Source organism: Alligator mississippiensis, chromosome 8 (assembly GCF_030867095.1).
Source record: "Alligator mississippiensis isolate rAllMis1 chromosome 8, rAllMis1, whole genome shotgun sequence".
Classification (NCBI taxonomy): domain Eukaryota; kingdom Metazoa; phylum Chordata; order Crocodylia; family Alligatoridae; genus Alligator; species Alligator mississippiensis.
The window spans coordinates 66873329-67017507 of record NC_081831.1 but is presented as its reverse complement, the minus strand read 5'-3'; the positions used below and the strand labels follow the sequence as shown (position 1 = coordinate 67017507).

Genomic DNA, 144179 nt, shown 5'->3' with positions numbered 1-144179 from the left:
CAGAGCATTGACCAGTCAAGCCGACCCTTTCCTGGGGCAATGCACAGCAGGACTCTTCAAGTTGTGTGGTATGTTCTTCAGGGAAAACCTTAATCTCATTTGGAGGCAAAGTGAGGCCATATAGCCTTCCCAATACAGGCACAGTTTGACTATTAGTATTGACCAGTGGCTTGTAGTTATTGCACTGTATCTGCATGACACTGAAGAAGCATCAAGATTGTACTGGGCTACTTCAAGCCAAATATTTAATGTAAAAAATGATAATTTACAAAAATGAAGCTGAATTTGTTATTTTAAAAATACAGGTAACAGGCCTGGCTTGCAGTTATACTTCCCTTTCACTCAGTCAGTAGGAACTGTGCCTAAGTGAGGCCTGAGTTAAAAAATCCAGTAATAAACTCAGAATCTGACAGGATCTTACAGAGATAGAGCATATTTTTATCCCCAAACAAATAAACTTTTCTTTTCCCTAACACAGATGTGCAGTCACAGCTGGTTAAATATGGCTATGCTTCAATAGCACACAACCAATTAACACAACATGACTGAGCTATATTTAATCTGTATTCATTTAATGCATTTCTATATTCACTTGTTTGGACTCCTGCCTGAAAAACAGGATCGATGCATTTTATAAATGAACAAACACAAATGCATTTAGCAGGAGTGCAATGGGTAGGCCTTATCCACATATATTTTATATTCATAATTATTATTTGACCCAGATTAAAAATAAACAAGGATCCTCTAAGGGCTATGAATACTAATCCAGAGATCAGTCTCTAAGTGATAGGGGTTAGGAAAACACCTTCACTGGGTGGCATTAACCACTCGCTGCAGTGTGTTTTCACCGATCCTAAAAACCAGCGTTTGAGAGCATTGTCAGAGACAAGAAACTGGAATAGATTGGCCATTGGTGTAATCCAGTATGGCAGTGCCTACGTGCTTGTACTCCTAATTGTTTTTTCTTTGCTCTCACTTACAAGATGAATGGAAATTGCTTGTTAGGTTGCTTGCAACAAAAAATAGCCATTGATTATCTTTCTCCTTACCATGAGATTACAGCCAAATGCATCTGGTGGTAGGTAAGGGAGATATATTCTGTCACTCCACAGGTCATGTTTGCTCTTTCCACTTTCATTCTGGGCTCATTCCATATTTTTGCAATTTTCACAGTGTCCCCTTTTCCTCAAATTTAATGTCCTTTGAAGTCATTTGTGGTATGTTTGTTTTCAGACACGACCTTATTAATCACTTCTTAGATCTATCAAGCATTTTGACGTTATCTTATTTTGCTGTACCCAGAACTAAACTTTATAAGGCAGAAATTGGAGCCATTCTGAATTTCTCACAGTATTATGAGATCATTTTCTCACATTTTATTTACTACAACCATCAGTTTCCCAGTTGCATGGAATCCATGTCCTCTGTCAACTTTGATATACAAGTGAAAAATGAATGGCTACTCCATTTTACATCACAGGAATGTAATTTTCTCAATGGGTCATATACATGCAAAAGCTGTATCTACTGGAAATTGGATCTTCCATGAAATGCTGACCTACTTGAGCAAACCAATGAGAAGCCAATACCCCTGTCCAAAGTGGATGGACCTCATAAATGTGCCTTTAAAAACACATGGGATGCACTCCCTTAGAAAGCACACAGAGGATTATTAACATTATTGTTACATACATACTGCATATTAACATGCCTTTATATATAGTGACTAATTCTCTTCTCGCACTGATATAAAACCAGACCAACTACCCCTATTTCAGTTGGATTGTTCCTGGTTTATACCAGTAGAAGTGTGAGGAATATCAGGTGCTTTGTAAAATCGGGCTCAGCACCTACTTTTCTGATTCTAAGCTTTTGTGATTTACTTACATGTATTGTATATAAGACTATAAGCGAAGCTACCTGCAAGCTATTTTTATGCAGGAAACACATTACTGAAAGCTTGGATAATATGACAGAAAGCTAAATTTCAGAAGGAAGAGGTACAGATCTTTGTCAACACTTATAGTCTATTCTGTCTGAGAGCTCGTACACGCATGAATAGTCAGCAGGATAGTGGGAGGTGGAGAAATGAAAATACTCAGCAAGAACACTTTTGTCTTCTTTAAACCTTCAGATGGTCTAATTTCCTCTCCAGGAATCTCTAAGAAAGCCAAACAGTGTCAGTCAGACTTCCTCAATGGGTTTCATTTAGAAATAGTACACATCAATATTCAAACCCCCTGGCCACGTCCACACGAGAAGGGGTACGTGTTTGCAGCAGCACAAGTAATAGCACCACAAATTTGTGCTGCTACTTTGTGCCACAATGCATGCGCTTGTCCATGCGCTTTGCAGTGGGACGCATTGACCCACTGCTCCATGTGCTGCAGGTGGGGCTGGCTGGGGCCCAGGGCTAACCAGCAGGCAGTCATCGCACTGAGGCACCCTGTGCCCCAGCCAGCCAGGGGGTGGCATGTGCTGCAGAGCCCCTGCACTGTGGCACCCTGAGCCCCAGCCAGCTGCTCCCTGGACTGGCTGCTCCCCTGTCTTCACGTACCTCATTTGGACATCACAGTGTCTGGGGAGCAGTGTGCCTCAGCACGGGGGGCTCCACAGCAGAGCCCCTGCGCTGAGCCACACAGACACGGGGAGCAGCCAGCCCAGGGCTGCCTGTTCCCCCATCTCGAGCCACATTGTGCCCCAATGGAAATCCCAGCAACAAATTTTGCCCCAGATTTGCAACTTAGTGCCATGCACAATTTAACATACAGCACACATTGTATGTGGTGCCACAAAGAGGTCTGCAACACCACAAACTGCACATGCCTGCATGGCTGGGTCCAGCCCCTGAGTCTTGGGTCCATGCTATTTAGGTCCAAAGGCAGTTTTAATACTACTGGGAGAAGGTAAAACACCTCTTTTTGAGAACCATGATGTAAATGTCAATGCTAATGACTTCCATGGGCTCACCAACTTAAAATGAAATGGGATGCTATGGACTGTACCTTTGTCTTGGCTAGAAAAAGGCTAGGCTGAATATTTCAAATGTAGGCACAAACTTGGCACCTACCTCTATATTTTTGCAGCCAAATAAGGGCCTGAATTGGAAAACTACTTGGCAGACCCATCTCCCATTTGGTTGTAGCTCTTCTTCACAACCCTTAGCACGATCTTTCAAATGCCCAAGGAAATATAGGATGAGCTGACAAAGAGAAAAATACAACAGGAATTTCCCTGTCCCAATTAATTGCTAAATGCCAGGTCAAAGTCTGAGAACACTTATACCAGCGTGAATTTATTCAAATCTTTCCATCCTTCTGATTGTCCCTGTTTCTATTTCATAGGAGGATGGGAAGGTAATTTTTGTTCTTTTCCCTGAGGATCACCTGGCTTTCTACAGCTGTAGAGAGCCTTTGCTGGGCATTAATATGGAAAGGCTGTAGGGCTGTGGACAAAGAAGGCAATTTGTCACGTTGACAGACAGATAGAAAACACAGCTACATTATTTAAACTTTCTCTCCTTGTCCCTGACGCACACACCTTCCCCCAGTTCAACTTCAATGGTAAAGCTACTAAGTCCAAGTCCTACCAGTGAACTTGTGACTATAGAGGGAGCCATATAACTGGGAATTTCACAAGCCTTGCGCCCTTCTTGCAGGTTTCATACAATTCATGCTTTTATATTCTCTTTAGTTTTAAATGAGGATAATAATCCCTCTCCCTCCATCCAGAAGAAAATTATATAGAGTTGGTCTGCAGTGCCTATTTATCTAGCAAGCAGATAAGACCTCATGCTAGCAAATCTCAAACATTCTTAACTGACAAACTGGGATGGCGCTTTATTATCTAATTCCCAGGAGTCCTCAGGACATCTGACTGGCGGAGTGGACATTACATAGAATCATAGAATCAAAGGACTGGAAGGGACCTGCAAGATCATCAAGTCCAGTCCCCTGCCATAGGCAGGAGGTTAATGAATGCAAATTAGGTGCTTATCCAGCTTCCTCTTGAACACCTCCAAGGATGGTGACCGTACCACCTCTGCTGGGAGTGTGTTCCAGGTTCTAGTTACCCTTATGGAGAAGAAGTTCTTCCTTATGTCCAGTGAAAATCTTCCCTCTGTTAGTTTGTGTCCATTGGTCCTCGTCCTCCTGAGGGGTGCCTTCCTGAAGAGTTGCTCCCCCAGATCTTGGTGCTCCCCCCCGACGTACTTGTAGGCTGCTATCAAGTCACCTCTCAGTCTCCTCTTACTCAGACTGAACAGGCCTAGTTCCTGGAGTCTCTCCTCGTAGGGCCTATCCTCTAGGCCCCTATTCATGTGGGGGGCCCTTCTCTGTACCCTCTCAAGCTTATCCGCATCCTTCTTGGATGGCAGTGCCCGAAACTGGGCACAGTACTCCAGCTGCGCCCTCACCAACACTGAGTAGAGAGGGAGAAGCACCTCTCTGGATCTGTTGGCAACGCATTGGCTGATGCATGCCAGAGCTCTATTTGCCCTGCTGGCAACTCCATCGAACTGTTGGCTCATATTCATCCTCTGATCAATTAAGACCCCTAGGTGTCATTCAGATGCTGTGCCAGCTAGTGGGCTACCACCTGTCCTATAGTTATGGTAAAGGTTCTTCCTACCCAGATGAAGGACCTGACACTTTTTGCTGTTGAACCTCATCTGACCTCAATCAGCCCACAGAACCAGTCTGTCAAGGTCATCCTGGATCCTTGCCCTATCCTCCTGTGTGCTTGCATTTCCCCACAGCTTGGTGTCATCCACAAACTTAATCATAGAACATTCCACCCCCTAATCCAAGTAATTAATAAGTATGTTAAAAAGCACAGGTCCGAGCACTGATCCCTGTGGGACACCACTGGAGACTAGGGCTGTGCGAAAAAGCAGAGTTCCACTTCGACTTCCGTTTCAGCGTTTTGATGGAACAGTGTTTCATTTCGAGTTTCGTTTTGTTTTGAAAGTATTGTTCCATTCTGTTTTGTCAATATGGTTTCGCTGTTTCGCCGTTTCACCTGTAGGCTATAATGGGGAAGCATGAAAAAGCCTATACCTTTTTCATTTCTTGCCTGATTCCAATGAAACTTGCAGGAGTGCTAGCTGCTTCTGAGGGCATGAAGTCTGCCAAATTTCAAGGAGATAGGCACAGGGGTTTCTAGGAAACTGCACTTCAAACTGCTGACAAGCAGGAGCTGAGGAGCAGGAGCAGCGTCCTGTGATCCGGCAGGCAGATCAGGGGCCTGCACCCCTGGGAGGAGTCTGGCAGAGCCCCTGCAGCCCTCCCAGGCATGTGGGTGGGCCCATGATCTGCCTCTCAGATGACAGGAGGCTACTTCTGCCGCCTGGGACCCAGTGCTGGGGAACTCAGGCTGAATGGGGGAAGCGCCTCCCGCCACCAGGTTCAGTTCCCAGTGCTAGGGAACTCGGCCTGGCTAGGGGAAGCATTATTGGTTATTACAGATTGGTTATTGTTGTTCTGTTTATCAAGATGAGAAGCTCTCAGGACCTAGACAAATAAAGCTAGCACTCTTCTACCACACAGACAACAGGGAGATTGGATTCCCCAGCATTGTGTGGTTTGATCCAAAGTCTCATTTTGTCCTTGATGAATAAAAGTAACAATATTGCCTTCTCATGCATTCACACTGAGCCTTATGATAACTGATGTTTCCTTGACAGACCCCTCTCTTAGAATCTGGTGAACACATTAAAATCCCAGCTTTCATCTAAAATAAGTAACTTTCTAGTCCTCAAGATGGTTGAAAAAAGCTTGAAATCCCCAAGGCTCAAACTCAAAATGGCAATAAAAAGGAACATACCTCTCTTTAAGAAAGGGAAAAAGGAGGTCCCCAGGAATTACAGGCCAATCAGTTTGACCACAATCCCGGGTTAAATCCTGGAAAAAATGATCAAAGAATCCATCACAAACTGGCTTACAGAAGGCAGTATTCTGAAAGATAGCCAACATGGCTTCATAACGAGCAGGTCATGCCAGACCAACCCTATCTCCTTCTGCGGTCAGGTAACTCACTACCTAGATAGGGGAAATGAGGTTCATATCGTATACCTGGATTTAAAAAAGGTAGGTCTTCAACCTAGTCTCCCATGATGGTCTCATGGTTAAATAGGAAAAATGTGGCCTCGACTACTTTACAGTCTGGTGGCTAAGAAACTGGCTGTGTGGTAGGACCCAAAGTATACAGATAGACAGGACTGAATCATCATGGTGGGAGGTGACCAGTGGAGCCCCCCAGGACTTAATACTCAGACCAGTGCTATTCAACATGTTCACCAACAATTTGGATATAGGTATTAACTGCAGCACCAAACTATGGGGGAGCCTGGGGGGGAGGGGCACAAATCAGTTTGGTTACAGTGTGAGACTTAAGATCATGAGACAGGTAAGAAAACATACGCTACTGTGGTGATTTTTTAGAAAACTATGCTGTGCCCACTTACTGCAGTTTGTGTGATGTCCTTTTTGTGCATTATTTCTGCTTCTCTATACAGTATGTGTGTATATATACATAAATATATATTAAAATTTATATTTTGGAAAAAGGTGTCTTCTTTCACATTTTTTAATTTTAAAACCCCGGGCCCTGTGCTTTGGGGGGCCCTGCAGAACCGGGTGGAGCGGCCGCGGCAACTCTGTGCTGCCACTGCCTTCACGTCCGGCCACTTGGCACCCCTGCCTCTGCCACCACCGAATCCAGCACCTCTGGCCACTGAGCAGCCCAGCCCCCATGTAACAGCCAGAACCAGAGGGATTAATAAGCAGTAAATATGTGCTTCTTGGAGGCATTTGGTATTTTGCCTAAACAGGTAATATTAGCTAATATAAAGCTTGTAAGTTTGTAACCCACAAATGTAACTTGTCTGTCATAAGTGTAACCAAAATGATAAATTAACTGTTCGTGGACCTGACTGGGCCCCATAGGCAAAGCTGTAGCTGCAAGATTAGCTGACCTAATGGTTTTTGCTCAGGGTTCAGCCTTGACGATAAAAACTGGATCCAACTGCCTGGCGTACCCAACACATTCCAGGAAAGCACATCCCAAGAAAGCATATTCAGAGAAACTTAAAAGGGGTTGGGCTTAGGCGGAACAATGTCAATTTCAAACCTAAAGGTACTTTATTGTAATTTGCTTATTGGATAAACTTGGTTCTGGGTAGTAACATTTTATGATAATTTTTAACACCTTTCAATCCCATAGGGTAACAGTTATAGGGCAAAATTGTGGGTGGCTCTAAAGCCAACAGATTAGCATAAGACTAGGTATAAAAAGCGTGTGCATCAGGTGACCAGCAGGAAGGAGGGAACAGAACAGTCATTTCTGTTTCACGCCCAGACCCCGGACTCCCAGTGTGAGTGAGGATCGGATCCTGATCAAGGGAGGTTCCCCGGTAATCCCTCCGACAGCGTTGATTGGGGACGCCTGACTTCGCTGGAATCACCTGGCGCACACCTGGCATTGAGGGACTATCGATAAGTTGCCAAACCATGTCCATCTATCTGTTGTTTTAAACAGCCCAGTGGCTGATACCCTCACAGTGCCCAGCTGGCCTGCGACAGATTGATCTATCTATCTGTTGTTATTATCTGTTGTTATTATTTACTATTAGCTCTTTAATACTACATTATCTGCTTATCGCATTTATCTTTCTGTTAACTGTTGTGTGTGTGTAAGCTATAATAAATTTGCCTTTACTTCACTCCCAACTTTGCTTTCTCGATCTGAAACTGAATCAAACAGCCCAGTGGCTGATACCCTCACAGTACTCAGCTGGCCTGTGACACCCCATCCACTGAATCTGACGCCAACTTCCTTGTGTCCAGGGGCAGGGCCCTGTACAAGCTGATTTGCCCTGGGCCCTGCACCCTGCTTGGGTCGCCTCTGCCTGACTTGATCTTTGAGTGCTTAGGATTGGCAATATAGTAGTCAATTTTGCATCCAATGACTGTGCTTTGAGACAAAGACAGTCAGGGGGAAAAGTTGAGGTGCAAAGCAAAAAAAAGGCAGAGGTATTTGAAAATTAGCATTTTGTGGCAATTTTTCTGTCTTTTAATTCCAGGTTCATTAAAAGCAGAATGGATGAGAGTCAGACTTTTAGATTGTACTGGCTTTGGATGTGAACAGCTTCTAAGGGAAAACGTACAAAGCATAGTGAGGCAGGGAGGGAATTTAATTTAGTCAATACTGCATTGAAGCATTATCCATAAAGTACCTAATACAATTCATGTCAGACTCAATGAGGACATCACGATAGCTAATTAGTGCTTTGTTTACATGTAGTCTGGGGAGGGGGGTGCTGGAAAGAGAAGATTTCAAATTAAAACAGACCCAGAGAGCAAGCGCTTATATTCTCCATTGCACAGGGCAGTTCACAGTGCCAGCCTTCTTTGCTCACATCACATCTCACAGTGTATCAGCAGTTAGAACAACAGCAACCAATTTGAAGGTTTTATTATTTTTAAATCAAATTTCAGGTCCCTGTATTACTTGAGGGTGGTTTAACTATTTCATAGCCATTCTGCTCTTGTTGCCATCCCAGCCAACCTGCTGTTATGTGCAAGGCCTGCAGATAACAATAAAACCAGGAGGTGGCGACAATAATAAGACGTCTGCCTTTACAATGGCTGCTCTGGAGGAATGTGTGGTATGAGAAAGACTGACTCCATAGTGTTTATTTGTAATGCTGGATTTCCCTGCTTTCCCAGCAGGAGGAAAAGACGATGGAAGGAAAGACTAAAATCCAATGAGATCCTTAAAAAAAAAATCAAAGAATACTGTGGATACTTGACTGAGCTTGGGAACATCAAAACAATAATTGAAAATAGTACATACGCTTTTGAGGCCACAACCCATTATTTTAAATTATTCAAAATCAAAAAGCAAAGGCTGGATGTAAGATATGTATGTCAGTCACTGGTTTGGAAAGGCTCAAGCTTCTCCTATCAAAAGTTAATCAGAGTTTGGCATTAGTAGGAGCAGGGAACTGAAACCAAGAGACCCTTGAACTCCTGACCTTATCCTGGATGAGGGGTTAGGACTTAATGGGGACCAGTCTGGGGGGAAGAGGCTGGAAAATAATGATAAGCAGAGAGAAAGCATGCAGGGAGTGGACTGGCTTCATGCCTATGCAGTGACAGGGAAAGCCCACCTGAAATTGGTTGCCATTTTCTAATATGCTGGCTTAAGCACACATGGTAAATTCAACAGCACATCTCTTCTAACTGCAAAGTGAAGCTGGCACCTGTAATCTGGAGCTGCTGTGATGAAGGGTGACTTCCTGTCCCCCCCAGGCAAAAATTATGAATAGGTTTATGGTCATCTGTGTTGGCTAAAAATCAGGCAACCTTAGGGGCTGAAATTAGATTCAGACAGAAGCACCTTTACTTATTAATATTCGTCTCTCATAATTCCTACCAATTCTCACTCTAATCCAATCCAGGTTTGAATAAATTGTTGATCAGTCATTTACAGGAGGCAGCAGTGCATGTATCTGGATTCATTAAAAGGAGCAGGGGGCAAAGTGATGCATTAGTCTCTGTGGGTTTGATTTTGCTAGAGTAGGATTGAACCCATCTGTTAGCACAGAAACCTTCACATAACAAAAATGGACATTAAATTACCAGAGGTCTGTGATGTATAGAGGCAAGTATTATATTTACAATGTTTAGGTACTACAAATGACACAAAGATGTGTGTGTTTGTGTGCATGTGTTTGTGTGTGGATAGGGAGACAGAGGAACATTTATGGGTACACTAGATAGATTTGTCTAATCCATTTTTGTATCACCTTCTCTTTGTTTCTTCTTTCTGCATTTATATTTGTTTGAATTTTCCACTAGGCTATTTTGAATTCTGGTTTCCCTGCAATTAAAGACCTGGAGATTTAGAAAGAAAAGATCTCTAAATCACGTAAGAGCAGATAATATCCAATCCTAATACAGGGACATAGTAGAGGCACCATGCTATGGACTTCCAACCCTGACCTGCAGAGTGTGGAAAGACAAATTAAAGACCAGGGACTGTGGGAAGAAGGGGAATGTGCCAGTAAGGTTTATTATACATAGTCTGAATGGCTGGGGAGGCAGGCAATGGCTGAGGAGGAGGATGCATGGGTACATTCACAAACGTTTGTAAACTGCTCTGATGCTACAGTGACAGGCATTGTATTGCCAAACCTATGGGGTTAATAGCTGTCATTTTGGACCAGCAGATTCCCCATATGCAGCTGGTGAGCTTAACTATCACTGGACAGCTGAGCTAGCTGTTGTAACCTTAGGTGAGGTTGCCCTGTAAGACTGCTTTCTGGGGGCAGTAGCTCAGGTATTCAGCATTTGCTCTCTGGTTAGCACTGAAGCCTGTGTGCCAGACCTTTGGTTTGTATTGTGGTACCTGTCTCTGGGTCTTGACCCTGGCCTGGCATCGTGCTTCCCGTCCTTAAATCCTGACCATGTACTTGTATCTCAGTTGTTCCAGACTTTGGTCCTACCATTGGGGCAGTTTGTCCAGGCCCTGGTCCTTTATACCTATGAGCAAATTAAAGCAAAGGTGGGTGAAGTAAACTCTTGGATCCAAGCATATCATCTGTCTGAAGGGTTGAGCGGTGAGGTGAGCTGTGAAGAGCATAGGTAAAGCCTTCAAACACCAAGCAAGAAACAATGTCCAATCAAGCACCAGCAAACTACCATCTCAGACAGGCATGAGTGGGACGAATGGTTCTTTCCTAGAGACTATGACAGGGGAATGCCCTTGCCATCTGCTTTTCCCTCTTAATCATTACCAAAATGAGTTGAAAATTAATTCATTCCTAGTGTAACTTCATTTACTAAAACCAGTAGAGTTACTCCAGGGATGATTTAGATCACTAGCTGAGCAAATATTAGCAAGCACTAAGCATCTGTAGTGATAATGTTGACAATGGGACATCATTCAGGCTACAGAAAAGAACAGGTTAGCTGGAGAAATGGAGAGGGGAGTACTGTACATGAAACTGTGAGGAGGGTGAAAGAGAGAATAGGTGGGGAAAGGCAAGCCTCAGAATGGAAAACTGAGCATGTTCACTAGGACCACTCCAAAAAATCTGCATTTGAAATTTTGACCAAAAAAGCCTCAAATTCAGGAACATATTTTTGTGGAAAGGGTTTCTCCTCCTTTGCCCAGCTCCTGTGCATTTAAAGATAGGGCAAAATAAAAGGGGGTCAGGTTAAGAAATGAAGGACCATGGGCTGCTTAGAGAAGAGCATGGATACTGTGCAGCCCCTAGGGTCTGGCAGATGGATAGGGACTGGCAGATGTGCATCCTAAGTAGCTCATTTCATAGGTAAAGATGGAAACCCTCTGTTTTGATACAGCAAAAGCAGCAAAAATGTATTCTCCTGCCACGTATTTGTAAATAGAGAATTTACCATCTTCTTCTCTGCTGAGAGAGGAAGGGCAGAGATCACCAACTGCTGCAGAGAAGCTATTCCAGCACAGCATGTAAACCCTCCACTCGGTGCTGATTAGTGCTCTTACCCTGCCGAATGAGAGCGGCTCCCTCTCTCCCAGCTTTGCCTGTGCTCCCCCCCTGCAAGGTGAAAAAGCCACTTAGGCAGGATTACTGTGCAAATGAGGGCTATAGGCTGCAGCTCAACTAAGGCAGCAGCTCATGTTTCCTCTGGCTCAGCCCAAAGGAAATGAGTTCAGCTCATATATGCTTGCTGTCTGTGCCATCTACTGGGCACTTCCCAAGCGCACTGGTCAAGGTCTTAAAGGACCAGATCTTGATGTGAGCTGAGGGTGCTCAGAACATCTCAGAATCCGGTCCACACAGAGAAAACGCAACTCTTGTGATGGCTTTTCTGCATTGCAGCAGTCCTCAATGCCAGATGCTACAGAGGAGGTTTCAGTGCCTCATTCACAGCCACTTCTCATAAGGCAACTGATTGTGCCAAACTGAGAGGACAATATGGGCTACCAGATTCAGAAGACTTGGCAACTGCTCATCCATTTGATGACATCAGAAAGGCAGAGATTGTTTTCGCAGAGCCACTGGCTAGACAATGTGTCTTTCCAGTGCTGTAGCAATGAGGTTTGGTGCCCAGGGCAAAGCCTGCTGTGGCAACCTGCCCTCGCACCGTCCAGATCTGGGGGGCACATGCCCCCCCTCCCCCATGCTTGCCTGTGCATGCAGCAGCGGGAGCTGCCCTCTCCCCCCACCCCCCATCCCTGTGCCCCCCAAAATGAGCTGCTCCCGGCTCCATCCTGCGCCTTACACTGGCTGGGCAGTGCCTGTTAGTGCCCCTTCGTTTCAGTTCCCAGGGCAGTCGTCCTGCTTGCCCCCACCTTGCTATGGCACTGTGTCTTCCCTCTCCCCTCCTCCCCCAACCCCCAAGGCCTTTCTCAAGAAAAGTTGCTCTACTGTTTAAAAAACTATGCATGTGAGAGTCATGCCTACAGAGAACAAACTAGGATATTCCTTGTGCTGCAGAGCCAAGAGAGACCGTCTCTGCTGGAAGCAGAGCAGAACAAGACTTCTTTTATCTTGTGGATCAGTAATTATCTGTTTTTAAGGGGAAACGTGAAAGTAAAAATACTGCACTATGCCCCCAAATGACAATGCTGAAGCATGGGTTGGTTCTAGGGAGGTAATGTCACATCACTGGACAATCAGGACAGGGTTTGAAATTTCTAATTCAGGCTGCTTGGCACACAGCAAACAGAAATTTCCATGACTGCTCAGAGCACTGGTCCATCTAATCCTCTATGATGACTCTGACAGTGCTCAGTACAGATGCTTCAGTGGAGAATGTAAAAATACTGTAGGAAACAGCTGTGCAATATCCTACCACAGGAGGAATTTTATCCTAACTTCAGTTGTGTTAGAGGGTTTTTTGTCCATTATGGCTGCATTGTTTGGTTCCCCGGGAGCGCCTGTGCCCTTTGCACTTTGGTGTGCAGCAAGTTACTCCTGAGGTGGTAGGGGAGGCTGGGGCCAGCACTGTGCTGGCCCCAGCAGCCTTACCTGGGGTCCTGGGGGGCTCCTGGGTCTGCAGCAGCGATGATCCTGCCAGGTGGAGCCTGGCTGGCAGCCGCAGTGTGGCTCCGGGTGGCCCGGCTCTGCTTTTCATTGACATGCACTGCCTGTGTTTGCGCTGCTCCATTTTTTCCTCCCACCCCATGGGTATTTTTGACCCCTGGATATCCAGGGGTCAAAAAAACCCATGGAAAAAAAATGGAGCCTTGCACGCACGGGCCTTTGCAGTGCAGAGAACACCTGAATCTGCGGCATGTAGGGCTGCAGATGTGTTTGCAATGCCAAATACTGTACGGCCACACTCATCTGGATGTGCCTTATGAGGCTATAAATATTTTCTTGTGTATTTTCTTGTGTTCTTCATTTTCTCATGATAAATGAGCTCTTTGTCTAGATAACTGTTTACACTGTTTTCTTTTGAATCCGAATTTTTGGGCTGCTCAGTGATATCCTGTGACAATCTCACAAGCTAATTAAGCAGCTTTCAATTGCTTATGTAGCATCCACTACTGTATAGGAATTGTATGTAAATATTATTGTTTAAAAATGACTATTTACCTTGAATAAGACACTTTGATGGGATGCACAGTGAACATATCTCATGATACACACCCATCTATTTATATTAAAATATATGCAGTCTTTTTTGAGGGGTTTGCTTCTTGGATACATATTTCAAGTTATTCTCATTGACAGAAACCCCCAAATGTACCAAAACATTACTGGCATGAGTTAAAATAGTGATCAGATGCAGCACTCACCCCAACAGTTGTGCAACTCTGTTGTGTTAAGAACTTGCACAGATATGCCTAGAAGCAGAATGCCAGCACCTGGGACCTCCCCAAACATACACAGACTGCTGGGCCCTATATATAAATGGGTGTCAAAAAACCACACAGTAAGCCAAACAGTCTGTGGATGCACATTTTGCTGTTGCTGAAACATGAGAAAGCTTCTGGTTACACTTGTGGGAAATTTTCACTATGAAACGTGAAAACATGTAATACATGTCTGTTTTCAATACCAACACCAAGAGCCCCCAGGGTCAAGGAAAGGTTGACCTAAGGTTTAGGTGTGTTTCCAGCAAATGACAGTAGAGTGGTATCTTTCTATCAAACCTTGTCAGGCCTTGCACTTCCAGTCCTTAGGTGAAGTGTGGTCATGTGGCCGGGTGAATTTGAGGGTCTCAGCACAGAACACAAGGTAAAATCCAAGTCAGTCAAATCCCTAAGAAAACAGTTAGTATGGAGCCATGTGGTTTCTTCTATTTATTTATTTGATTTATATCTCACACTATCCATAAAGGTTCAGAGCAGCTTTTTCTCTCTCATTTCAGGACTGACTCTACCTGAACCTCTCTACAATCATTGCCCTGTGTACACGGGAGCTTTGGGTCTGGCAGATGGTTAGTCTAAAAAGAGAAACAGGGTCCTTTTTATGTGAGCAAACAGCTCTGTGTGTTCCTGATCTTATATTTGCTCATTGCTTCTGCGTTTCAGTGCAATTGCACGGTGTGAGCGATGGGCATTTGGTATTTGAGCTTCATTTCCTGCTCAGCACTCTCCTTCCCTTCCCATCACTCATTACATCAGCAAGTTCTGCTGCTACATGCATCTTCATTTTTTATTCCTTAAAACCTTCCGGTGTAGCCATTTCTTACTCAACCATTCCCTTACACATTCATTATGAGTACAATTAATTTCACCCACCTCCGTCCATGAGTGAATGGAATTTATATGGCTCAAATGGGCAAGGAGATTGGTGCAGCTGGAAGGACTGAACACCTCCCACTGAGGCGTTTCCTTCCAGTGACAGCTTTGTAATCTGCCTTTAGTCCAAACCAGAAGCACCAGGGGGGGAAACTGGTCCTGGGGGCAGGTTACAAAGAGCAGTGCTATGCTCTTCAGTCTTCAATACTGAAATACCCTACTGAAGGCAAGCAAAATTCCCCTTAAGCTGCTACCATGGGCGACTGGTGCATCCTGACCCTGGAGGGGCACCAGATCACTGACCAGGGGACGGGGGTCCTGCAGCAGCTGATTGCTGAGCCAGTGATGAAACTGGAAATGCACTTCTGGTTTCGTGGCTGGCGCTTCCAGGGGGTGCACGCCCAATCGCAGGGGATGCATGTACACCCACGTGCACCCCCTATGCATTGCCAAACTGCTAAAACTGCTACGTCCCATTGTGGAGGGCATTAGGCCCACTGCATCTGCAGACCTTCCCAGTCTACCCCCAGTGTGGGGCCAGCAGAGACATGTCTACTTCAGCATGCCAGGGGTGTAGTGACTTTTTTCTGTGAGCACTGCACTGTCAGCGTCTTCCTTTTTCGTTCTGCTTTTCACCCCTCCCTCTGTCCAGATAGCATGGCAGCTGGCTGTGGTGCTACTGACACACTGAAGGCAAATACTTAAACTTTTACTCCAAAGCTACTCAGGTAGTTTCATGGACGAGAGGGCCAGGAGAGACCAGAAGATCATGTAATGACCTTTCTGGCAGCCCTAGGAGCTCCAGATCAAGATAAAACCTTCAGGCTCCTCAGTCTGCGATGGCATCTCCTCAGACACATGGGGAGCCCTGGGTGAAGTGACCACTGCCCCAAATTTTTGGGACAGTCCTAAATTTCACAGCTGCATTCAGATGTCCCCCAGGAGTCCCTGAAATACTAACTTCATCTAAAATTTGAAAAATTGGTCCTGAATCACCCCACACTCCTGCATTGAGCTCTCTTGTGACACCCCTTGGCTTTGTGCTACAACTATTGAGAAGTTTCTGGTTCAGGCTAAATTAGTTCTGGCTCTGGACATCTGTAATAGGCCTCAGATCTGCGTGGCCTAGATTTTGGCTCCCCAAAACTGATCCTTTTACCCCCTCCCCCCCTCCCCCATTCAAACACATCACATCTCTGATCTGAGACAGGCTGAGCTGCCCCTGTCTCAGAGGAACCCACGGGGATGCCTCTGACTCCATGAAACAAGGTCTTTTTGTAATTATTAGTTTAAAATCTATGAGTAGGGTGGCCCAAACTTGAAGGGGTTCAGAACCCAGCTAAGACCACGTAGACAATTACACCACACTTACCACCACAGACTCTAAGGGCCTGGTATTGCATTTATCTCCACACACAAAGACTGTGTGTGAGAGAAAGCAACACATCCGGTAAGAAGTGTTTGCAAATTGGGGTTCTTGGTGTCCAAACTGTCAAGGTTAAAGCACCAGCAGAAGACAAGGGATGCTGAAGACTTTACCCAAGCTATTTGGTCCATCCCAGCTGCAATCACAATGCCAGAAAAGTGTAATAAATAAATACATTCAGGTCCCTTTAAAATAGGAAACCGCAAGCAAACAGGGAACACCTCAGGCATAGATCACAGTCCTCACTGGGGAAAATACAGTGGTGGGAACCCAGCCCAGAAGCGCACAACTCAGACTTCACGGAGGGCTCCTGGCAAGGCGCACTGCCCACTGGAGGGCAGGTGTGAGCAGGATCAGCTCTGCTGGGGGGTAAACCCTCAGCATATCTGCAGGCAGGAAAGCACAAGCAGATTAACAAACTACCTCCTAGCAGTAACACAGGATTCACTGCTTGGCTTTTCAGTTCCTTTTTAATTTAATGAAGTGGTTTAATGCAGAATTATGGTGGGACACTGGGATGGCCCCAGCAGGCCTTATGTTGTCCTCTTCTGGCTGCAACAGTGTCTTTTAATGAATGAAATATTATCTTTAACCCTGATTTTCTGTTCCCTCCCTTGGCAGTGCACATCTCTGCCTCAGCCTTCTCTATCCTGCAGCTGCAAGAGAAACAACTCTTCAGACCTCTCTCTCCCCAGGAGAGCGAGCCCTGAGAATTTCAGCCTGTCCTCTGGTACTTGAGCTGCCAGCTCCGCTCTGCGTATAGGGTCAGTTGTACTCTCTCTCTTGCTCAGACTCAGGTTTCCTTTGGCTCTCAGCACCAGCTTCTATGTTTTTGTCTGCTGCATAGAGACCTCGTAACTCACAGTTACAATTCCCAGGCCAGTCAACACTTCAGCTCCTTGCATTTGAATACCGTGTATTACTGTTGACTTCAATTAAATCATGATGCTGGCATAGAAAAGTGTTCAAAAATGATAAACGGAGCCCGATCCAATGTTAGGCTCAGTATCAGACAGGTCAGAGCACAACCACCTCCCCCATAGGTTAGCACTTGAGTTTTCCATTCTTGCTGCATTGGCTTAAATTGCTCCAGCTTTCTCCTTGCTTGATTCCCTTGAGTTTGGTCTTGTTGCATAGGGGGAAAATACAAACCACATTTCCAGATTTGTCTTTCCAGACCGCATTTGTAAGGAGAATGTGAGCCATCTCACCCTCCCCCTAATTTGGGGCTTGCAAGGAATAATGGATGCAACTTTGCAAGTGTCAGTCATCACAAGTACATATAATAGCACCAGTGAGGCAAACTGGTTGGTTTTGGGTGCAGACAGCTAGCAAGCAATAGTGTAACAAGCAGTGGGCAACTGGTGCACAAACCCCAGGCACCCACTTAGAGGGGGCCCAAGAATGGCAGCTACTGCAGCTCACCCAAACCCTGGATGTTACACCTCTGCTAGCAAGGCATCCAAATACTTTCATCATTGTTTTGCAGATGGAAAATGGAGAGCCAGGTTTCCAATTTTGGTGCTTAGTATCCTAAAACTCAAGAGAGCTAGTCTCAAGGGAGCCAAACTTCTTGGACATTTTCCTTCTTTTATTTACACTGCTCCTAACACACCTGCATATAGCCGGACTCCAGCCCACCTTACAGAAGTCAGTGCTAATCGACAGTCTTCTTCTTAGTGGGCTCTTACCAATAGGGATGCCAATGGTGCCTTCACCTCTGTGACACAATGGTTCATTGTGTCATTGCAGTGCAAGGCCATCAAACAGCCACACAATATCAGAAAGTGACAGTGTTCCTCAATACAGGAAAGATGTATTGAGGGACTTTAACACTCTGAGCACTTAACATGCAAGATGTAAGGGGATCCTGTAGTAACAGGAACACTCCTGCTGAATCACAAGTGAGTGACATTGGAGTATCTCCCTCCCACACACAAATGCACACTTATTTTGCACTGATTGTCACTTCAATGACTCCTTTCTAGTCCTTTCAGGCAAGGCAGAATGTTTCCCGTTCAGAGAATTTATCCTCTTTTTACAGTAGATTATCCAAAGCCCCTTAGACACTTCCCCATTCCTTGCCTGGCTAGTGAAATGAGTCTCACCTGAGACAGCAGGGAATCTGATATGCGGTGACAGTCACAAGCCAAAGAACAAAGAACATCGATGAACATCAGTAGCAGTGAGAATGATCTCAATATCCTGCTGCCAAAGAAGCATGCATGAAGCATGAAGAGTGACACTTTCAGACTATGGAAATGTGTGAACTTTGTGATTGCCGTACTGAGCAAAATTGGTGCAGATTTCCTTTGACGGCAATTATTCCTATGTGAGCTTTGTGACACCATAGGGTGCTATGCCTACTCTGTAAAAGTGTGAGTTCAAAACCTGCTCTGGACTCATACCAAAGGCTGCCACCAGTTGACCCAGCTGTATGTGGGTAGTTGGGGAGCAAAAGGCAGCTGGAAGTGATGCTAGCTACATTATTGCCTTGAGTTCCATTGGCTACACAAACTGATGTGCCTCAGCCTTGCTAGTTTTATCAACTACTAAGTCTGGGAAGACCTTTGACTTTGTGTCATTGCAGAAGAATTAAGGCTAAGACTGTCCTTTTAAGGAGAAAGACACTTCATTTTTAGAGCAACAGCTTATGCACGTACAGACAATATTTGTTGGCAGAAGAGTTCATTTTTATCGCAGATTACCTGTAACAAACTGACTGTAATTTTTATGCAAAGTGTAACTAAACGGGGGGGAGTCATAGTCACTGGATATTAACTGTACTTATGTCCAAAAATATGAGAGATTTCTATGAATCAAATTGGAACGTGTCGGGTAGGTACAATAACATTACAAGGGGTAAAAATCCTCCTGGCTGCCAGGTTGGCAGAAATTATCAGAAATAAATCTAAATCCCCTTTCAAAGAACTGTAGGGGCATCCAGCACAGGTGGGGGGCATGACGGGGTTTCACTGGCAAAGGAAAGTGCCAGGGACAGGAAAATGGACTGCAGCAGTCTTTAATTGCATTGGATACAACAGTTCCTCTGTTCTCTGTTATAGGGGAAAACCTACTCTTTTTTCAGCTGAAGACACAGGAAACTCAATTAAACCAAATACCCCAGCAAATACAAGGGTTGTCCTTTCTTAAAGGCAAGAATGGGTACAGGAATAATGGCTGTATACACTTAAGTGTTACCCATGTGGTAGCTTTAATTAATTGTAAGCAACGTGATTGGGTTCCCATGGCTTCAAGATCTGCCCATCCCACCAGAGCCAGACAGGATCATTTCAGAGAGTGAATTACTCTCTTTTCCTCTGCAGTATCTCACTATTTGCATATGACTTCTTGTGAAAATGAAACCTTTATTTGCCCATCTTGGAGATGTCTCTGTTGTTGATTTTGTCTAATATGTGATTATGCTTTGGCCATGTCTGATGTTCTTCTGAATCCCAAAGGAAAATGAAACAAGGAGAATCATTTTGGAAGTGTATTGCCTAACCCCTAGTTAACTATGTGTTACCTATAGTAATGGGGGTGTGAGTTAGGAAATGGAGGCCTCTCAGATTTTACAGCTGCCATTCAAATCATGAGACCACCCTCTCTCAAAAGTATGCAGTGGATTATGTCCAGTCCTGGAAGAGCCCAGACAAGCAAATATATGAGAAAAGCTCTAAAGATTGCTTTGTTCCAGAACAAAAGATCTGTGTCTAGTGGGAAAAAAAAGGTGGAGTGGAAAAGAAATATTGTTCTTTAGTTCCAGAATTGTCCAAAATATCTACTCTGGTCCCTCTTTCCACAGCAAAGCCACAAACCACAGCCAGAAAGCACCCTAAGAAAAACACCCTATAATATGCTTGAGATAAAGGAGTGAAATGCTACCAGTATGGAAAAGCCATTTCTCATAGGCTCCACTCTGGCAAGCCTCCCACATAGATCTGGAGGCCAAATTCTGACACAAAAAACTCACAGAGTTAAGTCCTGATGGTCATACCGACTGTCTGGCCCATAGAAGTCCCCATGAAGATGTTTTTCAATTTTTCTTCATTCTCGAATCCCCAGTGACTACACGGAGAGTTTTATTTGGGCGAGGACAGAGGAAAAAAATAAACAAGGATCTCTGGATTTAGCTCAATTCAAGCATTTTGCTTAAGTGAATTTGTATAAAGACTTAGATCTATTTGTTTTATTGAAACAGGAAAATGCATGGAAGGTGGAGGGCTGCATGGAATTGTCCATGGCTGCCCTGGAAATGACTATCCCAGGCGACTAGGTTCAAAAGGAAAAAACTAAGGGAGAACCTCATGTTCTGGCACAGGAAAACAGGTTCCAGCATCCCAGATCGCTTGCGAGCTACAGACAGCCCCAGAAGAGCAGCTGCATTTTCCTCTACTACCACTAGCTCTGTGTTTATTCAAATTATCTCTGTATATTCATAATTAGCCAGAAATTTATTTCAAACCAGTCATAGGATATGATATGCTTTAAATATCAGTGTCTAGCCCAGGGTTCAAATTACATTTTGACTAGGGGGTGGTCTTAAAAAAATTAAACTTGTTCATTGATTAACAAGTCCATCTAAGTGAAGGAGCAATCTGATCGACACACCAGGTTATGATTTTCAAATCTTAATGGAGGGCTCTCATCTCTTATGGCGGGGGCTTAGCCCTCCCTTCTCCCCCCGCCCCCTCTGAGTTCCTCAATTCCTACTAGCTACACTTCTCAAAGACACCACTTGCTTTAAAAACTTCAGCCTCAGCAGCAAATGCCTGGCAAATCAGATAGCAGGGGAATCAAATTTACACACAGCTTTATAGACATGGCAGAGGCGGTTGCTTCAAGAATCATTAAGTGCTGCACTTTTTCAAAAGATAGGTAGGTCACATATGCTGAATGATGCCAGAGCCAACATATATGATGAAGAGGAAGGGAGCACTGGCTAAGTGCTACCTGCTCAGGGAGTAGGCTGGACCCTGCAGCAGGGAAGGGGATGAGAGGAGAAAAGCATGGCACTATATAGGAGTTATTGTTCTGAAGAAGCTAAAAGGTGCAGCAGGGCACTCTCATCAAATGCCTGAGACACTTTCACAGAGATTTGCCAGATGGAGTTTATTTGTGAATGATAAATGGACTGTTTGTATTAAAGCAGGCAACATCCTCATTGCAATTAGATGGAAGCTAAGACTAACGTATTCACCTGGGTTATTTTTTTATAGAACTGTGGAGAAATCCTTGGTTATTTACTTGGACCCTGATTCAAAGACAACTGAAAATGACCCTGATTGCATTGGGCTTTGGATCATAGCAAAGACTTGTAGAAACAAATTGCTCTTAAATGTAAAGCACTAGCATCGCTGTAGGTCCGGTCCTCCCTCCAGGGCACAGGGAGTGGCCCTTTGAAGTGAAGAGGATTATTCAGAGCAAGGTTGTTAGCATGGAGCCCTGCATGCAAATCCAGGACATCACAAACACTTGATGCTCATGCTCCATTTGTAAAAGGAAATCAAAGTTCACAGCACATTTTCTGCTATTTAGTATTTGCTTCTTTTCTTGATTATGTCCAGCCTGTCATTAGTAATATAGATTCAGCAGGGGAAAATGTCTGCAAAGGGGCTGCCTGGAGAACCAGGTCAACCATTTCCCTTTCATTTAAAGTGACTGGCGACCCAGGAGCAGGAGCTGACATGAACTGGGAACAGACATATTCTTGACATCACAATGTCGATAAGTTAGCAAGTTGCCATCAGCATTTCCATAAGGCATGAAGAGACAACAACAAGTGTGTTTCAGAGACTGGTGCATACTTTGAACAGATACTGCTATGGAAGCCTGTAATGGTTTAACATTTCATATTCTCCCTAACGGTTAGCTGAGGCTTTAATTCTGCTCTGGATACATATTCCCAAGTTCCATTTCCTTTGGTGGGAATTACATGAGAGAACAGAATCGGATCCTGGATGCCTGTATATAATTTAAACCCCGCTGAAACAGTAAAAGAACCTTGCCCAGATCAATGTCCATTGCCATTAAGAACCTGCTCTGGTCTCAAGAAGCAACTTGTGCCATAGCAAACGAGATCCAGTAAATAGCTGGGTGCAGATTCCTTCCTGACATAACTCCTGCTGCCATAAGCAAACATTTGGTCATGTCTGATGCTATGGAAAGGAAACATGGTTTTAGCAGGGACTTTAGCTCATATTGTCTTCTTTTGTTTGTTGGCCAGTGGGTAGCCTCAATTTCAGGCAATAACTTTCTGTTGCTTTAGTCTGTTGTTGCCCTTGACTTTCACAGCCATAAGTCTTTATATTGCAGGAGGGTTTTTATCACAGTACAAAGATGTTAAGCACAGTCAGACCAAAATTGCTGGCTATATTGAAATCAGACTGGATTCGCTGCTCAGATACATGCTTTCATTATTGCCCCACATTTGCTGGGACCATTTTTGTTTGGGGTATTGACTAGTAAAATAATCCTTATCCACTGTTGACTTTCACAAAGGATTGTGACACCCACTTTCAGGCCTCTATGCTACAAGGCAACACAGATGTCTCAACTGAATTACAGATGGAGAGTCATGTTGATGAGGGATCCCAGGTGGATAACTGACTCTCCCTCCTGAGTGAGGTCACGGGTCCCACTTTACACTGCTCACGTCCTCCTTCTAAAAGCGGAAGCATTGGAGCAGTAGTATAACTATGGTGCAGTGAGCAAGGCACTAGCCGTAGGCATTATGAGTGGGTACCAGAACTGCTCTCCCCAGGAGTCTTTGGCACAGCAGGTGCAGCCCTGCACTGCCCTTGCCCAGCTGTAGAAGCCAGACAGCACAGCACTGCATCAAGCAGTGTATCTGGAAATGATGGCCCCCAACCCCTGCCCTGGGAGCCTTTGTCAGAGCAGGCACAGCTCTGCACCCAGTATGCATGTATCAGGAGCAGGGTTTTGGCCACCCAGCAGAGCGGATGCTGTGAACATATACAACCCCCATGCACCCTCCTCACCTTTTGCCCAGCAGTTCAGCAGCACACTAGGGCAGACTCACGTGGCCAGAACCCTCCATCTGGGCTTAGCCACACACCCACTCCCTGACACCAGAGCGGTCAGCCAGGGCCAGCTGACCCTTCACCCCTTCTGATATAAACCCCTGGTCCAGAAGAAGAAGTGTCTGGGTAACAGAGACTCAACCTTGTACCTGGGCTGCTGCACCCTTGTGCAGCTTGGGCTGCCTCTGGCTTTCTGATGGATTCCCTGGATACTGACCCAGCCCAGGTTGGCTTGACCCTCTGGCTCCCTGGCCCAGCTCTGGTTTGATCTCTTGGATACCTGAACTGGGTAGCTGCCTGACCTCACACTGTGCTCAACCCTGTGGATCCCTGACTTGGTTCTCCAGACAAATCTCCTGGCTTCTGGTTTCCCTACACTCCCCTCATATCTTGGTTGCTCCTCACCCTGGGTGATCCCCAAACCTGGCTGCCCATGGCCTGGCATGACACCAAGCCCAGAAATACCTGCCCCTGGCACACCCAGGAGCACTGGCAGTCTAGGAGTGTTGGCAGTCTTGAACCAGCTCCAGTGCGGTGCTGGGACCAGGGCAATCAACTGATTGTCAGTCTCAACCCCAACACTGCTTTCCCAGGAGCAATAGCTCCAGATAAGTCAATACAATTGCTACAATACAATTTCACTTTGATTTGTTTTACTGCTTGAACATGTGGACACTTTCACTATAAATGCCCATTAACACACCCTAAGTATAATGTTCATTATGGCCCTAAGACTTCCCTTCCCTTCAGCTACGCTCCCACCCCCCACATCTACAGTGGTTGGCATATCCCTGCATTCCTCCCCATTCACTGTGGATGCTCAAGGAGCTTCCTGTGCTTCTTCGCGGGGATGGGCTGAAGGTCAAAGGAAATGTGGTTGGAACAAAATACAAGTGTAGTGTGCTAGTCCAGGATTATGCTTTCTAGGGGACCATTCCAGCTGTTATTAATTAGGGCAGCCCTGTGACCTGAGCCCAAAATCTTTCCATTTGTCACAGAGGATCATGTCCTGCTCACTTCACTCATTTAAGCCTCATCACAATAAGGTGGAAACACATTATTATTATTACCATTGCAGCCACACTGAGTGTTAATGACTTGTGTATGGTGGTTAGATTATGGCATCTACAGTCCTTTAGTCATCTGCAGATAGGTGCACAATTCCCCTGGTGTCCCAGTCCTGGGAGAGACAACACAAAGTGAGGGCAAGTATTTGCAATGCAGGGACATAACATAAGTAAGGGACAGTTCTGGGAACAGTCGTCTGTACTGAGCGTCAGGAAGTCTCAGGCGTTGTGGTCATGCTCTTGGATTAGAAGGCATAGTAAAAAGTGGGTGAGTAAAGAATGAACGTGTCTGAGGGAACACAGGCTTAAGCACAGTCTTCAGCATGCTAATGAATTGCTCAGCAATACACTTGTCTCAGGCCCTACTTGTCTTAAAAGGCAGGGACAGCCTGACAGCTGCAGAGCCGCAGTCACATAAATGCAAAGTGAGTGGCCCCTGAGCTTCCTGTCCTGCTCATCGCTTTTTACCCTGCATTTTTATGCATAACACTTGGCTGCCGAGGCCAGCTGTGGCTCTGGCCAGCGTATTGGCTCTTTAAGAATGGCAGATTCTTTCCCCAAACAACCCTGTTACCTGCGCACGTTCAGAGTCATCTCTGAGTATAAGAATAACAAAATAAAAGTTTTTAGTATTCGTTATTCCTTCAGACCGCACAAAGCTGGGAGTGGAGTTCTCCCTTGATTCATGCAATGAAACTGCGAATGCAGAATTCCCATAACGTAATTCTCAAAGAACCTGGCTGGACTCTCAGATCCTGGGTTCTTTGCAGGAAACAGCAGTAAAAAAAGAAAAGAAAAAGAAAAATCCTTGTTCTCCTCTGATAGACTGGGCACATTTGGTGTGAGATCACTGAGAGTCTGTTGGAAGTTGGAGTCAGACTCTTCCTTTGATTTAGGATTGACAGGGAAATGACTGTTTAATCACATAGGCCCCAGCCACATGTTACATGTATTATGTTATTAACTGGTTAATCTCATAATAAATGTAGACAGGCCACATGGTCGGATAAGGTAATTATCACACCATAAAAATATCCATCCAATATCATAAAAAGAGCCAGCCTGCCACAAAGTTAGTGCTTGAAAATGTATAACAACTTTATAGCTGGTTTCTATCCAACTTTAATTTGAACATGTAGCACGGCCCTAGTAAGACTGAAGTATTGGCTGGTTTCTGTTAGTATCCAGTACCAAACAGATTTTAAAAAGGTATGAGACCTCTATAGAGCGTACAGCTGGGACAGTCTGCCCTAATGCAAGCCTCACCTTGCTGAAGGTGGGAGGGCAGTTCCTACAAACACTATTAAGCACACACAGGAACAGAAAAGGGAAAGGAAAAGGTGGAGGCAAGCAAATATGAACCTGCAGCAATAACCGCACATTTCTACAGCTTGAGAGACCCTTTCACACACATTCGCACACCTTCTTTATTGTCTTTGTTCACCATTGCCCAGCGAGGAAGCTGTATTTAGCAGGCTGCTTTGCAGGAAGAATGGAGACTTGCTCTTTCCCTTGGAAGGAGCATGATTTAAGTTTTAATGCAACATCTGCAGGGCAGTCTTGAGGCTTTGTAGCTGATGCCTGCGCTTCAGACAAAGCTGAGTTTCTAGGAACCAACAGCTCAGGAGCATGAATCTAGGGCCAAGAGCACCATCCCTTTCGTTAGCATGCTTTGATTTGTATTCTTTCCTCATGTTGTGCCACATCACTGCTGGGCTCTGTGAAACAGCTACCCTCAGCAATGGCTGCTCTTCCATGTTAGGCAAAGCGATTCTGGAAGGAATAGCCTAAAAGCACTTTGGGTTCCTCAGGGATAAGAGAGAATGTTGTTTCTCAGCCTCTTGTAGGCTCAGATCAGCCAAGGGACTATTATTATTACTTTGCAAGACTGTTTATGTTAGGATAAATGAGGGCTCAGCAGCCTTACAGCCAGCCCTAATGCTACCAAGTGAATGCAGACATCCAAGGGCATAGAAGCTCCAGCAGTTACCTTCTCTGATGTGATTCTTGGGTCCGGTGCCTTTTTTTCAGGCACTGAATTGAAATATCTATTATCATTACATACTAATTAAACGAGGGACTACGGGAGTTTTCCCTTTCTCTGTAGCAGGAGGCATGGTCTTTTTCATTGGATCTCTCAAGCATGTTTTAACAAACTATTTGTCCTTGAACTGGTAAGACATGGACAAGTGCCCTCATCCCCCTGCTTTATGTGTGGCAAGACAGGGTGTTTTGACGGTCCTGGCCTGGTGGTTGTGCAAGAGGATTGTTCATGCAGCTTTAAGAACAGGTTAGACAAATACTTGTCCAAGATGGTTTAGATAGGAATGATTCTGCCTTTAGCAGGGGGTTGGACTTTCTGGTCTCCTGAGGTCTCTTCCAGCCCTACTTTTCTATGGTTCTATGAAAGGAGCAGGATTGACAGTCCTATATTTATCCACAAATCTGGGACACGAACATGAACTTCCCCAGCCAGAGCCAGCCAGAGAGGCGAGTGACATAGGTAATTGCCCAGGGGGGTGCCACACACACATGCACACACATGCACACGCACATACATGCACATGTGTGAGCAACCCATGCTCACAACAGCGCTCTCCCCCTGCCCCATGCCAGCTGACCCCAACCCAGGCAGAGGAGCGGTGTAGCCCAGCCCAGCCCCCACTTCCAGCAACTGCTCAGGAGGAGCCAAGCTGGGTGGTGGATGCAGGAGCTGCAGCGGTGCTCACCCACCTGCCTGCCTGGCGCACCATGCCTCTCCACCTCCCTAACAGACTGCGCCCTGCCTGCCCGCCTCTTCCTGAAGCAGTGCCACTGACTTGGGAGGAAGGTGGGGTGGGGGCAAAATACAAGTTCACCCAGGGCACCATTTTCCCTAAGGCTGGCTCTGTCCCCAGTAAGCCTCAGGACCAAGACCCCAGATGCAGTACTCCAGTCTGAATGTGCAGTCCAGGTTTCATGGCCCATTCCTTCTTGGGTAGCTCTATAGAGAGTGCTAGTTGGTGCCAACTGTGAAGCAGTAGGAACTGGACTGAAATCACATAGGCTAGGTACACACATTACATTTTTACCAATATAAGTGATCAGAAATTGGTCTATCCAGAACAGAAGCTTGGCACGCAATACCCTTAATGGAACACAAGTTCGGCACACATAGACTACTTAAAAACGGTGGAACCCAGACTAAGATTTGTGCCCCCAACAAAGGGCGGATGTGTGTTCGGGTTGCTGCTGATCTAAACCACACTGCTTTCAGAAAACCACGTAACTTTGATCAGTTCCACCTCAGGCTTTTTGAACATCTGTACCTAGCCCTACAGACTATCATTGACCAAAAGATGGTGGCCTTTGAGTGCAGCTATCAGTTAAAACCCTTTAAAGCAAAAGGCCTGCTTAAGATAGTCTCTGATTCTAAACTTGTCCAAAAGAAAGCCATAAACATGCCTAAGCAGCCTGACTCCACGCTGATAATTGACAAAGAAATACAAAATGAATAACATGTTAACAGCTTAGGAACTCTAGCAATCTTTCCATAACAGTACACATTGTGTATTTATAGGGTAAAAAAGGAAAGAGATTATTAAATGACCAAATGCTGAACTTCATGAAGGAAACAGGAAGCACAGTGTACCAGACCCATGTGGCAAATTTTCATCTATAGGGTTTTTATTTACTAACATCCAAAAGTTGCCTTCATCCATGCAGCAGCTGAAGAATAAAGAGAGAGATGACTTTGTTGATGACATGCTAAAAATAAAAACAGAGAGCTCACTGTTCAGATAAAAGAACTGGATTTGGTCACTCTATAAGCTGTTTGTTCAGTCACTTCATGCAACATCAGCCTTCCAGGCAGTTGACTCCTGAAAACAGAAAGAAAATGTGTTTTCTGACAAGAAGGGCTGGGAGAGGAATCCAAAGCTAGATAGGAAGAGGCAGGCATGCCAGTTAAGTACACAGCCACAGAGTAATAATTTATTCTTTGCTCTGCTAAAAAAAGTCATTAATTGGGCCCGACTGGCAAGGCTCATATATTTGCTCCATTGCTTCCCTGAAGGCTAGTGAGAAAGGCCATGTGACTCTGCTGTTAGGCATGGCCTCAGAACAAAGGCCATGTTCAAGCAGCCTTGGATTTCAGTAGACAAGGGGCTACTGATGCAGCTCTGCACTGTGATGTGCCTTTCTCTCTCCTGATCTGCCAACGCTTCCTGATTTTTATGGGGTTTGAAATCCAGAATTCCAGGTCAGGACCCGTCTCTTATTACCACCTTCTTGCAATGCTTGGCTCTTGCTATCTCCCCTATTCGGAATGAGAAGAATTTACATTCCCATAATACCTTCTCCTCTGCAGATCACAAGATTTCTTTCTCCCTTTGCACCTCCATTGACATGGAGAGCCCTAGGTGTAAAAACACACAGTGGAGTTCCACTCGGCAAGACTTGGGTCATCATTTATGGAGTCCGTGGCAGCAAGTGGAACACAGCTGGACAAGACCCTACTGACCCTTAGTGACCCACTGAGCAGAGGGCTAAGAGTCAGGGTATAGGACGAAAAAGAGCAACGGCAGGACTGGTGGAGGTATGACTAGAGAGGGAAGTTTTGCAGTTGGGAAGAGGCCCATAGTAGGGAGTAGGTAAAGTAGGAGAAAGCTGGGAATGGGACACTAAGCATGGGTTGATTTCCACCGTGCAAGAACTTACAGACTTAGCAAAAAGATACCAAGAGGCTTCCACACAGGATCTCTGTGTCTTCCAACTAGAAATACCATAAGAATGGCCCATCTCAATTCTGGGCGCTGATGTAATACATCTGATCGTAACTGAGAAATGCACAAAGATGTTGGGGAAAAAATTCAGATTCATAGATTCATAGATGTTAGGGTCAGAAGGGACCTCAATAGATCATTGAGTCCAACCCCCTGTGTAGGGAGGAAAGAGTGCTGGGTTCAGATGACCCCAGCCAGATGCCTATCTAACCTCCTCTTGAAGACCCCCAGGGTAGGGGAGAGCACCACCTCCCTTGGGAGCCCATTCCAGATTTTGGCCACTCTAACTGAAGAAGTTCCTCCTAATGTCCAGTCTAAATCTGCTCTCTGCTAGCTTATGGCCATTATTTCTTGTGACCCCCAGAGGTGCCTTGGTGAGTACAGCCTCACCAATTCCCTTCTGTGCCCCCATGATGAACTTATAGGCAGCCACAAGGTCACCTCTCAACCTTCTCTCGTGGAGGCTGAAGAGGTCCAGGTACCCTAGTCTCTCCTCATAGGGCTTGGCCTGCAGGCCCTTAACCATATGAGTGGCCCTTCTCTGGACCCTTCCAGATTATCCACGTCCCTCTTGAAGTGCGGCGCCCAAAATGCACGCAGTACTCAAACTGTGGTCTGACCAGCGCCCGATAGAGGGGAAGTATCACCTCCTTGGCTCTGTTTGTCATGCATCTGCTGATGCATGATAAAGTGCCATTAGCTTTTCTGATGGCCTCGTCACACTGATGACTCATGTTCATCTTGGAGTCCACTGGGACTCCGAGATCCCTTTCCGCTTCTGTGCTACCGAGCAGGTTATTTCCTAGGCAGTAGGTATGCTGGACATTTTTCCTCCCTAGGTGCAGCACTTTGCATTTCTCCTTGTTAAACTGCATTCTGTTGTTTTCTGCCCATTTGTCCAACCTGTCCAGGTCTGCCTGTAGTTGTTCCCTGCCCTCCGGTGTGTCCACTTCTCCCCACAGTTTTGTACCATCTGCAAACTTGGACAGAGTACACTTCATTCCCTCGTCCAAGTCACTGATGAAGACATTGAAGAGTATAAGTCCAAGGACCAAGCCCCGCAAGACCCCACTGCCCATGTCCTTCCAGGTCAATACCATCCCATCCACCACTCTCTGGGTATGACCCTCTAGCCAATTTGCCATCCACCAAACTGTGTAATCATCCAAGTCACAGCCTCTTAACTTGTTCACCAGTATGGGGTGGGATACCATATTGAAGGCCTTCCTGAAGTCTAAGTAGATGATGTCAACCCCTACTCCTGCGTCCAGGTGTTTTGTAACCTGGTCATAAAAAGAGACTAGATTAGTCAGGCATGATCTACCTGCTACGAACCCATGCTGGTTTCCCCTCAGCATAATTTGTCCTGCCGGGCTCTCGCAAATGTGAGCCTTGATAATTTTTTCAAAGACCTTGCCAAGGGTGGAGGTGAGACTGACTGGCCTATAGTTGCCTGGATCCTCCTTCCTCCCCTTCTTGAAAATAGGAACCACATTGGCCCTTTTCCAGTCCTCTGGGACCTGGCCCATGCTCCACGAGTGTTCAAATATTCTTGCCAGTGGCTGTGCAATGATGTCGGCCAGTGCCTTCAGCACCCTCGGATGGAGCTCACCCGGGCCTGCTGACTTAAACGCATCCAGTCCTTCCAAGTGACTCTGCAACATCTCAGGGTCAACGCTTGGTAGTCTGGTGCCCTGCTGTTGTCTCTCTACAATCCCACTGTGAGACTTGTCTTGCCCCTTGTTTAGGAACACTGAGGCAAAAAACTCATTGAGAAGTTCAGCCTTGTCCTCCCTGTCTGTCACCAATTGCTTTTGCCCATTCAGCAGCAGTTCTATTCCACCCTGGGCCTTTCTTTTACTCCCCTTATATCTGAAAAACAAATTTTTGTTATCCTCAACTTGGGATGCCATCCTCAGCTCCATGGTAGCTTTGGCCTTTCTAACTGCCTCCCTACAACTGCGAGCTGAGAAGGTATACTCCTCTTTAGTAATCTCTCCCTGTTTCCACTACTTATATGCTCCCTTTTTGCCCTTAGGCTGCTCTGAATTTCTCTGGTCAGCCAGGGAAGCCTTATGGCCCCTTTCCCCGCTTTCCTCCGCATTGGAATCATCTCCCTTGGTGCCCGAAGGATCATTTCCTTTAAGGCACAGCCACCCTTCCTGGGATCCCATCTCGCCAAATCTCTTACTCTGCAGTGCGTCATTGACTAAACACCTGACCTCAATGAAGTCAGCCTTCCTAAAGTCTAGCACTTCCACCCTACTAGTTACCTTTCCCACTCGACGCCTAAAGATGAATTCTATTATTTGGTGGTCACCTGTCCCCCAGGTGACCACTGATCTGTAGCCGATTCAGAATCAGCTCCACTGTGGAGTGAAAGTCTGGGCTGTTTCTATGAATTCTTTTATCTTAGGGTCTCAAAGCATTTAACCCCAGTGGCTCAATTATAACTGACAGTACTCTCTTGAGGTAGGCAAGTATCATTATCCTGATTTTACAGATAGGTGCAATGAAATACAGACAGATTAAATGACTTGCTCAGAATCACAGGGCAAATCAAAGGCAGAGCAAAGAGTAGATCTTTTGAGTTACTCATTGTTTTTTAATCCCCCTGTTCTAAAGAATACGCCATGCTCCAGTCAGTTGTATTTTGGTGGAGTTCATTGGCTTCTTGCAGGAAGTGGCACATCTGAAACCGAATGTGTGGGTGGAACAAAGTGTTTTCTCCTGTGACATTATGTGAATGAGACAGAAAAAAATGCTTTTTCTTTAAGACTAACATTGCTAAAGAACTGATATGTGATGTTATGGTGTTCTGCTCACAGCATTTTCCTCTCAAAATGAACTGCTGTCATTATTATTTAATGGCTGTAAATGAGGAGATGGTCCCCTCTGAATACAGGCACAAAGCCATCTGTTAATGGTGAAACACATAAGTAATGCGAGAGGCATAAGAAAGTGACTTAGCTACTTCTGCAGTTAGCACTTCCTTTGACCCACATCTGTTTCTTCTGTGCACTGGACTTTGTGATCTGCTTGGGAGCCTTTCATAGGATGAGGCAGATCTGTGAATATTTAAACAGCTCCTAAAGCTAGGCCTGAAAGGATCCTTGCCAGGAAGTTGGTTTTCTTGGTTTGTAAGAGTTGAGCTCAAACCAAAGTTAGGTCTTGGATCTGCAAAAACCCAAAATTTCAGGGAGACTGTATAGATCAACCCAGTACCGTAGCAAGGAAGTTTGGCACCCAGGGGCAAGCCTGCAGTGACAGCCTGCCCTCGCCCCGCACAGACCTGGGGGCCGCATGCCCCCCCATGCTTGCCCTGGAGTGCATGCAGGAGTGGGAGCCGCCTTCCCGCTGTCCCTGCGCCCCCTCAAAACAAGCTGCTTGCGACTCCATCCTGCGTCCTGCCGCGGCTTGGCAGTGACTGTTGGCGCCCCTTTGCTTCAGCACCCAGGGCGGTCACCTCGCCCGCGCCCCCCCTTGCTGTGTTACTGGATCAAGCCCTTTTCCACCTAGCTTCTCTCCTTCAGTATTTTCATATTTCCTATCCATTCTACCATGGTGCTATTGCATGTGATAAAGTCATGGGCACTGCCTTGCAATTGTAATTAGATTTTAATGTACATGTTGCCATTTGAGACTGCTTTGAGCACTGTCTGTGCTGTGAAGCCAGCCCCCTTTCAGGGAGTCAACTATCACATAGCAATAGTCCTATGAGCTGTTCCTGTGGGCAGAAATCTGCATGGACCCTGCTGGTGTCAACATGGCTCTTTGGAGCCAAAAGGGCCTAGTTCCCAGACTGGTGCTGTGTAGAGGCATCAAGATCATTTCCACCACATAGAAAGGAATATGCCAGGTGTCTGAAGGGTGACTCATCTGTCTGCTCAAGGAGCAGCATTACTTGACACTGAGGGGAAATCTAACCCTTCCAGGATTGTAATGGAGAAGGAGAGAAGAGGGGCAGAGATGCGTGGTGGGAGGATGACAGCGAAGCTGGGAAAAAGCAGGGGCATCTTGCAGGATCCATCAGGAATATGGAGAATTTCAGGAAAAATAGATGGAACATGCCAGCAGAAATATGCACCGATTTTTACATTGAAATTGCTGGCTCTGTTGTTGTGGCTCCCTGCTGATTCTCCTCAGAGGCACAGCCCTGCTGTAGAAATTGTGAATGTTAGTAAATTCTACTTTTTATCTAATTCCTGCCAAATACCGCCCTGTCTGCATGGATTATTTGTCTGTCATGAAGGAAAACAGCCTATTCACATGGAACCCAGTCCATTACCTTGTTGCTAAAAAAGGATTAGCTGTTAATATTCACTGTACATGGTCATCAGTCTTGTTAAGATCACCTGTGAAGCAGCACAGCTGGACCGTAAAACAAGCCTGAATAATGACTTTTAATATCAATGCCTATTTCAACTGATGAAAATGAAAAGGAGTTGCTACGCTCACATGGGATCAGGAATGTATTCCAGCAATGGCCCAGACCCAAACAGACTACAAGAGCTTCTAGAAATTCACCCGAGTCCCTTGGACCTAGGAACTGAATTGAATTTCCTAAGGACAGGAAATTTGGGATTTACCTTATTTCAAAGGAGAGGTTAAAGTGCAAGACTTGGGGTCAGAGAGCCAGGAGCTATCCCTAGCTGTACCCCTGACTTGCTCTCTGATCCTGGAAGATTCAGCCATTTGCTTTTGAAAGGTGCTGAGAATTGGAGAGTCCTGTGGAGCTTGTATGCTCAATCAGCACCTCTGAAAAACAGGGAGCTCGTCTCCTCTCTGACCTTCTGTTTTCCCTGAAAGATGGGGGAATGAGATCAACACACTCCACAGAACATTGCAATGGAAGAGCTTCATTCATTAGTACCCATAAAACATCACTTCTGGCCACTGTCACCCTCTACTTTACACTTGTCAGGAGCGGAGCGAGCGTGGTTCTACTGTGGTGTGAATGAATGCCTGTGCACTGTGAGCAACATTTTGGTGCATGGACACGTGGTGTGTTACAGGTGTAGTGAGGCACTATAATGCTTAAATTATCTATTACAGACAGGGCCAGATACGTTTAATCCATTCACTGTAATGATGAATGCAGACAATCCATCTCCCTACCAGGGGCTGCTGTGAGGAGGACTCTAAAAATCCTGCAAAGAAAGCAAGGAAATCTGTCCCACTTGCTGGTTCACAAATGGACCTGGAAAAGCTGAGAGTTAGCACTGACTGTTTCAGCTGGCCCTGCTTGAAATGCAGAGCTGAGACTCACATTATTCTATGCAATCCCTGTAATCCAGTGCCAATACCATCCCTGGGATTTAAAATACTCCCTCCCTCTTCATAAGTTTATTTATCACAATGACACAAAATTCATACTCCAAGGCTGCTCTGCATGTAGCATCCTGTGTATGACCACTGAATACTTAAAACAGCAACGCAAATGATAAATGCTCCTAAAACACTCAGCAGCTGCATTGACCCAGGCAGACTGGACTCCTGGTTTGTGACCGTCATAGCACCATGCTCGGAGAACCTACATGGGAATTTTGCTGAAGCACCCATTACAAAATCTGTTGCAGCAAATTGAAGGGCCAGGACCTGCTCTCTGACACAGCGTATGACAACAACACTCTTTGTTCACTTCTTTCATAAAAAAGGGCCAGCATCTCTCCATCAGAGCCCTGTCCCTTGTAATGGGCTAAGTTGTGCACCTGTGAGCAAGCACACACTTCAGTCACAAGCATGGCTATGGCACATGCAGACATTCCTGTGCTAACTTTCAACCAGCTGGACCAGGTATTGGATAGAGGTACTCTGGTGACCCAGACACCAGCACAGGCTGCACAAGTCAAGCAGGGACCCTGGGAACTAACTCAGGCCACTAGTTCACACTGAAGACCATGCTACATCCTTGCTACTACTGAAACCCAAGAGAGCTCAACTGAAGCCAGTTTAGGGGTATCCAACTGTATTGCAATCAGCTCTGCAGTGCAGATGGAGCGATATCCTCACATTATGCTGTAGGCATGCCCACAAGCATCTCCACTGTCTACACCTGAGTACAATGCCATGGGTGTATTGTAAGCCACCTAAGGAGATTTTCCAGAAAAAGGTGCGTCTCAGGAGCAGAAGACTCTGGTTTATGCCTCTTCTTAAGCTCGTCACATTCTAATAGGCATCTGTTAAGCACTTCCATAGACAGGAATAATAGAAATTATAGAAATATATGGCTGGAAGGGCTTTCAAGTGATCATCTAGCTCATCCTCCTTCACTGAGGCAGGATAAGGACGTGGACAGATGAATAATACCACTACTTTAAAAGTGGGGGAGATTCACCATTGTTCAGGAGAATCTGTTGTAACCATTTTTGTCAGCCTGCTCCTAGCTTGTGATGAATAAAAATTAAACCAGGACAATTTAGCTCTGAATGAAACAAGGTCAAGTTACCATATTTTAACTTCACTTACAGTAAGATAGGAGTGGACAGATAAAACAGTTGCAATGGATCAGCTAGCAAGCAGTAAGTTCTCTTCCTCTTTGCAAGGTAAATGTTAATCTGCCACACCAAGTATACCTAGGTCATCTCTGATAGCTATTTATGTAACCTGCTCTTAAAGGCTTCTAATGATAAGAATTCGACAACCTCCTTAGGTAGCTTCCTGTAGTGCTTCACTATCCGTATTGGTTAGATAATAAGAGAAAACAAATCTAAATAGGTATCTTCCTTTCTGCAAATTAGGCTGATTTGTTCTTGCCCTACCTTTGGAGGTCGTAGAGAACAACTGATCATTGCCGCCTGTCAAGTCTTCACAGCCTGGAAAATTTTTATGTTCTTACACTTGCTTCTATTTTCTAATATTAAACAAACCCACTTCTTTCAACCTTTCCTCATAGGTCACATTTTCTAAATTGCTTGTCATTCTTGCTGCTTCCCTCTGGACTCTTTCCAATTTGTCTACTTCTTTCTTAAATTCTGGTGCCCAAAACTTAAACGCAGTTCTCCAGTCACCCAGTGCTTAGCGGAGCAGAGTAATTACCTGCCAGCTCTTATATATGATTCTCCTGTTAATGTCTCCCAAAATGACATTGGCCCTTTTTTGCAAGAATATCATGTTTTTCATTCATATTCTGATTGTGGCCAGCTCCCTCACTGCAGTGCAGATGCCAACCTAGTTATTTCCCACTTTGTATATGTGCATTTGGCGTTTCCTTCCTCAGAATAGGATTTTCACTTGTCTTAATTGATTTCCATCTTGTTGAAGTCAGACCATTTTTTCCAATGTAGAAAATCATCTGCATTCTAAACCTGTCCTCCAAAGCCCTTACAACCTGTCCAGCTTCTTTGCCGTCTTCAAATTTGTAAAGTGCATTCTCTATTTCTCATCCAAGTCAATAGTGAAAATATTGCACTGAACTGTGCTCAGGACAGGTTCCTGCAGCACCCTGTTGTATACGTCTTCCCCATTTGACAGAAAACTGTTGATAACTACTCTCTGTGTGTGTCTTTTTCAGTTAGCTATATACACCCACCTAAAAGTAGTGTCATCCATACAACATTTCACTAGTTTGCCTATGTGAATACCACATGGGGCAAAAGTCAAGAAGTATCACATCTACTGTCTACTCCATTCAGTAGACCAGCTCTAGAAAAGGAGGAATTGACTTGACATAATTTATTCTACAAATCCACCTTGGCCATTACATTTTTACCTTATCAGCCTCTAGGCATATACAAATTGCTTAATGATTTTTTTTCCTTAATATTGTTCAGATATTGAAGTCAGGCTGACCAATCTATAATTCCCTTGGTCCTCCTTTTTCCCCGATTGTAAAGGTAAGTACCGCATTGGACTTTTTCCATTCCTCTGGAAGCTCACCCATCTTCCATAGGTTTTTTAATATAATTGCTAATAGGTCAGGCTGGGGTAGGGACACCAGCTCTCACCCATTCTACACCTACCAACATAACTGCCTGGCAAATAAGGAGGTTGTATAGAGCATGCTCCTAAACATAAAGGCAGTAGCTATGCTCCCCAGGCACTTGAGAAGACATTGTGCAGTTCTGCAAAGTAGCCAGCAATAGACTTGTCTCTAGTAACCACAAGCTGAGTCAAAGCTACTAAAATGGGGAACTGGGAAGCCCACATATACTTCCCTCCTTGTGTCCTGCTGTGGAAGGTTTGAAGGTTAAGTGAGTATTGGTAAAATGCCATGAGGATGTAGAAGTACTTAGGTATTACTATGGCCATGTGCAATTAATAATATGAGCAGCTCATGGAGCTAAGCTAATAGTCAAACCATCTGGCCTGGCTTTCTAAGACTGTTCCCAGGGGAAAGATGGAGTTATAGGATGAATACATCCTAGATTTTCCATAAGTCAGCCCAAATTCAGTTAGCTAGAGTATCATGAGACAAACAACTGATTTCTACTTAAGACCATACCTTGTAGACTTCACTCAGGGAAAATCATCTGTTGACTTATAAGGACAGGAGGTTTTGCTGCTTATGGGTGGGGGGAAAAGAAGTTGTGATGACAGAGGAGAAATCAATGCTAGCAGAGTACATGTGCATAGAAAAAGAAACAGCCAGTGATCTCCAATAAGGTGTGCATGTAGTATGAGCAATATTCCCAAACACAGAACAAGGTTCACTCCTTTCCCAATTCAAAATTACAGATCAGCTAAAATGCTCTCAAACCTTCACAGTTGGAGCTTCGACTTCAACTACTGGTTTTGTTCACAGTATTTCAGATGGTTCCAACTGTGTGAATGTCAGAATCCCAGAATCTGCAAATCTCTGTTGAGTGCAAAAAAGAGACACTTCACCTTGGCTCTGAATCTTCCCCACACAGAACCCTATTCAGTAATCACAGGAGATCACTTGAGTTTGAGGCTGGTAGTTTCTGTTGAAGAGTCTCGAAAGGGCTCTGTAGCAGATGAGTAAGGAAACAAGGGGTTTTGAAAGGCACACGCTCTTTCTTTGTTAACTGCATCTATATTGAAAGCAATATTTCAAGATCCAAAAATACAGCATACACATCTTGTTCATAGGATAAAATCCTTGTATGATAGGTCATCCCCTATACTACAGGAACATTCTGTATATGCCTTATCAAGTTTACTGAAACAAGCATGCTGCTTATGGTTTATTAAGTCCAAAATATTATAAGACAAGACTAGGACCATCCAAAGCAAAAAAGTCACCATTGAAATTATAGGTCCAATACAGGAAGCAGGTTTATATAAAACAGGTATGGATGTGAAGTTTCACAGAGGTTACATTTTAAGCAACCCTCCATCCTGCACCCCTAAATGTTCAACAGCTGTTGGAAAATGGCATCAACTGGCAAAAATCATGTATTCCTCCAAGAAGATTTGAGCTTGCACTCCTGTTGGTAAGCATGATTCTTTTTATTTTGGCCAGCTCAAGAAAGACAATAAGGAAGAAGCCTTACATGTATCTTAGTGACTTAGGGGCCATTCAACCAGCCAAGCATTTACCAGCCTCAGCTGGAAAATCGCAGCATTTTCTAAAATGCATTTATCTTTATTATACCCTACCAGAGAGAAAACAAGAAATATGGGACTGGCCATCTAGCAAGCAGTGGTGCTGCTCTGCAAGGGGACAGACAATTTACTGCAGCATCATCAAAGGAAAAATAACTGGAGCAGAGAAGAGCAGATCTACTGATAGGGAGATAGGGCATTTCATTTCAGCTGTGCCTGCCAGCAGTGTTTGTGTCAGGGGTCTCAGCATTTCAATTATACACTTGCCTTTTTCCAGGGGCTCATAACTCAGCTGTAAAAATTCATTCCTAGCTAAGCAAGACCTATATGCTTTCACCTGAGAGGCTATCTGCTTGGGATCGGTGGGGTAAGTGAACATGGTTTGTTTATAAAGAATTTTTCAGAAAAAAATCCAGTGCACAAATTTGGGTTCAATCTCTCTCTATAGAGTCCCATTCCTTCAGACTCAGTTTGTCCATGCTGCAGGGTTATGGGGGGATTCAGTGTCCATGGTGTAGGCTGTGTGACTGCCAGGCTTGCTATCTGGGATAATAATGCAATAAAAAGGAAAGAGGAAACCAAATCAGAAAGGAATCCTTTTGAAAGGCTTGACTTAGCTTTTTGAGAGGGGAAGGTAATTTTTTCTTAGCGTTTGTCAGTTCTGGAAACTGAAACTCCAGAAGAATGGATACAATGCAGGCAGTGAAGCCATCCCCCAAGCCCACGGTGTCCTACACTTGTGTCTCACATGCTATCTGTACCAGTAGATGAGGCATTCAGTTCTTGTGGCCCAGTTCAAGCCTTGGACAATCCATTCCGGCTTCCATTACGTAGTAGACACTGCCCCCCGCCCCTCCAGTCTTATTCTTTCTAGTAGATGCAGGTCTAGTAGAAACTAGTCTGAGAAGCAAAGTTCATTTTGGGAATCATTCTTCAATGGAAATGGCTTTCTCTATTGATGTGCAACCCTCCATGGACACAGAGAAGGCAAGAAAGGGTAGGTGGGTATGTGTGTGTGTGTGCACACGCATATGTATGCACACACTTGCATGTATGAACACAAGGGATGCTTATAAATAATTTACTATATGAGCACAAAAGCTATGCACTATAGCTGGAAGAGTAAAGGAGGAAGAGCTCCTTCCATGTCCTGCTGATTTATTCCCTTTCCCCTCTATCACATGTGCTGAGACGCAGGATGGAGCCCACTCTTCTAATCGTCACGTTAAAAATTACCACTCCTCCATTGCCCTCTGCGACTCAGTGGACACCACCTGCCCACTAAAGAAAGTGGTCTGTCTTATTATAAGCTTGCTTATGCTTACCAGATTGCTCTCTCCCACCTGAATGTGTCCCTTGTCCCTTTCCTGAGGAGGGAAACATCTTCTCCCACTGCAGTGAAATGGCTGGTGAGTGCAATGTGCAGCTGGCAGAATTGTGCCTCAGCACTGTGGTCATAAAAGGCAAATGGGAGACAGAAAATGTTATTACAAAATAAAACAAAGAAAATCTTACTGTCTTACTTCCCTCCAAGAACCGTGCCTCTCTACCAGCCTCTTAAACCACACCTACCCAGTTAAATAGATTTATCCTAATATGTTTTTGACCCTGATAGTAAATGCAAAGGGGTCACAAGTATTCGGGGATTTAAATAATTGGCTGCTGCTCTGCACCTGATTGAGGCACATTGGTCTAATGGTTTAATGAGTAGACTGAGGTTCCTGGGATGTCATCTTGACTGCCACTAATTTGTTCTGTAACCCTGGGTAGGTCACTTAGACCTCTCTGTGTTTTGAGTCCCACTTCAGTAAAGTGGTGAAAATAACATTGCTCTGCCTCAGCTGTGGTGCTTAATGCACTCTGTGCAATGCTTTATAGTTCTCAGGTGGGAGACTCTACTACATGTGAATTATGGCTTCATAACCACAGGTGAAGCTTTGCCTTGTCTCACAGAAAAGAGCCAATACAGTGCCTTTTGATCCGAAGCTTAGGAGCAACATTTCTAATTCCATTTCACGAGACATCAAAGCCATTGATGCCAATAAGCAATCCTTACATACAATCACAATGGTCTCCTCCTATAAAAGATGCTTTTATTCCAGAGACAGAAGGAATTGTTTAGGCTATTGCTCATTAAGGCTGCAGTGAGGTTTTTCTAGCAAACACACCATTAGGTGTTAAATAAAGCCCTATGCACTCTCCAGAGACTATGGAAAAGTTAACTGATTTTTCCTCCAGGGTTAAGCTTTACTTCATGTCTGGCTGCTGCGTACAAAGCGGAGTCCATTTGCAGCCCATTAGCTCTAAAGGGTTAAAGAAAGGCTTGTACAAACTTTGCTTGTAGTGTAGCTTGCAGCCTCTGCTTTCCCTCTCTCCTCTTTCTCCCCTGATGAGGTACAGTAGTGCTGGAGGAGAGCTACCTTGCCTTCTACAATCTAACTGTTGCCTACAGCAGCCAAAAGAGGGAACTGGCTGGCTCAGACTGCTTCTATTCAAGTGCTTGAATAGAAGACTTTCCCCTCCTCTCTCTTGTTGCACGTGAAGGACGAATATCAGCATTTATGTTCTTAAATCAGGCTGTCAGTTGGCATCTCAAGAGCTGGAATACGAGCCAACCCTGACTACTGTGTTGCAAAACCTTCAGTTCAAGAGCAAAGAAGAAAGTGCACTTATGCTTTTTGGGAAGAAAGAAAATATCTTGGCTCTAGAGACAACAAATTTTTCTTCAAAAACCGGTTTATCCAAAGGGAGATGTTCCTAGACAAATCATCGGCAAGTTCATCATCTGAACCAGATACTTTCATGCTTAGCCCCAACAATCCTGCTTGCTTTGAAAGGTAATTATTTTTTTAAAAATTCTCATCTATTATCATGCATGCTGGTACAGCTGAGGCTCTGACATGTTATTTTACACCTTGCTGAGAAAACAAAAATATACCATCTGCCTCTGAAAAATGAAACCACTTTTAAATCCCTACTGGAGAAAAGGCAAGACAGAGGTGGCATTGATATTTTAAATGCTTTTTGTACTTATTCAATATTGATTATTTTTTTTAAAGTACAATCTATCTATAATGCATACTATAGTGCTTGTGTTCGATACCAGATCTTTTTGTAGTGGCCAGCCAAGCAAATGAAGGTTGAACTACTAGATTAAGAAAACCCACATGCAAGTGGCTTCAGATTACCCCTCTTGCTACAATAATCATTCTGATTATTTCTAAAACTAGCAGAAAGAGCTGAGAATAGTATTAGGTGGAACTGCAAGAACAGCTCCCCAAGGCTGCCCTCAATTTCACTGATGCTTCGTTAAGTCTTAAAACTTCCTGATTACAGAAAATAAAGGGGAGCATCTAGCTGGCTAAGAGCATTTTCTGCAGCTGTAGATAAGTCTCATCCTACCCATATTTACTACCTTGCTCTACAGATTTCCAATCAATTTCTATTCCTGTAATACGCTGTAAGGTATGGAGTGGGTTAGTGCTGGGATATTATTACAAACTGGCCAAACACTAAGTTGCCAAGAGCTCTCAACTCCTTTTGGCTCCACCTTTGTGGGGGGTATGAGGTCACCTCCTTTCAGGACGTGGCCCACCGTTCTCTCTCTCTGTTACATACTTTGAGGGCACGATCACCTGATGATATTTTGTATTAAGCCACCATTTCTGGTACTACTATTATTTTGTAGACTAGGTAACTAGCTTAATTTTAATCCTCTCTCAAAACTAAATTATCGCATTTTAATAAAAGTCTCTGGAACCAAGTTTTCACCCACTAAAGTCAATGGCAGCCAAGAGTACTCCATGTCTCTTAGGACTGGACTGGACTGTCCCAGTAATGAAGAGACTGTTAAGAAGTAAGTTTTGATGAGCAATTCAGATCTTAGGGAATTTGGTTTCTATTTCCATTTAATAAACATCTACTGAATATTTTTGATTAAATTGGATGCTCCTGGTAGACAGAGAGACTTTCTTATTCCGAGTCAAACAGTTGCAATCTTAACTTGCGTTATAAATTGGTTTTGTGAAACATCTTTCCTTATCAGATTGGCTTACCTGCTTTTACATGCCTTCAGCCTCCACTGCTAGGTAGCAGGATGAAGGGTTGTGGAAAACAGCTTGAAATATTGTACCATCAACTTCTGTGAAAATAAAGGAAACTTTGCAAAAGTCAAGTGACTGGTCATTTGTCCAAAGAGACAATGACAACAGAATTTCAAATTCCAATATTTAAATCTGAAATTCTTTTTGGGGGGGATGATGGTAAAGGCATTGTCTCTGGAAAGAGTAGAGTTAATTTCTCAGCTTTCAACAGTTCAAATGAAAAAACTGAAGTCCCTTGGTTGTTACCAACAATTCTGTATTAAAACATTTCAAGAAATAAAATCCAGGCTAAATCTCCACTATTAATAATCTCCAATGTTAATCTCTCCCTTTTATTAATAACTGCCCAGTAAAAGTTCATTAATTTAAGGTCTTGGTTTGTAATTAATTATTGTGCCCTAAATTCCAGATTAATGTCCTTAGCCTCAGACAGCCTAATTTCTAAGTATGTAAAGCCATTAGCCACTCTTGTCCTTAGGGACACAAGCAGGCTCTGGATTTCTCCACTTGCTAAGTTATCAGCAGAAATGGGGCAAGGGCAATGTTCTGTGCGTTACTCAAAGAATGTGTTAGACTGCATATTGATCGCACTTCATTACAGGCAGAGAAGTCATATCGAACTAAAGTGGGTATAAATGGACAAGCCCCTTCCATGTCTTATATTTCTTACCAGGCCAATGCAGTGAAACTATTTGTTATATGGATCCTTCCCTGCTAGTCTTCTCCCTAAGGCCAGCTACAAATTCATTTATGCTATCCCTTCTCAGCTGTCTCCTCTTTTTTTCTTTTTCTCCTATTAAGGACTCATAGGAGGCATATCCCACTAGGACAGAAAGTAAATTAAGAATGGAAAAAGTGCAGCGCTTTAGTAATGCGAGGACTTTTGTTTTCAAGGGCAGCTTTTCATAATGAATAGGTAATTAATGCCAAATTTCCAAAGACACCCATAACTTGGTGCCTCAGATCTCTAGTTCTCAACTTAAAACACTAAAAAAGGACCCGATATCCAAACAGGGCTAGGCACATGCCCCTATAGAAACCAAACATCTCTAAGCTACCTCCGTTTGGGCCCCAAAAATAGAGACACCCAGAAATCACTCGTAGTTGGAAATGATGAAACATGGAAATCCAAGGATATTTTGTTTGGTTCTGTAGAAGTGTGTTTATGTAAATTTTGGGGGGTTTTGGCTTGGAGAAAGCAATGGGAGAGGGCTGTGGTAGAGACGAAATGACAGAGGCTTTTTGAAGCTCTGAGAGACGGATTCCTCCTAATCTGTTTGAGGTCAATTTAGCACTTTGATTTTAACCTTCTGCTCCCAGGAAGATAAGTGATTATTTGCTGATAACTCACCTTATTATAAAATCACAGTCATTAAAGGCACACTGTCTTTCTAACAGCCAATCCATGTCTTTCCTTATTCCTTAGGAATCTGGCAGGTTAGCTACAAAAAATCACTTGACATAAAATGTGACAGTCTGTGAAGTAAATAACTTACATTAATTACTTGGGCAAAACTAGCTGCTTCTGTCTTGGCAATCCCGATGTCTTATGTTACTGATGGGAGTTTTGAGGGAGATTTGCAAAAGCATTGAAGGGATTGAGGAGTTAGGAGTCCTGCTGAACTTTAATAGGACTTGCATCACTTTTATGTGCTTTTCATTTCCAATACTCCCCTTTTACTCACTGTCCTGTAGGAATCCAAAATACTAGGGAATCTGTTTCACACATTCAATGCAACTCTTACTAAGCGCAGTTAAAATGCAAACAAATACACCTTCAAGCAGTTTAGCATGTATTAAGTGCCCTCACGGCATTGCAAAGTTGTTCCCTTTCAGACGAGGGTCATCTCCTAACACATAATAACGTGAATACATCACAGCACCCCAGCAACTTCCAACTTTTGCAAGTCAATATGTGACAAGGCCCTTAATTCTTGAGGCTCAGTAGTGATCCTGCTCCCATCGGGTTAACTGAGAAACAGCACTCCCTGGGCAAGGGGAAATTGTGCTACAGAAACATTACCACTGACACTTGAGTTTCGAGTGTATAGGCTGCCAAATACAAATCACCCAGGAACAACAGGCTTACTCCCCAGGCTAACTGGAAACTTGGTTTTATTCCACGTTTTCTTTCCGTTAATTCATGTGGCTTTTGTAGGAGGCTGACTTATTTGCAGCCCTTAGAGCTAATGGGCTGGCAGGGGTTAGACCAGCAACTCGGACTATGATACCTCCTGCCAGTGTACCTCCCTCCACGGCAGGGCACAGAGCAGCACCGTTTTACATCTATAACACAGACTCCTGCGGACCACACCAGCAGCACAGCCCAGTTTGGCCACAGTACTATCAGGTACAAGCTGCCCGATATTCCTTAATTTATGTTGTCATTTTATTACTGTTTGAAACTAAGGGGTATTCCAGCAACCCCCGGAAGTGAGGTAAAGGCAGTTATGCCAGCATCAGCCCCCTCCCCCCTCCCAAAAATACAGGGTCAGGGGAATGTAGCCACTCTGCCTCCATTCTTCCACGTAGTCTTCAGCCACGTAGATGGCTACAGCTTGAAATAGAGTTCGCCCCCTACCCCCATAGTAACAGAGTCCCTTGGTGAGAATCCAACAGGAACACGAAACAACGGGTATTCATTCAGCCCCCTCCCTCCGCACCCAGCCACAGGCTCTCATCAAACTGCCAGGCCAGGCCAGGCCTGGTCTCTCTTATCAAAATACCAGGTTGGAAGTTGCCCAAACAATTCCTGGCCCCAACCAAGCTTCTTCCCTGGCCACCAGAAACCACCTAGTAGTTCATCTATCAACTGCTTATAATTGCTAGGTTCCCTCCTTCTTCCCATTTCCCAGACCTAAGAGCCAGCCCAGATGTAGCAAGGCAGGACTAAACCTAGGGGTGTCCTTTAACCCCTCTTTGGTCAGCATGGGGTTTGCACCCCATGACAAGCACTTTCAGAGGACGTGTTACAGAATGAACCCTTGGGCCAGTTTGGCAGTAGCACCGAGAGGACCTCTAGGGAATTAAAATGTACTGCTCTTCCTTCAGAAGAGCATAGGGTACCAGCTTATGCACAGAACTGGTTGAAAGCTTTTAAGCAGAACCACTTTCTGGCAGAAAATGCCATTTGGTCAAAACCAAGGTGTTTTGCAAGAACAGGTCAATTTTGGTGAAATTTCCAATGGAAAAGGACTGAATCAAATTGTTTAGACTTCCTGTTTCATTTCATTTGGTCTTTTACGCTCTATTGCAGTGTCCATTATGTGGCAAATACTTCACATTATGTTATAATCCTTCAACATTATCCAAGCAAAACATTTTTACTTCTTCAACATGAAACCTTTGGACATTTCTGAATCAATTTTATTTCTGAATTTCTGTTCTGTGAGCAATTTCGACATGTTGACTCTCTGTTCCAGTTCAGGACAAGAGCTAATTTGGAAATGCCAAGATCTGCATGGGACAGAAATGATTGGAAATGGTATTTCTATGCAAGGGAAATAAATGCAGGTGCACACACAGGCACAGTTCCTACCTATAGTCTCAGCTAAGTACCTGGTACCTGTGATCTTAGCTAAGATGAGATTTGCAGGGCTCTATACATAGGAAGTTAGTAGGATTTTGCAGGCACTTCTCCATCCACAAGACTCCATCCATAAGCCTGAATGCTGGACTAGGAATTCTTTGTGAAATAAGCAGGGTAATAGTATCCTTCCTCTAAAGGTATAATGCACTTTTATTTACACATAATGTTTTTCCTAATCTCCGGATACTTTACGGGATCACATCAATTGATTCACTTAATCGGTTCTTTACAATTCCTAAATAAATTCCTGGCAAATGCAGGAATCAGCACTCTAAACACAGAACAGAACAGACATCAGTTTCAAGTCATCTTTTATCTCTGTTACTCTACAAGCTCTGTTTAACAATTGTTTTTACTCTCTCCTCTCACTGTTTTTTCCTTTTAGGAAGGCTGATCTCTGGCTGGCCCTAATGAAAGAATCATTTGAAGGCGGGAAGTAGAAAAGACCTGATATTCTTTAAACTTTGTTTAAATCTACTCATTGATGCTCCTAACTAGGAAGAGCAGAGATCATCAATCAGATAAGCAGAGATAAAACAATCCTACCATACTGCTTAAGGATAAATCATCTGCAGTGTGATCAGTTGACAGAAAGTTCACTTTCTTTGCTGAGAAAGTAAACCCTGGAAAGAACAAAGCCTTACAACAGCTCGGATGTCAGTCCTAGAAGACGACTGAAGCATTATATCCCCTGGAGAGATTTGGGCAAAATAAAAACCCCGTGGTAACATGAAACGTGAGATTTGAATTTTTTTTTTTTGTCATTGTAACTAATAGGACATGTGAGAAATGACTCCCAAAGGCTCTTCTAGGGCAATCTGCTTAGCTCAGTGGGCTGGCGTTCTCAGCACCAACATCGATATCCCTCTTCTTTCTGCAGAGCACTGGTGAGAACCTATCCATCCTTCAGGTGTAAGTGCCCTCTCTGCATAGCCCTGCATGAGCTTGGTGAAGAAAGACAACATGTTTACTGGTGAATAGAGAAAATGGACAAAACCTGACAGTGAGCAATGACTGAGATTTATTTTAAATACCGTGGGAATCTAACTGGCCGCTCCCACTTCCCAACTCTGGCTACAGAAGTAGATACGACCACAGACAAATATTCCAACCTGTACATGTATGTGGGTTTGTTCCTCACGCTCCTAGCCATTCTTCTCATCCTGCTCTTCACCATGCTGTTACGCTTGAAACATGTTATCTCCCCAATCACTACTTCTCCAGAAAGCACAGAGAACGTCCAGCAGTTCACAGATGTGGAGATGCATGGCAGGATTCCTAGCACGTAATGCACCAGAAGGAAAAATGCTGGAAGAAAGAATTCTTCAGGTCAAGAATCCCTTCCTTTTGGTCAAATGTACAGAATGGGGAATGGCAAGCTTTGTCTGCCCGTGGTTGGGTATCCAAGAGGACTGCAAGCAACATGTTTTGAAAGGTTTCATTTCAGTGAGGACAGAGGAAGACACCTGTCCTAAAGAAAATCAGAAACATAAAAGCCCACTTGCTGTCAGGAAAGAGTCAGATCCCTCCAAACAGCCTTGCAGCAAATATTTAAAGCTACCATAATAACAGTCAAAAACCAAAGAGAAACTTGAAAGAATGTTTTCCGAAAGATATATCCATTGAGCTATCTTCCCATCTATTATAGAAACACATTTCTTGTATGTAAAAAGAGAGGACACAACAACATTTTTTGTGACACAAACTTACTGAGTCCACAAGGCACATACAAAATTGAGCAGTGGCTTCTGAATCCCCAGACTTCCATCCTATGCCAGAAGGAAAAGCTTTCCAGAAGAAAAGTGTTTTTTTTCTACTCAGCATAGCAGATTTGCAAAATGCAGCTTCAGAACTATATAAATGTTCTTATAAATGGAATATGCATCACATATTGGGGATGTTAATTACTTTGAAACATTAAAAATCAAATGGTGGATGGTGCATGCAAACTATCAAAAGAAGAATGTTGATTAAAAATGAAAGAAACTAAAGGTAAAATGGTATTTGCACAAAACAAGCAGTACTTGAAAGGAAAACTCAGGGGACAGGTTGCCTCTACATCCCTGTCCTTCCTTTCCAGGAATTGAGTTGCCTGCAAATTATGCTTATTTCTTTCAACCTTCCAGTATCACTCAATGATTAAATGCTAGTTAACATTTGTGAATTAATTTAATATTGTTGATCTTACTAGGCCCAAACTTAGCACAACCTTTTCCATGTTGGGTTATCCTCCGAATGCTTCTCCTCCTCCCCTGCAACAAAGACAGTGGAAAAAATGCCAGCACCTGGCACTGCAATAATAAATCAGCACACGTAGCTTTGTACTTTAGAGTTATCCTAAATAACTAAATAGTTTACATGGAACTTTAAAGAAAAGCCTGTGAGCACCATAAAACAGGTTTGAGTTTCAAGATCTCAGCAGACCAGTTGGAAAAGAAAGAAAAAACTATATTAAAAGTATGAAATGATACACTGGCAAAGTCCTTCTAGTCTCTTTATATTTAAATGTACACTACCCTCTGTTAAATAAACAGAGACTTTCTTCATGTGGATCAGAATAATGAGCATCCAATATGACATGCTAATAATGTTGGTGATGTTGGCACCACTATCCCTTGCAAGAAGCCTTTAGCTAGAGATAATCTCAAATTCATCTGTACAGGTCATGGATTTTAACTAGCATAGTTTTTGCTCTAGTCTAAATCTAGCCTAGTGATAAAGCTCCCTGGTGCTTTCCACTTTTATAGGCAATCATTTGCCAATTCCCCTCTCTCTAAGGGCCTAGAAAGTACAAACTCCCCACACACAAACAGTGCTAAAATTAGAAATGACACTGACTCCATAGTCCTGTGGTAATAACAAGAACTGGTTCTTCCAGGGCTTCAGAAACTGCGGTATCTTTATTTACGTTCTGAGATCTATTGGGCTGTTTTGGACTGGGTGTTTGGCTCCTTCATCTGTTGTGATAGGAAAAAATGGTGCACTATATCTACACTGGACATGTCTGCCTTCCTTCAAGGACTAGTGTTGTTTGCCACTGCTGTTCTTACTAGAATATTGTTTAAAGATCACTTCTGCATATTGAATGGTATCATGCTCAATATGGCTTCTTGTATATACAAAGTACCCCAAGAAAGGCAAAGTCAACATGCAAAACACCTAGTGGAGTGGCTGCATGAGCAAATCCAACAGTTAATATGCTTTCAGCAATAACACCTATCCAGCCCTGGGCATTAGAACACACTTACCTGGAAGCTGATGGTAGTCCAGGCTGTCCTTAACCCCTGTGCCAAGGGGTCATCACTTGACTATCTAAGATGTCAGTTTTATTTTTCCTCTGAGGAATGGCATCTCTAGCAGTGCAGCATTAGCCTGATGTGCCAAGGAGCCCAGGTTCTGCTTGCTGTGGGATTTAATCTTGCCATGCCATACTGCCACCAAGTCATACTGCCATGGACATCTAAAAAGGATATGCAACATAAGTTTACCTGATACAATTCTTTTTGTTTAGCAACAAGAGCACATAATAATGCAAGTTAAAGTATATATTTATCTAGCACAATCTTAACTTCATTGCCATCTTTTCTATGGCGTTTCTTGTAACCCTTGTAATGATTGCTAATCTAAAACAGGAAGAGAACAATTAAGACATGACAACTGCACATGGAGGGAATGTTCTACCTCCAGAGACCCAGGATCGAACTGCAGGTTTTGCTAAATGGTCTACATGCCATCAGGCGTAAAGCAAGATGACAGAATCAGACGCTAGTTTGGGACCCCACCCTGACTACCCCGAGCTCAGTAGCAATGTTCTCAAGGGTGGGCGGCAGGATTGGGCTTCTGCTTTTTCTGTTAAAGTTCCTTTAAAGTTCCAATAAGCGTTAACAAGAGTTCCTTAATTGTTGAAAAATAAATTTCATAAATATAATGTACATAAAGGATTGATCCATTTTATATGAGATTATAGTTATATTATATCATAGAATATATTTGGGCAGATACTATATTTCTAAATAACACTGCCAGAAAAGGCAGCCTTTACTACCAACAGATATCTTTACTCTTCCAGTGTTTTGTGTCTCCGTTTCAAGCAGAACATAGCTCAGTATACCATATACCCTGGTATGGTCCCTCGACAGGATATTTACAACAAGAGCTATACGTATTTTTGTTAGAAAGAATATATTCACAGTATGTGTACTAGTTGTCTTTACACAGCTAGCAATTTTAAAGTTGGCTTTTCTCATTAAAAATGTTCTCCCATTTTGAGTCTTTTGGATTTTTTTTATTCCCACTTGTAATTTTCAAGAGCACAGGATGCCTAGGGAACAAGACTGCTGAAACTGCTGTCACGATTGTAATTAAGTTGACAGAACTGGATGGACTTTGGCATTATTTTGGTAATGTTGAATGATAACTGTAGTTGAAGCATGGAGTCGCGGGCGCTGTAATGCTGTGGGTGTAGTTTCATCATCCTCCCATCTCCCCAAATTGGTGTGCTTCCCACTTGTCCATCTGCTAAAACAGTTTTTCTAAACATAAAGAGAAATAGTATAAAACCATTGTGAATCATCTGGTGGCTTTGTATTATTGCCATCATACACCTACGGCCAGATTCTGCCTCACGTGGAGTAAAGTAATAGCTTCCAGTGCTCCCACTGATTTCAGTTGAATCACTGGGAGGAATGTACTACTGGAAGAGGAAGGTATGATGCCGCGAAAGCACAGCTGTGAACCCATGCAATTAAGTAAGGGTACACCATGAGCCCTCTTAATTCTCTGTGGTGATACCACTATCACCAGAGCTGGGGCAGATCACTTCCACCCTAGCCCCAGGAGGACATTGGAATGAGGCTTTAACTAATAGAGGCATAATCCTGGGACAAGGCAGCTCCATGCGTCTCTACCTATTTCCCCTTCTGCGCGAGTCATTGCAATGGTGGAGTCCAGCCCAGCATCAGTCACACTACCCGAATCTAGTCCACAGTCATCAGGAGACAGAAGCTGTCACTATTGTCCCTAATGCCCCCAAGCATATTTATTCTAATACAGTGGCAAGATTTGTCTTCCCAGTCCCCTTAAAACTGGGCATAAGCAATAATCCTTACCTTTCTGTGGGCTTCATTCTTCGCTTGTCCAATCTGCATGATTTTTGTTAACATTCACAATAGTGCTGCATTAATAAACCCTTGAGTGTGAGCGGAAGGGGTTGTTTAAAGAATATGAATTGGATAAACACACATTTTTACATCATCCCAGGGCTCCAGCAGTGAATTTAACTTTGCAACAGCAAACCTCAGCAGAGGGGGATCCATGTCAAGAAACTTTCTTGTTTATAGCTGGAAGAGGGACCAAAAATACATTTTCTCCCATCTCTGGTTGAAAGCCACAAGACATGTGAAGTCATGTTAGTTGGTTTCATTGACCCTATAAGACCTTGATTTACTCTTAGGCCTTATCTTCACTAGGGGAAAATGCGCCTTTACCTCATAGGAGCTACCAAGTGTTAACTAACATGGTACAACTCTAGTGAAAGTAGGACAGTTGCAGTTTTAACACAGGTGAAGTTAAACTCTAGGCTCCCTTTTACTCTTTACCTCAACCTTTAACTATAAATATTATAAACTGGCCTGTTTTAAGATTTTGCATTGCATTAATTAACTGATGGAAGCTAACATGCTAACAGTCTAACTTTCCCCACTGAATACTGTAGACTCTGGATACTTCATAGAGTTACATGCCTAGCTGCCTTGTAAAAATGAGAATTTGTGAACTAACTGAGGGTGATATATAGCTGTAGCAAACAGCTTTATGGGATTGCACAAGGATTGCTGCAGCTTTTATTTTAAAGGACACAGCTTCTTCAATCAGCTGTAGAGGACTGCTGACAAGCTCCAGCTGAGCAGAGAAGCAATGCTTTTTAAAGAAAGAGCCACAACAAAAAGAGTGATTTGTCCTGCAGTGGACAGCCTGCTGTAACTTAACTAGGTTCCAAATCACCAGGATGAGACTGATCTGGGTTGCACTGTATGCATTGTTCAGAAATGTCTGCACTTGAACTCACCGCTAATATAAACCAAACACAAATGTTTGCCCAGTTGTCATGTTTAATCCTGAATCCTGCAAGAAATGTGTGTGTTGACTACTGTCATGCTAGTTAACATGAAATAACATACATATGTTAAAACATGACTGCATACTCAAATACAGTTATATCTTATGGGGATAAAAAACAGGATTTACAATCTGTCCAGTCACCCTCTATTAACTTTCCTAGCTGAGACCCCTGGAGGAAACGTCCACAGGGAATGAGGTCTGCTTAATAGTCACAGTATGCTTGGGTAGGACTGTAAATATGCCAAGGAAAAAGGAAAAGCATTAAAATGTATTCATATGTATTCTGATCAATGCCTAACAGGCACCAAGAGAGGATTTGGGAGTCAAAGCAAAGCTAGGGAATGTATTCATTAGTGTATGCCAATTTACAGCTGCCATCTAACCGCAATTTTTAGTTTACAGCTCTGCTCAGCATTCACAGCAGATGCACTCCACATACATGTTCACATACACGATAAAGTGATGCCATGTTATAGTTCTGGTTTCAAGATCGAGTCTAAGCTCCATAAAGGGCTTTGGGACTTCCATCACCAGCTATTATTTATAGCAGGTAATAAAGGTTCAAAAGGAATATGAGGCATTTATGGCTTCTAAAGTTCACCTCGGTGCTTCAAAAAATTAGCATGTGCCTAGGCATCAGCATAAACCAGCAAGGAGCACAGCAAAAATTAACTCCTTGATTAATGTGCTCACTTTTTTCCTCCCTGGACTACTTCATATGCAAATATTCCGCTCAGTCCTTTCATGACAGAGGAAGACTAAGCCCATCTTCCAAAGCCATTGATGTTATGCTTTGAATACTAATCCTGAATTAAATGCATTTTAGATGGTGTGGTACTTGTCAGAAGTATGTAGAGACTTTTTTAAGTCTAGGCAGGAGGAAATCATTCAGCTGCTTAGGATATCTGGTGATTGTGGAAGTGGATCAGTACCAATCAAGAACAGTTCTGTTGAACTGGATGCAATTAATAAATAACCCCTATCTGAGTTTTCTCAAGAATTTGGTTTATAAGTAAACAGAACGACTGGAGAGAAAAATTATGATTAACTATTCAGAAAAGGACATTTCTTTCCCTTCCTTCTCTTGTAGATGCATTAATCGATTTCCCAAATATAATTCACACATGCTAACAACCACTGTCTTTCTAAAGTGACTCATGCACTCATCCTGCTTTCTGGGTCAAAGTATTATAGGTCTTAGAGCTATCACATGAGATCTTAGGAATGGTTTCTGTTACTTTCTAAATCTCTTTTTTTTATGTCCAAACTATATTTTTGCTTTATACAGAGCTGACACACTAAAATTATTCCTCGAAAATGTCCTGAATGACATTGTAGGTATGGTAATCATTCATTTGTTGCTTACTCATATGGTTTTATGGACACAAGCATCTATCCAGATGATCCATTTAACACTTTAGTGCTAATGTATTCAAGTGTTATAATAACTTTTAATAGACTGCAAACCTACTAAAACTATGAGGCATTTTTTTAGATTGTTAATTACTAATGGAAAAAAAATTACAACAACCCTGTTAAGGTTTCAATTTCTGATCTTGTTTTCTCAAGTGTCTGCTCTGGTAATTTGAAGCATTTTGCAGACCATGAAAATGTGGGAAGTACCATCTGAGTAATCAAATTGCACTGATGGGCTCCAAAAAAGCTGTAGTCACTTCAAGCTAGAGAAATAGTGACATCAGTGTTAGGCTCAAGTGAAATTTAGGAAGCTGACTAGAGTAAGGACTGTGAAGGAATACAGCACATATAAATCAGTTCTTTAAATCAGTTTTTGGCAATGCTGTTCAGGTCCATCCAGGAACAAAGTCTTTGCTCTCTTCACCCTCTACCCAGAGAGAGATCAGCCTTCTTAGGACCAGTACAATTTAGCCCCAGATGTTTGTTTTCAGTCCTTGAGCCCTTCATTATACAAAGTTAAACCCTTGGTCTGTGCGTGAAAGAAGATCCCGAAAGTCCTTGAATTTGACTTGGTCATCTTGGTCATCAAAAGTATGTCTACACTGAACTGGGCTTCTACTCAGGCATTGTCCCTCTGCTATCTATATACAAAATCTTCTCACCGAAGTGTGGTGGTGCTTTAACAGGGGTTGGCAAACTCCTTTGAGGTCATAGGTGAATGTCTGAGAAAGGCTCTTTCGTACTCAGGCTGGCACCCTGCCCACTTAGCTGTGAGGATGAAGGCTACACCACCTGCGTACTGATAGTCATCCAATGTTTTTCCATAGTTTCCGCCTGTTCCCAAAAGGGCAACCAAGACAGAGACCCCCCCAGACATCCAATAGTCTGAACAAGCTATCACAGATAGTAGAAGCAATATAACCGTATTAGTACTGAGCCCCACTTTGGCTTCTTTAAACAGCCACTCAGCAGGACTAGTCTGGATAGAGTGCCACACTACAGCAGCCCTACTGCCTCTGATAGTTGAGCTAGCCTGGTACCGCACTGCAATGCTTTGCACTAGGGCTGTGCGAAACAGCACTTTTTCGTTTTGACTTCCATTTTGCCATTTTGAAGGAACAGTGTTTCATTTCACTGTTTTGAAGCACTGTTCTGTTTCATTTTGTCAAAACTGTTTTGCTGTTTCGATGCTGTTTTGACACTGTTTCGACATTTTGCCCATAGGCTATAATGGGGAATTACAAAAATGCCTATACTTTTGTAATTTCTTGCCTAATTCAGATGAAAAGTGCAGGGATGGTAGCCCCTTCCGAGGGACTGAAGACTGCCAAGTTACAAGGAGATAGGTGCAGGGGTTTCTGGGAAACAGCACCTTAAACTGTTTAAAAAAAAATTTGTATCAGTTGCTGGCAGTGGCAGCCTGCTGTCATCCCACATGCAGATCTGGGGGCCTGCTCTCCCCGGGAGGAGTCTGGCACAGCCCCGCAGCCCTCCTGGGGTGCACAGGCCCCTGGATCTATGTGTGGGATGACAGCTGGCTGCCGCTGCCGGCTGGGGCCAGCACCAGTACTGGGTTCTTCCCAGCGCTTGGCACGGGCTATGCCGCACACACTTGGGTGCTGGCACTGGCCCCAGCTGGCGGCAGCAGCCTGCTGTCATCACACATGCAGATCCAGGGGCCTGCACCCCTCGGGAGGGCTGTGGGGCTGTGCCAGACTCCTCCCAGAGGGCGCAGGCCCCTGGATCTGCACGCGGGGTTTCAGCAGGCTGCTGCTGCCATCTGGGGAAATAGCCCAGAGCTGCCGCCATCGCCAGCTGGCAGCCTGTTGTCATCCTGCATCATCCAGAGGCCCGTGACCCCCAGAAAGAGCTGGGGAAAGCGATCAGAGAGCTGGAGGAAAGATCGAGGAGCTGGGGATCAAACTGGGAACTGGGGGAATGTTCAGGGACCGGAACATTTTCCCACTTCCTGGTTCGATTCCCCAGCTCTCTGATTGCTTCCCCCAGCTCTCTGATTATTTCCCCAGCTCTTCCCAGGGGGTGCGAGCCCCCGGATCTGTGCGCCAGGTTTTAGCAGGCTGCCGCTGCAGTCTTCCTGGTGCACACGTCTTCCTGGTGCTTGGTGTGTGCTGCGCCGAGCTGCTGTCACTGGCCCCAGCTTGCTGAAAACCTGCGCGTATATTGGGGGCCCATGCCCCCTGGGAAGAGTTGGGGAAATGATCATAGAGTTGTGCCTGAGTGCACTTGAGTTTCAAGTGCCCTCATTTTCTTTCAAAGCCTTCGGTTTCGTTTCATTTTTGCTGTTTCAAGCTCGAAATGCGTCAAAACAGCTTCGAAACAAAACACCCATCAACATTTTGCACAGCCCTGCTTTGCACAGATACACAAAGACAGATCATAGTATATTTTACACTTGGTATTCACTTTCAAGGTTATTCATGTGAGCATAAAGACAGAAGTTGCTACTGTTGTTGTTCAGTACACAAACAGGCAGGAAAGAGAAAGAGAAAGAAAAAGATCTCTGAGTATGCCTTGCCCTGACTAATATCTGGGTCATGTAGTGAATTTTGAAGCTGTTTACAGTTATACTGTAGATCCAGTATGAAAGGGACAGTTGCTCTTGAAATACAGCAAAGTTGGACTCTTTACAGACAGATCTGCAACTAGCTGAGCTATCGGGGAAGAAAGGGATCAGAATGCTGAGATTGCTTTTTCTTTGTTTGACTTCTACATGTGATTATCCATCCCGATGCATTATTGCTTCACTGCATCACTTGCCTCTGGACCCAGGTTGTTATACATCAAATCATCTGGCATCAGGGTAAACAGTATTTTGCCACAAAACAATCAGAAAAAAAGCTGTACATTCAACATGCTGGCGATGTGCTTGTAATGGCTGGATGACTTTCTTATTATTATTATTTTGCAATTTATTTAGTTTGGTTTAGAATGAATAAAAGTTCCCCAAAAGTATAACACTTTTATGAAAATCCCTGTTTTCACTGATTTATTTTTTTTATCAAAAAGAAACATTCACTGCTGGGATGTTTGAAAAGTCTCTTCAGTCAATTCTGAAAAGCTCCATGAGGAAGATGGACCCTTTCATGTTCATCTGAGCCAGAAGCATAAATCTGAGGCTGGGAGACAAAGCCTTGAGCTTTGCTATCACTTTTTGACACTGAGAGGCTGGAGTAGTCCTTTGCATTTTACATTTAGGTAGTCCAACATCACTGCTCCTCTTTTCCCTAGATGGACAAACTGAAACTAATATTGACAATTTGCTCATAGTCATAAAAAAGCAGGCTTTGTAAGGAGCCCACACTAGATAACTGCAATCAGCCCTCCAAAATCTGTGTGGATTGTACAAATGGGCAGAAGATACACTCGGGTATAATACAAACTGGTGATTTATACAGTGGTGACACCAAGAAAATGAAAATGGTCTCTGTGGACATGGATATTTGAATTGTAGCTTTGTTCTGGAAGCTGTGTGTTTTGCTAATAAAACCATTCATATAAAAATCCAGAGCAGGCATGGCAGGTTAGTTATAAGAATGATTCACAGAAGATCACAAGGAACACAAAAGTGACCTAAAAAGACAAAAATGGAGTGCAGATATGCTTGTCATGTCATGACCGAGTAAAGAAAGTCAGAAACAAAGCAGTGATTAAACCAAAGTTGCCTTTTTTCTTACTTTGTTTACTGGCACTGAATTTAAAAATAGGTGGCTGTGAAGCTCACAAAGCAAGGTATGTACCCAAGGAAAGGGGAAAATGCAGTGGGAACCAATGCAATTCATAAAGCTGAAAACTCAGAACTTTAATGAGAAGTGATTATATAGTATATATAATACTGCAAAGCTTTTTCCAGAGTGCTTGGTGTATTTATATGTACATCATCCACTGCATCATGAATGCTTTCCCAGAAAGGGTTTGCTAAATGAAAACTAAGGATAAACGCTGCATGACACGAATTATACTTCCTTTCTAAAATAACTCGTCTAATGGACCAGTGAAGCAAAGAACTAGAGTGGCCATCATAGCTGTCCTCTGTCCTCTACTGATACGAAACCGGATGCTTTATGTCCTCAATTTTCCCCTGAAGAGAGAAAGGCGTTCGGTTTTGTATCAATAGAGGACAGAGAACAGAGTAGCAGAAAACTGGAATGTCCTCTATGATGGCCACCCTACAAAGAACTAATCCCATACTAAGCAGTATAACAATCAGTATAAACAACTCTTGCATCAGTAGGTGGTACTGCACCTATGTCTTCATGGCAAATTGCCATGTTTTATGTTATGTTGTCTTGCTGAGACAGGGGCTAGCAGAAATGTAAGGCCTACCTGCATTTGTCACATGTAGTGCAGCAGTTGTCACATGTAGTGGCCCAATGAATCGTTAGATTTGTACAAGCAAGTAGTGTAATAGCACTCAATGGATTTTTTTTGTCATACACAGAATGTACCATCATAAGAGACAGTTGCAACAGATAGCCCAACGACTGAATGGACACTGGAGACTAAATTAGACTCTTACTGCCACAATGGGTCCTTTCAGATCAAAGTGAGACTTTGCACTCTGGCTTCCCATGCTACACTAGCTCTGTGGCAAGGTATTTCAGTCCCTGCTGTTAACTGCATGAAACTTAATGTGTTTGCTCAGGAAAGATGAACAACAGAGTCAACCCAACTGGGAATGCAACAGGTGGTTCCAGCGAGTCTAGTCATTTATTACTTATCACTTAAAATAATGCTACCTGTCTAGCAGCAGACAGCAGAATCTGGGAAGCCCACAGTATCCAAAACAAGTGACAGCTGGAGACAAATAAGAAACATCAGCTTGTTGCTGATAGGTGCAAAAGGCTCCTGGGTGCAATGGTCCTGTGACCTCATTCTTTCTTCCAGATGTAACTAAAAGTCTCCTTCAATAGGCTTTCACTGAGGCTGGGCTCAAGAGCAGGAACGTAGCTTTATTCATGCCCACTTTATACAATGACACTTCCCCTCTCATTTGTGCCCTTCAGCATCTCTAGTCATTGCTGCCATTGAACATTTGCATCAGGAAAGTACTGATGTAATTTTATCTTCTGTGAATGTGATTTAAAGGTGAAATGAGGAGCCTGCTCCATGTGACTAACCAACTCTCTGAGGGCCACCGTCACATGTCCCAGGGACCAATTTGACAGCCACTGTAGTTGAAGGACTTTTGAGCTCCCAGATCTGTCTGTTTCTGGAAGAGGTACACAGATTGGCTTAATTTTTGCAGGCTAATGCGTCAGTGTGAATTAATTCTCTTATTTCCCCTCTCCTCCCCTCCCAAAGAACACCAAACTCGGCAGACAAGGAGTTTCCATATACTTCAAGCACTGGGAGCTGTTGTCTAACCCACAGGTAATCTCCACCCTCCAATGTCAGACCCAACCGTGACGGGGATTGACACCTCTTGTGGAGGGCTTGGTGGTTTGCTAATTTAAAAAGAACCAGGTTTTTCGATGTTGACACCAGCCTTTTACTTCTTCATGGAACAGAACGGGTGCCTCACATCATGTATTAAAAATACATAATATAAAAATAATAATCTCTAAATAAATTCCACGTACAGCTTCCCTCCAGGAAAGGCTTTAAAAAAAAATCTTTTTAGAAGTATGAAAGGTCTTTCTCTCACTTTTGGTGAGCAATCAAGGCTTTTTGAAGAATGAAAACAAGAGTTATATTTAGCATTCACCAGAGCGTTTAGTATCATGTTTCTTGAGTAAATCCGCTGGGTTAGAAACTTGGAAGAGAACATCATATTAAGAAACTGATCTGGTAAATCATAATGATCTCATTCTTAAATGATTTCACTATATACTTTTGAGTACTCAGATCACGTTCATTTATCATTATTCCACTGCTGTGTTGAGTCTGGAAAGGCTTGCAGCCATATTCCACGTTGGGGTTTTTTCCATTCAGTCATATCAGTCTCCTGAATAACCCACTGGAGGTCTGGAACTTCACTGGCAATGTCACTCCTCTGAGCAGCATAAATCAAATCTGGGCTGGACAGTGGAGAAGAGTGAACTGAAGTACAGGGCTCAGAGTGTGGAAACATATGTTCTCTCCCCTGTGCTGTCACAGAGGCTAGGGACAGACATTACACATAAACTGGTTTAAGTGGTCAGAAACTGATTTAAACCTGAAACAGAACAGATATTCAGTGCACATAAACCAGTTTGAAAATGGCTGAAACCAGTTTGAGATAAATATGGTTGAATATAGTACGAGACTTAACTGATTTGGGTCAAACCAGTTTATGCAATGTCTGTCCCAGACCCCCTTTCTGATTTAAGTTAAACCAGACTCCCCCAGCATCCTGGCATGTTCCCTGGGCTGGGCGGGGCTCTCTGCTCCACAGCAGAGCTGGACCCTCCCCTCTGCTCCCTGGTTGGAGCTTGGCAGAGACTGCAGGCTGCTCCCTCCCGCCCCACCACTCCCTGCTAAGCAGGAATTCCCCACCCCCACTCCCGCCTTACAGAGAGGTGCTTGTGTAGTAGCTAGTAGACCACATGCTGGCTACAGTTCATGCTGTGGCAGACGGGGGACAAAGGCAGAATCAACAAGTAGTTGGTAATGTCCCTCTGTTGTTTTTTTAATGGGCTGATAAACACTGAGTTAGGGGTGATAAACATGGTGTTATCAATTCCTTGAGTGTCCTGCCAGGCCCTGACAAAGCCCCCATCAGCTCAGTACTGTGGAAGGCAAGGAAGGGCTGCTCTAGTGCCACCCAGCTTCTAGCCTGAGCCACTTCAGGCATGTGCCTGCATGTCTAGGATGTCCATGCAGTTACAAACTGATTTAGCCTAGCCAGTTAGACTAACCTGCAAAGACTGAATCAATTCAGGCTCAGGCTTTTTGAACATCTGTCCCTAGCCAGACTCACTATGTGACTGTAAGCAAATCACTTCCCCTCCTATAGGTCAGTCTCTTCATTTGTTGTTGATTTCAGAAGTGGACATGATTTTGCTCTTAGTTTTCTCTCAGTTATAAGTATCATCCCTGGATTTACTAAGCACAAATTGAGCAGGCCTTCCTTGCAACTAGAGGGTGGCAAAGGCCAAATTCTGCCTTCAAATGACTCCTGATGAAAACACCATTTGCCCTTATTTATCTTCCTAATTATGTCCTAATGTTAACTGCTAACTAGGATTTATGTGGCTAGATCTGGGTAAATGTAATGTTGCTAAAAGTTGTAATATTGGCAGCTCAGGGTCCTGAAATCCTTTCTACGCTGAGGAAGTCCACTAAAGTATTTCAGCTCAGATGCCAAGAGATGTTTTGGGGGCAGAGCAAATCATTGCTCAGGAATGTTCAGTGTCTCATCTGAGACTGTGTAAAAAAGTTCATGTTGTGATGATGACTTGTGATGATGACTTCTGAATAAGCATGTCTGGAGCCAGAACTGAGAACTGTCGATTCACTGCACATAAATCAGTGTCTACACTAAGATTTTTACTGGTAAAGCTAACTTGTCGACAATCATACATGACAACTGACCTAGCTTTGACAGTGAAAGTTTTGAGTATATACCCAGAGTTTAAATGCAGTGAAAGCCCATAGCCAACCAGGGAGACAGGAGGTTGAATAAACTATTTGATATTCTCCTACAATTACAATTATCTTTCTTATGCCCAGAGCATTTTAGCACAGCAACTGGATTGCACATACTTTCCATGGCTGTCTAATTTATTGAGAAATGTATTATAATTGCAGTTCTTTAAGATTTTTAGGATTTCCAGAGGGAACTGGTTCTTTGCAGAAAGAGGGCTTTGCTTTTTCCATTGTGGGATTCATACCATAATTAGACAAAATGATGGACTAAGTCCCAGTGGAAAGAATACACTGTAATTGGTGTTCATTTGTGTTAGATAAACCCATGGAGACAACTCTCTGGTTCCCTTTATTGCAGCTGCTTTTGAAGCACAGTGTTCGGTTTGAAATTGATGTATCATTATTACTTAAATACCCATAAGTGTCTTTAAGACTTGATCCATTCAGCAAGGTTTTTAGGGCTAAGCAGCTGAGAGTAAAATATGAGTAATCCTGTCTTCCTCCAAGAAAAAAACAAGCTGCCCCTGCTCCCTGAAACCCATTTCAGTTGCATTTGTCATCACCCATCCTAAGCAGCAACACACTAACTTAAGACCACCAATGATCTTCTCCAATGCCCTGTGTTCTCATATTTCCCAAAGGAAAAGTCCAAGGGGAAATACCTGACACAGGCCAAATATCTGTGCATCAAAGCAGATCTCTCAGAAGAATTTGTTCCAATATGCACAAGACAGAATTGAGACACAAAATAGCTGATAATAATCAGAGCAAAAGTACCCAGTCTATTCGAGAATAAAGCTTATTCATATCTGAAGAAATGTAATGTATAGAAACTGATCATATGCCGATCTTGAAGTTGATCTAGTATATCATCAGTTATTAAGGAATTACCCTAGAACCTGGAACTTACCTTACCTTAAAATGAAAAACATCAGTCTCAGAAACATCTGCCATCACCCTACTGTTTTCAAAATCTAGGATGCTAGCAATTAACACAAACAGTTACATTCACCTTCACCAGGAATGTATCTGTATGGAATAAAACACAACAGTATTTTTTTTTTGTATATGCAATCCTTTCAGCTAATTAGCACCTCGGGGCAGGTTGTTCATAAACAGAAAACAATAAGGGACTTGAAATATATCCCAGCAGTACTCTGCGCACCAGACCAAGGCAGGACTTTATCTGTATCTTCATCAACCTGTCACCTTTGAAATAAATGGAAATTTCAGGTCCAGAGCATCCAAATGGAGCTCTTTTGTGTACCAAAATATGAAACATAATGCTCTGAAGAAATAAGGAAATGTGACAGTCTGCCTCTGATGAGGTTACTCCGTTTCCCTCTGATACTATATAGAAATATGTTCTTCTACATGAAAAATCATTGCTTAAATGAATTTGTGTTATTAGCTGTGCTAATAACATCATCTTCAAACCACTTCATCAGTGCACAGTGACTGGCAAGTCCACAGCAGGAGTCCACTCTTTTGCCATATCCAACATTGAGAGGGGATCAGCAACTAATCTGGAGGCTGGTTATATGATATGGATTATTTCACTGAAGGCCACTCCTTGTTTCAGATCAGCTTGCTCGTGATCTAACACTGTAATGCTGTTACAGCGCTGACCCGCTGCTGACAGACAGTGGTCTCAATCCAGTGAGCAAATATCCAAATCTAAATGTGTTGCCAAAAGAACCAAGGACCAATGGCATCACTGTGAAATGAAGTAACTGGTGATGCATGCTGGTCGCCTCTTCTAAGTCTGACCGAGGCAGAGTGACCTATTTCCACCTCCGCAGCTCTTGTCATACTTTTTGTATGGATTAATTAAAAATGTCAATCTAGCTACATCTGTCAATCTGATATTTTCACATGCACTGCAATTTATTTAAATGGCAAATAAGTCAATGACTAATCTTCAATTGATAGCAATTTTTGTTATTTACCCTACATTTTTTCTATATTTGATAAATGATTTAACTATAGCACACTGTGGCAGGAACAATGGTTTCTAAGGTAGCAGCTAGAAGGAGAGGCTGCTATCCAGAAAAAATGCTAAAAGAGCAGGTCTGTTTAGGTCCATAGTACCTTTCGGTTTCCACAGTTAAAGGGAGAAGCCGCGTTTCTGTTGCAGGAAGTATAGAAAAACAGATAGCCATGCATAAGCATGCTTCAGACTAAGGCAAACAGGATTATTGTGAGTTCAGCAATGTTCCCTCTAGGGAAAGAGTAATAAAAAACAGTCTTGTTTTGACATTAGTTTATCTAGCAATAATCACCGTCTCACACAAAACACTGAGTTGTGCTTCAGATCCAAGTCAGCTAAATTACACCAAGCATGAATTTGGCCCCTTATATTTTGCAAGATTATTTTGATTTTTAAATAAATGACCATTAACTTGGAATTGTGAAACAAGATGCTCTGAAGCAAGTCACTGAACATTTGTTGATTCCTAACTGAGTAAATGGGAATACAGTGTGCGCGCTCGTGCACACACACACACACACACACAATATATATATATATATGCATGTGCACACAACTTTCCAAATTCATTACAAATGTGAATTGATTTCTCTGGGCTGTTTCCCCTCCCTAACCTCTCCCTCGTAATTGAAGTACCTAAGCTGCTTCTATTCAATACTTAGCAACAATTTTGTTGTCTTGTGTGTGTGAATTTCATGTAGCTCTATCAACCATCTGTCTGACCTCTGCATAATGAATATTTTTCAATATTTTTAGTGGGGAATAATTTAACATTTAAAGAAGCACAGGAAGTATGTTAAAACATTTATGTTTTTAATATGGCTTCAGTCTGGCTTAGACCTTCTAATACACAAGCAAATAATGATAATAAAGAAGTGCAGGCACAGACTGAATAGTTTAAGCATCCCCAGTTCAACATCAGGTTGATCACCACCACCTAATGGTGGTTATTAGACTGCCTGTAAGTCATGCATTGATAGGGACAGCGCAGGCTCACAGGGATGTCAGTGGCAGTCTTGCTGACAGTTGCAAAGGATCATGACTGAATAAATAGACCGAACTCCTCTGTCCTCCAGACAAGGGTAGGATAGAGCCATACTGCCAAGGCAGTGAAGGGAGACCATGCATGTGCCATAGCAGTTTTCTGGATAACAAGGCTTTAATTCCCCAGAGCCATGAGGCTGGGACCTTTCATAAAAATGACAATCAATACAAGAAAACACAGCATCAAGGTTGAACCCTATGCTTTTAATGGAGAAAAAAGGGAGTGTGTGAGTAGGGTTTAAAATAATTGCAAATTCCTCCTTGAATGGTCAGGTAGCTGAGACAAAGACTTGGCTGGGATGATCTAGTTGGGGATGGTCCTGCTTTGAGCAGGGGGTTGGATTAGATGTGACCTCCTGAGGTCCCTTCCAACCCTAATTTTCTATGATTCTGTGAGATAGCTTTTACACAGCGTTTGCCAGCATCCCGTACATTGCAAATCTGAATATAGCAAGGTTTTCAAGGCCTCATGCCCTGTTCCCTGTATCTCTCTTCATCTGCTGTGAAATTAATCGAATGCAGAAAGATTCCCTTCTCGTTTTGTTTTGGTGATTAGCATGTGGATGAAACAAAGAGTGGCACTAGGAGTAGCAAAGAAAAAAAATCTTACAAAAATGGGGGTTCTAATGAGGGACTGAAATTTAAAAATGAATCTACTGCTTTTTTATCTCAGCAGTGTCTATGCATATGGCACTGCCCTCTAGTGGTTAGATAATATATTAGACTTGTCAACGTTCTGGCACTTTTCATTTTCCTACATAGAAAGATGCAGCTTTTTACTTAACCAAATGCATTGCTGTTCCAGCACAGTCTTTGTTTAGATGATGAGTGTCCTATCGTCACAGGCAGAGTTATATTGAGGATGGACAATTCTGGCCACCTAGAGTTTATGCCTAATGACACAAGATTATTTAGGAATTGTATTGTAATTTCCTGCAAACTTACACATCCAAACATATTTTAAATATATGGCATGTAAAACTTCACATATAATAACTACCTTATGATCTGATTACATGTATATCAGCACGAGCTGCCTTTGGAGAACAAAGGCCATTGATTTGAAGAGTGCTTGATTTGTCTGAATGAAAAATAAATGTAAACTAAATATAGATACCTGAGACATTATGCTGAAATCTGAAATGGCAATGAGCTCACATAGTGGGTTGCTGCTGATGTATGTGTTAGTGCCTGGCACACAGTAATATAATATTGTGTGCTTTTCACAGAGAGCAAGGAACATGCCCGACTGTCACCAGCTGATGTTCCCTAGAGGATCCGCAAGGAACCGGTTGCCAGGAAACATCAGCCATATTGAGCCTCACAGCCAGGGTAGCTTTCCTCATGATATATTACAAATTCCCATTTAGCTTTTGCAAAGGCTAATATTTTGACCACTGTGCACAATATTTTGTTACCTTTTCAGTGCTGCTTCTTGTATTGACTGCAAATTATTCTGGGTTTATTTTTATTTTTACTTGGTTAATTTTTGCTGTTTTCCACTTATGTCATGCAGCATTTTTTCTCCATGTATCTGAAAGGAAACTCGCAACAACTGCCTATAACAGTAAATAGCTGCATGGATTGAAATGAGGGCTACAGGATACAACCCAGCATGTTAGAAGCCAAATGCTGTTTCCCTTACCTAAATTTCCCTTAGCTAAAATCCAACCAACTGGCAGGGCAAAAAGCACTAGTGTAGTGGCACCATCCTATTGATTCTACCGCAGCCCAGTAACTCAGCATCACAGCCCAAGCATTCAAGTCATGAGATATTCACATACTCTGTTAGAATGGTGGTCAACCTATCTGGCCCAGATGACTGGTGCAGATCTGGCCCATGGGCCAAATCCAGCATGGGGTCAGTACACAGGTTGGTACACAGGCTGGTACACAGGTGTAATTCTGCACACCAGCCTGGCCTTGTAAGCCTGGATGTAGCTGCACACCAGTGTGATCTAATGTACAGCGCTTTGCCATCCAGCCCACAGAGCTCTTCCATGAGTATGGAAATTTGGCAGTGGGAGGATAAGCAATTAATGCTGCCCTACCCCTCCTAATGCCAAATTTCTAGACCCATGGGGAGACCCATAGGGTGGATGATTTGGCTCCATGGGCTGCATCTGCCCTGTGGGCCAAAGGTTGAACACCACTGCCCTATAGTAATTTACACTAGCTTTTTACTCAAAAGGGTAGAGGAGTATGTAACTGTGACAGGGGGACATCTTCAGCTGCATTTAAAAAAAAAATGCCAGTAAGTGTGCCCCCGTCAAGTCTTGCTGGATTTTTTTTTCTGGGGATCAGCTTCCCCCCCTTTACTCGCCTGCCATGACTTGATGTTACTTGGTTCTAAAGAAAAAGGGAGGCTGATTCACAGGTTCCAGGCTCACCACCCATAGGATAATGAGGTGTTGCCTTAAGGGCAAAAATGCATGCTCCTACCTCCCCCCTTGATGTACCCCGTGCCTCACAGATGGTTTTATACATTTCTCTTTATGTTGGGGTCTCAGCCTCTGTGGGCTTACCCACTTTCTCTCTAGCTAGGCCTGTCAGTCAAAACCCACTAATTGGGGCTTGACAACGAGGCTCTAGCTCTCTAACTCACTCGGGCTCAAGGCCCTCCAGTCGACGCCAGGCCTACTGGCCCTTCTACACTGTGCGCCCCTGTGATGCCAGAGTGTTGGGGCCTCAGCCCCTTTTGGCTTTTCCCCTCTTTCTGTAGTTAGGGCCTTTCGCCTATGTCCACCCCCTAGGACCTGGCTTCAAGGCTCCTATCTCCCCTCCAAGCAACTTTGGGCTTGTGGCCCTAGTGCAGCACCCCCAGTGCAGCAGGGCTTCTTGAGCCCTCTATCACAGTGCACCTTGGCACTAATGAGGCCTCCTCCACCCCTACAGCCTCAGCCACAAACTACTGGCATTTTAACATCAAACGTAAACCATAGGTTCCTATGGCCATATAATGAAAATAATAATAAAGAAATAAGAGAGGCAAAGTGCCTGCTTACTTTACATGATAGTGCTTCTGTTTCACAGGGTGGCATATTCTTCCCAAGGAGGCTGCTGCAGCTGCACCATAGTCATTGAGAGTCCCCCTCTCTGCTGCCTCTCTGGCCATTTCCACTTGCAGTTTATACGGTTCTGACCTTCCCCTTCCTGTCACCTGACCAGCTGGCAGGGCTTGATCCTTAATCCCTACTCGACTGGCTGGCCATACCCGAAAGGTTCTGGATTTAAAGGGACAGCCTTGTTTCTTGGTAACAGGGCTAGGGTTCCCTGTTATAGTAACAGACAAACAAAGAGATGTTCTGGCTTGGATTAGACTGCCAGTGGCAATTGGGGAACACCCGCAGACACCGCCAGAGGTATCAGTGGTGAGGAAGGTGTGGCAAGCAGTGACCACCTGCAGGTGCCACCAGCAATGTCAGCGGTGCCTTTTTTCATGGGGTGCACTGCCAAGCTCAGGGGGTGCACATGTATCTGTCTGCACCCCCTACATGTTGCCAATGATGCTGCTATTACTTTACTGTACTTTGCAATTAGCTGTGAGGAAGTAGGAAATAGTTTGTTTGTTCTGAGCAAACAGGTACCCCAGGGTAAGCTGCAGATAGACAATACCTATGCTGTATGCCAGTAGCTTTGCCCCGATTCTTTCAGGAGTAATTCTTCACTGGATCGGAGAAAAGTTATCCAAGTTTAAGGGCTTGCGTCATCTGTCTGCTACATTTTTACTCCAATGTAACAGTGATAACACAAGTTAGGAGTTCCTGTGTAGTCTATAAGGGCAATATGAGGGCAAGAGGTAGTTTGGGGAAACTGAGATGTGAAAGAACTGTGACTAGCTCATTTTCATGCACTTTCCTACTGCTGAATAGTAAAATTATGAAGCTTTTAGGGCAAATTCTGGCAAGCTGAACTGAACACAAAGAGACAGCTTACAACAATTTCAACTGCAGAAGAACAGAAACATTTCAGTCTAAGGGATAAAGAGGAAGGAGGACATTCACTTCATTTCTCATTTATACAAAATAAGACATGTTTTAATGCTATTTTCAGTTTGCTTTCCACTCTATGCCATCAGAAAATCATACCAGAATTACACTATCTCATGTAAGATGTGAAGAACAGATGGCAGTGGCAGATTAAGATTTACTGGGGCCCTGGGCAAACAGAAACTTGGAGGCTCCCCATACCACAGCATGAACTCCAGCAGGGGGAGGAGCCCCTTCCCCTCCTGGTGATACCGCTGGCAAGGGTGGGGTGGGCCTCTGTGCCCTGTGGGGGAGGCTGGGTGGACCTGGCTTGGTTGGGGGTGGGGTGGCACATGCCCACCTCTCTGGGTTGCTCCCGCCACCACCCCCCACCCTCCCCATGCTGCCAGAGCAGAGCAGAGCAGAGCAGAGTAGAGCAGAGCAGAGCCAAGAGGGGTGAGGGCAGATGTGGGCTGCTCACTGTGGTCTTGGGGCTATCTGCTCTGGGGACTCCATGCTGGCCACGTGCCCCATGCCACCTGGCAGCAGGCGGCACAACTCACTGCTCCAACTGCTGCCAGGTGGGAAGGGGATGGACGGCTGCTGTGGAGTTCCTGAGGGAAAGACAGCAAGGTGCAGAACTCTGAGTCCACAGTGGGCAGCCCACATCCACCCCATGCACAAATCTGGGTGGGCATATACCTACCAGGAGTGGGGTGTAGGGCAAGCAGTGTGCTTCAAAGAAACACCTTGGATGCACTCAGACTGCAGCTCACTGCTGTCCCATGTGGGGACACCTCAGGGCTGGGGCTCATACGCCAGGGATGAGAGGGAAGATAGGGGTGGCTACTTGGCACAGACTAGCTCCTAGGTCCTGGCGGGGCTGGTCCCCAGAGCCTGCAGCTCCCCACGTGCTTCCCCCATGCAGCCCCAAGGGACAAGCCCTGGGGGCAAGGGGAGGCCAAAGCACCTGCCAGGCACCTGCTGCTCCTCTTCCCACCACAACCAGAAGAAGAGGGGTGCATACGTGTGGCCGGAGCTGCTTGCCCCACACCTGCCCACAGCGCAGCTACAACATGGAGCTCTGCCCCTCAACTTGATCTGCAGCCTTCTTCAGGCAGTGGCCACCATGAGCTGGGGTGGGGACAGGGTGGAAGGCCAAGGAAAGTCTGGGGAAGTCAGGGCTGAGGGAGGGGCAAGGTGGCCCTGGGGGACAAAGCTCGGCTCTGCGGGCTGGCACGACCTGGGGCGGAGAGCAGCGCCGTTCCACATGGTCCTGGCTGGTGCCAAAGCCAGCTGCACCAAGCCAGGCCAGTATCCTGAGGTTGGTACCGCCCTGCACTCCTCCCTCTCCCGAGCCAAGCAGCGACAGTCAGTGGAGATGGGCCTGATCTGGTGCAAAGAGCAGGGGCTGGGAAGTGCAATGGAAACCCACTGTTTCCCAAGGGAAGCCAGGCACCCAAGGGCCCAGGCACCCTGGGCCCAGGCCCCATGCATTAGTTCACCTATGACAGATGGACATATATTTTCCTTCTGTCCCATATTGCAGGTGCCCTTTTAGGAGACTGTCTCTTTTCTGAATTCATCTTTTATGCCATCCTCTCTCCAATAACCTTTCGCTCGGTTCTCCAAGGAGCTCATTGTGTGGGCCATGACTAAGAGCTCTGAATCACTAGCGGTGCCTCTAAATCAAGGTACAAGGTGTAGATCCTGGGTCAAGTCAGACTTAAACTGCATGTCTCTTTCAGATAAGTGAGGCTACAGGCGTAAATCAGGACAGAACTGAATTCTGTAAGTGTCTGACTTCCCTTTTTATTCCTCATATTAAAATTCTCCTAACAATTTTAATGCACTCTGCAAATGTATTTGACTTCCCCTTCTATTCCCCAGTGCTCAATGAAAACGATGCTGCACTTCTCATTCATTTCAATATTATTTTCAAAGGATATATTCCTTTTAGTCCATATGCAGTCAGGTGATGCATGTACAACATACTCCTATTGCTTGATGGGAGGAGACTCTGGTCTTCAAGGACTCCAAGGAGTATGAGGAGTTGCTGTCACACACAAAAAAAGTTAATTCCTCCTGCTCTTTTTACCTCCTGCCCTTTTTACCTCCTGCCTTTATGCAGTATTTGCATTCTCCATATTTTATAAGTTACAGTGAAGACACAGCTACTCTTGCAAACCACTTCAGTGATATTTGCGGCTGATGAATTATGGAAAGCAAACTATTTGCAAATCATCCTACAGGACAAATTAAATTTGCACATTCATGAAATAAAAATGTAAAATGTACAGTAGCCAAAAAGTGGATCTTGGTTTTCAGTGATTCTGAACACATAAAATGATAAAGGAAGAACGTCTTCCTCTTCCATTACATTTTAATTTTGTCTTTCATACTTTTATTTTATAACAGGCTTACACTGAAAGAACCATTATTTATTTGGCCTTATTCTAAGCAGGCTTGTGTATAGTATCTTATTTATAGAAATGTTAAGAGAAACCCTGCAGAGGAAAAGGTTTGTAGGGATAGGCTATCAGTCTTGGACATTTGGGGTTAAATAAACTGAAAAGCATCTTTGACAGACTATTGATATATGGTCTGGTCTTTCAAACTGCTGAACGCACTCACCTGCCTCACCTTCAAAGGATTAGGTCTCTATCTTCTTTGACAAGCAGAAGCATATTTTGATAACACAGTTTTGAATAATGAACACATTGGAATAAATGTTGTATATAACTGTGACAAAAAGTTAGTGCAAAACTCATAATACATCTGGGGTCTCTCTCTCTCTCTCTATATATATATATCTGTAGAATGTGATCTTGATTGTCACGCAACATGTTATACTCCTAAGGAGTCCTCTTTCTGGTTTAAATTGTAGCTACTAAATTAAAAAAAATACAGGAATCATTCAGCAGGCCTTAATATAAAGCAAAAAACAGTGTCTGCTGTCTGGAGGAACAGGCACCAATAATTTATATGAGCCTGTACTCTCACTGTATGGGGCACTCTACTTTCCTGAAAAGTCTGCATTTTTACTCTTCAGACATGAAATTCTCTTATGTGTCCTCTATGTGCAAGGTCAGTAAAGGGCCAACAGACATTAGTTCCCATATCAGCATGCCTCATTTCTGGGATTTTTTTAATGTTCTCCATCTGCATGCTTACACAGAGCCAAAGCTTTTTGAACTTACAGGGCTTTGAAGTAAAATAGAGAACCTGGAACGGAAACACACTTGTCTCTTTCCCTCCTGTCTCCCTGTGATCTTAGCTTTGTTTGTGCACCATTTGGGTTTATTGAAAGATATCCATCTATCTGACTCCAGGCAAACGGCAGAGCCCCAAAAGTCTGCAATGCCTTTCTCAGGAAAAGGGGAAAGACCACAAGGTCCCAGATGCAATGTACTAGCTTTAATGGGATCGTTGCAGGTCTCACTATATCTGGTGCTTTTCTTAAAGTCCTCACTGCTGGAATAAAGAGACTGCATGAGAATGTCAGCTACCTTTTTTAAACAGTCTGTTTCTGGCCTGCATCATAGCAGAGAAAAGTCTGACAAAGTTGCCCAAGCATACCCAGGGATCAGAAGGCAAAAAGAAACACTGAAAGCATGTTTTCAGTTCTCTTGATTTTAAAACCAATGTCAGGGTATTCTTGAGTCTATTGATTTTTAAAGAAGGTGTCAGGCTCATCAGCTGGGTCTTCTTTACCTTCCCAAAGATTAAATCCCTCTCTTAGTACAATGCTTTAAGGCTGTCCTCAGAGATGGTTGTAAGCACAATTTTCCACTGCTGTGACCTGGTGTGCCCCTAAGGCTGCAAAAGTTCTTTAAAAGCCCAAGGGTTGCAGTCTGGATCCCACCACTTGTCACTGGTTCCCCAGGGAAGTACTTGCTTGAGACGCCCTTCCTTACACAGTCTCTTAAAGTACCCCACTGAAGCCAGCCCAGACATAGCTTCTAGAGAGGGTGAGCCCCTGGGGCCTTGGCTTTTGGTCCCTTGCTATTCATGGCCCTCCCTCAGAGTTACTTGCCAGTTCAAGTCCAAGAAAGGAAGCACACAGAAAGTCACAAGCAGTCAGTTCTTCATAAAACAAAGCAACTGTTATTGGAGCAAAGTAACAGGCAAAGTACTTTCCCCTTAAACCTAGGCAGTCTCTCTGAAGCCTCTCAGACTGCTTTCCTCCAGCCCATCTTTCTCCATTCATTTTTCTCTGGACAAAGACCTTCTCTCCTTCACTCAAGGCCTTCCTGATACCAGAGAACAGCAGGGAGCCCTGTCAGGTGTTTATATAGAGTAGACTTGATGTGTCAACATAGGCTAATGACTTCCTTGCTGCTTCATGGCCCTTTACCCACTAATAAAGCACTCGGTTCAAACACAGTTAATCCCTTGTTCCTCTGAATGTAAACTACTCAGGGAAACTGAGATATGCAACATCATTATAATGTTGACACATGTAAATCAGAAATATCACAACAAAACCATAGTCTGTCACACATGGGTTGGCAACATTTATAGATTCATAGATTCATTCATTTATCTCTGGACAAAAGAAAGGGTAGGTGCAGGTTGAGGTTGCAAGCCCAGAAAAAGGATGTCAGAGGAGGACACTGAGTAGATACCTCTGGACAAAACCCTGCCATCTTGAGAAGGTGATAAGAAAAATGACAAGTGAGCAGGGGAGCAGCAAATAGGGAGAGCAAACAGGGCAGTTTGCAGCAGTTCACTGGGAACATGAGGAGGAAGGGAAAGAGAATCCAGGCACGGGACCCTGCTTTGGTAAAGTAAATGAGCCAGGGCTTCCCATGAGTTTGACTTGCTGGTGGGTTGGTGAGTTGTGTGTTTGCTGAGAGGAAAGAGGTTTGCAGGGAAAGGGGAGCCCTTCAGGATCATGGAACAGCAAACAGGTAAGCTGGGGAGTTTGCTAGGGAAGGTCTGCTTGGAAAAAGGCAGGAAGTGAGAGGCAGCACATTAGAAGACCCAGGGAGATGGCTGGAGGCCGTTACAATCCCAGAGACACACTTCCAGCTCTTCCTCTACTTGCACCTATGAGATTTGTCCAGGAAGCACCCGCATACCATTGGGGCTTCCACCCAGGTCCTGGTTTGTTGCTGTGCAGACTGAAGCTTGCAGTCACGTTAGGCAGGTGAGGGAGTGCCTGCAACGTGTGAGCAGTACCTTCTGGGGGTTTCTCAGGGAGAAGGCAAGGGAGCTACAAGAGGAGGTAGCAAGGCTCCAAAGCATCAGAGGCAGTGCTAGAAAAGGAAGAGGGCCTGAACTCCCAGGAAGGTCGAAGCTGGAAGCTTGTGACTTCTGGCAGCAAGAAGACATAGTCACCCATCCCCACCTGCAGCGGTTTGCCTGGAGAACAGATACGGAGCGCTAGCAACAGAGGAGGAGGAGTGCATTACACAGGTGGAAGAAGCCAGGCCAGGAATCCCCAGGGTGGGGAGGATCGAGACCACTGCCACCAGGAGAAAGTGATGGGTGGTGTTTGGAGACTCCCTTTTATGGGGGACAGAGGGATCCATCTGCTGGCCTGACCTGTTGTCCCAAGAGGTCTGGTGCTTGCCTGAAGCCCAGATCCAAGATGTCACAGAAAGATTACCAAGACTCATCTGGACTTCTGACTACTACCCCATGCTGCTCATCCATGTGGGCACCAATGATACTGCCAGGGGTGACCCTGAGCAGATCAAAAGTGACTACAGGGCTCTGGGTGCAAGGATGAAGGGGACAAGGGCACAGGTGGTGTTATTGATCCTTCCAGTCAAGGGGCAGGGCCCAGGCAGGAGTGGACACAGCCTGCAAATCAATGAATGGCTGCACAGGTGGTGTCACCAGCAAGGAGTCAGCTTCTATGACCAAGGGATGTTCTTCCCAGAAGAAGTATTTCTAGGAAGAGATGGGATCCAACTGATGAACAGAGGGAAAACCATCTTCACAGACAAGCTCACTAATGTAGTGAGGAGGACAACATTTTAAGTTGTCACCTGGCCACACTTTCAGTCAATTAATGGCATCATAAAAGGAAGAATAAGTCACAAAGTTATTCCACAAATTACATATAATACCTTTGTGACTCCTTACTATTGTGCCATTAATTGAATGCGTGGCCAAGGGCCTTGGTTCATCACCCACGATTGAAAATAAGGGGTTGTTTTTCCTACTTTGAATTTTCTGCTTTCACTTCCAGACCAATCTTCATATTTGGGGTCAGGAATTTTACCCATTGGCCAGATTCAGATAGACTGTGGGGGTTTTTGCCTTCCTCTGTAGCAGGGGCGATGGCCCTTGGCCTTGGGAGCTCTTGGGCACACCTGACAACATTTCATAGAAGCAGGATGTTGGCTGCTGTGGTTCCACTGCTTTAGCTGTAGCTGGTTAGGGTATTGCATCAGAGTTGACAGTCCTCTTATGCAGAGTTTAGATTATGGTTTATATAGGATGGTTTGAATAGGGATGATTGTGCCTCAGGCCGGGGGGTGGGACTAGATGACCTCTGAAGGGTCCATCCAGCCCCACTTCTCTATGATTCCACTACTTCTTTTGCTGCCGCTCTCTGCCATGTAGCGCATGTCAGGCCCTAACTTCATCACCTCTTCAGAGAGACTGGCTCACGGTAAAGTCTGATCACCTGCCAGACAGAAGGAACATGAAAAGGGGCAATGGTTATCTCTTGGTGCTGCCTAGCCAATGATTCCAACTTGCATTTTGGGGGCAGAGACATGAAGGCTCACCAGCACCAACAACCTGGCCATGCCGGTGTCTGTTAAGGGGACTCAGCTGTGAGTGCATCAGTTCATAGATGGTGCCACCTTGAAGGCTGTGATTTGAACAGGGGGAGCTAAATGCCAGTGAGCATGGGTTCAGTGGATTTCCTTTGGAAACACTGTAACCTATCGTAGCTGCTTCTCAGAGCCTGGGCAGGGCCCAGGGGGGGTGTGATGCCTCAGCCTAAGGAGCCTATATCCTCCTCGGCCTCACGGGGCGGGGGGACAGTATCCAAGCAGAGAAGCACAGGAGCCATTGTGGTGGAGAAGCACCCGTATGAAGCGACAGGCGGTGGCTGGGGGGGAGGGATTTTTACGGGCAAAGGAGCCCTTGAGCTCCTTGAGGGCTGGGAAAGGTGTGCCTTATAGCTTGGGGCAGAGATGACCCCGTCAAACAGGTGTGAGCACAGGGTGGGCTGAGGTGTGACTCGCTCCTGCTCCTGTGATTGGGAGCAGGGACACTTGTCTGCCTCAAGACGCACTGGCACTGGCCCTGTGAGGGAGGAGGAGTGGAGGCACCTGAGCTTGAGTGCCTCATGGCAGCACCAGAGACTGGTTCACCCAGCCCCAGCACCTGCCCCTGGCTCTGTCTCCGTGCGGCAGCAGCTGGGCCATGAAGTCGGCCTTTGTCACTGTGGGCACCACCCACATCAAGCTCATTGCCACTGTCTCTGTCCCACCATGTCTGCAGGTGAAACTGGGGGACACTCTTCCCCCTGCCCAACCTCATGCCACTGCCACCTCTATGGGGGACTCATCCCTTCTGCACATGCACCCCGGGGACCCGCTTCCAATAGCTGCCTGAACTCCACCCCTTGCCTCTAAGGAGGGAGACTGCCCCCCCCCCCACGTGTCACTGCTGCTGGGGTGCCAGGTGGCAGAATGGTGGAGCATGTCCATGCACTGCTGGTTCCAGCCCAGCTACCCAAACCCCTCTTTTCCCTCCACCCCCTTTTCCCCTTGGCCCACCATAATGCCACATGGTCCTTCCAAAGTGGAGTTCAGTTTTCATTCCCCTGTTAGCCAGAAATTACCAATGACCCTAATATGTGGTTCATTTTAAAGGAGAAAAGACTTGATTCAGTGTTAACTATGAAATAATTTTCAAACTCTTACAACATAAAGAAGCTGTTTGAATTGAGTTGCTACCTATTCGTTACTACAAAATAAACAGTTGAACCAGAACTTAAGAAGTGGGAAGGGAGAAAAATACCCTTGTATAGTCCAAGTGCCTAGATGCTGATCACTACTCTATTGTCTTGCACTAGTCTCTCTCCATTGGCCTGCTCCTTTAGACTATTAGCTGTGTAGCGCATGGATCATACACCTTCCTTTACAGATACATAGATTCATAGAAGTAGGGTTGGAAGGGACCTTGTAGATCATCAAGTCCGACCCCCTGCTGGGCAGGAGAGAAAACTGGGCTCAAATGACCCCGGCCAGGTAGACATCAAGCCTCCTCTTAAAGACCCCCAGGGTAGGAGCCAGCACCACTTCCCTTTACATAACACCTATCACCAGACTGGTGCTATCAGAAACTAACTATAGCAAACTATAGCAAAAATGTTGTTTTCCTGCAGCCCAGAATCATACTAACTCTCATGCATACCAAGGCTGGATTGCACACAACTCTTCCTCCACAGCTAGTCTACTAATTCTGCGTATTTTTGTCACAATAAACTGTTATTTACATGTGATGCTGCATTCACAAAAACTGTTCCAAGATGCTAAAAACTGCTCTCTGAAGTCTTCCTCTTGACACATTTTTCCTTGTGACAGACACTGTTTGCCTATTTGTTCTGTTTATCTGAGCGTACATTAAATTTGGGTGTAGTATCATCATATGCCTATTGCATTGTATAAATAATAATCATCCTAAGTGTGCCATGAGAGAAGACGTGATTATCATTATCCAGGGTGTCCCCTGTTCCTTTTCCTTTCCTTACTTCTGACACTCATGTAGCCTTTTGTATATGTTTTAGAATTAACTTGAAAACAGAAACAAGTAGTGTTGAGAATAGGAGGGCTTGTTTCATATCCAAATTATAATTGAACAGCTGTCTCTCTGTGTAGAATCTATGATTCATCAAACTGCTATGACATTTTCTTAGGGTGTTCTTGATGTGAAGTTTTAAATAATCTCAGCAGAATTTTTTGAAAAAAAAAACAAGGCCTTTAATTAATTTAGGTAAGAAGGCCCGTTACTTTAAGCTGTTGCCTCAGTGCTTCTTTTTCCAGTCTCAAAGGTTGAGAGTTTGATAACTGGCTAAGTGAATCTCTGACTCCCTGTTGTAATGAATTGAAAACCATAGGCCACTTATGAAATTAACTTCATTTTCATAATTCTGTTTCTTTTTCCACTTATGGAGTCTCTTTTTCCTTTCAACATGTGTCCTTCATCTTCAGTGTAATGTCAAAGCCACATAAGGCAACCACAGAAAAACAATGTTGGGTGGAGGTAGGATTCTTCCTTAGAATTATTATGAATATATCATTTCACCTTTTTTTGGGTCTGTTTTTCCAGCACACTTGTGGAGACATTGCAGTCAATGGATTCATTGCTCTTGAACCCTTTCCTTCTGGACAGCCAGAAATATTTGCCACATTCTTGGATAAAATTCGTGGAATTGAATAAGTAAATTAGAAAAATGAAAATGTTAATGTACAAGCAAATTGTTCCATTGCTAACTACTTTAATAGAAAACCCCATGTACTGGAGCTAGTCCTCTTCCATATCAAGTTAACATAAGTATGCCCATTTATTATCAACAGATATTAAATTCTTTCCTATTCAGTGTCAGCTTAAGTTCATATGACTTTATGCTTTCAATAGTATAGAGTCCATAGAGATAAGGAGTGTGGTTTAACTTTTGTTTTAATTGTAGCTAAAATAGTTTAGTGAAACACAACCTGACTCTTGCAAATTAAATCCAGCTGAGAGAGCCATCAACAAACACATCTAACAAGCAAAAAGATGTTGACTTGCAATTTTCAGTTTTGGTCTCTTATTATGTATTAAGACTTCAAGGCTAAGTACAGGCAGTCAAAAACTCTGAAGCTTAATCGATTCAACCTTCACAGGTTAGTCTAAGGTGTGTAGATTGAACCAATAAGCAAATGAACAGACATTAACTTTTGATTCTAGAAAGGCAGCCCCATACCTCCAGTGGCTCAGGCCAAAAGCTGCAGGGTGCTAGAGTATGTTTCCCTGCTTGGCTGGAGCAGACAGCTTGGGCCAAGGCTAGCACACTCACCCTGGGGGGGGGGGGATTGCGGGGAGGTGCAAAGCATCCTGGGATGCTGGAGGACTGTGAGTTAACTTGAATCTGGAGGGGATCTAGGATGGAAGTTCAATAAACCAATTTAACCTAAAACAGACAAGTCTGATACTACATCCATCCAGGTTTATCTAAAACTGGTTTTGGCAATTTTGAAAGTGGTTTATGTGCAGTGAACTTCTGTTGTGTTACAGATTTAACTAGTTTCTGATCACTTATGCTGGTTGTATGTAATTTCTGTCTTTTGCCTAGAGGAAAATGGTGAGATTCTAAGTAAGTTGCACAGTGGTTCAGTCAAAACAGTAGGGAGAGGAAAAACAACTGACTAGACTGCTAGGTTGCTTCATTCACTCTGGTAATCAGAATCCAAGGGAGTTACTGACTGGGTAAATGGGAGATGCCACAACAAGAGTAAGGATCAGAAGTTCTCAGTAAAGCAACAGATGCCTTTGCTAGTGGCAAATATGAAGTAACACTGTTTAAAAAAAACAACAAAACTAGGAAGACAAATGCTGGTATCTTGAGTGCTGAGTTTTGGGCAACATCTGACACATGTATAATTGTTGTAATACTGATCTTACTTCAGATTAATTCCAGCTAAAAAGTCAATGTAATCACTGACAACAAAACATCATCACTAATCTGTGTGCACACCAAATTAACCCATGGTTGAAAGCAGACGAAAATGTGTAGATGACTACTGTTTTCATTGCCTGGCTTCCAGATGTCAAAGATGACAGAAAGGAAAATTGCAGTGATTCTTAACTGTTCGTCAGCTGCCAGTCTGGAATTTAGAAACATGAAATAATATTCTGCTTTCCAACTCAGGTTCCCCTGCTTGGAGGGATTGTTCTCAATCTAAAGCTCCATTATAGAAATAATAATTGTGTGTAAAGTCTTCATATAAACTGAACGTGGTAAGCATGCTTACTTTGCTTTCTGCCTAAAAAACGTATTGTTCCTGATATGTTTTGTATTTTGCATTGTGCCTGGCTTGCTGTGAAAGGGAAGCTGACTACTGTAATTAAAAAGCCTGGTTTTGCATTTAACATCAGAGAAAACACAGATTCTACTGTCGACCACTTATTAGCTGAACTCCCTGATATATATTCACATAGGTCTACCACTATGTACCACTGAATGGATCAGATAATTTTGCTGTTTTATCTGCCTGAAAAGCACACATTCTATCTTTAAAAATCTTTTAAAATCTTTAATTTTTTGTTGGCTGGATGCCAAAGCTGGAGAGCTTTGGCATCCAGCCAACAAAAAATTCAAGATTTGTTAAAAATCAAAATCAATGTAGCCAAAGTGTAACGTAAAGGTTAAAATTAAAGCCAACATTCTCCCCTTTTTATTCCTGGTAGTACCTTATTTCTCAAAAAATCACATGGATTTCACTGATTCAGTTCCCTAAGGAAGGTATCCTAATATAAAGAAGCAAATCAAAACCTAGCCCTACATTGAGGTTGATCAGTCATTTAATAAAGGTCTTTCCTTATGCTCTCAGAAGCCACCGCATCAGAGAGCTCTCTTACATTGGGTGGGATATCTTTTGGTTAAAACAAAGTTTTGCATTACCTAGAACCAAACTCTGCTACTGAACCTAACTCCTGTGTTTGGCGAGGAAAACCTATACTGCCTACAGATCGGAATCAGGGATCAGGGCCCCATTATACAGGACAGTGCATACACATAAATTGTTAGCAGTAGAAATAGTTTTATTATCTATTAATTATTTTTTCCAATGTAGCTGTGTGATTTTTCAGACAACTATGTGACTACTATAACAACTACGTGAAAAGGACAGACTGGGAATTAAAGGACCAAAAAGAGAAAATACATGTTCACCTCACCTTCAACATTTATATATATATATATATATATATATATATATATATATATATATAATCTCTGAAGAAGACTTCAGAATTCTTACTCTGTTGATCCAACATCTCTCAATTAATTTTTGTTCTTTTTATAATGAGAAATTATCAGTGCTTTCAAAGAATAAAACAATGAAACCAAGATAGAAAGGTGTTGAGATATTTTTGTGAATAAATATAATAAAAGAAGCATGTGTGTTTGTGCTATGAGCAGTAGTAGATATTTTATAATAAACAGGATTTATTCTTGATTAAATACATAACCAAGGGGGAGGGGAGTCGGGTGTCCAAGAAGAGTGGTCGTTTCTTAAGGAGATGATCCTCCAAGTCCAAAGGGAGGTAATCCCAACAAGGATCAAAGAGGGCAAGAGGGCGCAAAAGCCCCCACGGCTCATTAAAAGCATACGGGAATGTCTCCTAGCTAAAAGGGAGGTGTACACCTAATGGAAGGGAGGGGCCATCACCAGGGAGGACTATACCTCAGTTGCTCAGGGCTGCAGGGGGGCGGTCAGGAAGGCCGAGGCGGAGATGGAACTGGGACTAGCTACCCGGATCAAGGACAACAAGAAGTGCTTTTTTAAATACATAGGGGGCAAAAAGAAGGTACCAGGTAACGTGAGGCCTCTGCAAGACAGGTTAGGAAATCTGGTCATCATACCAGATGACAAAGCTAACCTATTTAACAATCTATTTGCCTCCATTTTCCTGAGCAGGGACCAGATCAGCCTGTCCACCGGGACCCCCTGAGGCCCCGGGGGAGGCACACTCAGGCCTAGGGTCAGTGAGGATCTAGTCAGGGAACTTCTGGAGGGACTGGACGTATTTAAATCAGCTGGTCCTGACGACCTCCACCCCAGAGTGCTGAGGGAATTAGCAGAGGTCATTGCGGGACCCCTGGCATGGCTTTACGAGCACTCGTGATGCTCTGGTGAGGTGCCAGAGGACTGGAAAAGGGCCAATGTGGTCCCCATTTTCAAAAAAGGGAGGAAGAAGGACCCAGGAAACTATAGGCCCGTTAGTCTTACCTCGATCCTGGGTAAACTTTTTGAGAGAATTATCCTGGCGCATGTCCACAAGGGGCCAGCAGGGGAGGTTATGCTTAGGGGCAACCAACATGGGTTCATTAGAGGCAGGTCCTGTCAGACCAACCTGGTGGCCTTCTATGACCAGGTCACAAAATCCTTAGATGCAGGTGTAGCAGTGGACGTAGTCTTTCTGGACTTCAGGAAGGCCTTCAACACTGTCTCTCTCCCCATTCTCATTAAAAAACTAGGGAACTCTGGTGTCAAATGGGTCACTAACTGGCTGGAGGGCCGCACCCAGAGAGGTGGTGGATGGGTCATTTTCAACCTGGAGGGATGTGGGCAGTGGGGTCCCCCAGGGCTCAGTCCTCGGACCTGCGCTGTTCAACATCTTCGTCAGTGACTTGGACGAGGGAGTAAAAAGCACTCTGTTCAAATTTGCTAACAACACTAAGATGTGGGGGGAAGTGGGCATGCTAGAAGGGAGGAATAGGCTGCAATTCGACCTAGACAGGTTACAGGGGTGGGCGAATGAGAACAGGATGGGTTTCAATGCTGACAAGTGCAAGGTGCTTCACCTGGGAAGGAAGAACCAGCAGTATACCTACAGGCTGGGGAACTCCCTTCTTGTCAGTGCAGAGGCAGAAAAGGATCTTGGAATCATTATTGATGCCAAAATGAACATAGGCCGGTAGTGTAGGGACATGGTCAGGAAGGCCAACCACACCTTGTCATGCACAGATGCATCTCAAGCAGGTCTAAGGAGGTGATCCTCCCCCCCTACGAGGCACTTCAGGAGGGATGTGGACAACTTGGAGCGAGTGCAGAGGAGGGCCACTTGCATGATCAGGGGGCAGCAGGGCAGGCCCTACAAGGAGAGGCTAAGGGACCTGAACCTGTTCAGCCTCCACAAGAGAAGGCTGAGGGGGGATCTAGTGGCTTGTTACAAACTAGTCAGAGGGAACCAGCAGGCATTGGGGGAGTCCCTGTTCCCCCGAGCACTACCAGGAATGACTAGAAATAGCGGTCACAAGCTGGCAGAGGGTAGATTCAGACTAGACATCAGGAGGTGCTACTTCACAGTCTGGGCAGCTAGGATCTGGAACCAATTTCCAAGTGAAGTTGGGTAGGAGCCAGTGGTGCTGGCTCCTACCCTGGGGGTGTTTAAGAGGAGGTTAGACGAACACCTTGCTGGGGTCGTTTGACCCCAGTATTTTTTCCTGTCATGGCAGAGGGTCAGACTTGATGATCTGCTCAGGTCCCTTCCAACCCTACCAACTATGAAACAATGAAACTATGAAACTATAACAGTTTGGACAATATAGAACATATATCAGAGGTTTTTACAATATGGTAGGCCATGTCTGGGTTCAGTTAAGCAGACTGTGTAACACATTTTAAAGCATGACATGCCTTGTTTATGCCACATGAAAAAAAATCTGCTTAAAGCTACATTGTTTAAAATACAAGCATTGTCAAATTCAGCTCTTCATAGACTTGATCATGCTCTTTTTTTCTATTCTAAGCTAGGTCAAAATATTTAGTCAAATCTAGATTTGAATTATTTATACAGTCGCATGCCAGTGTAAGGATTCCTGCAGGTTTTGGGGAGAGTCAGGGCCGGACACAAGCATTGGCGAACCGGGCAGCCACTCAGGGCCTGGACAGAAAGATTGTTTGGGGATGGGGGGCATATTATATGTGCAAGACACGCAGAGCATCTATGAAATGGAATATCTCTAGGATAGGAGTTTGGTTCAGTAAATTCACAATAAATTATTGCAGGGGGGGGCGCTGCATAACAATCCACCCTGCTAATCTCTTTGTACTAAATTACAGCAAGGGGCACTACACACTGCTAATCCCTGCTACAGGTGATGTCTATAGCTCACTGATATGTACAGATGACCAAAAGTGGTGTAATTTAATTAATTTAATTAATGTGATTGTGTCATTTCATTAAATTTCATTATTTTACACATATTTTACATGCATTTTCTTAAATTGATTTTTTTCACCAATATCTTTAAAAATTTTATTCTTATTCTTTTCATTCCTATCTTTATTTTTATTCTTGTCTTATTTTTTATTTTCCTATTTTATCAAGTAAACTTTATTTCATGTGTAAATCCACTTGTTTTTTTTTCTTCTCAGTCAAACAACCACCCGTACGAACAACGTGCTGACATTTTCTGAGCACTTATAATATGTGCACCAATCTGCACCCTGTAAATTTATTATATATATCTTCACATGCATATTGGAGTGTTGTGGTGCACTAACTGGAACTCCAAGAATATGCTACCTGCATTCTCTCTCACGGGGGTGGGGGTGTGGGGGGGGGTCCCAATTCTGAAAGACACCTGGAACACCCCCCCCTTCTGCTCCCGCATTCCTGCACTGTTGGGGGTCATTCAGCATTTCCTTTCCATCCCCAGACTGCTTGCCACACCTCTGTTTGGGTCTCTGTTCCCATAGCCCCCCAAGTCCTGGATTCTTTGGGCTGGGGTTATGGAGGTAGATGAAGCTGTTTGCTGCAACATCCTGTAGCAGCTGGCATATCTCATGTATCACCACCCCAGCCATGCAGGAAGCCATGCCAAACTGATTCCTGATGAAGTGGAGGCTGGTAGGAGTTGCCAATTTCATGATGGTCATGGCCACCCTCTTTTCTGGTGCGATGGGGTCACACATGGCAGTGTCCTAGTGTTCGATGTGCAGCGATAGCAGGGACATTAGATGCATAAATGTGTCCCTACTCATGCAGAAGTGCTTGAGCCACTGCTGACTGGCCGAATCAACAGTACCATGCTTTTCCACCAGTCAGAGCTGCTCACGTGGGCCCAGACCTTGTGATCATTGCTTTGTAATTTGATCCATAAAACCCTGTCAGCCTTGAGATCCATGGCTTCTTCTTGGTTCTCCAACTCCAGCTCAAAGCCCATTGACTGGTATACCATGACCTAAGAAGCCGCTACTCTGCATAGGTGCCTTTGTAGAAGGTCCATCGTAGGCAGCATTGTGTTCAGTAGCAGTATCTCTGCATTAGTGAGTGCCTCCATTCTTTGGTTGGACACCTCCAGGGCATCCAACAGCATCTGGTTTTCCTTGCAGGTTCCATCAGGATTCATAGAAACCATATTGTTATGCAGGACACAACAGATACTGTTTCACTTAGAGCACCACCTGCTTGCACTAAGGGGGTTGAATAAATAGGGCTGTTGAATTGGGTCATTAGCATTATAACAGCCCTGCTCTTTACATTTCAATTTCTACGCACCTTGGGTTCCTGTAACTGCCCCTCCTCTAAAAACATGGGGTGTCCAATGACCCCAGAAACCTGTGATCCACTTAGGACTGCAGACAATAGTGCTTAGTGGAATGATGAATAGACCCACCATGAAGTATCATGTCAGCAAACACCCCTAACCTTGCAGAAGAAATGTGGGTGTGAAGTCCCCATGCTCTTTTTGAATAAGTCCCATTAGCATATCAAGAGTTATGGCAGACATCGAAGCACCAGAACCACCAAGTAATATTGCAGTCACAAATGTATGAAATCTCCCTACACTTGGTTTTTAATGACATGTGCTCAGCAGAAAAAAGGCACACACTGAGCAGAACACTAAAATGGCTGAACCCCGAATTAAGGGTTGTTGATTAGGAACATTAGCATTAACAGCCCTGCTCTTTACATATAAATTCCTACACACCCCAGGTTCCTGTAACCACCCCTCCACTAAAAGGCTGGGGTTTTAGATTTTGGGAGGATTACCCCTAAAATCCATCAAGCACTCAGTGGAAAAAAGGCAGGTACTGAGCAGAAGACTGAATTGATGAACCACAAATTTTCCCCGCTTCAGACCAAATAGACCTTCAGGAGCACAGCTGAGTGACTGATAGGTCATTGCAAGCTGACAGGCAAAGAATTTCGGGTGTGCATAGCAGTGAGCCATTAGTAGCTATCCTTTTGGACAACAGAGGATCTGTGGGACAATTTGGGGCAGGCTATGGATGTCACAGGTGTTCCGTTAGGAAAGGTCAAATGAGCAGAATTCCATTAGTGCTGGTACTGAGACACAGTTCACTAGGGCTGTGCGAAATGGCACCATTCCATTTTGCCTTGAGTTTTGACAGTTCAAGGGAACACTGTTTTGTGTTGAATTTCATTTTGAGTCGAAACACCTGTTCCATTCCGTTCCGCTGAAACAGAAAAGCTGTTTTGACACTTTCGAGTTTTGTTGGGGATGGGGAGTCAGCCCAGCACTAGATCATACTGCCTCCTGCCCCTGGCGTGATCTAGCACGGGGCACTGGGAAGCAGTCCAGGTGGGCTGCTTCCTGCTCCCAGTGCAATCTAGCATGGGGCACCAGGAAGCAGTCCAGTTGGGCTGCCTCCTGCCAGATCTTGTGCTGGGGATGGGAAGTCAGCCCAGCTGGACTGACTTCCTATCCCCAAACTATGGTCAAAACGTTTCAACCCTCAAAATGTTTCAACCAGCCTTGTTTTGTTTCGAGGCTATTTCAGCCTTTGTTTCATTCCAGTTTTGCTGTTTCAACCTCGAAATTGGTCGAAACAGTGTCAGAATGAAACGGCCGGTGAAATTTCGCACAGCCTGACAGTTCACACCTGAATAGTTATGTATACATGGAAATTCAGACCTGCACAAACAGGTTCCACACACATGTATATATATAACTGCTCTTAGCTGGGGGCAGAAAGCATTTTGTGACTCTGATCAGAGCATAGCAACCCCTCTCTCAGTGACTCATTTCAGTCCTGAAAATATACTCATTGGAGGCACCAAAGAACACATCTGCCGGGCATGAAGCAGCAGCCAGATACATCCCTAAGCCATGGCCCCAACTGCTCCTGGGAAGAACTGGCAGATTTGATTGATATTTGGAGGGAAAAAAAGGTTCTGGAGCAGTGGGAAAATCAATGAAATAAGCCATTGCCAAGGAAATGGAGGTGTGTGGTCACAACCTGGATTGGGCACAGTGCCACAGCAAGATGAAGGCCCTGAAATGTGCTTTCCATTGGGCCAAGGACCAGAATTCTTGTTCAGGGGCAGGATGCACAATAGGTCCATTCTATGAGCAGCTGTCCTGCATTCTCATGAAGGACACAGGCAACGTTTGCTTCTGATACTTCAGGATGACAGGGGTGTAGGAGGCCACAGACAGTCTCACCACTGCAGCAGGCAGTATGATATGTACTGTAAAGCCTTCAGATAACCAGTCAGAGGTGAGGGGCGGGGTGAGTGCTCACAGCATCTGCAGGACAGGGACAGCTGAGATGAAGTTGTCTTGAATACGACCCCGCTCTTCCCAATGCCTTACCCGCATAACCCCAATGAGGAGGTCACATCAGATTCCACAATGGTACTGTCATTGGAATTGTGGGACATGCCAGTAATTCCAGAGACCCAAATAACGGTGTTGGTGCTGGAGACACCTGAGAATCCACACCCAGAAACTTGTAAGTTACAGGGAAGGGGCATTAGATCGGTTTGGGCGACTAGGACTTACATGGATCTAGCCCCATTTTTGCACTAAGGTCAAGTCCAGCAAGGTGGGAGGAAGGGTGTTAATTTTGTAAGCAGCAAATATGTCTGCTGCTTGCAGGAATGCAATGATTCGCTTACATGGGAGTGGATATGCTATGCTCTCTCAAAGTTGCTTGGTGGGGGGGAAGCATTAATTTATTTAACAGCAGGAATATGTGCTGCTGAGAGATGTACAATGAACTCCTTAGTGGATGGGGGAGACATCTGGATTCCTGCATAATCATCCTTTGCAGATGGCTGCATTAATTTGCCAGGTGGCAGGGATGCTGGTTAACGATTGCCAATAGTCTGTCTGCTACAGGTAGTGGGGGTGAGATCTTTGACCATGAACACCTTCCCCCCCCCCCCCCATTTCTGTTACCAGCTACTGCATCCATGGTAAGGTGGAGATGGGCACCCGAAGTACGAACACCAGCATGGACTGGAGATGAGTGAATGTGTGAACACCATCTCAGGCAGCGATAGTCAAGAGAAAGTATGATGGAGGTTTTGGTGGCAGCCATGGAATCGCGAGTACAATCCATGGATGAATGGTAGGACAAACTCTGGGAGGTGTATAGACAGGTAGAAGAGCAAGAGGCAGCAGCTAACTGGGACATCATGGCCAGCACAAGGTAATTCCTTGACCTGGCCAGACAGTGCTATCAGGATTTCGTGGACAGCTGGTGAATGGAGGGCATATTTAGAGAGGGGCTCCTTAGATGCATGACTCCAGCTGGCCCCTCTACCCCCCAGGACCACCCAAATAACATCCATAGTGCAAACCCCTATCTGAGCTGACCCTCATAGAGACCCTTATCCATGATCAGCCAACCTCAGTGACGGCCACTGTGCCTGAGTGAAGGGCACCCCTACTGCAGCAGGCCAAGGATCATGCCACTACGCTTTACGGGCAAAAGGACAGGCGAGACAGAGGGGGCACTGTGGGGAAAGAATAGCCTATGACAGGTGATGGATTTTTAGTTGTTAGTGCTGTTGCTTCTGTAGGAATCCGTGTAGGAATGAGCATTGTATTCCTGCTTTATTTCGGTTTTACTTCAGCTACTGCCAGTAATATAAATGCTTTAGTGAAATTAAAATGTATTTTCGTCTATGTCTATCTGCTGTAATGGGAAGGATTGTAGAGGTGTCGGTTATGGAGGGAGGTAAGCCAAAACAAAGAAAATCAGGCTTGTTTCAGATGCATTGTAATGAAAGAGGACATGCTACCTCTGGACTGGAGTGGGGAGGGGAGGGGAGGGGAGGGCTGTATCATGGTGCATGAAAGTGAGTAGTAATCGCGGGTGCTGCACAGTGCCAATACTATTTCCTTTCAGCACATACAGCTTCTCAGTGTCCCCCAGCCACCCCACCCAAGAGGGGAGCTTGCAGGGGTGGGCATTTTCAAGGCCCAGGCTTTTATTATTGTGACCAGAGAAATACACAGCAGCCGAACCAGCACCAGGTGGTGGTGGGCTGGCCCAGAATTTTGTTAATGCAGGGAACAGTAGTTGAGTGGGTACTGCACAGTGCACATAATATTTCCTCTGAGTGCATGCAGCTTCTCAGGGTTCAGAAGTTCTGCTTGTGATTGGCAGTGGAGAACAAAGCAAATTGAAAACCAGGCAGGCAGACTTGACTAACTGTTAATTGCCACCATTGGAAGACAGGCATGCCCATCACCAGCTCATGCAACCCCCTCCCCCCAACCTTCTACACCTCCCATAATACACACAGGGAATATGAAGTGAAGAATCAAACAAAGCAAATAAAAACATTTATTTATAAACCAAATATTAACCACAATTAAACAAGCCACAGAACAGCTTTTATAAGATAACAATGTGTGATTACTACCATAGAGGAATTTCTTTATACTACCATAAGGATGCATGATTGGGGGGGGAGGGGGATTGAGGTATCGTAGGTCAGAATGTAAGGGGATCTGGGTGAAAGGAACTTGGTAGTGGGGATCTACTACAGGCTACCACATCAGGAGGAGGAGTTGAACCTGGAATTCTTCAGCCAGCTCTCGGAGGCTGTACAGTCAAAAGACATGGTTTTCATGAGTGACCTTAACTACCCAGACATCTGCTGGAAGGAGCAGTCAGCTAGATCCAACCATTCATGTAGGTTCTTAACCTGCATGCAGGACCTTCACTTAACACGGGAGGTATATGGTCCCACTAAGGGAAATGCCTTACTGGACTTGGTCCTGGCTACAGGGGATGATTTGATGGGGGATCTACTGACACAAGGTAACCTAGGGGACAATGACCATCACTTGATTGAATTCACTATCCAGCATAGGGTAGGAAAGATAACCAGTAGGGCAGAAGTGCTACATTTCAGAAAGGCTAACTTCAGTGTGCTCAGGAGATTAGTTAGTGAGGATCTGAAGAACAGGAGAATTGGTGAGACAGGAGTCCAGGAAGGGTGGTCATTCCTAGACAGAGCAATCCTATGGGCACAGAAGGAGACAATCCCTTTGCGCAGGAAAGGGGGCAAAGGGACCAAGAAACCCTCTTGGCTGAACAGGGAAATCCAGGAAAGCCTAGGGGCAAAAAAGAAGCATATAGTCTGTGGAAGCAGGGGGTAGCTACCAAGGTTGAGTATACCTACTTGGCCCGCACTTGCAGAGAGGCAGTCAGAAAGGCCAAAGCAGAAATGGAACTTAGGCTGGCAACAAAAATTAAAGACAACAAAAAGTCCTTCTTCAGGTATATAGGGAGCAAAAAGAAGGCACAAGGTAGCATAGGACGCCTACAAGACAAACTAGGGCAATTAGTGACAGATAGGGGGGACAAAGCTGAGCTCTTCAATGAGTTTTTTGCCTCTGTATTCCTGAACTTGGATCAGGACAAACCTCCCAATTGGATCATAGACAGGCATAAAGGGGAAACCAGCCCACCAGTTGTTAGCATGACTTAGTGAAGGGACACCTGGAGGGGCTGGATGTGTTTAAGTCAGCAGGCCCAGATGAACTTTATCCAAGGGTGCTGAAGGAATTGGCCAGTGTCACAGCTGTGCCACTGGCACAGCTATTTGAGCACTCTTGGTGCTCAGGTCAGGTCCCAGAGGATTGAAAAAGGGCCAATGTGGTCCCTATTTTCAAGAAAGGGAGGAAGGAGGATCCAGGTAACTATAGACTGGTTAGTCTCACCTCTATCCTTGGGAAAACCTTTACAAAAATTATTAAGGATCACATTTGTGGGAGTCCAGCAGGGAACACTGGTTGCCTAAAGGGCAACCAGCATGGATTCATAGCAGGTAGATCCTGCCTGACTAACCTTGTTTCTTTTTATGAACAGGTAACAAAATGCTTAGATGCAGGAATCAAGTTAGATGTCATCTACTTGGATTTTAAGAAGGCCTTCAATACAGTATCTCATTCTATTCTCACAGATAAACTAAACGACTGTGACGTAGATGGTTACATGGTCAGGTAGGGGGCAAATTGGCTTAGGGGTCGCACCCAGAGAATGGTGGTGGATGGGTCGATATCGACCCGGAAAGATGTGGGCAGTGGAGTCCCACAAGGCTCGGTCCTTGGACCGGTGCTGTTCAATGTCTTCATCAGTGACATGGATGAGGGCATGGAAAGCACTCTGTCCAAATTCACAGATGATACCAAATTTTGGGGTAAAAGTTAACACACCGGAGATTAGGGAACAAATCCAGGCAGATCTGAACAGGTTGGAAAAGTGGGTGGAACAGAATAGGATGCAGTTCAATAAGGACAAATGCAAGGTGCTGCATCTAGGGAGAAGGAAACACCAGCACACTTACAGGCTGGGGATAACCTTCTCAGCAGCACAGCAGCAGAAAGGGATCTCGGAGTCACTGTTTACTCCAAGATGAACATACGTCAATGTGATGAAATGATCAGTAAAGCTAACCGCACTTTATCATGCATTAGCAGGTGTACAACAAACAGGTCCAGGGAGGTGATACTTCCCCTTTATGTGGCATTGGTCAGGCTGCTGTTGGAGCACTGTGTCCAATTTTGGGAGCCACACTTCAAGAGGGATGTGGACAATCTTGAGAGGGTTCAGAGGAGGGCCATTCATATGGTTAAGGGCATGCAGGCAAAGCCCTATGAGGGGAGATTAAGGGCCCTGGATCTCTTCAGCCTCCACAACAGAAGGCTGAGATGATCTTGTGGCCACCTACAAATTAATCGGGGGGGGGGGGGGGGAGCAAAAGGAATAGGAGATGCTCTGTTTACCAGGGCACCCCTTTAGGTAACTGAAGCCCCTATGAGTCACAGCGGTGGTTGGCGATGTCTCAGCAGGTGAGGACGCCCCGGAGACCCTGCCCTGTGCTTTCACATTGATCCAGTACTTCCATTAGCAGCTGAAGGTATCTGTAAATGGCCATGTCACACAGTGGGGTGGCCCTGCTGCTGTTTTCTGGTGACATCCCTGCAGAAAGCAGCCCGCAGCATCTCTGCCTCAACACGGCACTGGATCACTGTCCTACTGTCTCCGCTGGTGCATTCTCCTGGCAACATCAAGGTAGATGTGCCAGTTGGCCCATGGACTGCAGACAAACTGGTGCATGACCTCAGGGCCCCCCAGCACCCACACCAGGCTCTTTGTTTCGGCAAAGATCTAGTTGGACCTAGACTTATGTACCCCAGTCCACTCCATTATCCCCTGAATGTTACGCATCTTAGATCAATAAGGGAAACCCCAGGGAGCTTTGCACTCAATTTGTAAGTCTTGAGGTGACAGGGCCAAGGGAAGTTCACCTCCCTCCCACTCTGTAGTTGCTGAGCAAAGTTTGGACATCAGACTAGCTGGCACCAGGCAGGGTCAAGGCAGGGAGGGGGGCTGTGCACCAGTGGCAACTTTGTATCTTATGGGCATACTTTTTCTAGATGTCTTTTACCCCTGCTGTGTCTTTTAGCCCTGTGTGCGCCATGGCACAGTAGCAGGCTACACAATAAGCCATGTACTGAGAGTTAGGCCCTCAGTGGGTACCCACAGATTCCCTGTTGGGGCATGGCACAACATTGGGCTACCCAGTGACCCATGTGTCAAGACATCACTCCCAGTGCAATATAGTCTGGACTTCTGAGCAGTTCAGACATAGCTGGTGAAGGGATGAATGCCAACAAAGCTCACCTGATATTTCATAAAAGCAGGCATGCTTAATGCTCATGCAGGGCTCAGAACTCCACTTGCTGGGTTTACGTAAAGCCAGTGAACAACTTAATGGCATTAGGGGAACTATTACGCCACAGCCAGCTGAAGGGATGTCTTATAGGTGGAGGAAAAGTCTGGGGATCTGTGCTCTGTGACTGTTGCAAGTTTTGGCGTCAGTGAGAGGCAACTGTTGCAAGTGTTGGCGCCAGTCAGCGGCTCCCCCCAGGTGTCCTTAAACATTCTTTACGCACAAAACCCTACAAGTTATAGTGACACCTGGTGGACAAGGGGGATCACTACACAAAAACTGCAGCAACACCAGATGGGCAAAGGGACTCACAATATATTCAGTGAATTACCATGTACACATCACAGATTGATGGCTGTACCATTCCAAATTGTGTCATAGCAAACTAAAATACATCAGGATAGGGATTTGTTTATGACAACACAAACTCATTTAAATCACGAAAAACTTGCATACGTGTAAAATTTGACGCCATTAAGCCACACAAAAGGGAGATTTTCATCGCACGTACAAGCAACCAAAGATATCGCAAACCACAACTCATGCTCCCTGTGACACGGCACAAGTTATGCCCTGTCCCAAAGTACAAAAAAGCAAAGGAGCCATGGATGCAGATGCCTCACCTGTGGGTTGAGAACCCTAATAAAGCATGGCAGGCCAGGACATGGAGCTAATTGATTTTTGCTGAGCGCCACAGGAGGAAGAGCAGGCAGAAGTAGGTCCTGAGTGGGAGGACTGCACATATTCCTAGGAGAGCCCCAGACTTTCACGGGGAGCTTCAGACTTTCACAGTGGTGCATTGGCTAGGAAAAGTTCTCTCACGTGAAGATTCGAGGACCTGGCCCCGTGCAGAGGAGAGGAAAATGGAAGGTGTGTTGGAACGGCCAGGCATAATGGCACCAGAGGATTGGCAACAGGCCCACCGTTTGATGGTACAAATTATGCAAGCACAGCAAGCATAGATGGAAGAACAGGTGCGGGTGAGATCCCAGGAGGCAGAAACTTGAATGGCAGTGCTGAGTCTCTAGCAAGAATTAAGCAAGACGACAGATGCCTGGCAGGCGGCTGGGATGGGTGCCACAGAAAAATTTTGGATACCTAAGATGATAGGGGAGAATGATGTGGAAGTGTACCTGGAAGCCTTGGATATGATAGCCATTGTGGCAGGCTGGGACCCATCTAGATGGGCCAACACTTAATGGGACTGGCCCAGGCTACATATAGGGTCCTTTTGTGAATGGAGGCTAGTGACTACCCCACCGTGAAAATGGCTATTCTTTATAAGCTAGAGCAGAGGTTCCCAGTCTGTGGTACGTGTACTACCAGTGGTACACAGGCAGCCTGTCAGTGGTATGTGTGCCCTGCCTGGACTTACCTCCCATGAGGGTGGGAGTGAGGCAGTCACATGTATACCCCCCCCCCCCCAACATACCCTATTGCACCTTGCTCCCATCCTCATGGGAGGAAGGGCCTGGCCCCACCAGCATACAGCTTCTGGGTGGGGCTGCTGCTGCTGCAGCCCCCAGGGACCTGCTCTGCTTCCCCAATCTCCTGCTGGTTCTGGGAAGCAGGTGGGGAAGCAGCAGGGGTGGGGCTGGCAGCAGCGCAGAGCCCATGACCAGAGGGGCAGCAGCAGCACAGAGCTCGGCTGGGCAGGGTGTAGGTGTGAGGGAGGGCAGGAGGTGTGGGGACCCCCCCATACTTCCCCCCATGGTGCACAGCCCCAGCAGGTGGTGGCAGGGACAGCAGCAAGTGGGAGCACTCAGAGCACTTATGCCCAGCACCCAGCAGGGTGTGGCTCTGGCCAGCACAGTGCATCACAGTGAGAGGTACAGCCTCTGGCAGGCTGTCTGTATCGCTAGTGCTCCCTGCACACATGTGCAACTCTTGCACTCACTGAGCATGGGAGGGAAGCCCCATGTGCTGGACCTAACTGCTTTCTCCACCGGGGCTGTGCATCATGGGAGGGAAGCCCTAGGTGCCTTCCCCTGGGGTGGTGGGGAAGACAGCTGGCTCCAATGTGCAGGGCTTTTCTCCCATGCCTGGCAAGCGTGGGGAGCACTGACAATACAAACCACCTGGCAGAGGATACGCCCCTTGTTGTGATGTACAGTGCTGGCCAGAGCTGTACCCCACTGGGCACCCTGAGCATCCCTGCCTGCTGCTGTGCCTCAAGGGGAGTGCACAGGGACCCCACACCCCACCCCCATCCTCCCTCATACCTCACAAATCCCACATACCCATACCATGCTCTCACAATCCCCCAACATATCCTATGCTCCCCACCACACACACCACCTCACAACCCCCACCCCACACCCTACCATACACACCCCCACATCCCACTCCACACACACCTCCACATCCCACTATATGCATACATGCACCCACACTCCACCTTAACTGTTGGTGGTATTTAAGGTTGTATTGTTTTAAATTGGTGGTGCACAGTCTGTCAGAGTTTGGGAACTGCTGGGCTAAAGATTTGCCCTGAATTTTATTGGCAACAATTCCTGGCACCAAAAAAACAGGAGGAAAAATGACCAAGGATTTTGGCTCAGGTGCTGAAGGACTTTGTAGAGTGCTGGATCCAGCTGGGTGGGAAAACTGTCACAGAAATATTAGACATCTTCATCCAGGTCCTCCAGGAACTTATCAAGAATAGAGACACGCAGAGGAGGCGGCACCAACCTCGGGGTACAGAGCAGGCCCTGCGACTAGCCGAAGATTTCTCAGCAGTTGAAAAAAAGTGGGGACAAAGGGAAAGGTCCCTAAATCTGGGGGACTCATGAAGAGGCCTGATGGGATGAGAACTGGAGCAAAGCCAGGGAATACTATGGGAGATCAGGGAATAATTTATTTCAGATGTGGGGCACTGGGATATATTGCCCGACAGTGACCCAACAAAGGTGGGAGAGTGATGCTTTTGGAAAAAAGGACCAGAGATAACAAGGAGAAGAGTTCTTGAGTCAGCACTGGAAGAACAGATGGGCTATAGTTTTGGGAGGCTGAAACGATCCAGTGGGGTTCCTAAACCAGTGACTGACATGAAGATTGGTACAGTGCTATTTCTGTTACTTCTTGATTCAGGCTGTGCACAAACTAATAAGAGAGGGAATAATAGACCCACAGGCTGGCAAAGCTGAATCAGGTATCAGCATGGTAGGTATCCATGGGGAGTCATGTACATACTCCTGATGACAAGTGAGTCTGAAAGGGATGGGGAAAACTGAAGAGATGACAATAAGTTTTGCTTGAACATTACCTTGCCAAATACTGTTAGGACAAGTCTGACCATACTTTCATGAGGCCTTGGACCAAGCCCAAGGCTGGAGGGAAAGAGAAATCTGTGAGGAAGGAATAACGAATTCATCAAAAGAGGGGCTGATGGGAGCTAATTTAGCAATACATGAATCCGACAACATTACTCAGGAACTGGATTTAGGAGAAGTGATTAGGGAAGGATTCAGAGACGAGCAAACTGGTGAACCTGCTTACCAGTGGGTATTTGCTGAAAGCATGGCCAAGCAAGAGGAGGTAGTGCTGTGACCTGAGCTGGTATTGAAGTGTCCTCACTTTGAGGTAAGGAAGCATGTACTCTATCACATAGATAAGGGGAGGGCATAAGGGGAGAAGATTGTGCAGATCCTAGTCTGATGGCAATATCAGGAGTGTTTGATCCAAATAGTCCTCCCAGTGGAAGCGCATGGGCATCTGGGGAGGGATAAAACTATTGCTCACCTTACCCAAAGTGTGTACTGGCCAGGTCTACACTAAGAAATTGAGCAATTTTGTCATTCCTGCCTGGAGTATCAGTAATATTCAGACATTCTCCCACCAAGGGCTCCTCTGCACCCCTTAAAGGTTGTGGAGAAACAGTTTGACAGAATAGCACTAGACATTACAGGTCCTTTTCCCCAAAAGTGCAGTGGGATATCAATTTGTCCTTGTAATATTGGATTATGCTACACGTTATCCAGAAGCTATCTTGATGAGGACGGTAACTGCGCCCAAGGTAGTGGAAGAATATATTAAGTGGATAGCACTGGTGGGGATTCCCCAAGAAATAAAATTGGTCCCTTGATCAGAAAGTATATCCCAAATCCACAAGGGGGTTTGCGAGATCTTAAAGATCTCGCAATTGAGAACTTCAGTGTACCATCCACAAATGCATGGTTTAGTGGAAAGTTTCAATCATGCAGTGAAAGCTATAATCAGGAAGAGTATTTAGGGAGATACTAAGAATTTCATAGACATTAGGGCTGGAAGGGACCTTGGAAGATCATCGAGTCCAGCCCCCTGAAGAAGTAGGAATTGAGCATCCCCTTCCCTCCCCCAGCCTTATGGTTGCCATCTGGGAAGTACCACAGGCCTCCTTGGGCTGCTCACCTTTTGAAATGATTTATGGTCATAAACCTAGGGGCCTGTTGGATATTATTTGAAAAAGGTGGAAACAGGGTGAACTGGCTAATGAGAAGTGGCCCCAACTGGTAGCACAGCTTAGGGAGCATCTTGAGCGAGTGAGACAAACAGAAGGAAAACCTGGAAAACAGTTAAACTTGCTAATAGCAATACTATGATCAAGGTACGAGAGTGAGGAAGTTTCAGGAAGGGGACCTGGTGTTGGTAAGGCTACATGACTACTTTAGTAAATGGTAGTCAAATGGCAAGGCCCTTTTAAAATCCTGAGGAAGGTACAGCCCACTAATTATGTCGTAGAGTGACAGGGGTCTTGTAAGACTACACAAGTTTATCATGTCAATTTATTAAAGAAGTGGGAGACCTGAGAGAGTTGTTTCATGGACTCTAGAGCTCTGGACACTGAGTGGGGCCCAGGTCGTGCCAGTCTCAGAGTTGAGAAGAAAGAAGAGAACAATTGTGATGATTAGTGAAGGAATTTGAGGATGAATTTCAGAAATTCCTGGGAAGGCCAAAGAGATCCTGCATAAGATTAATACCGCCACCCCTGGGTCGGTGGTGAGAAAATGCTGGAGGAGCTTACTGCAGGCATTATACGTTCCAGCGAGAGAAGATTTAGAACAAATGTTAGAGAGGGGCATTATAGAGGAATCTCAGAGCCCATGGAGGAGTGCCCTCATGGTGGTGCTGAAACCAGATGGTGGAACTGATTTTAAGAAAGTGAATGTAATTTCCTTCTTTGATGCTTTCCCAATGCCTCACATAGAGGAAATGTTAGAAAAGAGTGGCCAGGCAGAGTTTATCTCCACCCCTGATTTAACAAAGGGTTACTGTCAGATCTCTATGGCCCTGGAAGATAAGATAAAAAAATGTGTTTGGCAAAATGGGGTTTATTCCATTTTACATGCATGTCCTTTGGCCTGCACGCAGCAGCAACATCCTTCCAGCGCCTGATGGAGCAAGTTCTGGCCCCTCATCAAGCATATATCAATGACAGTAATGTATCTGAAAACCTGGGGACAATATATTCAGCATAAAAGGAATGTCTTGGAAGATTTGAAAAGGCATGGTCTGATGGCCAATCCTAAGAAATGCTCTTCAGGGCAAAGAAAGAACAGGTATTTAGGCTTCAGGTTTGGTCGAGGGAAGATTCTACCACTAGCCAACAAACCAGAGGCCATTCGATCATACAACCAGCCACAGACCAAGAAGCAGCTGAGAGCCTTCTTAGGAATGGTAAATTATTACTGTAAGTTCATCCCATGGTTTTCTGAAATAGTAAAGAAGTCAAGGTGCCACTGAGAGGCAAAAGAGGGAGGCAGGTGCTCTGGACCCCGGAGGCTCAAGCAACGTTTACAAAAGTAAAGGAAGCATTGTACCAAGCCCCTGTGTTGTATACACCCAATTTTGAGCAAGCGTTTCCACTGCATACAGATTCTTTGGCTGTTGCTCTGGGTGCAGTGTTAACACAACAGGCTGAAGGGGAAGAATGAAAATAGCATTCGCAAGCCACAAACTATCAAAGGTTGAAGCTCAATACTCAACAATTGAGTGGAAATGTTTGGCAATTAAGTAGGGAATCAGGTTATTCCAATATTATCTATATAGAAGAAGTTTCATTTTGGTCACCAACCATGCTGGTTGGTAGTGGTTGTAGACATTTAAGACAGAAAATTCTAGGTTAATATGTTGGGCACTTGCCTTGCAACCTTTCTTTTTTTTTGATAGAGCACCAACCCGGGAGGCTAAACATTGCAGCAGACTTTCTTTCCTGAACATGAAATGACTTTGAACCTGAGACTATGAAGGTGGAAAACGAGACCCAAAAGTGACTGTAAGAATGGAAACGTTCAACCAAATGACAGGCCTTCACCCGGGGGGGGGGGGGGAGGGAATGTGTGACAGGGCAGAAATCATGCCCTGTCTCAAAGTACACAAAAGCAAGGGAGCTGTGGATGTGGGTGCCTCACCTGTGGGTTGAGAACCCTAATAAAGCATGGCTGGCCAGGACATGGCTCCAACTGATTTTTGCTGACCACTGTGGGAGGAAGAGCAGGCAGAGGAGAAACTGCAGAATAGGCTCTGAATGCTGACCTGGAAGTTAAAGTGCTAGACCCAGGTGAGTCATTTTGCCTTGGAGAGGGGGGGAGAGCTGCGGGAGCAGGAGCTTGTGCAGCTATGCAGAGGTGCAGCGGCTACCCGACCCCGGCTGGGGGTCAACAAAATCAGCAGAGGAGGATCTGCAGTGACAAAATTTACCTGACTGGTGACAACATTTATCTGGTGTAAGAACATCGCATCAGAGGTTTGCATGGAGTTCATATGGTGAGTGAAGCATGATGGGTCCATAGCTTAGAGGGAAGAAAAGAAGGCCAGCTAGAGAGATCTGCCTTGTGAAGAGGAGGGGCTCGCCCCTGCAACAGGGACAGAACATAAAGCCAGCCAGGAGACTGAGTAGGCTGGCTATGGTGCCCAATTGGGACCTTTGAATTAGGACAGAGCTGAACTGAAGCTCTGGTGCTATTCTGAACACTGGACAAAGAGGGGAGGAAGATAATCATGACAGTAGGCAAAGCATTATTTTGAGATTTTGAAGGCAAGTAAGCTTGAGTACAGATTTAGAGCTTGTGCGAGTGTAAGCCCCAGTGCTGGGGAATGGGTCTTAACCTATGCAGGGAGCAATTTGGAAGCATTCCAAGTAGTGTGCGAGTACACTAAACATGGACTAAAATTCAGAAATGGACTAAAACACTGATGTGGTAAGAGAAGGGTAAAGGGATGGAGAAGCCCTGCGAAGAGGCCAGGCTGCTGGAGGAATTTATAGAATCATAGAAAGCTAGGGTTGGAAGAGACCTCAGGAGGTCACACCTAGTCCAACCCCCTGCTCAAAGCAGGACCATAGCCAACTAGAGCATCCCAGACAAAGTTTTGTCTAGCCAGGGCTTGAAAACCTCCAAGGATAGAGATTCCACCACTTCTCTAGTGCAATTTTACTTAAGAAACAGCAGTTTGCCTCCCACTATTTACTTTTCCCTTTGGATTTTCTTTAACATCAAAGGCATGGTGGGCGAGAACCAAAGAGGATAAGCAAGTCCCAAGTGGGAGGACTGCACATATCCCTATGAGAGCTCAATTTTCACAGGGAGCCTTAGACTTTCATATTCCCCATACCTTACACAGGGAGTTAGAGAGTCCAGAACAGCAGTAACTGTCAGTTACAAATGGGCTGGAAGCAGGAGTTGTGAATGGGAAGTCAAGGACAGCAGCATCTTAAATCCCCCGTCTTGAGCATAGACGAATCTTATGCCTTCCTATGGGGAGGTGCCTCTGTTCACTCCAAACCGACAACCCTGAAAGTTATGGATTTGGACAGCTAAGCATTTTCTTTCAAAACTTGAGCCTGGGTCAGTCCTTCCTTTCAGAAGAGCTGGAAGAGGACCTCTCCACACTGTTCCAATCATCACGCTCCTCTTTAAAATTCAGCCATCTCCTTTTTATGCATGTCAACAGTTAAAATACTCACCCAGGATGAACAGATCTGCACTAATTCTCTCCCTGTCCTGATGGATTCAAACCCAAACAAATCTCACCTTTCAGGAGAGTGTCTTAGCCACCAGACTACTTAGGGACACATGGGCAATCTCAGTGCTTCCAGCTGAAAACGTTCCACTTTGCACAGAACCATGCAATGGTCAGTGTCTCACTGAACAAGCTCTGCAATATGCCTAGGTGAGGATGTTTTGTTCCAAGCCAACACATTGAGAGAGAGGTTCTCAGACTGCATTGCTGGCTCCCCTCCTGTCATATTCCAAAGTGTACCTGGGTCCCCTAAGAGAGGGGTGTTCACATCACAAAATCTGCAATTGGAGTTGGCAGTCTGAGCAAGAAAGCCAGAGGTGGAATGGGCACTATATTAATGAACAGTTAATATGCCTAGTGGGCAGGGCAGGTTGCTAGCATAATAAAAAGAAGCTTGCATATCTAGTGCTTCTGCTGTCCTTGTTCTGCAAATAGAGGCATTATTCTCAAAACCTGAACACTTACATAGCATTGTAAAAGAAAGTAAAAACCAAGAATGCATGAGTGCTTTGTGGGGCCATTTCAGGAAAGAGGAGGGTGGAATTGACAACACGGTCGATTTACACGCTGCATCTGAATTCTGTTAGTGTCAACATCTGAGCCGTTTGCTATCAGGTGGGGTTTCTTGCTGCTGGCATAATGCTAGCACAGCCAGGATTAATTATGGCCTTAAGTACCAGCAACTATTTTTAAAAAGTGAGTTTTAATGGTAGGAATTGTGGACTGTGACAATACCCATTTGAATATTTTGTTTCTGCTACTAAACAATTAAGTAACGATGTGACTAGTACTTAATGTCACTCCTGTAAGTACTTTGTTTTTGCCTAAAACGAGTAAAAATAAAGCTTTATGTAGGTTTTTATGATGTACAATTATACCCCTCATTAACTGCAACATGCACAATATTTGATTATGAAGATAGTTTCTATATGTATTCCAATACTGTACTATATCCAGTTTATTTACTGTACGATGGAACAGCAAATTTTTCTGGTTCTCCAAAGTTGTATCATAATTCTGGTTTTATTAGTAAGAAGCAGACAAAGAAAACACTCTTTGATTAACATTTACCACCACAGAGCTCAGCACTCAAATGATGCCACGGACAGCTCAGGCCAGTGACTCAGCCAAGATGCCATAGCACTCTGTGGTGCCTTGAGATCCTTTCAAGGGGGACATTGGCATGGTTAAATGCACAAACCTGATTCACAACAAACCCAGGTAGGAATCCACAGCATCCAAGACAGTCTAACCTGTTGCAGTCTTCCTGAATCCTCTTCAGCAACAGAATTACGCGATGTTTTGACTCTGGTAAAACAATAAGCAAAAGCTAAGAGCGGTTTTGTTTTGTTTTTTAATTAAATTTTTCTGTTTTTCAAGCCAAATCAAATTCCAAATCCTTGAGTCAGTCCAGAACCATAAGTGGCCCCACTACCAGCAAACACCCTCCACCCCTTTCTGGGGCTTCAGATACTCCCCAACCCTTTGGGCTTGGGTCTGCGTGCAGGATGCCCACCACAGGCTTGGGGTTCAAATGCCGCCAGGTTTTGTTTGCCCTCAACCCTATGGCTGCAGGAGCGAGCCAGGGAGGCGCCGGCCCTTCTCATGAAGTGGGCGCAAAGCCAAGCCCGTCCCACTCCAGCAGCCAAGCGGGAGGCTCACCATCCGTGTGCGCGGCAGGCACTGCTGGGCGCCGGCAGAGCCGCCTTCCCCGGTGCGAGTAGGTGGTCACGATGGTCCCGTGCCCAGCCAGCCTAGGGCTGCACATGATCTGAGGCCAAGTATTTTGTGAGGAGTGCTTTGACTCTGAGGGGCCCCTTGGGACTAAGAAGACCAGTAGCCACTAGTTTATCTTAAATCGAGACTGAATCATTTCCTCCTAATCGCCACACTTGAATCAACTCCTAATCGCCCGGCGGTGTTGCTCGCAGCTGGGCTGGGCTGGGCTCCGAGGACTCCGCGGGAACGCCCTTCTCTCGCTGAGGTGAGGGGAAGAGCTAGGCGGCGCCTCTTGCTCCCTTTTTATGCAAAATAAATAAAGTCAGGAAAGAAAAACGCAGCCACGGGCCCTGAGCCTTCAGAAACTGTTTGCTTGAGAAGCAAACACGCTAATATGCTACGGTTTGCAGGATGGTGGGGGGTAGCTAACTTTCTCCTCCGGAACATTACAGCTTAACGAGCCCCAGCTGCGGGCTTGGCACTTGGAAAGGCAAAAGACCTGCCGCACCTGAAGCGCAGCCCCAAAGTGCCCGCAGCTGAGGCCGCGGGACGGTGTCCCCCCCAGACACAAAAGACAGAGCACAGCGGGCGCTGCTTCCTCTTTTCTGCCGCAGGCTGGAGCCGCGGGGCTGCGCTGCGTGGAGTCGCCCGCACGTGTGTGCAGCCGCTGTCGCGCGCCAGCCCGGAGCGGAGCGGAGCGGAGCGGGGCGATGCTGTAGCGCACGTGTAGGGCAGGGCAGGGCAGGGCAGGGCCGGGCCGAGCCGAGCCGAGCGGGAAGGGGGCGGGAGGCGACGCATTGGCTGCAGCTGCGCTCCCGGCCGGCTCCACCGGCGCCGCTTCTCCTCCTCCGCCAGCCTTCAAAACCCCCAGGGCACCGGCCGGGCTGGGCTTGCGGGCTCCCTTCCCACCCCCTCGGGGAAGATGCAGAAAGGCTGGAAGAAGTATTTTGGCCAGAAGTCCCTCAGCGAGGTCACCATGGACGAGTACCTGGCCACCCTGGGGCTGTGCCGTAAGCTCACGGCCAAAGATGCCTCTTGTCTCTTTCGGGCTGTTTCAGAGCAGGTAAAAAAAAAAAATAAAAAAATCCATCAATGAAAGAGTGAAGTCCTGGAGGCATCCCAAGTGTGTGCTGTTCCGGAGCCTGGCTTCAGTGGGGGCTTCCCCAGTGCCCGTCAGCTGCAGCCCCCTGGCTGGGGCGCGCTCAGGGAGAGCCCTCGGCTCCTGCTCGCCGAGCCCTCCTCTGCTGCAGCCAGTGCGGCTCAAGTTTTCCTTCCCCTCTTTACTGGGAGAGGCTGGAGCAGCGGTGTTGCAGCTCCAGCAAGCATCAAAGGCCCCGAGTTGGAGCGTTTATCCTAACCTGCTGCGGGTGTGGGGGTTTTTCCCTCCTCCCTTTTTAAATAAAAACAGCTCCTGGGGAGGGGCAGATAAAAGCTGTGTTGTGGCTTAAATGAAACTTGGTGTCAAGAAGTGTGGCTGTCTTCCATTGCAAGTCTAATAGCTTGCCTTTCTGGTTCTCCTGGACATAAAAGGTTTAACATAATAATTCCTGGTATCCTTCCAAGCTAAGACCTCTAGCCTAAACCATGCCAAACTTTTTGCTGCTAGGAATATAAGGGAAGCTAGACCCAAACCACTGCTTATTTTGCAAAAGCACAGCTCCCTTGCATCAGTGTGATGCAGCAGGGCTAACCCCAGGCTCTGGGCCTGTTGCTGCTGTCCATTATTTTGGTGAATTTCCTCCCAGCTCTGTTCTTAATTTTCAGGCTCAAAGCCTGAGTGGTAGGAACGGCGCAAAAGGCTTGGGTTTTGTTCTGTCCCATTTATACAGAATTGTGGTACTTCTTGTTTTATGAAGTGAACTGTATGTAGTTCAGATCCAGTTTTTTCCCTATATCAGATCTGCCAAAATGGGGCTTAAATGTTCTGGTTTGGAACCATGTTTTGCCAGAACTACCTAGGGACCCAAAACAATCGCTCAACTTCCTTCTGAAGCTTCCTGTTGGTAGATATTTCATTTTAAAATTAAGTTTTACATAATGTTAGTCCAACCATTTAACGGGCTGCTTATAACCATCTAACATCACTACTGTCATGTTTATGACATACGGCTAGTGTTCATAACATGCTTATAATAAAGATAGTGATGTTAAGCACAGGATAGATTTGGTTTATATGACTGGTTAGGAAGCCTTGATTTAATTGTTGGTTTCTACAGAAAGTGCATTCTTGTTGTTTGATATCTTAATACATATCATTCACAACTCGGAGATAGATGTAGGTTTCATTTTTAGAAGGTACATCCTATACATTTTAAAGCGGTGATTTATTTTGATTATTTTTTCAGATTAATTTCGCAGATACATCAGAAAATTGTTTCAACTAAAGCAACATGTACATGTTTGTGGAAGAAATATCCAAAATACATAAGCAATTATCTTAACAAAACAAGCATGTGTATTTTTGAATTTTTAACTATTTATGTGAAATGTGTTTTTTTTGTTTAAAAAAAAAAAAACCCACATCAAAACTAAATAAATTATTTCAGCCAGGTCAACATGAGAAACTTAAAATACTGGGTTATGCAGCAAACTGTCTTCACCTCCCTCTTTGTGTTTATCCATAAACTGGAAAAGATGGACAAGCTTTCCTGCTTTTTTAGTTCCCAAGCAGTTTCTCAATTTGGAATTAATTGGCCCAAAGGAAGAAAATATTCTTTCTATACCTGCAGAAGAAGCTGCTGCTATTAAAAGCTGAATTATCACTTCAGTAGTCTCTGATGGGTCTGGAGTGACTGAAGTGACTTACTCCAGTTCACTGGTGTGACTTTCTTTAAAACCTCATCAGCAAACATATTTCTTGAATGGTTCACCCTTAGCCCTGACAATTCTTGTAGTTGGGCACCCAGCAGTCATCCATTCATAATACCATGTCACGGCCAACTCCTCTTCTTCAGCAGTTTAGGGTTGACCCTGGTATGGGGTATTGAGAATATTGCCAACAAAATGAGCTGGAGAAAGTGCTTTATCCATTCATTTTCTTAATGCCTGTAATTGAACTGTCATTGCATGTTTCACTCTTTCAAGGTCTCATTTGGTTCCTTCCAAGTTTCAAAAGCATCAGCAAGAAAACAAGATTTCCTGGAAATGGGCTTCAGGATACTCAGCATACTTTCTACATTTCTCTTTAGCCCAATGTTGAGAATTTTGGCTATGCCAGCTCCATCTATTTTGTCACAATTTTGTTCACAAATTATTGTCAGATTAGGCGAGTTAGTTTGGTTCCTCCTTCTTTTTTCAAAGTAGCTGCTGCAAAGTGGTTGTTATGGAAGTGTTTTGCAATTTCAGCATTAGCCTTTCTTGCCAGAGCACTGAAGTCTGGCTAAAAGGTGCATCAAATGAGCACCACAGCCATGTTATTAGTTTGGGACTTTCTTCTAGATTTCTGCTCATGTTTGACTCCAGCGTTGTCTGTGACAGCTGCATACTAGATGTTTGAAATTGTTATAGCTTTTACTACTACTTCTTGTGAGTATTCTGCTGTGTATGCATTTCCTGATATATCAATTGTTTCTGTAAGGTACACAGTTCCTTCTGTTGTCAGGCAAGCACATATTTCTGGATCATTGTGGACATTATTCCACCCATCAAGACTTGGGTTAACAATTTTCCCCCCTAGACTTTTTGCACACTGCTCCATCTTTCTTATACACTTTATCCAGCAATATTGTCTCAAAAAGTATATCATTAGAAGTTATCATCGTGGAATAGGGATTAGATCTTTGAGCTTTAACATATCTTAAATTAAAACTACCTTTATATAGGTTTATTTGTTAAAAGTATCTTGACAAACTAAAAAAAATGATCGAAATTAAAAAAAAAAAAATCTGGATTTTTGATTGGTTTGTAGGTTTGTTTGTTTTTTAATCCACCCTGGTAAAGCACTTTGTAACCTCTAAGTCAAAAAAAAGTTTGATGTGTGACTCAAAACTAGCCCCAGACCCTTACTTTTAAGCCTTCCTGATGCCTTTTTTTTTTTTTTCCCTAGTTGTTTTCTTGTCAGATTCATCATATGGAAGTCAGAAAGGCTTGTGTGTTGTTTATGAGGCAACACCAACACAACTTTGAGTCTGTAAGTAGATATGTACGCTTTAGAAATAATGGGGGAAGGTTATCTTTGAATGTACATATGCAGATATGTACACTGAAAACTTAAGCCATACTGTACTTTTAAATTGGAAATTAAAAAACAATCTTAAATGTGAAGAAAGATTAGAAAAAGAATCAGTTTTTTTAGTCAACTTTGTTTCTAAGGGTCTTAAATCAAGTCTGGGTAGTGTGCAATATTTGTAATTCACATTTTCTTCTAAAAGCTGAGCTCCTGTTTTAATGAGTAATAATTACATTGCAGTACAGATGTTGTCTTTGAAACTGTTTGTGCATGTTTGTGTGTAAAACTTACATTTTGAAGTCAAAATAAAAGCACAGGACACCTAAACCATGGTACAATGTGTACTTTCATGTCATTGTACACTTGCATTGTGGATGATTTTAACCAGTAGAGAGCCCTACCATCACCCATCAGAAACATTTTATATTTAGGTAAAGTGATACAGGCCTGTGACTAATGGCCAGGCCATGCTGTGGTGTTTTCATATACAGAATAACATTTTGTTATATTACTGATTGTGCTAAGAAATTTACTTCCTCCTGTAATAGCAGTGCACAATAGGCCTGATTGTCAGAATCTGATAGGCTTCTTATGTAGACAGGCTGACAGGTTTGGTAAATGTTTTTTAAAGGGCTTTGGCTGAGAGAAGCTTTCTGGATATTTTACTGACTCTTAGAAATCTAATTCATAAATGTCTTTCCTAGGCTGCTAAGGGAAATCTATATATTGATGTTAATGGTAATTTATTTTCTTGTCATCATCATCTTGCAATATTTTGAGCTTTTACCTCCAAAGGATTTTAAAATGCTGTTTTGTACTGAGTACTCGAAGCTGCCACTGGGGCAAAGGGGGATCTCACTGTGCTGTATGGTGAAGGACACTGGTATGCTTCCCTGTTTTTATGGAGCTTTAGGCCCCATACAGAGTAGCCAGGACCTAGGTCTCCTCAAAAAGAGAGACCAAGTAAATGGCAAAGTAGCCAATCCATTTGACCCATAAAGATCACTGGATTGGATGAGCACTTGAGGATTTGTCCTTGGCTGTGTTTTTTAGCATGTCTTCAGCTTGATATCCTTAAACTGTTCCTTTCAGTGAGGGTACCAGATATTAAACTTGGTTAACAACTAAAATTGTTGTTCTGTAGTTTTAAAAACAAATATACTTAGACACAGAAAATATAAACGAATGGTGCCAATTGTTGAAGTCACTACTTGGATCTGAAACTAGTAGACCCAGATGTTACTATTAGTAGCAAGTTTGTTTGTGTTTTTATTTTCTTATATGTAATTCCTGGACCTTCTGGGCCTCATTTTGGACTTGATGTTGCCATGTTTTTCTTTAAATTAATTAAGGAAATGCTGCCCTGGTTCTGACAGCATGATTTGTCCTTGACCATACACCTGGAAAAACTGGACTTAACTTGTTGCAGCCCAACCATCTAGAACTTCAGAGTTCTAGATACTGGGATGCTAAGCCAAGCGAGCACCCATCCTTTTGTTTAATGACTTAAATAATAACATCTTGTATCTTAAACCATTTCTGTTGGTTTTGATCTTCTACTTAAAAAAACAAAAAAACCCCCCAAAAACCCAAAAAAACAAAAAAACCCAACAAGGCAGGATAGGAGTTCTTTCATGTAATCTGAAAGATAGTGTTGACACTTTAAAGGGAGTGGGGAAGGGAACTTTTTAAGGTTTTCCAGTTCTGTGGCGGTTGAGAAGAGGGCCGAGGAAAGTAGCTGCAACCTTCCTCTAAAGTCTTTTCAGTATGAAATAGAAATCATAACCTTTACTGTTTAGCCATCAGCCATTATATGCATCTAATTTAATCTTTTTTTTTTTTTTCTGTTAAGTATGTGGAAGGGTCATTTGAAAAATACCTGGAAAGGCTGGGAGATCCAAAGGTAAGGCCAGGTTCATACTTGCATTGGCATGATTCCAGTGTTGATGCTACTAGGTCTTAATAGCTCCAGATGTTTGTTGGGATACGGTATTGAATGTTATGTTTTCTCCTGCTAACGGGGGCCTCAGTCCTACAGTTCTGTTCATGCAGGTGGGCCTTTGCTCCTAGGTAAACTTGTTGATTAGCAGTCGGATGCTGGGGCTGCATCCAGACAAGCGTGGACACTTATTTCCCCAGGGACAAGTAGCGGTGGCACACCTTGTGCTGCTGCTACTTATCCCTGGGGAATGTCTGTGCCACATGTCCTCTGGCACATGGCAGGTTACCCTGGGTGGGATAGGGGATGCTGTGGCCAGCAATTGTGCTAGCCCCAGCAACATTACCTGGGATCCTGGGGGCCTCCCAGAGCTGTAGCCACAGCAGGAGGCCTGGCCAGCAGCCTGGGCATGGCTCCAGTTTTGGTGGCATGCACTGCTGACATTGTGCACTGCCTCACTCTTTTTTGGAGTGTAGTTTTTTTGTTTTTTATCTTGGCATCTCCCAGGGTCAAACCCCCCCCCCCCCCCCCCCCCCCCCCCCCCGCGCAAGGTAGCAGCACAGAGAATCCCTGCATGTGCATTGTGGGGCTGCAGCTGGGTCTGCAGCACCGCATACTGCACATCTGCGCTCACCTGAATGCGGCCCGCAAGTATAAGGATTCACACCCCCTTGCAAAATGGACCAGGCTTCAGGGTTGGGGCCTCAGTTCTTTTATTTGTGGGGAGGAGGAAGAACAGACTTCTGGACACAGCAACCCTAACTTTTTTAAAAGGCTGCTACCATGTTGGGTGCAAAATACACAGCAAATTTCTTGTCAAACTTCATACTTCCTTTACATTTGAATACTTGAATTTGAGCTCAGACTCTCTTCCTTATTATTGAAAAGTACTGTTGTCTTAAACATTGGCAGCTAATGTGATTACACTACAAGAATACCTGAAGCAAATAGTGCCCTTATTTGAACAGACATTAAAAAAAAGCTGGATTTCTTTACCTTTTCCTTCTAGAGCTAAATACTACTTTAATCAGGATTATTAGGCCAGAAAATGAATATTAAAAAGGTAGTTGTCCCTATTCTCTGATCTCTCCAGGAATCTTACTATTAAAACTTCTAGATGCAACAAGAACTAGAATTTTGGAAAATGTGGAGTTAAGTAGTGGGCTATAGCTGAAGAGTGTATTATCATTTAGTACTTGCAAGTGGATTGGTGAACTTGCAGCCTTGTGACTTTGTTCTCTTAAGAGTTCCTCAGTCTGTCCTTAAAATACAAAATGTAGTTCTTGCACCAAATAGATAAACTAGTAAACAAAAGCCTTTAGCCAGTCTCTGAGCAGCAGGAGGGGCCTTTGGCTCTGGCCCATGACAGTGAATGTCACCATCCTAGTAGCACATGTACCTGGGTTCCAGTCAGCCTTCTGCCCACAAACTGCTCCGTCTCCAGTTTGGTGCTGTCTGCTCTCTCCTTGGGTTGCTTAAACTCCTTCATTACCTAAGGGTGCCTCTACATGTGCTACAGCGTGGGGTGGAGGGAGTGTTTTAATAAGAGTGGCTCTTGGGAGTTGCTCTAATTAAAATGTTGCAGTATCCCATGTATTCATCATCCCACATTTCAAAATTGTGGCGGAGGCGCTTTAACTAAAGCTTGTTTGGCGAACTTTATTTAAAGCATCCTTGCTGTCATGTTGAAACGTGAGACACTGAATACGCAAGATGCTGCAATGTTCTAATTAGAGCGCTTCAGCAGACTTGATTTTACGCTAGACTCCGTCTTCAGCAGACAGGATTAATCGTGTCTGCTCCAACATGTTCTAATTGGAACATGTCCGAGAATGTGTATAGGCACCCTGAATGCTCACAGCTGGACTTATGCACCAGGGCTGCCTGCCCCTCTTAAAGGGTCAGGCTACCCTGTTACAGTGCTGATTTTTCTCCTCTGTTAGGCTGGCATTGAATAAAACCACCAAAAATATTCTGAAGGGGTCTCTATGAGGACCGATCACTTGTTATAATTAACTTTGAGAAGGGAGGTCTAGTCTTCCTCATTGTGTCTATGAAACAGATGCTCAAGGGGAAATGTATTTGGGTGCCTTCCCTTATGGAGCTTTGTTTGAGCTTTTTATGGCTCTGAGGATAAATACCCAATATCTAGAGGTGGGCAGCAAATGCTGAATTTCTTTTCATAAAATTTGCTGACAAGCCCTCCTAATACTATAGTGAGGGCCAGAGTAGGGTTCCAAGTACTGGCAAAGAGTTAGCTGCACTTGATATCTACAGCAGTAGTTGTCTTTCCAACCTAATCTTAAAATATTTTTATGCACTTAGGAAAGTGCTGGCCAACTGGAAATCAGTGCGCTATCCTTGATGTATAAGTAAGTGTCTTTCTTCTTTCATTTAAACCTTACTTTTGTGGTAGAGCTTGAAAGGCTGAGGATTCTGTCCATGTGAGCCAGAACCTTTTGATTCATAAACTTGAAGGCCACAAGAGACCCACTCATGATCTAGTTTTGATACCAGTTTATATAATTAAGCACAGCTGTTCTCTGATCTGCTGTGTATGAAATAGCGATCATGGTCCAGTTCCTGGTAAAGGGGCACCTGTTTAATGAGATGTTGAAATTGATGTTCTACTTAAGACTTACAAGGGAGGACTGTTTCAGAAGCTATGGAGACTGACCCAAACCTTGTTACTGGAGGTTTTATTGCTGCTATCCATGTTGGGTTGGTTAGCAGGCTTCTAGTGAAATCTGTTTTGATATCTTTTAAAGTATTAAACTTCTGAAATGTTTGCATTGATGTTATTTCATAGGAAACTTATGAAATGATCTGGAATTGTGTACAGGGGAGCTATTTTAACGCTAGCCTTAAATATAACTAAAATCTGATGACTACCAACATTAAAATTGTGCTTAGTATTCTAGCTGTCTTCGCAAGTTTACCTAATAGGGACTTACTGTGCTTACCAGCATATAAGCCCTGATGTCCATTCAGAGCATAAATACAGCTGACACTTTAGGCTGCTTGTACATATCATGGGGGTTTCATTCTGTTTAGTTCTCCTCCCTACATTGAAACGGTGGATTTTTAAAAACACCACTTCAATTTAGGGAGAATTAAGCCAAACTAAACCCCTGTGGCGTGTACACAAGGGTGGGGCCCGATCCTTACCCGTCTCTTTGGTGGCAGGGTGGGGGTGAGCTGCCAGCAGGCCTGGTGGTCCCTGAGCTGTGCATGGGTCCCCCAGGTGGCACCCGCCCACTGGCACCCAGCCTGAGTGGTTCTGGGAGGCACTGCAGCTGCAAAGGCAAGCACCAGGCCCCTGCACAGCTCAGGCAGGTGGGCTCTGGGGAGGGAAAAAAAAAATGATCAGGCTAGCCACTCCTTTTTCTGGTGTCATTCCCCCCCCCCCCCCCTTGCCTTTCAGTGGAGCCTGCCTGCATGGACTGCCGCCGGGTCCCACAGCCTCTGAGCTGCGCTGGGCCTGCCCAGCCCTGAGCACGTTGGCTTCCAGAGCCCCATGCACTGTTGAACTTTATTAGGTAGCAAACTAAAACACCTTGGAGGTGTTTTATCTTGCTATGTACCATTTAAAGCATAATATGCTGCCGAGCATGCAAACAGCAATGCCATTAAAGTGGTGCAAAAGGGCATTTAAGCTGCTTTAAAGGCCAGTTTTGTACAAAGGCCCTTAATATGCTGCAGGCACTATCTTGCTACCAACACTGCTACTCTTTACTAAGTAGTATAGGATCCCAGTAACAGACTAATTAGACATCCTGTTTCAAAACTGATAAACACTTAAATTTTTACAAAGTGCTAATTGTATCCCATGCTAATTTTTTAACCTTCTCATAGTAGCTAATTTTTCCTGTTTGGGCTGTCATGGGCAGAAAAACTTGATCTTAGAGAATCACAGTAAGGTACATTACTTATTGTCTGAAAGCAGATACCATCACTTCCTGAATATTTCTTATTTCAGGTTGAGGAGTTTAAATCATGCAATTGGTTAGTTGTTGCTTAAATTATGCTTGTATTCACTTGTAAATAAGAAATGTTTTAGCCTAGTTTCTCTATGTATAAATCAAAAAATGGATTTTCCAAACTGTTCCATTCACACAGCTTTGCAACAAGCTGAACATTCCATTAAATGCTTGTTCTTTCAAGTCTCTTGTTTTTCCTCTGCTTACCCAGTCACGACTTAATTTTGTACCGGTACCCTGGAAAGCCACCCACCTATGCTACAGACAATGGCTTTAAAGATAAGGTGAGGAGATGTGAGCAAATTTTCTCTCTCTCACTTCTAGATATCCCTAATTTTGCTGAGTGGTATCAAACCTATCCCTTTTTAATTTTGATTTTTTTTTAACTACAGTGAAGGTTCTGGGTCTGCAGAGTTTCACACAATTAAACCAAAAAATCCAATAGTTAACTTTAGTGAGGCTGATGCTTTGCCAATTAGTATGTTCACAGTTGAAAACACTCATTGCACAGCAGATCACCCTTTTTATAGACTCTTAAGTTCCTGATGGCTGCAGGAGTTGAAATGTTACAGCCTAGGAATCTCCCCATTTCATCAGCCTTTGCTTTTCTGGGATTCTGCTGTCTAAATACAGCTCCACATGACTCTTTTCTTGATTGCAGTGTAGCTGGGAACTGCTGTTAAGTTAGCCTGTTTTGTAAGTGTGCTATACTAAAAACTGTATCGAGATGCTTTTGGGAAGCTTTCACTCCAAAGATTAACTTATCAAAGTTGGCAGCAGTATATTACTGGAGTCTGTGTGCAGTTGGCTATTTTTTTTTTTCATTTTATTTTGCTGCATGTTTTAACTACCAGAGGTTGTGCCAACAGGAGACATGGTGCACCATGCAGGCGAGTCCAGAGCCTAAAGCTGCTGACACTTGAGGTGCATCAATAGAGATTCTGGGGGCAGATACCAATAGCTGATATTTAGGGAGGCATATCGGCTGATACCAATCCAATACAGATGCCTCCAGGTAGTAAATCTGCAGTGGTGGAAGGGGCAGGAGGGGCGCAGATCAACGCCCCCTGCAGTGAGGGGGGGGCAGGGGCAGGTGTTGCCCAGGGGGGTGGGGGCACGGGATGGGGGCAGAGCTGGTGGGGGAGGCGCGGGGGCTCCCATGGCTGCTTGGACCCTGGGAGGGCACGGTGGTGGGGAGGGAGCATGTGCCTCCAGATCTGCACAGGTCAGGCTGGAGCTGGGGCTGCACGGGGCTCTTCTCAGTGGGGGTTGGCTCAGAGCAGGAGATGGGAGGGGGCTGCAGTCACCCCAAACTTCACCGCAGCTCCGCTCCCAGTGCTGCCACTGCCACCAGCCACCTGGTGCAGTCTCGGCTCTTCCCAGTGTGTGAGTGGAGGTGGGACATTGGGCCAGACTGCGCCTGGTGGTGTGGGGCTGGGAGCAGAGCTGCTGTGAAATTTGGGGGGGGTGCAGCTCCTCCCAGCTCCTCCAGTGCCCTCTCTGAGCCCACCCCTGCCAAATAGAGCCCTGTGCAGCCCTGCCTACAGCCAGCTGCCCACTCCATGCAGATTCAGGGGGCACAGCACCCCTGCCCTCCTGGGTTGCAAGCAGCAATGGGAGCTGCTTCCCCCTTCTCCCCCCTAAATGAGCTGTGCCTATGTCCCACACCCCTGTCCAGCTTGGGCAGCACCTTCCCCCTCCCTCCGTAACTGAGGGGCATCAACCTGCTGTCCCCACTCCTTTTCTGACTTACCAGCTGGAGGCAGCTTTCCACGCTGCCAGCTCTGCTCTGTGCTCCACTGCTGCTGTGTGCAGCATGGGCATTTGTCCGCCCCATCGGGCCAATATCTGATGCAGCAATTTTCTTTATTGGTACTGATCCAATATTGGACTGATGTATCGGTGCACCTCTAGCTGACACTGATAGCTTGGTAGATATCCACACTGGCATTATGGCAATGCCTGTAGGCTACCTTGGGCTCATTCTTCCTAGAGTGATAGATTGTATTTATCCACTTTACATCAAATGTGTTTAGATGCATGTAAACTGCTATCAAAAAGCAACTCCTCTTGACATAACTTTAAAGCATAGACTTGGCATGAATGCAGAATACGAGCATAAAATACAGGGTTGATACTGCCAGTAATGCATACAGTTTGGAAATTCTGCATCTAATGGCCAACTTCTTCTAGGACACCTTTTGTTCAAAAGGCACTTGGAGTAAGCGGTCTCATTTGGTGTTTAACACTTCAGGATATGTATGTCTGTTACTGGCATGGAATTGGTTGACAGACTTATTTGTACTCTTGTTGCATTTTTCTTAAATCTGGTAAACTTTCTAATGTTTACCCATTGTTTGCATAGGGAATTAAAGTTTTGGTTTTAGAATAAATAAATATTAGAGTTAAAATGTCAGATAAATAGTTCAGTTTTCTCTTATTGCTTCCTTAAAGCCTTATTTTTGTCTTCCTAGATTTTGCTGTGTTGTTCCGGCAATGGCCATTATGACTCTGTGTATACAAAACAATTTCAGGCAGATGCCGCTGTTTGCCAGGGTAAATTAAACTCTTTCTGTGAATTGTATTGTGTATTTTGATGTTTCACTTCTCAGTTTTTTGTTTCTGAGAGGATTGTGTGGGGCCAGTGAAGTGGTGAACTTGTCAATCATTTTTAATTGAGGTTAAAATAACTAGGGTTTCATAAGTCTGTAACGTGTACATCTGCTACTGGAAGATCACCTATGAAACTCTAGCTGTTCCTTTTTATTTGACATGATATTGACCTTTTAAATTGTATGTCTTGTTTGTCTAGCTGTGTTGTATGAGATCCTGTACAAAGATGTGTTTGCCATGGATGAAGAAGAATTGAGAAGTGCAGTGGAGATGTTTCGAAGTGGATCCAAGAAGAACAGAAACAGTGTCTCCGTTGGAAGTGAGGATACAAACTTTGATTGCCTCCCTGAGAAGTCCTTCAAAAGCTCATCGGAAAAGAGGTAACAGTTCACTTGTAAAGAGAATGTGGAGGGACTAACTTATTAATGTATTTTCTGAACTATGACATGGAAAACCTGAGTCTTTTCAAAATTTGTGGCATCAAGCTGGAATCTGAGCATGCTATGGAAGAGGCAGTGCTGTCCCTGCAGTTGTTAGCAGAGCTGGATTAATGCATAGGCAAGCTAGGCACATGCCTGGGGCCCTGGTCCTTCCCCCTGTGGCAGTGGTGCAAATGGCCCCGTCTGCCTCCCCTTCCCTTTGCCAGCCTTGTTGCTGTGGCAGCTGCTTCCTAGCCATGACTGAGCACCACTCCCCACAGGCAGCAGCACTAGGGTGGGGAGGGAGGTCTCGACCAGCTAGGGGCCTGAGAATTCATTTGCCTAGGGCCCACTAAAGGGTTAATCCAGCCCTGGTTGTTTAGTAATGCAATTAAACAGAAACATCACCCACTGGTGATAGGAAAGGTTTGACAGTAAAATTTGAACTTAGGTTTATTTACAAAAAAAATGGTTCCTATGCGTAAATTAATCTTACTTTAAAAAATAGGACCGTGTATCTTCTAAATCCCTTTAGTACTACAGAGCCATCACTCCTATGAGGAGATGCACTGGATTCTATTATTGCCTGTCCATCACTAAAGTTTATGTTCCAAATGTAGGGCTAAATTCTTTGTCCCTGGTTTGGGAGTCATTAATGAGGCTGCACAGGTGAGCAGATACAAGGTATGCTATGCCATCCTTATTAAAGTTTGTGTTGCAAAGAACCAAGCTTGTGGTAGTTTTGCAAGTTCCTAAACACTTGAAAAAGGACGGACCTTGATAAGGAATCCTTACTGAGATGAAAATGCAAAACCTAAATTGTTATTCTGTCCACAGATAATTAAAGTAATGTTTTTTTGGTTCTGCAGAATGGAATCCTATTTATTGTTCCTTGATGCTTAAAACAATATTTGTTGCTGTTACACAGAGGAGCAGAAGGGAAAATCCTTTTCTATGAAATTAGAATTAAAGGTTTTGAGAGCAAGTGAATGAGTGAGTGTGCACACATGCATAAGTGCACTTGTGACATGAGTGAAATATAGTACAAATATAATGTGTTAAGATGCAAATCAGAATGTACCACTTGGTGGCACCATGGTGCTTCTAGTAGGTTTGTTTAATCATTTGGACTTGGTTTGAGTCCTGGTCAGAAATCTTGCATCTTTATGATCCTATTTTTAAATTGCTTAGAGTGGAAGACTGGGAAGGCAATGATACTGACAACTCAGCTGAAGATAAATACAAACAAGGCACTGAAGAGGCAAAGGTTGGCAATTAAGGAGGAATCCTTTTATTCTTTCTTGTTAGTGTAATGCTCCTGACACATTGATTATAGCCAAATCAGTATTTCCCATTCCAAACACTATTATTGGGCTTTTATGCCTTGTTGTTTTCTCAAACTTTTTTACGTACATGTTTAGTTTTCTGGCCTGGCATTTATCAGTCAATCTCATTGAGTGAGACTTACCATTAAAAAAAAACAACCAAAAAACTTACTTCTCAGCTCTCTTGTTCTTCTCTAGCTAATATTAAAGGAAATAAATAGGAAAAATAAAACCACCTGGACTCCAGGGAGTAAATAGTCATTGCTTTTTTTTTTTTTCATTCTACTTTCTTTCAAAAACCCCCCCATCTAATTTATCTTTTATTTGAGAAGACACAGGACTCTCCTCAGCTGGGCTTTAAAGTGATTCAAACTAGGCCTATCCACTGCTTTATAGGGTCCTTATTTTTAGCAGTGATAAATATCTGCAGTTCTAACTGCCTTTGAATGGAGTTGTGGGTGGTCTTTGAAAAATCAGGCCCTAGTTAGTTGCATTTTCAGTTTTTGCCTACATAAATTGCCTTGTCTGAAATCAAGCAAATCGGTAGAGAATCTGTTGCTAGCCTTTTCATATGGCCTTTATTCGTTTGCTCAGAACTGAGCCCTAGAATTCATAATACTTGAAGGTTTGTTCATATTCTTCTCAGATTTTTGTACTGGAAGAAAACTGCTTCAGTGTTTTTTTTGTAGTGGAACTGAAAGAGGCAGTAAAACAAAGCTTGTGCAGCTGTTACAGTAGCTCAGACCTTTGGCAGGGAAGGAAAGTGTTTTAAATGTGACAGTCCATTTTAACTCTGTTTTAGCCTCCAGAAAATCCATCAAAGATGCCTTTTCCCTATAAAGTGCTAAAAGCCTTGGACCCTGACATCTATCGAAATGTAGAGTTTGATGTTTGGTTGGACAGCAGAAAAGGTACTCCCCAAACCTTTGTATGTTGTACATTTCTGGCAGAAAGTAAAAGCTGCTAGAGTTTTTATGGTTTACTTTCTAGATATACACGTATTAGTCTCTGAGAGGGGTTTGAGCAATTAGATGCACACCAAAAGCTGTTAAGGAACATGGACTACCCCAGTAAACATTTGTGGACAGTACAGGTCATTAGGGTTGTGCAAAGCTTTGGCAGCTGATTCGATTCGGAGGAGATTTGGCCCTATTCGGGGACTGAACCTCCGAATCCGAATAGAACTGGGAGACCAAGTAAAAGCTCCGTCTCGATTCAAAGCATCTGAATTGATTCAGAAAAGATTGGGCCATAAACTAAACAGACACAGCTGCCTCCAGTTGGTAAATCTGGGGGAGAGAGGGATTGGGGCTGCCCCAGCCTGGGGCAGGGGGGCATGGGATGTGGGTGCTGGGAGCAGGGTGTCTGCCCTGCTGCCTCTTGCCTGGTGGGGGGGAGTGGGATGCGGGCACAGCTTGCTATAGGAAGAAAGGAGCAAGTGGTAGCAGGGCATTGCCCCCACTCCCAGCACTGCTGTGCCTGCATCCTGCACCTTCCACACCGGCTGGCAAGCAGCACCAGGGCAGAGGCAGAAACAGCCAGAGGAACTGTGGGAGAAGCACCCATGGCTGCCCTGCCTGGCCCCAGCCTCTGGCACTTAAAAAGAAAGAAAGGCCCTGGACTCGCCAGCTGCAGGAGCAGTGATCTGGGCCTCTGAGGGCTTGTCTGGGAGCTGGGGCAGCTCCACCTGTCAGACAGCCTGGCACAGCTCAGCCCCAGCTCCCAGACAGCATGTGGTGCCTTACCAAGTTGTGCTGCACCTGTGCAATGGGGCAGGTGCCAAGCAGGTGGGAGCAATCCCCACTGCGCAGGGTGGGGCGCTCTGCCACAAGCCCTCAGAGGCCCCAGTCACTGCTCCTGCAGCTGGTGAGTGCAGGGCCTTTTTTTTTTCTTTCTTCCCTTGAGTGCCAGGAGCTGGGCAGGACAGCCCTGGGTCATTCTCCCATGGCTCTCCCTGCTAGTCTGAATTGGCGCCAAATCTTCCAAAGCTGATTCAGAGATTCAAGTCACTGTCCTGAATTGAATCGCTGTCCTCTGAATTGCCCAAATCCAAATAGAATACTTCCCTATTTGCGCCAGCCTACAGGCCGTTGATTTCCTCTCTAAGCAATACTTCTAACACTGGTACTAAGGCTCTTAATCAATGTATTTCTTAGTAGATCAGATTTTATGGCATAGAAGGAGCTGGGATTCAAAGCCAAACACAAACATGCTCTAAGATGCTCTAAGTACAATACTGTACTTGCAGGTAGTGATTAAATTTAAAATGGCATCTCAATTATTTTTTACTTTCTGGTTGCCATGTCTACAATAAGGCTTTTGTACTTGTTTTAATAAATGCTTCTGGTTTCAGAGTAATGTAACAAAGGGTCAAGTTGAGTGTTGGGTAAGTGTTCCAAACCACCATACGTTTCCCCAGGTCTCTAGGCTTGCACACTAAAAGAAATTTGACTTAGTCCCACAACTTGAGGTGCTGTTGTACTTCACAGGATCCTATGTGGCCGATGTCAGATGATGACTTTTCTGGCTAACATTTTCCTTCAGATAGTGAATGGAGGCATTTGGGTCTGTCTTGTATGCTAGGGGATCCCAAACAACATACAACAGGGGTTACTTTGCTTACCACTGAAATTTGCCCTGAGGGATGGGGACACAGTACAATAGCCAGGTATCAGCCTGCAGCAAAGCTCTACAGAAGTCTAAGGCAAAAATGAAGAACAGTCTGAAGTTTATCAACAAGGGAGGTTTTAGGGCATGGTGGTGTTGCCCAGTTGCACCCCTTCCCTTTACAGAAGGTGCTGTCTGCTCTAATAATAAGTGTCAGTGTGCTGTATTTGTGCATTCAAAAGTTCCCAGTGCCATGCTGGGGTATTGACTACATATAGTTGCTGGAAGAAAGGGCTTACTGAACTCGGTGCTCTTCTTGCAGCTTGGAGGTAGCCATGTTTGCTTTGCGAGATTTCATGGGATCACAGCACCATCAAACATGGGGACATTAAGGGAAATGAGAGAGAACTCAGCCTGTAGTACTTGGTACCTTGTGATCAACTTGAACTTTTAGGATAAAGTTAGGTTTAAATGAAGAAAGAACAGTAGCTTAAAACTTTTTTTTTTAAATTTTGATCTTATTTTTTTAGAACTTCAAAAAACTGATTACATGGTGTTTGCTGGGAGACAGTACTATTTAGGAGACAAGTGTCAGGTTAGTACTTACAGCAGATTCAGTTATGATGAATTTATTAAAGTTGCTTGAAATAGAATGTATTCTAAGTCTTAAAATGATCAACTTGCAGGGTGTTCAAACATGTATATTTTTCCTTCTTTCATTATGTCTATTAAATATACCTTTTTATATAAAATCTAAAAATAATGGAAAATAGTACTAAGGAAAGGCAGCTTCGAATCTGACCAGGGACTAGTGCTATAAATGCTAGAAGTACACGAGTTCCAGACTGAACTTCTAAAATGCAGAGGAGCTGGGGCACCTGCGCATTGATTAGGCCTGTGCTGAGTTCCATCAGCTAATTCGGTCATGCAGACTGGCCATAGCCTTGCAACAGATGCCTAATTACGTGGGAAGGGGAGGGCAGAGTGCTGAAGTAGCAAGAGAGGAACAAGAGATGCCAAAAGGAAACTGCTTGCCTAGATGCTTTGTCTCTAAAACCAGGGAGAAAAGAGATGCATGAAGGTTGTCCCTCTCCAAATTATCATTATCTTTTTAACCTTTTAGAGTGAGCAAGTTTAGGTGTCAAAGTGGCACCTTTTCTAGTTGGTGATCAACTTTCTTCTAGTTCACCTGTTTCTTCTACTTTGATTCTCACAGTTTTGCATTAGTTGCTGTTTGAAGTAGTGCTGTTTCTAAAAGAATGTTTGGGGTTTTTTTCCCTTTTTTTCTTGTTTCATCTCTCACCCTACTGTCCATCTCAACTTTGTTCTTTGAAAGTTCTTAAAAGCCATTCTCTCTGGTGTCTGACTTGCGTTCCATAAAGCCGTTTGAAAACTCTATCAGGAAACTATTTCCTGATGTGCTGAGCCATTTTTTTTCATCCATTGGATCACTTATCCCTCTCATCCTGTGTGTATATTGGGATGAGTAGGGAGTGCTGCACTGGGCAATTCCAAAACTCTTTGCCTAACTCAGTGGAGTTTGACCAGCACAAAAACAGACTCTTCTATTAGCGTTTGTTGGGGGAACCAGAGTTCTATTGACAATGCACTGTGACACTTCCTTATGCCTCTCTCTCTCTTTCCTCAGGTGCGTCTGGAGTCAGGAGGTAAGTATTACAATGCTCATATCCAGGAAGTTGGACAGGATGGCAACACAGTGACTGTGTTCATTGAAGAGCTGGCAGAAAAGTAAGCAATTGGAAAAACCACCTAAAGGCACCCCTCTTATTTACTGTGAACTTCCTTACCATCTGCCCAACCATGCATGTGCATGGGTACGCTGTCTCTGACCAGGGTTGAACTGGGGTTGTCAGAACGAACCTAAACACTAGGTTTTGGTTTCTTTTTTAGAATGTAAAATCAGACTCTCAAAGAAACCTCACCTCCTAATTGGTTCAAAATCTTGACAGCAGCTTTCATTTTATCGCTAGTATCCAGAGGAATGACAGGTGCTTGGGTTGTCATACACTGATGTTTCAGGTATTATCTGATGGTAATGCTTAATTAGAATCACTGCGTTGCTTTCCTTTTCTGGAAAGCGGAAGAGACCTTTCTGCTTGGGCTGAGTTTATAACAAAACTTTCATTCTGCATAGATTTTTCTAAATCTCCTCCACTGTGAGGCTTGAATTGCAGCTAAGTGATTAAGAGCATATTTGACACTTGTTCTGACAACCCTGGCTCAAATTTTTCTCCTTCATTCCCATACTTTGGGAGGTTTTGTAAATACCTTACAACTTATTTAATTAAGATAAATATCTTGTGTTATGCATGTTGCAAAAATGCTACCTTGTTGTCATGTTTGTAGTGTACCTGTCTGTAGTGATAGTATGCATGCTATGGTGTCATATGCAGAATAGAAATAAAAGATTTTTGTGGTGGACCCTTACCTAGAAGTTCTAAGGGCAAGAGATCAAAGTTTTAGTGCGTGGTAACCTAAAAGAGATTAATAAGATTGGTTTGGGCTTGAATAGCTAGCTCATCTTGTGAAAGCTGAGATGGTTTGGGGTATAAATGGACATCACCAAATGAAGTTGATTAGCCATGCCTGAATGTGTCCAGCACAGCTGATTTGCTTCACTGGATGAAACAGACCTTGCCTGTTGTTCTTCAGTATTGGGCCCTGTGGGATAAAACTCCAAGCATGCCTCTGCAAATGGAGGAATTTAGGCAGGTACTCCTGGGCTTCAGGAGCCCAAATCCTGCATGCCACGACAGTGGGAATACCCAGGATGCCCAGAATTAGGCCTCTGAAGCTTGGCCGGAGCTCTGAAGATATCGACTACAAAAGCACGGCAACAACTTTTACCACTTACATTGAGGCCACACATTTTGGGTATTTGTGGTGCAATAAGGGACTTGCATGTTCGTTTGCTTGGTCTCTGTGCCTTCATGAAACAATTTATGGCAGAACAAAGGTAACGCCAATTTTCTAGCCTTGGATCCACATTGAATGATAAAAGCAAAAAAAAAAAAAAATAGAGGAAGGGGAGATATTAACTTATTTGAAGAAAATCTGCTCATCCAGACAGATTTGCTCTACCTAAAGAAATTAAATGTCCTATAAATGTTACTCCCTACATTACATTAGTGTTTCTGGGACTGTGGTTACTCTATCTTTATGTAGGCATACTGTTCCATTGGCAAACTTAAAACCTGTGACACAAGTGACACCTATCCCTGCATGGAATGTAGTCCCCAGCAGAAAAGGAGGAAACTATCAGAAAATAACAGGTGGATACATCTCGGAAATAGGTTTGTACATGGTTTCTACTAGGATTCCCTCTAAGAGAATGAGAATAAATAGTAGCAGCCTTCAGATATTGAAAATAATTTATTTTAAACTTTTTTAAAATATAAAACACTTCAAGATGATTGTGATATCTCTCTGGAGGGGGGATGAATGAAGTTGAAGTTCTGCTGGATGTTTTACTGGGGCACTTAATTGAAAGTATTTATTAAGTTTACTACTACATAACATTTCTGTGTGTTTAATTTAACACTTCACAGGATGAGAGAGTGGGAACAAGCCCCTGGACTCAAACCTAGCTAATTTGACTGGAAAAAATGATGCTAACATCAGTGGTGGCATGAAATGAGGCATGGCTACAACAGTACAATTCTAGAGCCAGATAATTTAAGCTTCCTGGGTCAAAAAAGGGATTTTGTAATGATCTAGTCCTATAGGCATTTTTGGAGAAAAAGGTCTTCAGGAACCAATTTGAATGCTAAGGGTATGGATTTGACTAGCTAATTCCTAAAAGGGTATCCCATGCATAGGAAGCATGTTATGTTATGTTATGTTAATCTACTTATAAAGGCCTTAAAATATGCCAAAATGCACATATTTTGGTTGAATGGTTCATAGTAGAATGACTTCTTTTCTGTGTTTTAGTTCAAATGTTGCAGACAATTTCACACGAGAGATTCTGTGGCAGTAGTTATAATCTGAAGGATACCTTAGAATTTATTTCCTATTTTTGCTTAAAATTGCAGAAATGGATATGAAGACACGGAAGAGGTTGCTTAAGAAAGTCCGTGGAAAGGAAGTGTATATGGCTGTCGCCTACAGTAGAGGTCAGCCAGTTCTTCCACCTAGGATGCAGCACAATGTTCCTTCAGGACGCTCTTCTCCAGTACACTGCTCCCAGCCTGGGAACATGGCGCCGTATGAACAGTACCGTCCTCAGACTTCTCCTCAGAGGCATGGCAGGGGCTATGGAATGCCAAGGTAGGAAGCCTTGGAGCCTGTCAAAGATCAGCATCCATTCACTGTTTGGAGTTGCACCCTTTTTTAGTCCTAGCTAATTTTTAGATGCTTAAAGATTAACACTACAAGTGAGTTTTATCTTAGAGCATGTGTAGGCACTTCCCGGTAATTGCACCTTTTACCCTTTAAACTTAGGGGATCTGCCCGATTTATAAACAGGCACAACATGGTTGGCCCTCAAATAGCATTCTACCCCAGTCCAGGAAAGAGATGTTATCAGAGTTATGACAATTTCTCCTACAGGTCCCGGTAAGTGAATATATTAACCTCTTTACAAAACATTGTACTAGAAGCCGGGAGGGGGGAAATAAGCTTGAAAATGGCGTATTATCAGTGGGTATATTGTGTTGAATATAAGAGATTTTCCAAATATGTTATAATTAAAATTGAATGCTGGAAATTTGATGAAACTCCAGTTTGGTTGTCTTTGTCCTTTTTCTTCCTTCCTTTGCTAAAGTTCATACAGTCGAAGTCGCCGGCAGATGCAGTGTGTAAATAAGGAATGTCAGTATGGATTTGTACCAGAGAATGGAGAAGAGCCTCAAGGCTTGGAAGAAACCATAACTTTCTATGAAATTGAAGAAGGGGATGAAACGGCTTTTCCTGCTTTACCAGTAAGTCACGAACTAGAGGCTTCCTTTTTTATTTTGACTAGTGTTTTTAAAGTAAAAGCATATTTTGTACAAATATGCAACGTAAGTTTTTTGTTTTGTTTTTGCCTTATGTGCAAAGTAAGACTGGCCACTACTCAAAAGTAATTGTTGCACAATTAACTATTTACATAATAAATTTAGACTAGCCACACATGCAAAATAATTATTGTATGAGAAATGACTAGCCAGCTATTAAAAAAAAAAAAAAGTCAACTGGCTATAAAGTTAATGCTTGAAAATGTGTAACAATTATATAGCTGGTTTCTATCCAGCTTTAATCTGAACGTGTAGCAGGGTTTGTAATTTCCTGTTCCTTGGAATAAGCTTTTTTTGAGCTTATGTTCATCTTTGAAAGATATATGCAAGGGGATGCTCTATGTGTTGCCATGCTGTGATTCATAGCTAAAGAAAATGAACATGGATTCTGTAGGGAGATTTAACTCCAGATTAAATTGTCTGTTTGAATTTTTCACCTTCCTGCCCTAAGCCTTACCATGTATCTGTTGCATCAATACCTGCCTTTTAGCATCTTGCTTAGTTGCAAGTTACTGCCCTAATCAAAACATAGTATGCACAAACCATATCTTTTCTGCAAAAGGACAGCTAAAAACTCCTAAATTTGGCTTATTCTTCAATACCTCCCACATGGCATTCCTATACAATTAAATGTACCACGGAATGCCCTTTTAAGTTGGTCATGAGTGCAGATCCTCTTACAAACTGGCAACTTTACCATTTTGTTGCAGTGAATTTTAGACGTACAGATTTCAATTTATAAATCTGCCTGTAACTGAATTTCAGAAGAAAAGAAAACTGAATTTTGTTTTGGCAGCCAGTTTTGTATCCCTTCTTTTAGCTCTGAGCTCAGTCTGTGACCTTTTACTTCGTATCTTAGATTAAATCTTAAGCGATTTGGATGCGTTATTCTGCAATGTTCTTTTCAGACTCAGAATCAATAATGGTTAGAAGAAGTAGTATTTTTTTTCCCTTGCATATGCACTTGTATCCATTATTGCATTGTTTCTCATGTTCAACCAACCATTTGGCATTGCCCTTGATGTTGAAATTTTTGTTTTACCGTTTCTTCCCCTGTTCACCACTGTACTTAGTAAGCGGACTTTCAAGTTGAAATCACTCTGGGAGAAGTGTTGTTGCTTTTGGGTTAAACAAGGCATTGTTGACATTAAAGGCAGGCTGCACCCTTCTCTCCTGGTGATCTATGGTATAGCAAGTGAACAGCAGCTTGATTTTTCCCCTCCTCCCCCCCCTTCCCTACTCTCCTCTCCAGAAGTGTGTGGTGGGGATGGAGTTGCTGTTGAACTTTTGGACAGGTCAGCTGGAATACTAGGTCTCATTCTTGTGTATTAAATGTAAAGATTTTCTCTCTAGTGACTCCAGTGTCTCTGGACAGTGGTGTTAATGGAACCATTACTTTCATAGTAATCCATTAAATCTCTTGTGTTTTTATACAATTTTCTTCAAAGCCAAGTGGCTTACATATATACAATATATTGATATCTGGCAGTCATCAGTTTTTCTGTTTGCAGTACTATTAAGCAGCTTTCATGCTTTCTAGGTAGAATGGGAAAGAGCCACCTAATGAAATCAGCAATGAGAGGGGCCACTTAAAATACACTTAGATAAATGTTGTCTAGCTCACTTTATTTTTCACAGAACTTTTTATAGATGATAGCAGTGAAAGGACTCGGATCACTTTAAATTAGTTCAGAGTTGTGCTAACTTCCTTTCCAATGTCCAGTGACCAATTTCCAGCTATTAGCCATATTTTCTTTCTCCCAAACTTCCAGAGTAGCCTAGGAGGAGCATTGAGGGGCTGTTTCCCCTTTTTCTTCCCCCCCAGTCTCTGTTCCTTCCCCTCCCCCCAAACAGTGCCAATTCTCTAAATTGCTTAACAGGAAATGAGTGTTTCTAGCATTAAACTTCCAAAGATGTTAAATACCGTGGAGTGACCAGTATTTTAAAATAAATGGAGGCTGAAAGTAAAAACTGTATCTGCTCCTGATCCCACTCATCTGGTCTTCCATGTTTTGTGAGAGCTGGAAGGGAGAGGTCTCATAACCCTGGTTAATGCTATCATTCTGGTGAACTATAGGTAGATTCCCTTCAATCACAAATTCAAACATTGCTTCAACCTAGAGCCTTCTTATACCGTGTCACTGTCTGTGAGTCTCTTGTATGTTACATTAAACAGAGTTGACACTTCCCTCTCCCCGCATCGGTCAAAGTTTTAAACCCATCCCTGCTCCCCTGTACTGGAACAAGACATTTGAAATGCTTTTGAAAACATGAAGTTGTGTTTTAAATGTCATCATGATTTGGGAAAAGATGAGTGTGTGCCCTGCAGGTGAGGTTGCACTGACCTCATCTGCCAGATTTGGTAGGACCTGGGATGGCAACTCTTAAGTAAAGGAGCAGTGGTATGGATATGGCTTCACACCCTAGGCCAGTGTTATCACCATCAGACTACAGAATGTGAGAAGTGCTAAGGGAAGGAGAAAAGTGTGAGAGAAATCCTTCAAATACCATTTACTTGGAAATGTTCCAGAAAGCTCTACCATTATGCAAGCTCTTACCTAATATTCACAAACATGGTTCTCTGACTTATCAAAGAAGGTTGTGACCTAATCTTGACCAAAATATACTTGCCAGAAAAGCCAATGACCATCAGTTTAAGGGCATAGTAGTAGATATTTTCTGCTGAGGCAAGAAATGCACCAACCCTCTGGCTAGGGATAAAAGTTAAACGGCAGTTGGTATAAGTGATCAGAAATTAGTTCAAATCGGTAACACAACAGAAGTTCAGTGCACATAAACCCCTTTCCAAATGGCTGAAATGGGTATAAGATGAACCTGGATGGACATAATATCAGATTTAACTGATTTAGATTAAATCTGTGTATTGGACTTCTGTCCCAGATCCTCTTCCGATTTCAAGTTAACTTGCACTCCCCCAGCATCGCAGAATACTTTGTACTTCCCCTGCAGACCCTCCATTGCAGGGAGATGGGCTAGCCTTGGCCCAAGCTGTCTGCTCCAGCCAAGCAGAGGCATGGTCTAGCACCCCCCAGCTTCTGGCCTGGGCCACTGCAAGCATGTGGCTGCATTTCCATAATCAGAAGTGAATGTCTGTTCACTTGCTTACCAGTTCAATCTCTGCAGTTTAGACTAACCTACAAAAAATGAATCAACTCGGCCTCTGGCTTTTTGACTGTCTGTACTTAGCCTCTCTGGCTGCTTTTTGAGTTCTCAGTAGCAGGATTTTAATTAGTTAACTGAGGGAACATTGTCACCACTATCCGATCCTGTACCTTTGAACAAAAACACGAGGAAGCTCATGGTACATGTCCTTATGGCTGCTGCTACCTAAAATATTCCAAGCTCTTGTTCATGAAGCATATGTGGATATAATGGTATTCATGCTGATCCAAGGTGAGAGAATCGGCAGGATAAGTATCCATTCTTTTCTGTGTATTTGATCCTGCTGTATCAGTTGATGTTCCTCTAATGTAGCTTTGGTTGGAAAGAAGTAGCTTATCTATACTGGGTAGAGCATACCCAATTTGGGATCAGAGAAGTGTTTAGAGATGGCATGTAAAGCTGAGCTACATACATTATGGGCAGGGATCCTGGTTTTCTCTATTTATTTAAAATTCGCGTATTGATTATTATTTTTTTTAATAAACCCCAAATCCATGTTTTCCCATGATTAAAATGAAACGCCACTTTTATATATAAAGGTATCAGTTGAACATAATGTTTTATTGATACAGTAACAACTTTGAAGCAGTGGTAGGCTTCTAAAGTTCTTCAATTCCTATAATTAAAATAAAGTCTAAATACCTTTTTAAATTTTGGTGTTGGATTTTAGTTTTTTATCATGGAAAATCAGAGCTCCTCCTACACTTTTTGCTCACCAGGACACAGGCCCAGCTGCAGCTCTGTCCCAGTCTGTTTTCTCCCCCCACCGCCAACTGCTTTGTGGTGCTGAGCAGCCCTGATGCTGGTGCCCTGTCCATGCCATTGCTCTTCACTTGCCACCCACAGCCCCTGCCCTGTTGGAGGGGGGCCCCCCAGCTGCCAGGGCTATAGGTTCAGTGACCCAAGTCTGCAGCCCCCTGCCCCCAGCAGCACCCAAGCTGTGGCTGTCACTTATTGGAGGAACACTGCCAGCCTGCAAGGGGAAACCCTGTTTCCTTCATTTTTTCTCTTTAAAAAGAGAGAATCCAGGTTTTTCTCCTTTAAAAAGAGATTCTGGGTTTTACTGCATTCCTCCATGGCAAATGGAAAACCTGGATCCCTGACTGAGACAACTAATGGATTCAAATCCATGGGTGAGGAGGTGGGGGTACAAGATAACAATGAAGCTATAAGCATAACAAGTACAGTAGGACCTGGATGCTTTATTTAGTTAGTTCACAAACCCTTGTCTTCACAAGGAGATGAGAAAGCTAAGGCATGGTAAATGTTGCAGTGCTCAAGATAACTGCTGCAGCTTTTATTTTGGAGGGCACTACTTTGAGCCATGCTGGTTGCTGCTGGTGGGTTCCAGCTGAGGAGAAGGGGGAAACCCTTTGAAGTAAAAGCTGCAGCAACCTCCAGAGTGGCTCATCCTTCATTTGGCAACCTGCTATGAATTGAGTGAGTCATGAACCGCCCCAGTAAGAATAATCTGGGTTTTCCTGTACAAGTAACAGCAAAGCTGCTCTGCCAGTTTGACTTCGGGAAGAACCTACCCAATGAGGGTTTCCATATAACTGATTTTCATCTTGGTTCCCTAGAGCCAGGGTGGTCCTGCTCCCATGGTTCCTGCTTCTGCAGGATTCTGGGTGACAAGAAGAGGTCCAGGGCCCATTCCACCCAATAAACAGACTCTGAATTCCTCAGAAGAAGAAGTGGATGAACCAAGTGATAATGGTAAATTTTAAATGCTCAGAAAATAAATATGTTAAAAGCATCTATAATCTCCATTTTGTGTTTTCCCGTTTGATACTTGTGCAGGCTGTGAAAGCAAATCCATTAGTTCTGCTGATGATCCACACTGCTGTACAGCATACATAGATGCTTTCCATTTTCTCCTGAGAAGCTCAGCTTTAAGGCAAACATCTGTTTAAGGCTAGAAGTGCTGCTCATGTGCTTGCTTCTCTCATTGCCTAGCACAACAGTTAATCCCACTTCATCTCCTAGTTCTGTCAAACACCATCAGTGTGTCTATGCAGATCTATGGCCAAACAACTTGTTTGAAATGAACACCAGAGGAGTTGCTGACGTTACTATGACCCTTGATGGAATAAAATAAACTAGTAATATTTATTTTTATTTTTTATGGTATTTTATAATAACTAGTACTTTTTTTTTTTTCCTGTTATCTTCTTCACGAAGTTGCCAGTGTTTCAGAACATTCAGAGACCGCAATGTTTGGCATGGTATACAGGTGAAATGAAACTCTGGTACTCTTTTACATTGGCCTTGAGTTCTAGCATCTCTGTGGCTAAGGAATATTGGCCAAGGCACCACAGTAATAATTTTTTTTTTTCCAAAAAAGTGCCCAGGAAAGCAAACCCACTACTCTTTTTAGCTCAAAAAAAAAAAAAAAAAGTAATAGTGAAGAATGCATCAATATCACTAGTTTCCTATATACCTAGCCCTTTCAAATAACTACCTACTAACTATGGGGAGTAACAGGGGCACATTTCAGAAACTTCACTTTAAAATCTCCTTTTGATAGAACACTTAAACAACACCCCCCCCCCCCCCAAACAAAACAAATTTGACCAGAGGGTGAGATATTAGTGTATTAGGTAACTTAAGGGGAAAGCAGTCCTCTATTCAAACAGTGAAGTTACCATGAGGACTGTTTGTTTATTTAGAAACTTCTAAAAGTTCACAAGACACTACTGCACAGTGGTCACTGTGGGTTTATTTAGTACTTGTATAAACAAGTACTAAATAAATGCACAGTAGCAACGGCAAATGCCTTTTTTTGTGACGCCACTGCACAGTAGCGTTGCATCATGATTTTTGCCATGTGACACTACTGTGCAGTAGTATCAGGCTATTGTGCAATCAGTGTCTGGTATAGATGTGGCCGTTTTCTCTCCGTTAGAAGGAGAATGATACTTGCCTCCATACAACAGGCTTTTAATTTTTTTTTGAGGCCCTAAATTCTAGGCTGCTCTTCCATATTAGTTTAAACTAGGGCCAAATTTCCCATTTGAACTTCATGACAGCTCTGTGCTTGTGGACTCTTATTTGTTTGGAGTTTAGATTTGGGTTGTTTGCAGTTAGCTGCAACTGATGCATGGGACTTTAATACCTGATTTATGAAAGAGCTGATAATGCATCTATAGATGTTCACAGGAAAATCAGAATGGTACAAAGGTAGTACATCCCATTCTCTGAATTTTTCTTAAGGCAACACAATTCATATCAACTCAGACTGAAGAGTAGTTCTGATCTCTCATCTTCTCTCCTTTCCTGAAATAAAGCTTCTTCCCCCCACCTCCTCTTTTTCTAGGGGAATTCCATGAAGAATATATATACACACCATCAGGTAAGAAAGATTTGGACTTTGACATACGATGAATATTAAACAACAGTGTGTGATGTTTTACAAGTTTCTGAAGGATTAGTTAATTTTTTTAAATTCATTTTGCCCATGCCCTCCAGATCCTGACTGTGAAACGCCAACAGTTTTTAATTCAGCAGAGTCTACTGCAAACTTGGTAAGCTTTAGTCACTGTGTGGATTAGGTTTTCTAGGGGCACTTGTGTACTTAAAAAAAAAAAAAAAAAAAAAAAAAAGTGGCCATGGAAGCTAGTTTAGCATACTTGCTTGGGGAGTGGGTTGGTGGGGTTTGAAGGGAAGAATAATTCTGTTTTATCTTTAATTTTTCCCTTTTCCTATCACTCTCTCAGCTAAATAGTAAATTCTTGTCTGTGACCTCTCGCAGTACTCTTGCATTGTAAAGCTGGTCTGTTTTTTTGGAAGCTAGCTTTGTGCATGATGGTAGTGATTTGATTGCAATTCTAGACTGGTTTTATTCCAATTAAAGATTTTGTAGGAAACTGAGGAATGTATTCCTGAGTGTATTTGAACTTGAAGCATTACTAGATAATGGACTTCTGGAGCCCAAGAAAAGATTTCATAACAGGACTTCTCCTATATTATAAACACACTGTTTTCTTGCTCTGAAACTTCTTTAGGATGGAAGCTCAGGCTCAGTCTCTCCTCAAGATGGAGTTGCTTCATATAATTATTCTCAGAAGGTAACAGCAGCACTGAACATTAAATCAAATGCTAAATAGGAAGCTTAAGTTATCCAAGGAAATTAAAAATGAACCTTACCAGCTAAAATATGCGTACCTTTACCTATTACCTATTGAAGCTAAGGCTATATGTCCTACTTGCTTTGTTCTGAGTAGTCCCATTGATTTTTTTGGCAAACCTACTCAGATGAGTAAGGAAGCAGGATTTAGCCTGAATGACTTAAGCTTCTTTCCTAAGAATTTCTGGGACAAGATTTAGCAGCACTCAGTTAAATACTGGAACTGGTATAACAGTGGTAACTGCCACACAAGCTTTTACAGAGCCTGTAATGTGAACTCTTACCATAGCAGCCCTCTGAAGGAGTTGATTGTTGCACCACTTTGTTTGACTATTGTAAGCTCTTATGAATGGCTTGTGTTCTTTGCCTAGCATTTTTTAACTCTGTGGTATGCTTATGTCACAGATAAAAGCTGGTATTGGCTGCTCTAAACTTTGGGTTTAACAGGGATTTTTTTTTCTTGGAGTATTAACTTCCTTCTCGGGAAATTCTCAGCCTAAAGAGATCTAATTCGGTGCTTGTCACATAGAGTATTTCTAACTTTTATGCAGTCTTTGCCTAAATTAGCACTGTAGGCAGAATACTGAACCATGTCCTGGCTCCTTTGTAGGTGATGGTGAATTCTTCAGTAATCTCTACCTCTGCTTGTATTAATACTGCTCCAGCTACAGTCTTCTCCAACAATACAGCAACTACTCAGGCCAATGTAACCACATCTGTTCCCCCACAGACAGCGGTGCAGCCAATCCTAGTATCTCCTCCTTCTGCAGGAAGGCCAGGTAGAGTACTAGATACAGAGCTATTGACTTGAAATTTTGTGTAGTTTGTCGCTATCTCCTCTTTTCTCCCTATGTCACCCTTCCTTCAGGCACTTCCATCAAATTTTGGAGAAAGGGATGTGAAGGTTTCACCCTTCCATCTGTAGAAATGAATGTAGGTGATCCCTGAAGTTTCCAAGGAATTGGGCTCTAGGAAAGGGGCCCTTGAAAAGTTGCTAACATAAAATACTTCATGGGAAGCTCTAAAAATCCTTTAGGAGGCAGAAGTGGGTTTATCGGCCTCCTTCCCTGATGAGGGCTTTCATCCGGGTCTCTAATAGAGATGGGTTTACTCCATAAACCACTAGGCTTAAATCTACCTTCCAATTTCCAATGTATTGCTTGCTGTATGACACTAGATTTTTGTATCTGTCTTGTAAATTCTTAAGTTCTGGCCCTCTAATTTCAGCAGTGAGTTCCATATTGTTATGTATTCTGCCACAAAATGCTTCCTTTTTATTGGGCCTGAGTTAAGATGGGGGAAGCAAAAGTATAACTGTTCTGCCTCCTTTAGCTTGAAAGCTTTTGCCTTGTGCTCTATACTTCACTTACCTTCCCTTAGTAATAATTTTGCTCCTTTGTTCACCCCTTCCAGCCATCTAACTTTTATATTTATACTATGATCAACTTAATCTGTGATACTTGCATATGTAATTAGGCTGTTGGCTAGCCACTTGGTGGAGCTATTACAAATATATATATTTTATTTTCACTGTTCTGAAGTTTGTTGACAATTAATTTTAGGCACTAGACCCACTGCAAATCCTGCAGCCACTTCAATGGGTTTTTGTGTCATTTTCAAACGTTTTATCTGTTCCCCCTTGCTGTGGGAAATTGACTATGTAAGGAGACAGCACAAAAGGCCTTCAAATGTAAAAAGAAGCTGAAAAGCAGATATTACGAACTTGGTGTCTTTTTTTTTCTTGTTTGTAATAAGAATAGGTAACAATATTTTAAACCAAAGAGTTGTTGTTTTGCTTTGTTTTGTTCTAAGGCTATCGGAGTAAAACAAAAGGTTAGGATTAAAAAATAAGGGGGAGGAGAAGAGTGGGGAAGCAGGGATTCCCAGTTGCTAATGCAGAAAGACTCTCTTTAAAACCTTTGTAAGTCTCACTTGCTTTGTTTTCTGTCTTTTTGTTTTTCTTTTCCCTCCAAGTAGTAGCACTCTCTTCAGTGCCATACTCCTATCATCCAGCTCCACCTCCTCCGGTTAGTGAGGTGGGAGATGCTGGTAATGTTCCTCCACCTTACTCTTGTGATCCCAGTGGCAATGATCTACCTCAAGGTAAGAAAAATTAATCCTTTCATGTTGCATTTTTTTTATTAACCTTGCTGCAGGACATGGCAAATATCTGTGGTGGGGAAATGTAGCTCTACAGCTGATACTGAACAAAAGGTTGCCCATGTAACTTAGTGGGCAAGCATTTAATTTCATGATTTGGAAAAAAAAGTTTGTCTGGAGGTTGCAACTATATGTGATTTACCTTTGCCAGATGTAAACTGAGCTGTGGAGGGGGAATAGGACTATCCAAGTGGTGTCTAACCTAATGGGATTTGTTCCCTGTGGTGGCGTTCTTCTACACGAGGAGCCAGAGAAGATTGTACTTTTACCATCATAAATACTCAAACAAAAATCAATATACACATGGGGGGTGAAATCGCCCCCCCCCCCCCCCCCCCCGTGGGAATCAAAAAGATTTTTGCCACAGACTTGGAGCCAAGACTTCGTTCTGATGCTTTATCAGCTGGAGTTGCATTCTTTTTCCTCACTTCCCCAGTTCGTGAAATATTCATGCTCCTATTATTCTGAAGGGGGAAGATGCCTTTATCACCTGGAACTTACAAAAGATAATAAGTGACCTGGTTATACTGAAGTTTGGCTTCTACTTTTTCAGCATTAGTCAGTTGTAGCTTTGCGGGGTTTGTTTCTTTCTTCGTGGTGGTTTTTTTTTTTGTTTTGTTTTCATTCTATTGTGTTGCATCTTTAATGACTCTATTGGGCGAGTAGGTATAGGATGTCCCAGTGGTAAATGACATGCAGATGCTCTTTGTTCTTGGAGCATGTTACCCAAGTCTGCAATCTTTTCTCCTTTTTACCCTGCCCATGGCTCTAGAAGTAGAGTTAGAAATACCACAATTTAGCAGGGCTAACCCAGTGAGCAAGCTGCCTTCCATGCGTCACATCATCAATTGCCTCATGGCCCTATTATCACTGTAGGTTACAGGCTGGAGGAAGCTAGAGTTCAGATTTTAAACCACAGGCACTTGGGACAAGTTGTTATGGCTAAAGCTTCACATATACTGCTGCTGTAGCCTGCATGATAGCTACAGCTATTTCTGCTTTCTGCTCCCTGCCAGTCAGCCTCCCCTTTCTCTGTCTATTTTTGGCTGTAATGAGGCCAAGCTAGAGGTAAAAGCCAGTTTTCTCTACAGAGCAACAGTATGGAAACTAGGTAGTTGTTTACATATATTTATTATTCTCATAGTCAGGATTTGTCAGTTTGGGAGGGGGTGTGTTTTCACTGCTGGATACCTAAATATCTGGGAATGTGGGGTTTGAACACTGTCTTTGGTATCATAAACTAAGTGACTCTCATAGGCCCCAGTGGAAGGTTTTCACTGAACATCCTAAATTTGGGCTGTTGTAAGTTTCACAGTCTCCAGTTTTCTCTTTGCTCTTCTCTATCCCATTCCCATCACGTCCACTTACGCAGTAGTAGGGAAAGTGATAGATTTGCACATCTGCAGTCTGCACCAAACCCAGGTTTTTTTCTCTTGTAATGTAATGAATAGCCTAATCTTACTCAAAGTGCACTTGTCTGCAGCCCCTCCCAAATATCATTTGACTGCCATGGGCATGTCTGTCTTATCAAAGGCCTGCACAAGAGAGCACTATAGTACAGCATGTGCCACACATGCTGTACCCCAAAACAAATCTAATGAAGCCACCTTTTTATAGTGCAGCACAGGCTGTGAGCTGGTATACTTGTGTTGGTTCTTGGTGTCTGCTCATCACTGCACCAATGCAGTTGAAACCATTTTTTTTTGATGTGGGTAACATGCTAAGTGGCTGTGGCCTGCATGCTCCATTGCAACACTTCCTAGGGTGATATTATGGACCTACTTTTTAATGTTCCAAACTGTCATTGTTACTGTTTTATAGACTTTCATTTTTGAAGGCTGAGAGCTGAAGACAAATAGTCGCAAAAAACAGTCTTAATAAGTTAACCAGCTTATTGCTGTCTCTGGAAGAAACTTAGCCCCTTCATCCGAATCTGCAAGTCACTTTTGAACCATGAAGAGAACCAGGAGGGTTATTTTTACCATAGTTTGAAAACTGGCTGTGGCATTTTTGGAAAAGAGCTTCAGACACGGTCTTTCTGTTCTTTGAATTCTGCCTTCACGCCTTAGCACCTTAAAGCCGCATTGTTCTAGAATGCATTCTCATGAAGTTCATGCTCTAGAACATGTTCTAGCTGCCTCTTTCACCAGCCCCTGAGTTGGTCTCCATGGTCATCTTCAAATGGCAAAGATGATCAGCTTTGTGCTGTAGCATCAATAACTACTGAGCCCACATTTGTTGGATGTATTTGAATTGGAAGACAGGACTTTGAGTATTTCAGCATATGGCAAAACTGGCAACTCCAGTCTGTTAAAAGAGAATTGGGAATGGATGTAGAGTAAAGCCCTTTTTGCACCGAAGGTCTGTAACTCCAGATTTCTCTCCCAGTTCCATAGAATCTCTTTCAGGAAAAGATTCCAGGTTTTGAGTCTGGAATGCAGGGTTTTCAAAAGGATTCCTAGAGGTGGAAATTGGCACTGTTGAATACTAGTGCCACGATACTGAAACTATTTTGGAATATTGGTATGCTTACCTTAATTGTTGATGTAATCATTTCAAAACTATTGATGTATAGTCCTGAAAGTCATGGGTAATGCAAGTACTTGTCAGAATTTGATTTTGTTCCACTTGTATCCATTGAGTACATTAAATAGGATCAGTATTCTATTTGATGTGGCTTGGGCAGCTCCAAGGATCAGAGACCCAAGCTGGGTTCACATGTTCCTTCATGACTGTTTTAGTTGTTTAAACTTTCAGAATTCATCTTTAAATTTCTGTTCCTGATGGAGTTAAATTTGAGGGGTTTTCCCATGTGTTCGCATATACACTAATCTTGTACCTGCTCTTTCCCCTGCCTTTATTTAAGCTATCGTTTGAGGAGCTGGGTGGAGGGGGTCTGTTTGGTAGTCTGTATTTCAGATGGTGCTTTACCTCCCTGCAGTAGTATTCCAGAAAGATCAAAGCCTTTTAAAAGCAGCCTTAGCTAAATTCTTTCCAACCAACACTTAATGAGGCTTAATTCTCAAGGACTAGCACTGCTGCTTATTTTTGTATATGAAGATAATTAATATTATGGCTTCTCTCTTAGCTGTTGTCATAAGGTAGTACACTTTACTGAAGATCATTCACATTTCTACAAATTTTAAAAGAATGATGTAAACAGAATCTGGCTTCCTACTGCATTTGCTGCTGTTCTAGCATGCCGTAGACATTGCTATTTTCAGCAATAGCCTGTCACTTCATTCTTCCCGTTCCCTTCTGTGTACTGTTATCTCCACTATGAAACAGCTGCTCCATTCAGCTTCTAGACCTAATGCTTTATTTTGCATGGGTTTACATAAATAAATGATGAATAAAATTAGATCTTTTAAAATTTGTTCCAAGTGTAAATGAACTTATTGCTAGATACTGCAATGATTGAATTCATGTTGCTCTTTCAGCATTTTTTTTAAATATTTCTCTAGCATTATGGTTAAAGTTGCCCCAGACAAAACAGTGTCATTAAGAGGGCCTTCAGGGCATAAACTCATTGCCCTCAGGAAGAGGAAAGAATTTGTGCATATTCACTAACAAATAATTAAATGAATCATTGGCCTTTAATATGCCGGATAATATAAACGGCAGACCTAATGGTGGTGATGAAAGAAGACTTTTTTTCATTCTATTCCACTCTTTAAACTAAAGAGTCCCTAAAAGCTATGAAACAATTCTTCACTGCTGTTGTATGGGATTTTTAGTCCTATGATCCTTCAGTTGCATCTAGATTTCTGCTAAGAGTTGTGCAAGTATAGATGGTGTCTGTTTTTATTTTTAGTTTTTGAGATGGAAAGCAAAGGGATTGGTTGAAGTTCTCCTAATATAATGAAGAAGAATGAAAGAAATGTATGACTATATTGAGTTGACTTTTTTTTTTTTTTCCCCAGCAAGTCACCTGGATCTCCTAAATTCCCTTTCCTCCTGGAGTCTCTTTCAGGACTTTGTTAGGCAGAATATCCTCTTTTTCTCATAATTGTTACAAATAACAAACTAACCACAGGTTGTGCAAGCCAGCACAGTAAAGAATGTTTGCATATCGAAGCTGGAAATAAGCTCCTTTTTCAGAAATGTTTAATTTCAGGACCAGCTTGTTTCTCTTGGTGCTCTAAGGGCTTAAAAAAAAAGAAAAAACGGCACTGCCTTTTAATTTAGTACAGACACCTAATATGAAACCTGTCTCTTCCTAATCTCATGGAATATATGGATGTGTGAGACCAGTCAAGAAATTGGTGACTTGCTATTGTTCCTTCTTAATTCATGAACTGAGGTGTAGAATGGAAATACGGTGTGTTCCTGTCTGAACAGCAAACTTGAATAGTTTAAAACATTTCATACTGAGGGGTGGCGATACCTTGCTAATTTCAAAATTATAATATTCTTGGTGAACCATTTTTAAATCCATCGTTGCTTCTGGCATTACTTCCTTTTTGTACCCTGGGAAATTAGCCCCTTCATGGAAGGAATACAATTTTTAAATTGGGAAACATATCTGTGGAAGGGTGTAGAAAAGTAGATGCATTTCATCCTTCAGAGATAAGTGTGCCTATTATCTGAAGGAGGGTAAGGACATACAACTAGGGAATGTGGAGGGAGGGAGAGAGAGAGAGATCCTAAATCCAAATCCACAAAACCTGAGGTACCTGTATACTTCCTCACAGTCTTGTCAGGTGCCCAGTTTTATTTCCTTTTGCAGCTTGCATCTGCCTCTTATACTAGGATTGTTGATGCCTCAGAATTGTACAAGTAATAGTTGCAGAGCAGGACTTTTTAAGACTAGTTGGAAGCAACATAAAGCTGAAAGCTATTTGCAGTTGGCAGGAGGCTGATCACCCATGTCGAAGCTGTGCATTTCACTATGCGTACAGTGGTGCAGATGAATTGCTTCTAGTTTGAGAGATCAGCTTGCAAAGTAACCTCTTTCCTCTTCTGCAGACATGCAGCTTTCTCATTTTTGTAGTGAAAAATTAGCTATTTGGACTTTGTATTCCTGATTACAGAGGAGGTTTACTAGTCAGTTTAGCTTTTAACACCATTAAAAAAGGTGTTAATGAGCTTTCATTTTTTAATTGCATAGCATGTAAAATTAATTGCACAGTTCTGTATTTGAATGTTTCCCATGGTATATTACTGTGTTTTTAAAACGGTCTGTAGTGTGAAACCTTTTTACTTCCTTAGTAAGTTAAGGATTGAGTAGGTCTATTATGTGACATTAGTATTAGTGTTGTGTGAAGCTTTGCTCACTGATTCAATTTGGCCCAATTTTTGGTGGCTGAATTTGAATAAATCAGGAGATCCTTTAATCCCTCTGAATCGATTCAGAAAGATTCAACGATTTGGACACAGACACAGGTTTAAATATATATATATTTTTTTCTATGTACCTCCAGGTACCAGGTGGCTCAAGAACACTGAGATGCTGGGGTGCATGGACCATCCCACAGGAGAGTGGGGAGCTCTCTGGCATGCTCAGCAGCAGACCCAGAAGCATTGTCAGCCCATTTCCAGGTCCACTGGGGAGTGTACTAGGGCCCCCCAGCTCAGTGACTAGTACCTCCTAGGTCTGGGGGGGGTGGGGGTACCTGGGGTCCCCCCTGTGGCTGACTGCAGAGCTGGGGGAGCGTGGGTGGGCCCAGCGTGCTCCCCAGTGGACTCGAAGTACTTCCAGTCCACTTTCGGGTTTGCCGCCGAGCATGGGAGTGGGGTGGGGTGGCAGGCACTCCTGTGGGATGCTCCATCCGCCCCAACATTGCAGCTTTCACGAGCCATGCCTGGTCCCTTGAGGCACGTAGAAAAAACATTTTAAAGCTGTGTCTGTCCAAATTGCTGATTCTTGAATCGGCATCGGATCTTCAGATTCAGATTTGGCTGAATCAAATCGGGGACAGTGATCGGAATCGACGAGTTGAATCACTGTCCCCAATTTGGGATGTATCCGAATCAAATACGGCCCGTTTTGCACATGCTTAATTACTATGAGATAACAAACGGACATATCTTTACTTACTGCGTTTAGATGTTCTGGACTACAGCTTTAGCTATAAAAATTTATCCTTTCAACAATACTATTAAAATTTTATCTGTTAATCCTTCCAGTGGATAGTTGTATAAGGTTTCAGTTACCTTAAATCTTTGGAACTAATAAAATGATACTCTAGAGTTAGTATTATGCCATTCCTGTGTTATGTACATATGTATTCTGCTTGTGTGATGTGTTCAAAAATACTTTGAGCAGTAAAGAACTTTCATCTCTTTTGTTGGCTGCTCAAAAAAAATCACACCTAAGGAAATAATGTACTGGATAGATGGGAGAGAGATGCATATTTTTAATAAGAGTTCTGCATCTGAAGTACTATTATTGCATTATATGTGCTAGTGTATTTTACAACAGTTTTCTTAGACCCTGCGAATAAGTTGGTTAATGCAAGAATATTTATTTTAAATAGCACAGGTTTTGGAATTGAATTCCAACACAAGTCATATCTACCCTTTTCCAAGTTTGTTCCTTTTTTTAAGGATGTGTTGTAGTTCCAGGGACAACTAGTTGCTTCAAGAAATTTAGGCCATGCTTCTTTATACCTTAAGATTTGTAAGAATACTGGGCAAATCTTTTTGTGAAAAGCACCATTGGGTAATTGATAAAATAACCCCAAAAGAAAATTAATAGGATATCAAGGTGTCTCATTAATATACTGCTTGTCAAATGGTTTAATATAATTTATTGTACTAAATTCATAGACAGTATTGCCTACTACATATATGTACTAATTTTAAAGAATATCAGTTTTGAAAGTATTGAGTTGGGTTGTAAACTAATCTTGGTCCTCATTAAGGTTAGTCACTGTTGTCATTTATGCTATGTTGTTTAATTTCAGATACAAAGGTTTTGCAGTATTATTTTAATCTGGGATTGCAGGTAAGTGCTTTTCAAATAACTGTGGTAAATTGCCTGTAAAATGTCACCTGTCTTGACAGATGCGTTGATGTGTCTGAATAAGGCTTTTAAGGTCTGAATTTGCTTCCTGTGTACTTGGCTATTAATATGCATGTGTGCATGGAGGACACTAAAGAACATAGCAGGAAGTAAAGCTGTGACTTGCGGTGAATTCATGAATTGCATTATTACATGTAGCATTCTGTTTTTATTAACTTGGCTGGATAAGGATTGTTCTTCCTGTTGAAAAGGAAAACGTAAAGCACAAGAGGTTAGGAGCGTTATCAAGAGTCTATTATAATCAGTAGAGAAACTGCTTTGGTTGTCACCAGTCTTGGCCAATGTAGCATAGTGAGTCGGCAACAATCACGAAAGGAACCCAGAGCCAGAGTCCCCTGGAGTTGCACCCGTTTCAAGGCCATAACAACACCACCCTCCCAGCCTCTGTACAACCAACCATGTGGTCTAATTGAGTTTACAGTAGGCAATCCAGAGATGAGATTCTGACCAGTATTCATCAGGAATGGGCCCAGTGTTTAAAGGCACCTCTCGATTTTGTTTCCAGCTCCTTGAGTGAGCAGAGGGGTCTTGGCACATCTCCGGAATAAGCAGTTACAAAATGGAATAAGACAGTCTACGTCAGAGGTGCCTAGTACTCAGCAGCAGCGAGTAACTTCAGTACTGGACTTGCATGAACACAAAAGGGAGAATTAATAGATGATGCCGATGTGGGGAGAAGGAAGTAAAGGATGTTGTCTCATTTTGAAATTAGAAATATAGCAAATTTACCATCTCTCCCAGTATGATAAAATCAGTTTGATTTTTATCAAACCTGAAGAGCTTTTTGAACTTTCATGAGGCAATATCCAAGGAGACCAAGGTATAGTTGTAAAAGTACAGTATTTTTTTTAATGGTTGTGATGATTTAGCAGTCTGTACGTGGATTACCTTGCAGCATGTATGTTAAAGGGTTGGGGGAGAAAAACCCAACAAAACTTCTTGCTGTTCCTGGAAATGTTAAGAGCTGTAGGATAGTAGATAAGCAATCTGCACGTGTCCTTTTAAAACTTCTCTTTTCCTTGACTTTCTCAAGTATTATCATCAGAGCTGCTGGCACTCCATGGTATACATGCAACAGGTACCGCCACCACCACCGTCTGTAGAAGCTTACCCAGCATACACTGAGACTGCACCCATGGTGGATCAGTCAGTACCCCAGGTATACACTGACATGGGGAGAAATGATGTCCGGCAGGTTCCTCTGGATACTTCGTCAAATGGTTAGTGTTCAAGCTGTGTGTGTGCTTGACAGCTGTTACAGAAACACTTTTTATAATCACTTTCCTATCAATTGCCACCCCATGGTTAATAGTAGCACTTATTTTTTTCCTTTAGTTGTATTAGCTTCAATTCTTTCTTTTTGTCAGGTGAAAAGGGAGGCAAACCCAACTAAATGTAGCACAGTGGAGCACTTTAAAATTCCTGTGTATTGAGGGGTGTATTGTTTTGGTTTCATAAGTCTCTTGAATTAACTGGTGAAAACCTTTGGGTGTTTTGAGGTAGGGTTGTATGTGACAGTATTTTGTTGGGATTCTTTAATGGTGGGTTAAGAGTGTGGGTTGTTTTTTTGGTTGGCTGGTTTTTTGAGGTTTTTTTTGTGGAGTGGGGTAAGTAAGTCTTCCTTAGTTTGTGGAAAACATTTGTCCTGTGAGCTTTTTTTCTCCCCCGTATGTTTTTAAGAAAATAGATATAGAAGGCCAATAGCCATCCTCCTAAAGTTGTCTTGGATGTTAATAAAGCTTATCTAGATAACTTGCTCTTCTACTGCATATGAAACTATGGCAACCCTAAGCTCAGCCCATGCATTCTGTAAGAAGTCTATAGGTTTATTTGTACTTAAAGGGGAAAAAGGGATCATGCTAAACAAGTAGAACATGCCAAATGTCCAACTCATTATAGTGTCTGTTTGCTGGACAAATGGAGTAGGTGATAGAAGCAAGCTTACCTCTGTCAGTATATCTCTCCTCCTATACTATGAATTGCGTAGTGACAAATACAGAGGGCTTACAGTTCTCCTGTAGTTGTAAGCTATTCTGTTGGGGCAGCACAAGAATCTGTCAACCTAATACTTGGTCAGATTTTTTGCAGAAAGATTTGTTTTTTTGTCTTTTTTTTTTTTTAATGAAAAACCTAATTTTCCTAAGTCTTGCATGGTTTTCTTCAACCCCTCTAAAAGTTCAGACAGTACAAAATTTTAGGTAACAAGGCTTAGCAGTCAGGTGCTTCTGAGACTGATTCAGGACCCAGGATGACTGCCACCTCTTCCAGTGTGCAGATCAAATGGGCATAAAAATTTATGTAATTATCTATTTTCAGTGTGGTCTATATCATAACCAGTGTCTACAATGAATATAGACTGTATAAAATGTTTAAACATGCTAATTATGTATTTTTCAGGTTCTTTCCAAAATGCAGAGCCTCCACCTCCCTCCCATGGGACAGTATATTACCCAATTGTGCCAGATCCATATGGCCAGCCACCTTTACCTGGGTTCGACTCTTGCGTCTCTATAGTACCTACCTATCATTATGTTAGTCCTTGGCATCCAGTAAATCCATCGTATAGTAATTCTCCACGAATTCGTAACACTGTAAATCCTGGACAGTTGCATCAGGTCGGCTATATTACCTCGCCTAATCCTGCACCTCATTATGTACCTCAAAGTATGTAATGCCAAGAGCCATAGACACCCCCCCACCCCTTCAGTGAAGTTTTGTTTTCTCTATGTATGCTAGTATTATTTCAGCAGTGGACTTTATAGTAATTAAGCCGTTTTGTTGTTTGATTTCTTTTTTTCCCCTTCCCTCCTTCTCCCCCCTGCACTTGCATTTTCCTTTGATTTATGTTTGTAAAAATGTTGTCAAATTGAACATTGTTTTAGTAGATTATATAGGAAAGAAATAAGATTATATACCTGTACGTGTATATAGTCATAACACCAGCAAAAAACATGAGCCTTGCATTCAACTCTGTAGAATCAGTATATTAATGGAAAGTACATTGTCACTAAAGATGTACTACATTATTGCCTACCTGTTTCACTTTAAGCTGGGGAAAGGTTGGGTCCAAGCTGATTTGAGGGCAATAATTACTGTTGTAATAGACTGCTTTTCTCAGGTCTTCCAAAACAAAATAACAGGCAAGTATATTCTGCAGTAGTACTTGCTTATTTGTAATAGTTGTGCTTTCTCTCCTGTTTAATCTCTTTCATCATAGTCTGTGTCTTTGAAGGTGGGAAAATACTCTGCTTTGACTGAGTCTGCTGTATACTATTGTATTTGTGTGAGATTTAGTTTGAGAAGTGATGGCACAAATGGTGGTAGAACTGGTGTTTATTGCACTGATGACACTAAATAAAAAAAAATGCATCACACTTTTGGAAATGTCTCTTTACAACTAACTTGTAACACCCCTGCAAACTAGATTCACCAACAGACTTGCAAAGAAGCCCAGTTAGCATTGTTAGAACAGTAGGAGAAACTTAGGCTGACTGTGTTCCCTGAAGTGCCTGCTTTGAGTGAATAGTGCAATGAGGGCACAAGACTAAGAGTGCTTTGCCAGCACAGTGCAAACTTGACTCGGGTTCTGTGATCACAGTCCAAATGAGCCACAATAGTGTGAGTTATGTTACAGCTTACCACGCTTGTCTGAAGAATATCAAATAATGACTTTCCATTACGAGATGCTCTTCATCCAGGTGGATGAGATGACAAGGTACTAAGGTCAACTATGTTGGGGCAGTTTGCTGTCATGGCAGCATTTCAGGTTGTGCCTGATTTGTCACATGTGATGGCTAGGGCCACAACAAGGTGTTGAACTCGGACCCTTCATCTGAGATTA

General features: G+C 43.7%; 2 protein-coding genes and 2 long non-coding RNA genes across 13 annotated transcripts; 2 read left to right on the top strand and 2 right to left on the bottom strand.

The window, feature by feature from the left end:
• Nucleotides 1–27947: 27947 nt before the first annotated feature.
• Nucleotides 27948–44072, bottom strand: LOC132252167 (uncharacterized). Its single transcript, XR_009463997.1, has 3 exons — nt 42607–44072; nt 39877–39999; nt 27948–28141 (listed from the first exon to the last, which is right to left on the bottom strand). It is a non-coding gene; the product is annotated as an uncharacterized LOC132252167 (long non-coding RNA).
• Nucleotides 40691–50506, top strand: SERTM2 (serine rich and transmembrane domain containing 2). The gene is made up of 2 exons (XM_059732811.1): nt 40691–41388; nt 46629–50506. Exon 2 carries the CDS (start codon nt 47254–47256, stop codon nt 47530–47532), a length of 279 nt encoding a protein of 92 aa, XP_059588794.1. The 5' UTR covers nt 40691–41388; nt 46629–47253; the 3' UTR covers nt 47533–50506.
• Nucleotides 48433–101813, bottom strand: LOC132252166 (uncharacterized). Its single transcript, XR_009463996.1, has 4 exons — nt 101717–101813; nt 101308–101362; nt 49492–49703; nt 48433–48495 (listed from the first exon to the last, which is right to left on the bottom strand). It is a non-coding gene; the product is annotated as an uncharacterized LOC132252166 (long non-coding RNA).
• A 144-nt stretch (nt 101814–101957) lies between these two features.
• On the top strand, nt 101958–143712 carry LOC102573320 (ALG13 UDP-N-acetylglucosaminyltransferase subunit). 10 transcript variants are annotated; one of them, XM_019487827.2, is made up of 24 exons: nt 101958–102038; nt 105819–105902; nt 107794–107844; nt 110206–110252; nt 112072–112144; nt 114335–114416; nt 114673–114853; nt 116084–116159; nt 117020–117128; nt 119355–119419; nt 120473–120573; nt 122011–122138; nt 122880–123114; nt 123289–123402; nt 123611–123767; nt 128606–128741; nt 130342–130377; nt 130494–130549; nt 131030–131092; nt 131762–131930; nt 133126–133254; nt 140220–140260; nt 141372–141558; nt 142736–143712. In XM_019487827.2, exons 2-24 carry the CDS (start codon nt 105843–105845, stop codon nt 143008–143010), a joined length of 2571 nt encoding a protein of 856 aa, XP_019343372.1. In that variant the 5' UTR covers nt 101958–102038; nt 105819–105842; the 3' UTR covers nt 143011–143712. The 10 variants fall into 10 exon arrangements, with proteins under 10 accessions (XP_019343372.1, XP_019343371.1, XP_019343370.1 ...); XM_019487826.2 differs by lacking the exon at nt 101958–102038 and adding an exon at nt 102609–102836 and having other exon boundaries at nt 131882–131930; nt 133129–133254; XM_019487825.2 differs by lacking the exon at nt 101958–102038 and adding an exon at nt 102609–102836 and having other exon boundaries at nt 131882–131930.
• Nucleotides 143713–144179: the final 467 nt, after the last annotated feature.

What these genes read in the sequence shown, in the direction of transcription:
- SERTM2 (XM_059732811.1), top strand. Translation starts at nt 47,254, where the DNA reads ATGACTGAGATTTATTTTAAATACCGTGGGAATCTAACTGGCCGCTCC.
- LOC102573320 (XM_014607155.3), top strand. Translation starts at nt 102,696, where the DNA reads ATGCAGAAAGGCTGGAAGAAGTATTTTGGCCAGAAGTCCCTCAGCGAG. An exon ending in CAGAGTCTACTGCAAACTTG is followed by an intron (nt 130,550 to 131,029) that starts GTAAGCTTTAGT and finishes AAACTTCTTTAG; the next exon opens with GATGGAAGCTCAGGCTCAGT. An exon ending in TCCTTCTGCAGGAAGGCCAG is followed by an intron (nt 131,931 to 133,125) that starts GTAGAGTACTAG and finishes TTTCCCTCCAAG; the next exon opens with TAGTAGCACTCTCTTCAGTG.